This window comes from Acanthochromis polyacanthus, chromosome 11, assembly GCF_021347895.1.
Source record: "Acanthochromis polyacanthus isolate Apoly-LR-REF ecotype Palm Island chromosome 11, KAUST_Apoly_ChrSc, whole genome shotgun sequence".
In the NCBI taxonomy this organism is placed as follows: Eukaryota; Metazoa; Chordata; class Actinopteri; family Pomacentridae; genus Acanthochromis; species Acanthochromis polyacanthus.
Genome location: NC_067123.1, coordinates 15,704,890 through 15,825,041, shown reverse-complemented (window position 1 = coordinate 15,825,041; position 120,152 = coordinate 15,704,890). Strand labels below are relative to the sequence as shown.

General features: G+C 39.7%; 3 protein-coding genes across 5 annotated transcripts; 2 read left to right on the top strand and 1 right to left on the bottom strand.

The window, feature by feature from the left end:
• Positions 1 to 2,756: 2,756 nt before the first annotated feature.
• Positions 2,757 to 32,068, top strand: si:ch211-57n23.4 (immunoglobulin superfamily DCC subclass member 3). Its single transcript, XM_051956096.1, has 14 exons — positions 2,757 to 3,089; positions 12,209 to 12,514; positions 14,070 to 14,214; positions 14,741 to 14,871; positions 16,200 to 16,337; positions 16,455 to 16,613; positions 24,875 to 25,040; positions 27,180 to 27,430; positions 27,763 to 27,927; positions 29,024 to 29,212; positions 29,606 to 29,719; positions 30,390 to 30,516; positions 30,728 to 30,842; positions 31,441 to 32,068. The coding sequence occupies exons 1-14, from the start codon at positions 3,041 to 3,043 to the stop codon at positions 31,513 to 31,515; spliced, it is 2,130 nt and encodes a 709-aa protein (XP_051812056.1). The 5' UTR covers positions 2,757 to 3,040; the 3' UTR covers positions 31,516 to 32,068.
• Positions 32,069 to 35,145: 3,077 nt separating this feature from the next.
• Positions 35,146 to 44,197, bottom strand: LOC110972832 (gonadotropin-releasing hormone II receptor-like). 3 transcript variants are annotated; one of them, XM_022223213.2, is made up of 4 exons: positions 43,869 to 44,188; positions 42,021 to 42,543; positions 39,703 to 39,904; positions 35,146 to 38,383 (listed from the first exon to the last, which is right to left on the bottom strand). In XM_022223213.2, the coding sequence occupies exons 2-4, from the start codon at positions 42,540 to 42,542 to the stop codon at positions 37,968 to 37,970; spliced, it is 1,140 nt and encodes a 379-aa protein (XP_022078905.1). In that variant the 5' UTR covers position 42,543; positions 43,869 to 44,188; the 3' UTR covers positions 35,146 to 37,967. The 3 variants fall into 3 exon arrangements, with proteins under 3 accessions (XP_022078905.1, XP_022078913.1, XP_051811734.1); XM_022223221.2 differs by having other exon boundaries at positions 43,887 to 44,188; XM_051955774.1 differs by lacking the exon at positions 39,703 to 39,904 and having other exon boundaries at positions 38,219 to 38,383; positions 42,021 to 44,197.
• Positions 44,198 to 51,461: 7,264 nt separating this feature from the next.
• Positions 51,462 to 119,249, top strand: gatad2b (GATA zinc finger domain containing 2B). The gene is made up of 11 exons (XM_022218795.2): positions 51,462 to 51,631; positions 78,086 to 78,466; positions 87,056 to 87,185; positions 95,111 to 95,242; positions 95,937 to 96,065; positions 100,956 to 101,120; positions 102,308 to 102,671; positions 102,811 to 103,013; positions 104,412 to 104,522; positions 104,828 to 105,035; positions 111,383 to 119,249. The coding sequence occupies exons 2-11, from the start codon at positions 78,087 to 78,089 to the stop codon at positions 111,517 to 111,519; spliced, it is 1,959 nt and encodes a 652-aa protein (XP_022074487.1). The 5' UTR covers positions 51,462 to 51,631; position 78,086; the 3' UTR covers positions 111,520 to 119,249.
• Positions 119,250 to 120,152: the final 903 nt, after the last annotated feature.

The following is a 120,152-nucleotide window of genomic DNA, read 5'->3' as shown; positions in this document are numbered from 1 at the left end:
AACATGGTGAAGCAATAGTTAATAATACTTATTAATAATAAGTAATAATACTTTATTAACAGAAAATATCCGATATTTTTGACACTGAGTAACAGTCACTTAGTTAATTCTAGCATCGAGTGGAATAATATCAACAAATAAGGACAAAAACAAGAAAGACGTAAAGTAACACGTGGCATGATAAGCATTTTGCCTAGTAACACATCTAGACTGAGTGAAGAGAACAGCCAATTTTCTACACATTTTTCAAATAAATTAACACCTCAAAGAATTACGAATAGAAAACTACTTACAGTAGGGTAAAACAGCTCATTAGCACCTTCTAAATTTTCAGTTTTATAGTCCTATTAGGCTATTGGTTGAGCTTTTCAAACAGGATTTAAAGGGAGTGAAATATGTCCACGTGTGAAGGAGGCCAAAGATATTAGGACATTTCATTAAGCAAGACAGAAGCAACAGATGTGAAAGCCAACTTTTGTCTGTAAATTAAAAAAAAAAAAAAAGTTTAAACAGTACAGTGGATTGTGGGAAGTCCTCTTCCAGACCTAGACTCGGGTCCAGAGGAAGGCCCGATGTATTGCCGGCAACCTCACCCACCTGGGAAATGGACTGTTTGTTCTGCTTCCCTCTGGTGAACAGTACAGCCACATAAAAACTCAAAAAAGTCAAAGTACCAGAATGAAAAAGTGTTTTAGCCCAGAGCTGTCCAATCCATTTCCCCTCTGCACACACAGACAGACACTACGTGCAATTAAGAATTGAGTCTTGCACTGAACGGCACTTTACTACCCATCTCACTGCTCATTTTGCACGGACTCGGTTTGCATAGTTATATTTTTTGGGTATTTTATCTGTATATAGTGTGTTTTTTATCTACAGCTGGGAGTCACCAATCAAAATTTTGTTATGTAAAAGCATAATGACAGTGAAGATTCTTGATTCTAATGTGTCCTACTGTATTGTTGTACGTGTTCACTAAAGTTGAAATCCTTTAAATGCATCTGCTTCAATTGTAATTGGACAAAATGTCGCTTTCACAACAAAACATCATTTCACCAAATATTGTGGGGCTGTAGCACTTGTAGTCTAAAAATTATTTGGCAATTTTTTATATTTTTAAACTTTAGCTTCTTTATTTTTCTTGTTTTCCTGGCAACACCCTCTATCTATGACATGATACGCTAATCAGTTAATAAATTAAGCTGTGCCTAAGCCAAATATTTAGATTTTGTCTTCCATTTTTTGCCTTTGGCTGATCATTGAGAGGTAATATTGCAGAGTGATTGCAAATGAGAATATAATTGTCAGTCCTATGAACAATAAGGAGTGTGACAAGAACAAAACTCTGCACAGATTTTTTTTTTTTTTTTTTCACAAAAATGGTGGGTACCACAGATGATGAGGATTATAATGTCCTGCTAGAAGGCATAGGATGTTGACAATCCCTGCTCCATCAAATCTCTTTGTATTGACAGATAAGTATGTCTTCAGTATGTTTTCTCTCAGGCAATGACCATGACTATTCTTTTTACTGAGGTAACATTTTGACCATATCTCCCTGGTATCTGTATGCAAGACATACTGTACTGTTACTGTCATTCAGTTGTACGGCAAGCTGGGTCTAGATTCTAGCAGTGGTCGCAATCCACACTGATACTCAATTCAATTTGAGTTAAATTTTATTTATGTAGTGCCAATTACAATTCAAATTTTCTCAAGACGCTTTACAGAACCCGTATGCCTGATATGAGGGCAAAAGTAATACCTAACAAGTGACCACAATGAATTTAGTCAGATTTAATTTGTCACTGAAATATAATTCCACTATCATTACTAGTGTAATGTTTACTCAAACTTGTTTTCTGAAAAAAATACATCTATCCTTTCATTATCTATACACTGCTTCATCCTCATTAGGTGGGGAGAGCCTGGAGTCTATCCCAGCTGACTTAGGAAATGCCATGTGAAGGCAGGGAGCACACTGGACAGGTCAGCAGTCTGTCACAGAGCTACACAAGCACATTCACACCTACGGACAATTTAGAATCACCGATTAACCTCAGCATGTTTTTGGACTATGGTAGGAAGCCGGAGCACCCAGAGAAAACCCAGACATGCACAGGGAGAACATGCAAACTCCACACAGAAAGATACCAGGAAGGCTTTGGCATGAACCATGGATCTTCTAGCTGCAAGGTGAAAGTGCTAACCACCAAGTCACTGTTCAACCTAAAAAGAAAAAAGAAAATGCATGTGGACTTCATGTGTAAATTTCAACAGTATCAAAGTCATGTTCACCCAGTGTGGATGTGACCTCTACCTCTGTCAAAAAGCCTTACAGTTAAAAGTCAGACAAAACAATAGAAATTGTCTCTGTTCAACATCTTCCAGTTCCTTTAACTCTTAAACAAGTTTCTCTAAAGAACAGCCTTTCGTGTGAATCCAGAATGTTTTCTAACCTGATTACAATGACCTGAAAAAGTATAGATTTTATTTTTTTCTAATTTCGACAAGGGCAACCCAGTGTCACATCCTCAACCTGACTAAGAGCAGTGTGTCCGGCTCAGGTCACAGCTGGCCCATCAGGCAGTGGGGTGGGGCTGAACGACTGTCCAGAAGCCCTCTGCTTAAATTAATATCAATCATGCCTCCTAGGCTGAACTACCACCCTCTGTCACTCTTGGGCTGTGATTGGTTCGTGGGAGACCAACCTGCCACTTGCCGACGAAAACCTCTGTCTCAGTGTCCATTCAGCAACAACAATGAAAAAGAATTACCAATGAGCTCTGTCCAGACTGAGTTGTCTTCCTCGCACTATTATCAGAGTAGCTTTGGACGTGACCAGCTGACTCATGTGGGTCAAACACTGGACAACAGAGGACAAGAAATGTTTTAATGAAAACAGTGCAGATTTACACTTTATCACCAAAGAAGATACACACCAGGAGGAAATACATTCAGCTGTTTTTCCATTTGGATTACTTTTTTTATGTTATTGCTGCGTCCTGAGGGGTAAGAAGTTGCAGAGAAGAACACCAAAATGGAACCAGTCATCTTTCTCACCTGTCTGGCAGCTTTCTACTGTTCAAGTAAGTACTGTTTAGGATCTGTGTACCACCAGCAGTGGTGTATTTTCACTGTGTTTTAACTTACTTTATATAACTTACCTTGATGTGATTTTTTTGTAAAATCAAGAAACAAAAACCACCTTCTCTGCTTCCATTACTAAATATGGCTGAATGATGGATTCCTCTTTGTAACTTCCTTTCAATATTTAGAGTGATCCAAGATAATTTTCACTAAATTGCCAGAGTATGCGAACCTAAAGGGAGGGTATATATCTACGTAACTGGGCTCTTAACCACCTTCACATAACCGTGGATCTGAAAAACTTAATGGACAGTTTGACAAGAATTCTTATTACAGATTTGCCTTGGTCTTTCTTAAGCTTTTCTAGAAAGCAACCAAGGTTCAAAAACCCCAAATAGACACTTTAAAAGGAGTGTAGAGTCAAAAAGCTATTTAAGGTGTGAAATAATTTCTTGAGCCTTGAGATTATTATGCAAATTCAGGGATCATTGTGTGATTTTCATCCCATCAACACAGTGACTAATTGTAAGGTTTGTGTTTGCATGACATGAAAATGCAACTGTATTTCCTAACATGAACAATATTCTTTCAATCAAAATTGAAACACTTAAAAATAGTTTTATAGGGCTACATCATAACCTTTATAACAACTGACAAAGTTGTAGAAGGTCAGAAAATGTGTTGTGAAAACCACAGCAGGTTTGTATGAGAACGGGAGCAGTGCAGATGGAGAAGGTTCTGCCTTTATCTCCAACCACAGAAGAAGGTTGGAGTCGGTGACCTCTGAGGGTCTTTTTTCTTTTTTCTTTTTGGAAGTGCTGTAGGTCAGCAGGGCAGTCCGTAGAGGGGGGGGAGTATGGACACAATAGCCACCCTTAAAATCCTCAGCCTTCAGTGACCTGACCCTCACAGCCTCATCTCCATAACACTGCTTTCAGGCTGTGCTAATATTGAGAACCTTATTAAAGATACGTGTCTATATGGTAATCCCCCTACAGCTGCCCATGACCGTGTCCTCAGCAACCCCTCCCTGTCAGGGGTCTCTCTCACACACACAGTGTCCGTGATAGGCCAGCAGAAACAACCCTTGGTTTAACTCACAGCGAGGACACAAAGGGGTTTGTAGTGGCCGGTGTTTCCTGCAGTGCAACAGAAAGAAGGCTAACATCTCAATCTGTGAAGAGCTTAGGCTAATGGTTACAGGAATTGAACCATGTAAAGGTACAATTATGAGGCTGATGGGACTTTATATAAAGGACTCTTATCAGCATGAACCTCTCTGAGACAAGCAGACATTGCTTTGTGGTGTTTACTGCAGTCTCATTTACTTTCATCAGTCTATTTCATTTCTCTTATCACTGATTTGCTGGCTGGTTTGTGGCATCCTTTACATCATCTGTTTCCAACCAGGCTAAAACCCAGAATTCTAATTTTACAGCTGTATGCCAAGTGCCACTGTGTGTCTGACAGCAGAAAGATCGCAGAGACTAAGAGTTGGATATGCATTAAATATAAAATCATTGCCTGGCTTTGTAACTAACTTGAGCCACATAATACCAAGCTATAATTACCCCAAGTTTGATTATTTATTTTTTACCCTCAAACTGCATCTTAGACCATCAAAGACCTGCAACATTATTTGTTTTGAGCTGTATGTTTCAGGTGGGATCATAGTGGTTGCATAGATAACTGAGTGATTGAATAAAATGGTATTACTGTGGGAAAACCCTAACATGAGATGACCTTGAACCTGCTGCTTGTAAATGTTTTTAAAATTTTGATTAAAAAAAACAAAATGTCTCATTTACAATGGCGAATGCATTTTTTCAGTATAGTCAAGAATATTAAGGAATAATATCAATGGACATTTTTTCAGTCTGTCTTGAAAACCAGTGGTCAGATGCTTTTAAAAACAAACAAACAAAACTTCACTTGCTGTAATGATTCCTTCTTTTAAGTCTGACCAGTAAAAGATTCCTTCATGTCTAAAATAATAACTTTGGAAGACATTTAGTTAGTGAGATTCACTGAAACTGCTGAATGCCAATATCAGTTCCAGATAAATCTTTGAATGTATTTCTGCACAGGACAAGGACTGTGGATTTTGTTCTCTCCTGCCTGCACTAGAGAGGCATTAGGATGGGTTTATTCTATTTCCACTTTGAACAGAAAAAATAGACACAGCACGTTGCTTAGCAAGTATAAGGATGCACACATGGAACACATTCTTGCATAGAATTTGATAAAATTTCAAACATCTAAATTGTGAATGAATAAATTGGTTGGACAATCAGCATGTCACATGCTCAGCTGTTATAGGAGCAACACCAGTTGTAGCAAAACAAAATAGTATTCAGCTCTATAACTGTGTAAACTATATATGATTCTGTAAATTGGCTCCATGTAATGTAATAACAAATGTGACTAATAGTTACTTGTGTTACTATCATTGTTGCGGTAGATTGCAGTCTAATTTGTCCAGTATTACTTTCTTGATCTTGTTGTTGCAGCTCCCTTGTATAGTACTTAAGTGAGTTTACATCAATGATATGACTGCTACTTTCTCAGATTTACGTAATAAGAGTTGCTGCAAGCTGACACCTCATTGATTAAAATTGCAGAGCAAACAAAGAGGCCTCCTCTCTATTATATTGGAACACATTGCCTATTGATTCACATGGATGGTGGGGACGCCATTTTTAGTAATCAGCCTATTAAAAGCATATGGGATGTTGTGGGCCCCAGGACTATAGGGCCAATGTCGGCATAGGCAATCATGCTATTAATAGGTCAGGTAATTAGAGACGTTTCTGTCAAAAGATCAAGCCTGATCTCTCTAAATTTGTTTGTTGCCAAAAATGAAACACTGTTTACATTATATGAATGTAGAGTTTACATTCAGGACTTTTGGGAAATTAACTTCTGTTCTGTGAGAATATCTTGAATAGGACTGTGTGCCAAACCCCAGGATATTTGGATATGTGTCTGAATCACAAAGTTTCAAAAACTGTCAGGTATAGAAATCTGGCTCATTCATAATCTTTATTGTTTAATCAGCTACACCATGATTTAAAAACAAATGCTGTCAAAGTTTTAGGAAAAGACCTAGGCTCCCTACAGCTGCTACAAGAGCATGTTTGGGTAACAGCCCCAGAAGATTCATGTCTTTCAGTGAGGAGAGGAGGAATAACCATGCGGGTGAAAAGTAGGAAACCCCAGGGCAATAGGTTTTGTGCCTACCCAGTCATTACTATATAAGCCACACTTTCATCTGCACATTCACTGTTAACAGGGAATCTTGTCCTGAAATTGATTTGGAGTCAGTTGCAAAGGAAAATAAGAAACAGGAATATTCAAGCCTGTTGTAAATTTGAATATGCTCCGTTTTGTTTTTATCTAAACAAAATCAATCCTTTTCTTTTACAGTGTGTCTAAAGACAACTGCAACAAATGCATAATGTCTGAATCTTAAACCTCAGCCCCACAAAGGATCAGTTGAAATTGTTTTTAGTTTCACTTGACTTGTCATTCCTAATCCAAATCCTTGGAGTCCACCAATTTTGCTTTTCAAACAAAAATATCTACATAGTTAGAAAGGATAAAACATTTGTATTTGGTGGTCAGAACCTCATTGTCTTTTTCTGCCTCCTTTTTTTATGGGGGATGGTCAGAAATCTGTGAAGTTCAGGGGCAGCGGGCTCACTAAACAATAGCAGTGACGCACAGGGAGATCTTCATCTCCATATCCATCCTCCTCACCTCTGACTATCTCATGACCCCTGAGGGGCTTGAGGTCACAAGCACCAGGTGCTGGTGTGGGGGTTCCTGGACAACCCCTTCCTAAAAAATCTCATTATGTCCTACACTATATTGAAACTGTCCAATCTTAATGCTATGCACTTAATCACATCCCATGTAGGTTCAACTTGTTGGAACTTGCCTTCAACTCATCCAGAATACCTTAAAAGGTTGTTGTCTGACATTCTTTAGTCTTGATACACTGTTGCCATCCAACATCTGAATTGATGCAAAGAGTTTCACGAGATTTGAGGGAGCAATCTGGAAACAAAACAAGGAATTGATCCTATGTCAGTGCCAACATATCAAGGCAGAAATCCCAGAGAGAAGACTGAGTTACAGCTTATTCGGTACACACATACAATATTATTCAGTCTAAAAAAAACATTCTACTTAGCTGAAATTGGTTTTCTGAGCCCAGATTTTGACATGATGTATCAGAATGCATTAATGAAAGAAGCAAATTACTCCACTGGGCTGTACAAAACCGTATTAGATTGTTTGTATCCCATTAACAACCAGGATTTATATTTGAAATTATATGCAGCAAAAGCACATATATAAAAGATTTTAAATATTGTAACTCTTCTTTCTGACTTGCATATCTGGATCCCACAGAAGCTTTACAGATACACTCACCGGCCACTTTATTATGTATAACTTGCTAGTTAAAGGTTGGCCCCCATTTTGCCTTCAGAACTGCCTTAATTCTGTGTGGCTTTCAACAAGGTATTGAAAACATTCCTCAGGGATTTTGATCCATATAGACACGATAGAATTTTGCAGTTGCTGCAGATTTGTCGGCTGCACATCCATGATGCCAATCTCCCATTTCACCAAATCCCAAAGGTGCTCTGTTGGATTGAGATCTGGTGATTGTGGAAGCCATTGGAGTACAGTGAACTCATTGTCATGTTCACGAAACCAGTTTGAGATGATTTGAGCTTTGTGGCGTGGTGTTGGATCTAGCCATCAGAAGAAAGTACACTCTGGTCATAAAAGGATGGACATGGTTAGCAACAATGCTCAGGTAGGCTGTGGCATTTAAACCTTTCTCAGTTGGTATTAAGGGGCCCAAAGTGTGTCAAGTGTGCCCTGCTCTGGTCTTCTGCTGCTGTAGGCCATCCTCTTCAAGGTTGGACGTGTTGTGTGTTCAGAAATGGTATTCTGTATTCCTTGGTTGTAACGAGGGTTAGGGTCTTGTAATCATTTCTGTCACCATTCTGAATTATTACATCTCTACCATGTTTATGATAGGACAGTGATATAAATAATGTATACAAATAAAACCCAAAGTTTTTCTTTTTTTTTTAAATTAATGACAAAAATTACAATTAAAATTGTACCATTACATTATTGTGGCATAGATACCTAATTATATTTAGTAACGAAGCACAGTAGCAAGTGTACAGTACTTGAATGTGAGATGAAACCATTGAGATTGAGACTAAAACCAGGGGAACATCGCTCATTGTGGAAACAGGAAGATCAGGTAGCTACTGTATGTATGACAGAACAGAAAACCGTTTTCCATTTTGATAGATATGAAGAAATGCTCCTGTTACACAGCAAATGTAAGCATATTCTTAGTAGATATTTGCAGCCATTCACCAAAAGGACTAAGCTGGCCTGTTTTAATCTTTGTCAAAACTTGAAATTTAGACTGCTGCTCTGACACTGTTATTTTTTTAATAGTTAAGTTCATAGTTAAGGGATTTTGAAAACACAGGCAGCAGAAGAGGAGGAGAATGTATTTTCAAAGATAATAGTGTGCTTTAGCTTCAATTTGCACACTTGGAAATACTCAATAGCAACAAAAAAGGAATAATAATCAGAGCAACTATGAAATCACATTGTAGCTGATCCATCTCTGTGGTATCTATTATATGGTTGCAAAATCTATCCAGTTAAGAAATGACCTTTTTCCCCCTTTTTTGGATTATTTGGAAAGGCATGTCATTGGTGCCAGCTGATCATGTTTCTACTCCTGAGAACTAGAAATGTTTAAAATTCAGTGTTTATTCAAACACTGTTTTATACACTACCATCACTCTTGAATTGTCCTGATTTGACATAAACTTGTTTAATAACCAGCACTGTGTTCATACCTTCTCAGTCAAAAAATCAACATTAGTCTTAAAGGCCTCACAGGCTGTAGCACCATTTGTTAAATTAACCATGGCCACAGACTGCGATGCAAGTCTCCTTATAGAAGCCTTGAATTTCATTACCAGTCATGAAGGCTGAGGGGGTTGCAGGGCTCCATCAGCCCATTCAGACAAAGCTGACCAGTGGAACTAGAATGACCTTTGCTGGCAGCATCTGCTAGGTGGGAGGTTTCTCATTTTAAAAATGGCAGATGTTAATTTCTTGATATGGCACATCGACAGCGCCAGAGATCATGTTCAGCCTGGGTAATCGCATGTGCTAATCATTATGAGAGAAGTGAAGGAGGAATCCAGGTGATGTTGTCAAAATGCCACAAAGTAAACATAGTGAGAGAGCTGGGGTGGTTGGATGGGTTAACAAAATATTGAACTTGAACTCTGGAGATCACTGTTCCTTTTTCTATAAAACTGATATCCAACATTGCTTATTAAGACTGTCATAACCATGACAACATAGATCCTCTTACTGTTTTGAAGTGCTTTGGCCAAAACGATGATCCTTCTTTAACCTAACTGAATTTTTGTACCTAAACCTTACTAAGCCATTACATTGATACGTGACATATCTGGTGAAAGCTTTTGAGGGGAGCATTAGAGAATAGAGAGCAATTGCCTATATGGTTTAGGTTAAACCTAAGTGACAAAATGTATTTATTGATTTGAATGAAAAACTAAAAACCATTTAAAATACAAATGCATACTGAAGTTCAATACATTAAGAACAGCACCAGATGTCATTCAAAGTGGAAATGGATTTCATACAAATACCCAAAATGACTGAGGCAAATCCAAAGTCAAGTTCAGCTACTAGTTGTTTGTGTAGCTGAACAACGATAAATGTTGTTGTATGTTTAGCTGACCCAACACAGGACTCTGTAGAGATGTTGACAATGCATCTTGCTTGTTCAAGTGCAACAGCAATTGTTGATGCTTCACAGCTGGCTAGGAAAGCAGCTATGGCTAGAGTTCAAGGTTCTTTGCATATGAGGCGATTTACATGCATAAAAAATTTAAAAAAAAGAAAATGGGATAGACTGGGAGTGTCACCAAGGTCATGGAGGAGAAGGGACAGGGGTGAGGAAGAAAGGGCTGGTGGCATGGGAAAGTCACCTCGTAGACAAAACTGAAAGGACGGGAAGAGACAGGAGGGGTAAAGTGGTGCGTAAGAAGGGGCAGATGGTGAACTTGGGTACATGGTGGCTGATGGGAGTTTTTACAGAGGTTACTGGGGGTTGGGTGCAAATAAGCATATTCACAGTTCTATTGTCACTATTGGCTCCTGCTTCAATAGACGCTTTACTAACTTGACCCCAGCAACCCTTGCCAGTGTTTTCCTCCCCAGCTTGGACATTGTTGTTGCCCTCTCTGGCTGGATGGCTCGCTGGCATTCAACCTCCATTGTGGCCTATGTTTAGTAAAAGTGGTACTGACCACAAAGCCAAATGCACCATCTACCAAATAAGATGGTTAGATATGAGATGCCTTTTTCCCTGACAATTTGGTGGGTCTCTTTGAGGTTTGCTGTCTGACAAGGAAGCATCTATATGTTTATTGGCTCCATTAGAACCATGGTATGCCTGTGGGTTTAAGATTAAAAACTAAGTTGAATGTGTGATAAATGACTGTAATTCTCCTGCTGTTCAGAGTTTTTCTCCCATATTCAATGCAGTTGAACAAATGATAAAACTGGAAGAATGTGGGTGCGTTGACTTTCTGTATACACTGAGCAATTTTGTGTAGACTGCAAACCTATACTATATAACAAAGTCTGAAGGACAAGCCCTCTCTCTCTGTGTACTCTTGAGTTGAAACCAAGGTCATGCTGACCTAGCAGAAATAAAGAAGTTGAGGTGGTGAAGCATTTGGTACAATTACATCACACACCACAGGAATAAATTCAAACGTAATGATTATAGAAATATCCTGATTGGATTTTAAGAAGGATGGGTTGTAGTTTGCCAGAATGGAAGAGGAGTGTTAGAAGAAATTTATATACAATTTAACAAAATTTGTCAGTAAAGTGTGTGTGTGTGTGTGTGTGTGTGTGTGTGTGTGTGTGTGTGTGTGTGTGTGTGTGTGTGTGTGTGTGTGTGTGTGTGTGTGTGTGTGTGTGTGTGTGTGTGTGTGTGTGTTCTTGTACTTGCTACATGGTGAGTACCATTTTCTGCATTTAACTATCAAAGTGAGGACATTTTTACAAAGTGAGGACATTTTGGCCGGTCCTCACTTTGAAACAGCCATGTTTGAGGGTGAAGACTTGTTTTTAGAGAACAGGTATGAATTGAGGTTTGGTTAGGGTTAGGGTAAGGATTAAGTTTAGGCAATCAGTTGTGATAGTTAAGGTTAGGGTAAGGCTCTAGGAAATGCATTACGCCTATGGATGTCCTCACTAAGATAGAAGTACAAACATGTGTGTGTGTGTGTGTGTGTGTGTGTGTGTGTGTGTGTGTGTGTGTGTGTGTGTGTGTGTGTGTGTTCTTCAAAATGATAAAAATTTACACTACCACTCAAAAATTTGGGGTTACCCAGGCAATTTCATGTTTTCCATGAAAACTCACACTTTTATTCATGTGCTAGCATAATTGCACATAGGTTTTCTAATAATCAATGAGCCTTTCAACACCATTAGCTAATGCTATGTAAAACTAGAACACAGGAGGAAAGATTGCTGGAAATGGGCCCCTGTACCCCTATGTAGATATTCCATTAAAAATCAGCCGTTTCCATCTAGAATAGTCCTTTACCACATTAACAATGTCTAGACTGCATTTCTGATTCATTTAATGTTATCCTCATTGAAAAAAACTGCTTTTCTTGCAAAAATAAGGATATTTCTAAATGACCCCAAACTTTTGAACACTAGTATGATTTCATTACATAATTTATAAATAATTGATATCTAAAATAACAATAGAATAATTTATAAAACTATTATTTTGAAGACCCTGTGACAGACTGGCGACCTGTCCAGGGTGTCCCCTGCCTTCGCCCGAGTCAGCTGGGATAGGCTCCAGCACCCCCTGCGACCCTAGTGAGAATAAAGCGGTGTATAGAGAATGGATGGATGGATAGATTATTTTGAAGAAGGAGATGAGCAATAGCTGAGTGTGTTTCTCTGTGCTAACCTGTCATTCTCTTTGTGCTGTCTACAGGTGGCTGTCTGGCCTCAGAGCTGTCGTTCTTGCTGGAGCCCACTGATGTGATTGCGGTGAGAGATCGGCCACTTATGCTGGACTGTCGGGTACAGGGCGAGGAACCGATCATGATTACATGGCGCAAGAATGGAGCACCGTTACCCACCAGCCCGCGGGTTCGGGTACTGGAAAATGGCACTCTGTTAATCCAGAGCTTCCAGAAACGTAGAGAGGGGACTGATGCAGACATGGGCGAGTATGATTGTGCTGCCCAAAACCGCTATGGCATGCTGGTCAGTCGGAAGGCTAAAGTTCACTTGGCATGTAAGTAATTGATCAACACAACAGCAGTTTCACAATTTCTTATTTTCCAAATAAGTCTGAAGTTCCCCCTAAAATGCCATTTTTCTCTTGTCCCACCCTGAGAACATTTTTTTAATCAACACAATATTTTAAATAACAGTTATTATGCATGGTACGTATGTCCCACAACGTGCACCCAATCCTGTTCGCGTAACCTTTTTAGCTGGTAGAAGAAAAAGAAAACAGTGAATCACATCAAATGCTGGAATTAACATCAAACAGTTTCCCAAAAGAATGGGTAGAGCAAAGCTATGTCCTTTATTCTATTTTTCATATTTTCAAAACATTGTCAGCCTTGACTGAATGTCTTACTCTACCTCATACAATCCTGTCAACCATTTTATCCAGATAAAACAAAATCTTTTTACTTTTTCTTTTCTGTTTTCCATCGGTCAGTTTGTCCTCCTGGTCAGCAGTAACAGCTAGCAAAATATGTAGCTTCTACTCCTGAGAAAAAGCTAACATTAGCATGGATTAGCATCCCTGTTACTGTGATTAGAGTAGGGTTAACAAGCAACAAATAAAACATGGAATAAAAATGATACCATTGATGTGTAAGCTGAGCCAATCAAGACTTTCAAAGTTTTTTTTACCTATTGCAGCTTTTGTAACACCTGTTCATTTCTTCAGAGGTACAGCTCCCTTGAGGCTGTTTCAGTGTCTTGCCCCGTAGAACTTGGGTGCTAATACCAAACTAGCTATACTGCTTCTTCATTAAAGAGGTTTAAGTAAGAAAGCTACCCACTTTCTAGTCCTGCTTTCAACTTCATTTGAAATATCCATATACCTGCATTATCCACATGCCATACACTCGCACAAGGAACTGAACCCCCCAACATGTTGGCTTTTAGTTGTCAAAGCATCCCACAGGTTAGGAGTTATGTTAGAAAAATGATGCTTCACACTGTGAATATCTGTGCATTATACTTAGTGACCCAAATCCCATTTGGACGCTTTGATCCTTCGTTGTCAAAAGGAGCAGATGCCCTTCACCAGAACATAATAGAAAGCCTCAAATGACACTACTGTACATGGCTATATGCACTGAACACAAAGATGACCCACAGAAATACAGAAAAATCCCATAAATTTCAAGTTATTTACAGGTCGCTACGTTAAAAAAGACACAAGCAATTTTAGAATCTTATATCAAGTATTTAGTTCTGATATTTTTGGAGGGCTCAAGAGAAATATTTTTAAAATGGAAAAAGCTGAGCCGAGACCTTTACATCCTAACTGTTGAATAACCATCAACATGTTTCAAATTTCACAGCCACAGTCTGCAGCATTTCTGTAACCTATAAACCCAAGCTGAGATATCCCTGGCAACATCAAGGATGGTTCTCATGCTTGACAAAACCACAAAAGACATTGTAGAAGTGTTTTCAATGGACAGCAATGACCACGAAACAGACCTTGTGCAGAATTGCTGGAGCACACCTACAAAGTTTAAAAATGACACTCAATATCAAAAGTTTCCTCATTATGATTTATCTTTGTGTGATTTGTTCCTCAGCTCTTCCTAAGTTCCACACCCACCCAGTGTCCATGTCTGTAGATGAGGGAGGTGTTGCTCGCTTCCAGTGCCAGATTAATGGAGTACCTGAGGCCAAAATCACGTGGGAGAGAGAGAGAGTACTGCTTAACACCACCGACAGCAGGTAACAAATACTACAGTGTAGCATTTTACACTGCACAGTAGTATGTGTGTAGGCCTCATTCAGCTACTACTGTGCAAACTGTACAAGTTATCAACATGTACCATACACTACAATGTTTGTAGTTTCAAATGGGTATTTTCTGATTGCCTATTACTGTAACATTATGAATAACTACTTTCAACAATAAAGCTTCCATACATTTTTTTGAAACTATTCCTGCAGCTGTATGCTTATGATTGAGCATATTGCTTTTATTTACAGATCTTGGTAGTGTGTAAATCCAGTCTGGTTAGAGAGTTAACTAAAAGTCTCTTAAATGTCAAGATTTAAAAAATCTATATTATAGATAAATTAAGTATTGTATTTGTAGGTTATATGAATTTTTTGTATGGTTTTGCTCAGTTCATTTTTTTTAACTACACTGTATCTGAACTAATAACTGACTGTAACTTGTGTGAAAGCCTTGTCCTATTTTGTAATAGTTTTATAGTAACAGTAATGCATGTGACCTGTCCTCCTGGTCCAGGTACACTCTCCTACCAATGGGTATCCTCCAGGTGACAGGCGTGAGGCAGACAGATGCCGGGGTTTTTCGCTGTGTTGCAACCAACATCGCCAACACCCGTTACAGCAACGAGGCCACACTTAATGTCACTGGTAGGTGGGCACCCATGGAGCTAGTGATATGCAGGTAGATAAAGAAGTACCTTTGAAGTAAGAATTATTTATGTGTCATGTAGGTTTTTACAGTTGGAAATGCAAAACGAATTAGGAGATGAGGCAATATCTTTACCCTTTCAGTTATGCTTACATTTGGATCAGCTTTGCTATTTTTTTTTTATAGAGCTGAAGTCTCACTAATTGTCATATTTTTCAGGCAATCCTTGGAGTTTGATTCACAGTTCGAGTCAAGATTGTAACTACTTAGACTGTTCCCTTTTTTGTTTTTCAGGCTCTGTGTTTCAGCACATTCAGTGTAAAGCTAAAGAATATATACTACTTTAAAATGCCAATGCTCATCTTTAATTTGAGATATAGCTATAGAGAAAGATTTACATTAGAGATGCAACCATTTTAACACTCATTTCCAAAAATTTAGGTATTTAAACAGAACTGAACAGACCATCATGAAACTGAACAATTTATCTTTAACACCTAGTATTAAAGACGGGAAGGACTGCTAGATGTGTTGGACCCACAGCTCCAACTAAGAGATCCAACTAAGCTTGAGCTCACATGATGTAGGTCAGTCATTTGAGTCAGCCAGTTAGGGATATTTTTGCTTCTTCACCCTGAAAAATTCACTGACTTCTTTGATTATATGAAGGTTGGTAGGACAGAAGGTTGTACTGCTGAAAGATGAATTGTCACCCAATGAATTTTCCTTAACACATAGCAGAAGCACCGTCATGCTGCTGGGTCTTTGGCACACAAGTTGTTCCTTGTTCTTGTACAAACTTTACTCTTCCATACATCACAAGTCACTCGGTTTTTGAGTCTTACCACTGTTTGATATCTTGTGATGAATTCTTCAAAGTTATCTTCATCTTCTGTTTCTCATCTTGAACATCCTGAACAGCATCCCTGACTTGCTCTGCAGTCATATGGGGCTTATTCACCATCAAACTAATTTTACAGTTATCCACAAGTCCTGGTTTGTCTACACTATGGTCATTTTCTAGTTTTCTTGAAACTGATGGAAAATATTATAAAGATATCTAAACATTTTTGAAATGGTCATTTGATTTTTAAATATATAGGAAATTATAGGAAGCCATTGGCATCAGGGGTTAATGCAAAAACTGCTGATTCTGCCCCAAATGAGCATGCACATTTTGCTAAGGTATCTTCAACAGTAGCTTTATAAAATGCTGGTTTGACATGAACACTGCAGAAGCAGAATATACTACTCCTTCATTGGTTTTGTGTAAGTGTTTTAGTCATCTGATCCATGTTCACTTTCTTGTGTACTATCATCCTTCTAGGTGGAGCTCCCAGAACTTACAAGGAGCCGATCATCCTGTCGGGACCCCAAAATCTTACCATCACTGTTCATCAGACTGCCATCTTAGAGTGCATTGCCACAGGAAACCCAAGGCCTATTGTTTCCTGGAGCAGACTAGGTGCTTTGAAAACATTCTGATAGAATTTTGTTGGTAGAAGATTATGTAACAGCCAACTGCATGTCTTATTTTTATCTAACAAACTGTCTTTGTGACCTTTGTGTCTGTTTTCATCAGACGGACGTTCCATTGGGGTGGAGGGTATCCAGGTTCTGGGAACAGGGAACCTGATGATCTCAGATGTTTCACTGCAGCACTCTGGTGTTTATGTATGTGCGGCAAACCGCCCAGGCACCAGAATGAGACGTACTGCACTTGGACGCCTCGTGGTACAAGGTGAGGGTGTACAGAGCCTAACGTGGTATTCTTGAACAAAGCATTTAATTCAGGGCTGACCCATTAAATTTATGTTTTCTCTTACTTTTTTCTACCTTCACTATCGTCTGGATAGTGTTTCAAATTCCTTAATGAAATGCAATTCACATGAAATACAGTCAAGAGTATCATTATTGTTGGAAAAGAGTTGTCACTTTTTTTGTTCACATTTCACTTGTAACCTTAAAATTGCAAATTTAACATACTGAGATTAATAAATAATAGAATTTGCCTTTAAAATCCATCAAAGGTATAACTAAAAAATGTAAACCACACTAGGAGCTCACATTTCCTGACACTGTTGTTCACAATTTTAGCAACGGCTGATAAAGATAGCGTTTAGCTTTGTTCAGCCTAGCTTATCTCAGTTAGCTTTGTGGAAACGCACACTGGTGAACATCCATCCATACACTGCTTACTGCTCTGTAGGATCAGGGGGGCTGGAGTCTATCCCAGCTGACTTAGGGTGAAGGCAGGGGACATCCTGGACAGGTCATCAGTTTATCACAGGACTACATATAGAGACAAACAATCACATTCACACCTACGGACAATTTAGAATCACCTCAGAATGTTTTTGGACTGTGGAAGGAAGCCAGAGAACCCGGTGAGAACATGCAAACTCCACAGAGAAAGATCCCAGACCAGGACGTCCTATTATTTTCAATGCTAGGATTCCTTTTTCTGAAATGGATAGTGTGAGGGATTTGAAATTTGGTATTTACATTACAGTTACTAATTGTGATAGTGCGCTGTTACTTTGCCTTCTATTTCTTAGAAGGAGTTGACAGTGGATATTTGGATGGTACAAGCTCAGATCACTGCCACAAGAACATTTGACATTAAGGTGGAATTACGTCAGTATTTTCCTTTTTTCCCCTCTTTGTCTGCATTTATTCTCATCGTTTAACTCCACGGAAGGGGTGTCAACATTTTATGAGATTAATGCATATTTTAGTCTTGCAGCCAAATGTTTTATTATTTAGTGCATGCGTGTGAACATCACCAGCCCTCCCTGAAAGCTAAGCTGATATTCTTTATTAGAATTCCCTGTGAAGAGCCAAGGAGGGCAGTGCTACACCTCAGTGGTGACGTGCAGGGAAACAAAGAGTAGACAGGATGAAACAGGACGGACAGGGACTAGCAAGTGGTGCTATTACATCTGAAGAATATCAGGTGCTGTGTTATTCCCGACTATTAATTACCCATCAATAAGACAAACCAAAGAAAATGTAAAAAAAAATACACACACACACACACACACACAAAAATACAGAAAAAAACCAAACAAACAGTATTTTTCTCCAGTATTTTCCATAAAACTGGAGAGCATTGTTTTCTAATTTGTAGTCAGTAGTGTAGCTCAAACACCAAAACAGTGGCTCCTACATCCTATAGTGCATAAATAGCATCTTTTTGGTGATTTTGTAAGTTTATTTCACCTAAGATAAAAAATCGACTAATATGACACAATGATGACATTGTATTTGATTAGTCCTGCATTTGAAATTAAACTAGGTAACGACCATTATTAAACACACATCACAATTCCAAAATTTCTTCCCAAATCACTATTAATGCTCACTTGGCTGTTAGCTGTGTTCATTTTCAGAAAGTTAGCTAGAATTTTTTGACGCTGTCGCTGTAAGAATTAGGTAGTGCTTTACATGTTTTAAACATTTCAGCACATATATCCTATGCTCTTACTCTAAATGTATGACTTTAAACAGTCCAAAACATTTGATATATAATCCATTTCATTTCCAAAACACGATTCATTCAGTTTCTTCTAATGTCCATGGCAGAAATCTATATTCATATAATTCAGCTTTGCCTTTATGCAGACCTGTTTTTGTCATGTTGTTTGACTGGATCAATCAATACTACCTCCTGTTACTCTCTCTTACCGTGATTGGCAGTACCTCTGATGATGGAGGGGGGAAGGGGCTGATCTTTAATATATTCATTAATGTATTGATCAGTTTGTGAGCTTAAGATTTTGGGTATCTGGTAACATGACCACAAAGCACTGATTTATGGAGCTGCAAAAAATGTAGAAGAATTTAATTTCAAATTAAATTCTTACCTAAATACTGCAGTAAGTGAAGCTCATATTGGTTTCAGTCATAATAAAGTGAGATTATGATTCCGGATGACTATTTGAAATCCTAATTCTGTGTCATACAAATTTTACATCATGTCTGATGTGACATTATTTGTCACAAATTATAAGACACTCTCTCTTACATGACATGATATATCAAATATAACACTGTGTGCTACAATATTATTGTGGTGGTGTAAGAATCATATACTATATGTAGCTGTATATGATAGGAATGGTTATTCACTCAAAACATGTCAGTAAGATTTCTGGTAAATTCTGGTGATTCTTGGCTGTGAAGCAAAAATAATGTAGTTGTGTGACAAAACCGACAATAAATCCAAATGGAAATTTCTACACAAAGTAAAGTAAATAAAGTGTTGCAAACCTTTTCTATGCATTCACAATGTACACACGTGGACAAAATTGTTGGTACCCCTCAGTTAAAGAAGGAAAAACCCACAATTCTCACTGAAATCACTTGAAACTCACAAAAGTAACAATAAATAAAAATTTATTGAAAATTAAATAATCAAAAACAGCCATTACTTTTGAATTGTTGATTAACATAATTATTTAAAAAAACAAACTAATGAAACAGGCCTGGACAAAAATGATGGTACCTCTATAAAAGATTGAAAACTATTTGACCAGAGTGACATGATTAACTCAGGTGTGTCATTTAATTGACATCACAGGTGTTTCCAAACTCATAATCAGTCAGTCTGCCTATTTAAAGGGAGACAAGTAGTCACCCTGCTGTTTGGTGAAAAGGTGTGTACCACACTGAACATGGACAACAGAAAGCGAAGGAGAGAATTGTCCCAGGACATCCGAAAAAAAATTATAGACAAACATCTTAAAGGTAAAGGCTATAAGACCATCTCTAAACAGCTTGAAGTTCCTGTGACAACAGTGGCTCATATTATTCAGAAGTTCAAGACCCACGGGACAGTAGCCAACCTCCCTGGACGTGGCCGCAAGAGGAAAATTGATGACAAATTGAAGAGACGGATCGTTGGAATTGTATCCAAAGAGCCCAGAGCAACCTCCAAAGAAATTAAAGGTGAACTCCAAGGCCAAGGTACATCAGTGTCAGATCGCACCATTCGTCGTTGTTTGAGCCAAAGTGGACTTCATGGGAGACGACCAAGGAGGACACCACTGCTGAAAAAAAACTCATAAAAAAGCCAGACTGGAATTTGCAAAAATGCATGTTGACAAGCCACAAAGCTTCTGGGAGAATGTCCTTTGGACAGATGAGACCAAACTGGAGCTTTTTGGTAAGGCACATCAACTCTATGTTCATAGACTCAAAAACCAAGCATATGAAGAAAAGAACACTGTCCCTACGGTGAAACATGGAGGAGGCTCAGTAATGTTTTGGGGCTGCTTTGCTGCATCTGGCACAGGGTGTCTTGAAAGTGTGCAAGGTACGATGAAATCTGAAGACTATCAAGGCATTCTGGAGAGAAATGTGCTGCCTAGTGTCAGAAAGCTTGGTCTCAGTCGCAGGTCATGGGTCTTCCAACAGGACAACGATCCAAAACACACAGCCAAAAACACCCAAGAATGGCTGAGAGAAAAGCGTTGGACTATTCTAAAGTGGCCTTCTATGAGCCCAGATCTGAATCCCATTGAACATATGTGGAAGGAGCTGAAACATGCCATTTGGAGAAGACACCCATCAAACCTGAGACAACTGGAGCTGTTTGCTCATGAGGAGTGGGCCAAAATACCTGTTGACAGCTGCAGAACGCTCATTGACAAATACAGAAATCGTTTAATTGCAGTGATTGCCTCAAAAGGTTGTGCAACAAAATATTAAGTTATGGGTACCATCATTTTTGTCCAGCCCTATTTCATTAGTTTGTTTTTTTAAATAATTATGTTAATCAACAATTCAAAAGTGATGGCTGATTTTGATTATTTAATTTTCATTAAATTTTTATTTATTGTTACTTTTGTGAGTTTCAAGTGATTTCAGTGAGAATTGTGGGTTTTTCCTTCTTTAACTGAGGGGTACCAACAATTTTGTCCACGTGTGTATATTTTTCATATATGGAGTTAAGGGTAATATATAATCACAAGCTTTGAAATAATTCGTTTTGTGCTTCACAAACAAATCATCATAGTTTTGCTGGTTTGACCTTGTAGTCCATAAAAGCTTTTTTTTATTCAAAAATATATTCTTAAAAATAGTTATATATTGAGTAGATACTTAGAAACATGTTTGCAAATATTTGAAGTCATCTGCTGAAAATATTCTGCCAAAAATTAACAATTTAAAAAATACTAAACTGCAGAATACTTGCTATATCTCAATGTTTGCTTTCCATTACCACTGTCATGATACAACAGCTTGGGGGTTCAATGTGAAGAGATGCTAAATATTTTCAAGTTCAGTTGGGTTTAGTGAGGATGGCTGTGGTTTGTGGGGTGAGCAGAGGTCTGAACTTTCACACAGTCTGGGAACATCCACGGTCATATTCAGGATGACAGGGCAAAGACAACAACATTCAAGAGACAATAAGTGGGGGATGACTAGACGATGCAAGGTGCAGGCAGGGGGTACAAGGGGAAGGCATCAGGGGTTAAGAATGACCTACGACCTACGACCTCCGACCCCTGACCCTGACAGGAGGATTAAGGGCGTCTGTCTGTGGAGGGGCAGAAGGGAGAAGACCGTGGAGTCAGAGTTAGCAGATAGGGAGGAGGTAACAGAAAGGAGGTGTGGTCTCATGGTTCATTTGGTGGGACTGGAAGATGGATAGCATAGAGGTGAGGGGCAACCAACCAGGGTGCCGTCATTTAGAGGGACATACAAAACATGGCTAGCCACTTTAGAGAGTGGCGTGCAAAACATTTCTGTTGTTCCATAAATAATGGGAAATATGATCTCATTGTCTGATTTCAACAGTTCTTTCAACTCTATAAACTTGTAAGTATAGCATTAAGGAATTACTGTTTATTTAGCAAATTAGATAGTTGAACTTACTTAAAGCTGGTACTTTCCACATTTATTGTCCCAGCACATGGCTTTTGTGTCGCTCAGAGGTGTACCACACTGAATTTCTCATCAGCAACATCCAAGCCAATTTCTAAAAAACATTTAGAGAACATTTAAAATGTAACGCTACCATGAAATCTTTTCACTTTACTGTAATTTGATCCTTAGGAAGGTAGTGCTTCATCTGTCACTTTATTTTAACTGATATACTGCTCATTTTTCTGTATTTGTCCTTAAGGTATTTTTGAAAGAAGGTCTGTGGTGCATACTTACATCAGCTACATCACTCTTCATAAGCTGCACCACACACAGCTGTGCTAAGTGGCCAAAATGTCATGTACAGTTTTTCGAGGAAAATAGCACAGTATGGAACCTAGTTATATTCAGTGCCTGTCTGAGTAATGGATATGCACAGAGAAAAAGCAATAAACATAGTAAGACACATGAGGCATGGTGGAACTCAAGGTCAACAGAATCACTGATCAATACGTGGTATGGATCGACTAATGAACGCTCAGCTGAGGACGCCTGGCACTTTCTAACATAATGGTGGGCCAGCTGAAGGGGTGGACAGCTCTGCCCCATGAGACATAATGATGACCCCAGCCACCCCAAACACCTCCCAACACACACACACACACACACACACACACACACACACACACACACACACACACACACACACACACACACACACACACACACACACACACACACACAAAGAGGGAGAGAGAGAAAGAGAGGGAGCATATCAAATGTTTAAGTCACAACAAGCCACATATATTTACATTATTTCTGAGTATCCAAGGCAGCGTAGTGTCTTCCGTGTCTTACATTTATGAACGTGTAGTTTCCCTTTCATACTTCATACATGTCTCCATTCACATTTGTGTTTCATGAAAATGTGAGTCAGAAGACTAGCTCATCAATTACAGTCAATCAAGTTTCTATATAAAACTACACTACAATGCAATGATAACATAATATCATACAATAGCAATCAAAAATACTATTCTTTTGAATTTTGAATGGTTGGTAGGAGTTAAGTAAAATGATATGTTTGAAGCTGGATGGTGTGCTGATATGGTTGTTAGCACTGTCGCCTCACAGCTTGTCCTGGGACTTTTCAGTGCTATTTCTAAGCTTACCTTCTTTTTTTTTTACACAAAGTTTCAGAGTTTCTGGCATTCTGTGTAATTACTTGTCATTCCACTTCTCTCTTTCCTCGGCAAGGGGAAGTTTGTCAGTACAGTGCATGGTACTGAGTGCACAAGCAGCAGAAAGCCATGTGTTTAGTGTCAACACTGAATCTCTCAGGGTCTCTAACAAACAGTATGGTATTCAAGGAGCTGAGTGTGCTCAGTACATATGAGTCTTATTTCAGTATATCTGACTGCTATTTCAGTATCACAGGTCCCGCTGTGCACTCTGATGTTTGTGACAGCTAAGTGTGAAGCCACAATATGAGAGATTCTTACATTTGTGTCAGAGACGATATCCTTTGGAAAACAATATTTGGTCTTTTTAACGCTCCTGCCTTATGCAACTTTTACAGCCAAATAGCTCACAATCAGAGCTTAAGGCCCACTCATTTGCTTCCTTTGCACTTTTTGTTTTTAAAATTATGGCCAGGCCTTCCTGTGGGGGAATGAGAAGCTGTCTAGGTCATCTCCTGTTTCTTAGTAGTCTTATTGGTGCTAATTAGCCGTGTGTTAGAATCTTGTCCCCTGTTTTAAAGTCTGTGGTAAATTTGAATCCCACACTGGCCTCTAAATGATAGATCTTAGTTGCAATTATAACTTGTCATCAGAAGTGTCTGAAACACTGCAGTTCTTAGAAAAAGTTTGTGAAAGCTGTCTGTATAGAGGAAGGGCACCAGCAGACTAAAGACGTTTCTTGAAATTCAAAAACGTGTGTCACTGTTTCTTTACACCGTCATGTCTTCATTTGCCATTGTGATGGTATAACAACCCACACACCTATCAGCAAAATTACCACTTCCTTCTCTTTCTTTTCAAGGTTTCTTTTGAGTCAGATAAACCAGGAGCTTGTGGTATAAACAACAAATGCAAAAAGAAATCTGGCTACAATGATAAATGTGTCCTTATTGAAATGGTCATCTGGGTGACACATCACCCTGAAGCTGATAGGGGGGTTGTTGGGGGTTGGGGGCTGTGAGTTCACAGTGGGTGTTGAGGTCAGTAGATCAATGAGATGCTGAATGTGGGCTGAAGTGGGGAAGGGCTTCAGGCTTAAGAAATGGTCTTGATATCTCAACATATATATGCATGTCTATTGTGCCTCCAGTATTGAACTGGATGTCAGGGGAAGCAGTCAATCCTGCATCTGTCCGAGGACAGCTGAGAACTGGCTGGGGTCAGCTGGCTTTGTGTGTGTGTGCGTGTCCTCAGTGGTCTGAAAAGACACCCTCCACATATGAAGCTCAAGTACATAGAAATATCTCTATTTCTGAGACATATTTTTCAAATGATTTAAGAGGATTTACAAACTGAGGGTTTGATAAATGTCAATTTTCCTGTTTTCCATTTTTATGCGTGTTTATTGATATCAAATGCAAAAACAATCAGACATTGTATTGATACTTTCTTCATGCACTAGTTTGCACTAAAAGTCACCTGGTGGATTTCTGTGATGGCTAGCAACCCTATAAGTCTGATTTTTAAGCCACTGTAAACCTGTTGTGGAAATATATATTAGGCTTAAATATGTTTTGCTTTCATACTTGGTCATGGACACGAACATTGTGGCCTCTCAATTCAAAGGTCCTGGGTTTGAATCGTGGTCTGGGTCCTTCTGTGCAGAGTTTGCATGTGATTGGTGATTTTAAATGGTCTGTAGGTTGGTATATGAGTGTGTTTGATTGTCTGTGTCTGCCTTCTTTCTTACTCAACTGAGTCAGCCTCCAGCCCCCTGCAGTCCTACAGAGGATGTGTGTCTCCACACAATAGATTAAGATCCCAGAATTTTTTTTACACCACAGTTATCCAATTCCTATTCCTCCATTTAATGCACATGATGCGCTTTGGTTTTAGCTCATAATTCTTTCCGTTGTCTGCCCCTTGTTACATCTCTGCCTCTTCTCCCCAGCTCCCCCTGAGTTCCTACAATGGCCACAGTCTGTGTCCAAACCAGCAGGGGGCAGTGCTGTTTTCACCTGTGTGGCCCAGGGTGTCCCAGAGCCTCACCTCATCTGGCTGAAGAATGGCAAGATCCTGATGCCGGGACACAATGTAAAGCTGACCAACAACAACAGGTAAGTGATGGCAGGGATAGGCTCTTTTGGACCTTTTAACTTAATTTATGAGAAACTAAAAATATGTAAGACTTCCATCTCTCCATTCCAAGAACTGAACTCAAAATATAGATGGTATACAGCTAAATATTTAAAATATCAAAGTATAATGTAAACAAACATGTTTCAAATACACCAAATGCAGTCTAAATTGGCAGAACTAGTTAAGAATAAATTTGAAAAGTTGCTTGTTGAGTTTACAAGTGCATAAAAATTTACATTTAATGCAAAGCTTCTCAAATTTGGTTAGTTTAAGTTTGTTAAAGCTGTTAAAGTACAGGAGAAGAGCTATGTAACAGTACTTTCTCTGCATGCAAGTGCAATGCTGGTGTTGCACTTAGTATTGCATATTAAATTATAAATCAGTGATACTAAAAACGGGAAAAATGTGTCATGTACATTCAGGAATTGAAAAACAAGTGAAAGAGAGACAACAGCCAAAATTACAGATTGAGAAGAAGGAAAAAAAAACTTAAAAATGGCAGAATTCTTGGATGCAGATTTTGCTTTTCTACTAAAAGTCCAAACCATGCAAATCACCTTTAACATAGAGGCTTGGTGCAGAAATGTATTACAACTTAACTTTATAACTCTGTTATGTTAGAAGGAAGTAATTGCTAATGATAACCAAATATTTAAAAAAAACAGCTGGTAAATATACCTGCTGTTGCTGCTGTTTTTTCAGGTGCATTCTAATTACACAAAACAATAAAGGAAGGTAAATGAGGTGTGACATCATCACTTTCCACATTGTCCAGTTTAAATGTCTACATGGAAACACATAAATCAAAGTTTTTAAAACTCTGCAGTTTAGGAGGCTCTTACAAAAATCTCTGTTTGAGTGATGTTAAAAATTTGTAGGTCAATGGACGACCCAAATGTAGAGGCAAAAGTGGGGAAATTTACAGTGTAAAAGCAGCAAATAGAAAAACAGCTTGAATAAAAAAGAGCAGCACAAAATGCTTTCTTCATGCACTAGTAGTTTGCACTAAAAGTCACCTGGTGCTATAGATACTTTCTCCTTCCAGAAGAAAAAATACAAACATTTACAGCAAAATTTCTATGAAATTGCACAGCATAATAATTTACATTTTTAGTGCACATTTTATTGCACATTTTTACTGTCATTGTAGCAGTAGAAGTAGGAGCAGTAGTACTTGGCTTAGTTCTACTAACAAAAACAGTGCTGTTGCTTTAAAGGAATGGTTTTTAGTATTTAGGGGATCTATGAGATCTATGAAGCTAAATATGTTATTCATAGTCATGTTTTCAGTCTCAGTCACAAATTGTCGTCCTCTCATTAGCTTAGAAAAAGACCTTATTATCTGCACTACCATTCAAAAGTTTGGGGTCACTTAGAAATTTCCTTATTTTTGAAAGAATAGCATTTTTTTCAATGAAGATAACATTAAATTAATCAGAAATACAGTCTTGACATTGTTTATGTGGTAAATGACTGTTTTAGCTGGAAACGGCTGATTTTTAATGGAATATCTACATAGAGGTACAGACGCCATCCATATATAAGGAGCAGATTAATGGAACAGATCACATTATGCCCTGTTTTTTAGTAGCCAGAGTGGTCACTATAAGTTTTCCTCCATAATTGAAAACAGAAGGGTGGGGGAGTTAAATTCCACTGAATCGTACACATTGTTCTTTTTTTATTAGACTTTGATGATAATGATAATGATGATCAATGGTGTCAGCGAAAGCCATTTGTGTGCTAAAAACAAAATCTAACAGACTCACTCATTTGTACATATGGAGCAACAGTCGGACAAGACATTGAAGCAACATGTTGAAGAGCCACTCCAACACACAGAAAGCTGGTATTAGAAACAGCTGGTGTCTTTCATATGCACACTTACAATTGAACAAATTATGTAAAAAAAATAAAATAGAACAGTTCTGATATGTATCAAAAAGTGACAAAAATATTTACAAAAGGCTGATCACTTAGTACAAAATAATCAAAAACAATTCAGAATCAAAAACAGAGCCTGAACAAAATTTGTCTCCTCATCTATAAATAACGCTAATGCCAATTTTTTTTCTTTGAACTGTGAACTGATGAAGCTGTATGTGTTGCCTGTACAGTACCCTGGCTCTAACCCGTATTACCTCAGAGGATGAGGCTATCTACCAGTGCATTGCTGAGAACAGCGCTGGCACCAACCAGGCCAGCGCCCGTCTGGCTGTGGCTCAGGCTAAAGACCTGCCCGCTGCCCCTCAAGGGCTCAAAGCTAGCTCCCTGTCTACGAACGCTCTGCAGATCACATGGAGCCAGCCACCTGCCAACGTCACAGAGACCATCATCGGATATGTCCTGCATATTCGCAAAATAGGAGGTTAGTGTCCCTCATGGAAGCACACACACACACACACACACACACACACACACACACACACACACACACACACACACACACACACACACACACACACACACACACACACACACACACACACACACACACACACACACACACTCACTCAATTTGAAACTACTACAGTAGAAAATATTTTCAGTTCTAGTAACTGGCCATGAGACAATTTAGAATGACTAATTAATGATGTAAAGTATATGTGGCTTGTTGTGACCTGAACATTTCCTATGCTCCATCTGTCTCGCTCTCTCCCCCTCTCTCTCCCTCTCTCTTTGTGTGTGTTTCTGTTTTAGAGCCTGACAGTCTGGAGTTGCAGGAAGCCATAAGTAAAGGCGCCTTTCAGCATGATGTGATGAACTTAGAACCAGCCACCACCTACTCCCTCTACCTGAAGGCCTACTCTCCATTGGGAGCCAGCCAACAGTCCCACACTGTGGTTGCTACCACACTAGGGGGTGGTAAGAACATGAAACATTCATGAAGCCAATGGGGGTTCTGTCTCCTCCTATATTTCTGTTATTAGAATTTGATATCACAGTGAATAATATTGCTAATTTTTGAACGATAAGAGAAAAAAGGAGATAAGTAAAACCTTTTTAAAAACAATTTAAGTTTGTCTTAGATTATTTGAAAATTCTAGGAATGCTGGCAGTGCTAGTTTAGTTTCATAGTGCCTGCTGAAGCTTAGCATTTGTTTAACCATCCAACTGTATCTGAGAAAGCATTTATGGATAATTATTTTTCAGAGTCTAATCCAGAACTGTAAACTTTGTTATGAAACTGAAATGTCATCCTTTAAAAATATCTTCTATTAATTTTATTGTTTCACTAGTTTCATAATATTTAATATTTGTTTAGTTTTATATTTTTTTGTCTTTAATTTTTTTATATAGGTTCACTTACATAGTACTAAATCACAGCATATGTGATCTCAGGGCACTTTATATAGTATGGTAAAGGCCTTACAGTATTATACAAATAAACTCTGTAATTTCCCATTGAGCATTGCTTGGTGACAACGAGGAAGAAAATTTCCTCTTCAAATAGGAAGTATTCTCAGACATGGTCAGGAATGGTACCCATCTGTCTCAAATGATTGGGATAAGGTGTGTGGGACCAGTAATCACAGATCAGATCAACTGAGCCAGCCCTAATTATGAGCTTGAAGGAAAGTTTTAAGCCTAATCCTAAAAGTAGAGAAGGTGTCTGAATCTTGAACTCAAACTGGGAGCTGATTCCACAACAGAGGAGCTGATGACTGAAGGATCTGCCTCTCATTCTACTACCGCAAACTCTGGGAACCACAAGTACAGCCAAGTGTTCTATTGGGATGTATGGCGCTATGATGTTATGAAGATACAGTGGACCTTAGTCATTAAGGGCTTCTATGTGGAGGACTTTAAATTGTATTTGTTATTTTAGGGGGTTTATGTTCACCTCCTGTCAGCTACTACAATGACTGCATTTTCTCAGCACCTCATAAAAGACAATTGGTACAGTTTTTTTTCCTCAAATCGGACACCTCTCCATTTCATATTTCTTATTTCCGTCTAGTGCCAACCCCACCCACCTATTTCACTAAGGTGTTGAACTCCAGTGCTGTGCAGGTCCTCTGGGAATTCCCCAGCTCAGCCGGTAAGGCCGAGGGCTTCAGACTGTCATACCGAAGGGTCCCCCACCCTGAATACCATGGGCCAATTCAGCTACCCTATCACATCAGTGCCCACACCATCTCCAACCTGGGTAAGTCTGTATGTGTGTGTGTGTGTGTGTGTGAGTATGTGTGCACATGCATATGGAGAATTCACTGACAAACATTGATCTTCATTGGTCAGAGCAAAAGTGCTGTGTTTGATGATTATGTTTGATGCATTGATGTCCTGCATAGCAATTGCCTCATCAGTTCATGATCAGTGAGATTGTAGTTCAAAGTGTGGCACCGTGGCTCAACATATACATCATATTTTAGTGACAACAGTGAAGATAATACTCCAATCAGTCACAGTGTTTAAACCAGCTGCTGAATATTGTGTAGATTACACATTCTTAGCATTCACCAAAGTTACATATATCACTGTACTGTACATTTGCTGCTTCATACACTTGACTGATTCTGTGCTGGCTATTCTGTTTCAGAACCAGGTGCAGTGTATGAAATCAAACTGGTGGCCTACAATGGAAATGGGGAAAGTGACTGCTCTAAGAGACTGGTGTCACTCGCAGAGGAAGGCATGAGCGACCAAAGCACTGGTGAGTATCATCACAGACTGTTCTGGGACAGCTTTCAGCCTGCAGTTTTATTGCCACATACTGTGCATGTCAGAAGAGATGTTTTTACACAACGTTAATGAACATTTGCTGCAAACATGCTCAAAATTGTTCGGAAATAAAGTAGCATTTTGGGGGGAAAAAAACTCATAAGATCTTAAAAAACAGTTGACATTACAGAAACTTTAAAAACAAACTGCACAAGTGAAAGATAATAAACCTAATCCTCAGATGTATATGAGTTTAAAGGCAGCCAATGTCAAATATTACAATTATTCAATAGAATACAAAATTCCAAAAATGAGTTAGTCTGTATCAGAAGGAAATGGAAAATCAAAAGGTTTGAAAAAAATGAGATTGTCATAATATATGGGCAAGTTCAGTCAAGAAATTCAGTTGTTTTCTGATTTTCTGGGCCTCCTCATCAAGAAAGTTAGAAGTCGCAAAATACTTGCACAAATCCAGGAAACTCTGGACCTGGTCAGAACACCTCATCATGACATTCTTGCCTAATAGAAACACAATCTGTCATGCTGTAATAGATGCAAGCAAACACAGTGTGTTTAAATGTTTATGGAGTCGAAGCTTTTTTTTTTCTCGAAGTTTTTTTCCATATTAAGGATGTTCCTTATTGCTGCTGTTTCTTTCCCAGGAGGAAGCAGCCTGTGTCAGTGCAGGGATGGAGAGGCCTCTCTGGGTAGCATTGTCATTGGCATCCATATCGGCACTGCCTGCATCATCTTCTGTGTTCTCTTCCTCATGTTTGGATACCGTCGCAGGTAAGTGCCCACACGCTGTACATCCTTTTTTCTGTACTCTGCCTGTATATTTCTTGTTAAGTGATAATCCGGTAAATAACGTATTGTATTTATTGATATATACCTGGACAAGGTACTCCAGTGATCAAACTATCTGAATAGTTTTGTTTTTTAAGCTAATCTAATGTAAAGTTCTGCAGAATCTTTACTCATTGCTTGAACTTTTTTGAAGCCTGTTTTGCAGCAAAGGAACTCAGGAGAACTGGTCTGTACAAAGGATCAACATAGGACACAACAGCATCCCTAAAGATGAAGGAAACCACTCTAGAACAGAGTCTGCACCTCAGGTAGTAACACTTTTATTGATTAATACAGATAACTGTGTGATGTAATATTCCATGTTTCAGGTCATACCAAGAAAGTATAAAAGGTCAAACTGGCTTCAGGCACTTCTTCAGAGTGTGGGCCCCTGTCTTGTTTATTGTGTTAAGACTAGATTCACTCTTTGACTATGTAATGTGTTATTTATAACTAAAATTCAGATTTATTCGTCCCCTTCACCCCTTAAATAAGACAAGCAAAATCAGTCCTAATACAGCAAATCTGTTTTTGTTCTGCAACTGCCAATATTCAGAAATACACTAAATTCTACAATCAATTCTTAATAACTGCATGAATTTTAAATTTCCACTGGACTTTCTTAAAGTCCAGTGGATTGATTTAAACTACTTTGGATAGCCATCCACATATTGCTTTGAGGAGCGATGCTAGTTCTCAAATGGCAGCAAAACTAACTTTACAGAGAGCAAACTCTGTGAGATGGCTAAGCCGTCTAATATTGATGTATTGGTCAACAACTCTTTCACACTTGTGATCTATAAATTTTTGTCCTTTTTCTCTCTTGTCTTCCTCCTTTCGTGCTGTTGTGACCTTTTCTGTGAGCAGGTGGCCTGTCGTAACCAGTGTCAGGTTATGATCGAGCAGCATTCATCAGGTTTGCCTGGAACGGGCACTGGCTAGCACTGGTCAATAGTATCACAGCTCCCACATCCCTTCCTTCCCCTCCGACAGTCTGCTACTCACCTAAGAAACTCAAGCCTCCTATCAGTGAGCACCTTATGTGCTCTTTGATAGTGGTTAGTCATAGGTGTAGTGTCCCTTAAGTAGCTTTATAGATTGGACTCGGAGGCATCTTGCTCCTTTTCCACCCTAAGCCATCCTTCACTCCTACCTCAAACCAAAGCTTATTGCCTTTATTGCATGTGCATGTGCACATGTGGATATACAAAAAGCCTTCAAAATGCATTGCCACTCCAGATTATGTTCTGTCACATGCTTTATGTGTGTACACCACAAATACTTAAGCCAGTTTTCCAGTGGGAGTCTTTTCCATAACCAAAATATTCTATCACTCAGAGCTCCACTGGAAAACTGGCGTGTCAGGCAGTGCACTGTGATCCTAAAACACCAAATGAAGCCAAATATGTTCACCTAAGACATTCCAATGAGTTTGTGGTGACAGAACTCTTGACTTTGCCTTTTGTTCCTCTGCAATAAGAAAGGGAAAAAACGTAGCGGCCTTTGTGAACATGTTACAGAAGTCAGAGTCTGATTAGAAATGATTCTTTATCATTTAATAAGCTTTACTTTAAGAAGAGCAATTTCTTGAGTATTCTTTGCTCAGCTCTTTTTGACCAGAAGCTGCTCAACTCCAAAAAAAACTACCTCAGTCTCACAAGAATGTCTAAGCCATAGTTGAGGTCAGTGTTAGCCTGATGATGCTTATTGCGCCAGCCAGCCTCAGCCAAAAAGCCTTTCCCCTCAGTAATGACGTCACTGACCAGTGCCAGTCAGAGCATACCGTGCCAGCTGCCAGCTGCCAGCCAGGCCAATCCACAGAAAGCTCACCAGGACCGCCACCATGGAGAGACTGAGTTACACTGACACAAGCCCAAACCTCACTGTGCTGGGGATCGACGTGAGCCTTAATTCCTGGTCAACCCAGGATGCCTTTTGTTTCCATCAGCTTGGCCAGTTTGGGTGAAAATCTTCAGCTTTTTGGACCTGACATCACACAATATCAAGAAGGCCACACACTGTTACCTCTTTTATTAATGCCGCCCCATTTGGTGGTTATCTATGACCCACTTGTCCATCTCCAAAGACGTATTCATGCAGCGGACGTGAGTCATGGAAAATGTCACTTTGAAGTCAAGCATTCTATTTTTTCTCAGTCCATCAAAGAAAACTGGATGCTTGTTGGATCTGCACAAACCCGATGGCAAACTGAAGCTACGGCCAAAAAAAACTTTTTTTTAATACATACTACCAGGTTAACTCTCCAGATGCCAAATGGGTCAGTCTGGGACCTCAACAACACTGACTGGGTTCCTAAAGAAGTTTTAAGGTGATACTTATGTGAACGCACCAACAAGGCTCAGCAGGTTTCACTGTCAGCCAGCCACAAAGATATTCTGTGAAAACCAGGCTCAATGATACCCAAAGATGTAAACATTTGATGGTTTACCGTATGCTTTGTTAAAATTACTAGAGAGCTATACATTTACCTTCAGTTTTGGATTGTTCTGTTCGCATTGGGTCACCTTTGTGTAAAGTGCTTTAACTGAACCAAACCAAAAGAGTTTTGATTATGATTTCGTTATGGTTTTTAAAGAATATCTTTCATCTCCTTTAGCTTTGAAGTCATTAAGGGTGCACCCCATTAATATTAAATTCTTTATTTTGTTGATTCTAATGTTTAATTTTTAAAGAGTAACCAAATGAAGATGTCAGATATTTTGAAAGACTTTTATGTCAATACTGTAAGGAATACTTGCTTTCTTCTTTTTAAAGTAGTTCAACTCTTGCCAAATATTTAGTTATCTGGATGAAATGTGTAACCAAATGACTGTACATTTTTTAACATTCATAGTCTAGAGTTTCTCATAACCAAAGCACAGGAGCATGCGTGTAAGCAGGATGACATACATGTGTGTAAATGGCTAACATCAAAGGTAAATCTTGAAGGCAGTAGCAGTGGGAAACAACCGCAAATTTTGATTCAGAACAATGCTTTCAGCCCTTTGTCTGTACGTAGCTCACCAAAGAATACTAAAAATGAATTACTTAAATAAAAGCAAACCATGTTTTCATCACTTAAAAAAAAAATCTGTGCGCATAAGGCAGAAATTGCGTGTTTTCGTTAATAGAACAGTTTATTGCACTTTGTTTCTTTCCATGTAACCACTGAAATTATTTAATTTTAGTCTGAGTCTGTACCACTAAAAGCAACAAACAGGCAGAAGACAAAGCCAGAATTTGATTGGACAACTCCCAATGTCACCTTTATCTCCTTTAAAGACACATATGCTCTTTGGCACCAATAACGAACATTCTGCCAACATCGTTCTGAAGACTTGGTAGTTAGCTCCAGCATATTCAACAGCTTAAAAACGTATCTGCAGATTTCAGCAACAGGAAATTATATGCTAAATGATGTCCATAATTCAGCATTTCTGACTAAACACCGTCTGTCTATGGCTTATAAACTGTACTTTATGATATGAATGACTGGCTCAGCTGTCAATCATTCACAACCTGCCCACTCAGAGACTGAAGAAGCATGTCTTATCTGTCTCCAAATACTCTTGTTTCTTCTGTTCTATTACTAAAATACAGATGAGAAATTCAAAGAAATCGCTTTCACTATATCAGCCTAAGTTGATCGCATCTATTTAGATGTTTTCAGCTGGGATGTTCAGATGGGCTCAGCTGAAAATGTCAAAAGGTTCAACCAGCTTGGGTTTACTCATAGCTTTCCCCCTTGTTAAGCTTCTATATTATGGAATCGAATTTTAATGGTTTGTCCCAAGCTTTTACAGTCTCAAGATTTACCTTAACAATTTATGAGTGTTAAAGGTTCACTCAAAGATGAACAGTATACAGAAAGATGGCCTTTTCTCCTCTAACTTTCTTAAACAACTGAAAGCTTTTGAACCTATGTGATACCAAAAAGTGAATTTGATATAGAAGACCTCAAGTTGAGTGTGTTTTTGTAATGTGAAGTGTGTAGTGGTTAAATTAGTTTTTGAAATGGAAAGCATTTGCTGCTTCTGCTTGGAATGGTTCATTTCTCTGCTTCTTTTTGTTTGAGTCTTTTGATCTTCTTTCCGTAAACAGGTAATGTTGCCAAAATTCATGATTACTTTCAAACGTTGATGTTATTATTATTATTAGATTTGATTGAACAAATGTTTTCTTTGCTTGACAGGTCTATGAATGATATGAAAATATTTCTTAGAATTATTTTTTGATGCTCCTCGAGTTTTCCAGATATAGCGAATTTTTGAAGCCAAACTCACATTCTACCTTGCAGAACCCGGTTCTAGAGAACAAATACGACAAAAAGAAAAAAAATTGTAGAAAAGTAGAAACTGGCTGCTAGTACCAATGACTAAAATGCTTTAATATTTCTAAGTGCTCACCGTACCCTAAGTGTTGTAAGCCAACTGCAGCACACTGCCAGCTTTAACTTGCTGTGATGGAGGTCTTGTTCTTGGTCTTTGGTTGAGATCCAAAGATCTGGACATGAGCGGCTGAGTGTGGGGAAGTTGTGACTGGAAACAGAGACCAAGCTGTGACTTTCACAAGTTTACATACAGTAGTGCATTTATTTCATGTAACAGTGTAGAACATTTGCACAAAGACAAATTTAATGGTGCCAGTTCACACAGATCACAGAAAAATACAAATAAAAACTAGTTTGTGTTTTATTTAACAGCTCATTACAATGCCCAGTTTTATTATTGTGCCTGTATGATTTCTGTTTTTACTCCTGTTATGACGGCTTGCTGTATTTTTTGTAATTACAGCTTGTAGCCAGAGTGGTCACTATGTTCACCAAAACTAGTTTCCCTTATTCAGCAGTATTTTTTTAAAAACCCAGCTGTGTAGATTTACTTCCTACTTTTGGCTAATTTGCCCAGAAGGTGTAGATACCACCAGGAGGAGAAAATATGCATTTGTTGATTTATTTGATCCAACTCTTCAATGTTATTTATTTATTTATTTCGGCCTGATGGCTCCTGTTGTGTTGTCAATGTACAGCATTGGCTATTTGCTATAGAAACTGTAAAAGTCCAGCACAAAATTACAGAGTAAAATTCAGTGTACACTGTTATAGACTCAGAGCAAAAACACCTTTTGAGCACAAAAATTTGATGTAAAATTTTACTTTTTAAATTTAGGGGAATGCAGTTAATATATTTAGTTTCCTTAGTTTAAACTGAGGAATGTTTCTGAGAAAAAGTAAAAGTTTCTGCTAACTGGGATGGCAACATTTTCAAACCTCCTCTTTAACAGCTTGGTCTCTGTGTGAGTACAGACTGTTTCATCTGAATGTCCGTGTGGACCGCACTCAGCCGTTTCCTCTTCTTCGTCATATTTCAACATGCCTAAAACCAAATAAAGAGATTTAACTGATTTTATGTTTCTCTGCCTTCTGTATATTTGTTTTAGCTTTCATGAGATTAGTCCAGTCAGTAGAATAGACTGAGGCGTTGTCCAAGTAATGTACTTGTAAAATACTTTTGTCAATGATTCACATCGGTTTTGACTCCTAAAGTCAGAGGTAAGTGGCACGGCTGGAAAAATGTTTATTTTGATAAATATTTAGTTGATGCACTTTTTCACTTACTGCTTGTTTGACTTATTGGTTATGAGAATGTTTTAAGTCCACAGTTCCAGCATCCAGCTACACCATAATATTCACTAATTTACAGTCATGTAATATATACTGTATATACAACGTAGACATATAGAAATACATTTCTTTCATACATCATACATCCCTTTGCTTTAAAATTAGCTTATACTATATCTGGGTTAGACCAGACTGTCATCACTGAAAGCATGATGAGTGTTATACATAGAACCCATTACACAAGCTACCTTCCCTTTGTCATTAAATGAGACAACAATAGTCAGATGAGATGACCAAGTCTAAAATCCTGAGTGCTGTGGAAAGCACCTCACATGTTTCAACAGATTCAGATAGACCTGAGTACTAGGCTGCACAATACCAGACAAGAAACACAACAAAGTCTAGCTAGTAATCAACCTATAGCCTAAAGCAAAAATAAACTCTGTCACTGCTGTCATGAAATATTGTCCAGTAGACTTTTAATGATACCTTGGAAAGACCTATTAACATTCAGCTTGATAACTTCTTTAAATTATTACTAATTTTAAGCATAGCCACGTTCAATATATCGTTACAAATGAATAATAATATAAGTTGCAGTTGCATGTTACTGTTTAAAAGTTTTCTTTTGCCCAAGATTGTATTGTGATTGATATACAGAAAAATGTAGCTGAGAATTTTCAAAAAGCAAATAAAACCACCTATGTTGTGCTTAAGAATGTAGCAGTTATATTGTTCTTTTTTATCACTATAACTCCAGATTTCATTGAAACCATTTTTTCCCCATCTCATTCTGTATAATCCGTTTAAACATTCAATACTTTTTCTGCTTTTTTCTGTGATTTCTCTTTATTTTGGGGGGGCTTTTTAGATTAAGTCCAGCTACATATCCAAAATTTAAAAAAAAAAAAACAATCCAGACAACTCATTTGCCTACATCGGCATATCACGGCTCCAACTGCCTCTGTAATATGTCAGAATGTGTATCATGGATCTCTTAGGATCACAGATTAAACAAACCAAAAAATAGTTTCATAATTGAAAGTACATCTGTACATAGCTGCTGATTGTGAAGCTAGTTTATATCAGCAGAAGTCAGCAGAAAAACAACATGTAAGTTTGACTTCCAATGATATGGAAAGTAATAAGTGTAAAGGACACAATTCAGTGCTAATCAGTTTTAACTTACCAGCAACATTTGCTGGGAATTCTACTAGTACAATAACTTTTGTTTCTTTGCAGGTTTAGTTTAGTGAGTTTAGTGAAATTACAACAGTTCATGTATTTAAGGTCAAAAGATCAAAAGTTAGAACAACTGGTTTTTAGAAGCTCCACAGTGATCTGAAGATACAGATCAGATATTTTAGCTTTATTATTAAATTTATACTTACACCAAGTTGGGAAAACAGCAACCTGATTCTGTTTCAGGGTGATATTTTACGGTGTGCCCAAAAATACCCTTAACAGATTTTTTTCTTGGACAAGACAACACCAATTATCTAGTTAGTAAAGAAGAAGAAATAGAGACTGATATCCATTTACATGTCTGTTATGTCAGAGCTGATGTCAGCACATGCCCGGTCTAGCTTTAAAAGAACAAAGTTTAATATCCAGCAATAGACTACATAGTGTCCATGTCAAAGTAACATATTTAAACTCTGCTTTATAAAGCATGCAAGGTAGACAGTAACTCAGAGTGCAATAAATGTAAGGAATGTGTACTGATGTTTAGATCCTCATTCTCAATCCCTAAGAGTCAGATCACTACTGTCTAAGGAGGATTCCCACTGTGGTGGTTTGAGCTTTGTTCAGACTCCATTTCTCCATCTGCCCTAGCACTTCTACCATGCAGGCGATCCACAGAACGAGGCGACTCGTTGTTGGATCGATGACTGCAGCAGCAGTTCACCACATCGGCAAGGTCGGCTCGAAAAGACAGTGTGTAGAAGCCGTAGATGACCGGATCACAGCATGTGTTCAGGTTGCCAAAGACAAACAGTATATGGTGCACATACTCAGGTGTGTGCTGGATAATGTCTGGCTGGAACCAGTACCAGATCCCCAGTAAGTAGTAGGGTGTCCAACAGATGACAAAGGAGCTCACAATCACAATGGTCATCTTGAGCGTCTTCATCCGGGCTTTGGGTATCATGTCTGCTCCACTGCGTCGCAGATACTGTTCACCATCTGCAGAAGCAAAACATGGAAAACACACTCAGATATTAGATACTAGCATCAGTTATGCCCTCATATCAAAAGTCAGCATGAATTCCATACATTTAAGCGAACAGGTAATCTCTATCAGCCTTGCGTTGAGATGGGAATGAACTCTTTCAGGGTTTTGGAGGTTTGGGACATATTCACTGCTGACTGCCACAGTGTCAATGGCAAATATCACCTGCTAATACTTACATTGTTTTAAGGAAATATTTGCCATTGTTTCAAAAATAAAACACTTAACCTGTACTCTCTGGGCATGATAATATGCAAGAAACATGTTTAATAGCTTGCTAAGGCATGCAGTGTTGGTTGAAGTGTCAATAAGCTGATGCATATTTTACACAACTGTTTAAAATCTACAGACCTCTCCTTCATAGCCTCTGCCCTGTCTGTACAGTGTGGTCAAATAAGTATATTTTATTAAATTAAAATTAGTATGGGATAAGTAAATCAGCTAGTGTCCTAAAAGTTTATGGTCAACTTTCGGTGACACATGATTTTCACAGCTGGTCAATAGAAATCCACCTCTAAGGTGCTGACCATAAACATGGAGCTGCGAAGTTCAAAACAGAGTCTGCAACCTTAGATAGCTATTGTGACTGACTACGTTTAGTGAGATCTCTCATCAGCTACAGCAGTTCACCAACTTGTCCTGTGAGCGGTCACATCGTCTTAAAGTTCCTCGTACTACAAGAGGGATGCTTTCTGCAGCTTTATGTTACTTGACCAGGCCTTCAGTCTTCACTACACAAAAGAAGAGGACACAGAATTGAAAGAAAGTCAACTGTTAAATGAAAAACCTCAATATACCCTATGTGTCTGTGTCTTTGTATTTAGGTCCTCCTCATCAATAGACAGTGACCACAAAATGTCAATAATAACTGCTGATCGCACCGGAAAACTGCATCTGCATTAGAAAATAGACTTGAAGCAGGAAGTGGGTCTGTACACTGTGATGGATGTTTACAGGAGAGAGTCATAATGTTAATGTTCATCTTCTTTTTCTACACTAAACATGTTGAGCTATCCTGGAAATTTCCTTCAAACCATAAAAATTACCTCACTGCTCGTGTTTCTTGACTTACTACTTAATGTTTTTTTTTTTAGCAATGTCACCTCAGTCCCAGATAGCTGTTAAGTTGGTAAGTGCAATGGTTTGGATGAATAAAGTAATGCTATTTTATTTTTCAACTGGAAGCATCCTAAATAAAGCTGCTGTGCACAGTGTTGGATAATCAAAGTAAAAAGGATTCCTGACTCCTTCTGAACTTGTGAGACTCACACACCTTTGCTCTTGTGCGTCTTCGCATTAATCTTGGTGAGGATGCGGGTGTAGCAGAAAGTCATGACAAGCAAGGGGAAGACATACAGAGTCACAAAGTGAAACATGTTGTATGCTGTCTCCTGCCAGTGATGCTGGAAGCTTCCATGAGTCACACACTGAGTGAAATCCACTCCATCTGCTTTAACTGCCCGAAAGATGAATAGCTGAGGGTGAAGAGATTGTAAAGAGATGAGCAATGGATTTCATGCAGTCACAGAAAAGCACAGGTGACATTTGTTCTTATGAAACAAACTTCTGGATTTGTTTATATCAAACAAACTACATGAGGAGCCACACAATGTACGGCTTTCTTTAACTCCATGTTTGTGCATTAAAGCCATTTAAATATAAACGTGATTGTCCAATGTTATGTCAAAAACATAGCATTTGGAAAATGACTTCTTTCTGGCTGTTCTAAAACCAGAGTGTGGAGCTAAAGCGAGTTGTTTGTTAACTCAGCAAGATGTTGAAATGAGACCGCAAGGGGTGTTAGTGACTGTCTAATTGACTTATGAATTTACAACAGTGGCTACATTTGAGCTAAGCTACTGCACATAACTGCTACTAAACGACACGTATGAGCTTACAGTGCATGTTTGTTTTATTGTCAACAAACCGCATGTGCAGATCCAAACCAATAATACATGTATTGTAGTAGTAAGCAATGCGTGCATGTTCGAAGCCTGATGTATCTTATTCTTCTTCCATTGCTGGTGAAAACACACCAGTGATTCCACTTCATTCAGTTTTCTAAACTGAATTACAGATTGATTTAATCAAATGTGGACTGACCTACAGTTGGGTCAATGAGTATTTAAAAACCTGACAGGATTGGTCAGGCAGTGATGATGGCAACAGAGCTTCTTAAGGCTGAAGAAATTCAACAGCCAAATCATTAACTCAACCTCAACCTATCAGAGCTGTTTCTGATTTACTGAAGGAGGGCAGGAAGACACACAAGCAAGCAGCAGCCAGAGGCGACTGCGGTTAAGGCCTGGCAATGCCGCTGAAGTGAGGAACCTCAGCATTTGACAGGCTTTGGCTACAAAGAATTTGCATCCAACTATTAAAAAATCTGAACATTTATGTTAGCTTGTAGTTTCATTACTTTTCAGCTTGTGAAAATTAAGGATCTATGTAAATAATGTTTTTCATTCTTAAATGTTTAGTAAATGTTTAATTAAAGCTGCAGGTCTGCACTTCAATTACATCCTGACTGCTTTATTTCAAACCTATTGTGGTGTACAGAAGCAAAATTCTGATTACGGTATGCATCAATGTCAAAAAACTTACAGAGCTGGCTATATTTAGATTTATTTCATTGCTCAATTATGTTAATATTTACCTAATTTACTTTATTTATTTATTTTTAAAATTTGATCCACGATAAATAAATACATTTGATTGATAGAGCCATACTGAAACATTTAGTTTACCTAGAGGTTGCCCGTGATAAAAACAAAGACACATAATGTAGCCACCATGACCAAAAGAAATACTTCCTGTAATGAGAAAGCATTCACAATATAATAGACTCTGTCATGTCATTATGGCATGTTTTCTTATTCAGCAAATAGTAAAGTATTGAACTTGTACAAGAAATGTCACAAAGCCAATTTATCTTATAAAAACAAACTTAAAACATGACAAACTGGCATGTTGTTACGTCAATATGACTCCACCAGCCTGCCCAGTGTTTGTTGTTCTCTTGTATGTTGTCTGCCACTGTCCTTTTCTCTCTCCTCTTTACCCTCACCACAAATTGGTACAGGAGGACAGCCACTCTCACTCAGCCTACTTCTGCTGGAAGTTTCTTTATTACATTGGAAGTCTTAATCTCCACTGACACTAAGTGCTGCTTCTATGAAACAGTTAGATTCATTGCATTTCTTGATGTTTTATTTTTAGCGTCATCACCTTAATATTTATAAAAGGTAAATCTGAAACATCAACCTTGTTTCTCAGTTGGAGAGCATTTTGGCTGATGTCTGTTTTTTTTAAATGTGCTGTATTATTAACGGTCGCTGGACTTAACTATATTGCTTTTGTTTTGTTTGTGCCCCTACATGCACAAGCCATACGGGTTAGTCATACACATAACAAAGTTGCATAAAATAATTGCGCATCCACACAAATAACAGATGATGTACTACCTGAGAGTCCACAAAAAGTCTTCTCAAATCTAGCAATGTTCGTGGAACTACAAGTCCGATACAGTGTTGAGCACTAGACTCAGCACCAGCCAGTAGAACCCACTGAGTAACCTAGAAGTTACTGTACCTGTGGAGATGCCAGCAGCAGACTCAGAGTCCAGGCCACCAGCAGCATGCGTCTGTTCCTGAGCCCAGCATCAAGAGAGTCCAGAGGATGAAGGATGGCCCAGTAGCGGTCCAGACTCACCACCACCAGTATGAACGCTGCTGAGTGCATGGCAAAGAGCTTGAGGAAACACAGCAACTTACACATGATATCTCCAGCATACCACTGCACTGTGATGTTCCAGATGGCGTCGAGTGGCATCACCACAAAAGTCATCAGTAGATCCGCTGATGACAAGCTGACAATGAGTGGGCGCAGGTGTTTTGCCAAGCGATAACCTCTCCCCCAGCAAACACTGATCAAGACTGACAAATTACTGACAGCGGCAAACACAAACAGCACCAGGATAGCTGCTACACGACACTTGGCCGCCACAGTGAAGGATGGAGCCTCCCAGAGTGGAGGAGAGGGTGAAGCAGTGCGGACTGAGACAGAGCCATTCTGTGCAGGTGTGGAAGCCCCCAGGGACAGGTTTCCTGTCATCCTGTGACACAGGGAGAAAATATTAGAGGTTCACAACAAAAAGAGCATCATAATCATTTAAATAGCCTCTTCAAATGCTTTGGTTTGAAAGGCAGGTTAGGTTTAGCGTTGGACCAGCGATCTTACTATTGGAAGCGACCTTTTGTCACAAAAATTCCCGCAAATCTTAGTGGAACTAACCAGGCTTCCAGAAAAGTTCAACAGAGTGAGAAAAACAACCGTAGTTTGCTCACCAGTAGTGAAAATGACATCCTAGAATTGCAAGTTTTGTTATCAACATTTTATGCTCACACAGTGATGTAAATGTTGATTAGACTTCCCATATAAGATTGTGTTTTTTTTGTTGATTTTCTAGTCATATTGAAACCTAGTCCATCACTTAATGTAATGAAATAATAACAGCTGGTACTTTTTACACATGCTTTTCATTCATAAAAATGCTACCCGAGACTAAAAAGAACTGCAGAGTCTGAAGTTCTGCTCTCAAGACGCCAATTTAAATATTAAGAAAAATAAGTACAGATGAATAGGAATAGATGAATAAACTGATATTAGGAAAACATAAAGCCCAGCATATATAATCTCTTCAAACTCAAATGAATATTCCATGTTTATACACATCCCCTGTGCTCACATACACAAGAAAACCACTGTTACACCATCACTAGGTCTAAACTAATGGGACTTTTGTCCATCTGGGCAGTAAATTTGCATTAGGCATCAAACTTTAATGTAACTGATGACTGACAATTAGTCAACTGACAAAGTATCACTACATACCAATATTTATGAGAGATATGTATAGGCAAAACAAGCTATTATTAAACGACCTTTACACAAACCTTGAGGTGAAGCTATACCGAGTCAGTACATTATTTTAACCAGCTTCCCTCCAGTTTACTCCAGAAGGACAGGTTTTTACTGCATTTTCCAAAAAGCAACAGATTATGTAGCGAGTGTAATACACTGAGTTATACCTTCCAGGTACGGTTACAGACCAAGTCATAAAACTACAGCAGCATGCTCTGAAACAGGATTAGCAGTAATGTCAGGTTTACGCAGCCTGTATGAGCCAACACACTGTGCAGCCGGATCCCTGCAGCTCCATGTGCTGCTTCAGCAGACAGACGTTTTTATTCATGCGAAGAAAAAACAAGAGCTTGCTATGGCCTCCTTAAAAACAAAAACATTTTCTTCTTGTTTTTACCAAATTCTCAGCTCCATACAGCCTATCCCTTCCATATAAGGATACACATTGTGACAAGCACATGCTGATGCTGGCTTAAACACGCCAAACCCATCTATTAGCACATTGTAATAGCCTACTTTCAACTACAAACACACAAGCAGCAGCAGTGTTGCCTGGAATAGAATCTCCTCAGTACTGCTGCTGAATGGACCAGGTTCCAGAGCTGTCCAGTCCTGAAGCTTCAGTGTCCGCAGGGTTTCTGTCCTCGACCGCTTCTCTGCACCTTTGCTGCTGTTCAGACAGAACGCTGTGATCCATTGTTCAGCTGCAGCACACTCAGCAGCAGCAGCAGCCCATTGGCTCATCAAGGCGGCTGACGTGCAGACACACATACTGGGAGGTTTTCTCTCCATCTACAGGATCTCTGTGCAGAGCCGAGGGCTGAGGATCTGAATCGAACATCAGCTCTGTGAGGACAACACACCTCATTCTAACATGGTTTAGGGGGCTGGGTTATTCATACTGTCTACTATTATGTCCTGCTTTTAACACGGTCTTTGATATCGTTTGATTTGACAGTGTATAATAGCTGCATGCTCAGCCAACCCATTTATATAAAAACTGAAATAAAGAAGCCTAATAGCTGCATTGTATCCTTCCAATTTATGCAGAGTTTCCACTGATAAACCCTAGCCTGATTCAGGAGGATTAACCTACATCTCTGGGTGAAGGTGTAATATTATGTATAGACTGAATAACCTGATGGCATTTATCCTCAAAACCGACTGTGTTACATCCATCCATCCATCCATCCATCCATCATCTATATACTGCTTCATCCTCATTAAGGTCATGGGGGGCTGGAGTCTATCCCAGCTGACATAGGGTGAAGACAGGGGACACCCTGGAAAGGTCACCAGTCTATCACAGGGCTACATACAGAGACAAGCAAGAACACTCACATTCACATCCACAGACAGTTTAGAATCAACAATTAACCTCAGCATGTTTTTGGACTGTGGGAGGAAGTCAGAGTACCCAAGGCAGAACATATAAACTCCATGCAGAAAGGTCACAGGTTCAGACCAGGACACAAACCAGGGATCTTCTAACTGAAAGGCAACAGTGACTGCCGAGCCACTGTGTAGCCCCAGGCTCTGTGTTTCTGACTAAAATCTGTTAAATGTTGAAATTTAATGAAAAACCATTATAGTTTTTGGCAGTTGCAGAATTATGTACAATAATACAATAAAGTAAGTAATGTATGTATGTATGTATGTATGTGTGTCTGGCATACCGGGCACTGTCCCGGTGGGCCGGTGTCTACTGGGGGCATTTACAGCATTGATTTATCAGCTCAGGAAACACACAGACCAATTACGCGTGAGTTCAGTCATCCCATGTAACGCTACTCAGCCAATGAAGTCTCTGCATTACCTGTGCTAAACATCGCAGCTCGGGTCAGTAAACAGTTGAGAGGTGAGGGACAGACAAGAGGAGGATAGTCAAAAAAGAAAAATAAATAAATCAACACTGAGAAGAAAGTAGCCCTTCACAAGCTGACTATGTTTGGCTCAACAAACAGCTGCAAGGCAGCTTTCTCAACTAGAAACATAATCAAACTAAATACCATTCCAGACTCAACAATGATCTCCAAAAGTGTTTGAGAATGGCCCTGACACTGTTAGAACCACGATTCAAAATACTGGCAGGACAAGCTGCAGCTCAGTTCTCCCATGGATCAGGGGATATAAGGGGAGTGATATACTGTAAGACAGGGAAAAAAGGGTTCAATTGTTAAAATTTTTTAGATTTAGGTATTGTTAAAGCTGTATATAAGTTGATTCAGGTTGTTCAGTCATTTTTTTTCTTGAAGTTCTGCAATTTATATTAAGATGTACATTTATATCAAACATTATTTATTAATAAATGTTGAACAATTGTTATTGAAAAATACTGAATTTATTTGATTTGACGGTCAGTTATTGATTACATGCAGATGCTAATAAAACCACTAGGTTACATCAGCATATATCACACTAATTCAAATTAGACATTATGATGTTCTGGACCTTTGCTTTAGTGCATTTTCTCTGACTGGACCTCTTTGAATTTTAGTTAAATACCCCTACTCTACTGGATTGTAATTTTTTTCCAGCTTGTTATCAAGTTTGTATAGCTCTCTAAAGATGTTTTTGAATGTTTGGGCACCACTTCTGCTTGGTGCATTACAGTTGTTTATTTAAAGACATACAAAATATATAAAACCAATATAAAGAGGTAGCTGTATATTAAAATGCCCAAGACAGTTAAGGAGCTATTGCACAAGTCCCAATGTTTCTTTCAATGTTGAATAAAATAACATGAAATATAATAAATATAAGACAACATTCTACCTCTCTTAGAGGTAGAATACTTATTGAATCAAGTCACAGGACATGAACAGATGATCAACTGAAAAAATAATCAAGAATGACCACCAGGAGGTGCTATAACTAACATATATCTCAACTGTATGACTGTATCAGAACGAAGGTAGTTCTTATTGCATATAGGGACCTATCACTACACTGTAGGGTGGAGTTTTCTGTATTATTATTCTGCAAAAGAAAAAGGTTTCCAGCTGAAATGATGCAACCATGTCTGCATTACTCCAATATTGCAACCATAGGCAGTATGTGACTGTAACTTGCCATTGTGTAGTGTAGAGTAGTTTTATATTCTTTGAATGGAGCTGTAGGTGAGCCAGTGTGTTCCAGTAGCAGCAAGTGTAGAGGGGTCAGTGAATAGAGAGGCAAGGATGTCAAAGATCCCCACGTTCAAATGGAGGCAACAGGGTAAAGTTTCATGGAAGCCACTTAAAAGAAGAAAGAAAATATTTTGAAGTAAAGTAAATAAATATTAACAAGAGATAAGTTTGAAAGGGTTTACCAATGAATGGAAAGGGGCTTTAATAAATAACACCTAATGTTTGGTTGTTGTTTGTGTAAATGCTGGTAAAATAGTAACTGTCACTGGAAGTCATCATTTTATATCAGGATGTTAGATTTTATCACTTGTGAAGGATATCAGGATGTGCAAGAGACCCTCTGTTTGACCTTCCAATCCTTACTCACTCTGTCTACTCTTAAAAACTTGAAGTCTTACTTCAGTGCAGTGTGAAGCATAGCTGATCTATTGCCAACATTAACCAAAAGCCTGTAAGGTCTCTCCTGTGCTTTCACAGGCTGACCCTCTGTCTCTCCATAAACTGCACCCGATTATGTCTAGAGTTGCAGGCCCTCCAGGCGAGAGGGTTACAAGATACTGCAAGCATTGCAAGCGGCTGGTCTCTTGATTATATTCGAAATCAATATGTTCATTAGTGTCTCTGTGTTAAGTGCTACTGCTACAGTTATCAACAGACTTTAGACACCTTCCATGTGCACAACGTTATTGGCAGTTATGAAAATGATTCAATGAATGCTAGTTAATGCCAGAAAAAAAAACCTGAAAAGGACCTGGTTGTGGTTTCAGAGAAGGTAGAGAAGAAACTATGAGTTACAGAGTATTGAGTTTTTAGAGTGTTGTGTCAGTTTTTTGCATCTGGTATTTCCTCTGAACGCTCAGTGGATTTGTACTGATCATCATGGTGATGTGGTAGCTCTCAGTCACTGGAGATACTTCCACATGACAGAAAAAAGTGCACAGCACTTTATTTGATTATTTCCACATATGCATCCCACTTGCTCTAGTGATGTCATTTATGGACATGCTGAGAGCAGTCCTGTTAACATGTAACATGTGTACAACACTCAGATGTGTTGACACATCTGTGAACTAATGGCATGTAGCTGCAGTGTCCTCCAAGATTTTTTTTCTTTAATTGCACTCCCTCTCACCACAACTTTTGTTTGTCTCCATCTCTTTCCCCTGCACTGTCCATTTTTTTCAGCCATGCAAACTCCACAGACTGACGAAGCATTGTCAGTGTGTGGATTTAATTTGTGTTTTAAGTCATCTTCATTCATGTTTTCCAATCATGATTCACACCTATGCTTCACACACATCAAGACCAGAATTATTTGTATTCTTGCATCTGAATAAGGACAAAACAAACAATTTTCTCTGAAATAAACTTTACATGACTAAAATAATTGACATCCACTATTCTCTTTTCCAGATATAGCTTGCTTTTCATTTTTGATGTAACATCCATCCATCCATCCTCTATACACCGCTTCATCCTCATTAGGGTCGCAGGGGGTGCTGGAGCCTATCCCAGCTGACTCGGGCGAAGGCAGGGGACACCCAGGACAGGTCGCCAGTCTGTCACAGGGCCACATACACAGACGAACAATCACACTCGCATTCACACCTACGGACAATTTAGAGTACTCAATGAACCTAAGCATGTTTTTGGACTGTGGGAGGAAGCCGGAGTGCCCGGAGAAAACCCACGCATGCTCAGGGAGAACATGCAAACTCCATGCAGAAAGATCCCAGGCCCAGACCGGGATTCGAACCAGGGATCTTCTTGCTGCAAGGCGGAAGTGCTAATCACTACGCCACTGAGCAGCCCTTGATGTAACATATTATCTTTAAATAACAAAACAGAACCTTTACAAGCAGTCACTGCCTTGAAGTGAATTTTGAATCTCTTATTGAGATTTTCACAGCTCCCAGCTGGTTGTTTGGTCCACTGTTCTTGAGTAAACAGTGAGTTTCTGTTCTATCCACCGATGTTCAGTTGAATCAAGTTCATAACAGGCTGCATCCAAACATCTCAGTGTTTTCTTCTCATCTAATGATGGTACAGTCAAGTTTACTTAAAGTATCACTATGATCCATATATTCAACATAATATCTAAAGGGCATTAATAGTTTTTCCATTTTGGAGGTTCTTTGTAGGACACATTATGTTGTTTTCTCAACATTTCTGTTTTATTATGTGACAAACCAAAGGTTTGCAGGAATGAATGACCAAAGATTTTAATTTCAACACTTCTCATGAAGGACAGACATTGTTTCAATGAGGTGTATGAGTACATTTACTGCTGCTTGTTATTGGAAGTAGCTAAAAAGTGGGCAGCTCTCCCAAGCATTTAACCTACTGACTCCAAAGCCCTTTTCAGACATACACTCCATTTCATTTCATCTGACAGCAATTGAACTTTGTCTTCATGTCTGAATGCTCACTCTGGTCATGTTTCCAAAGATGCAACTGATCAGATCTCTCTTTTGTCAGTGTGTGGAGTTTGCATCACCATGTCACTTAAACGCGGCACAAGTCTGAACCGAACTGCTACATTAATGGATATCCACAAGCAACGGTACTTTGAGTTGTGTGAGGTGATTTAGGGTTGAATTTTTACATGTTCGATTGTTAATCATTTGGACTATGTATTAGTATTATGTATATGTATATGTACTATGTATGTGGATTATGTATTGTACATCAGCTGTTGTATAATGTCACGTGAATGACAAATGTCATGCTATGCCAGTACTGTAGAATGGTCTTTTTGCACCTGATTATCATTCTGCTATAGTGGAAAAGGCGCTGGCTTGTTTGTGTGTCTTTAAACCAATCACAGTCATCTTGGGCAGCGCTGAGCCCCAGTGCACTGATGGTGACCCTGCAATGTAGTTTTAGTCACAGGATTTTGGTGGAACGTGTGCATGCAAGGAGGCTAGCACTCATTCAAGCAGTAATTAAAATGACTAATTCACCACGAGAACCAAGCTGGGCTGGCTAATTGAACAAACCAAAATGACAATTTTCAGCATGTAGTCTATTGCTTAGAGGTTGTTGTTGATCTTGTCGCAAATGATGATAGCACACTGATAGAGGAAGCAGAGGAGACATGACAGAATTGCATCCAAGATCTACATCTTGTGGTCAGACTAACTTACGACTACAAACCAGTGCGTTTAATTTCAATAATATTATTTAAGAATTACTTTACTGTTTGTTTTTAATACAATAAATGCATTTTTCATATATCAACTGGGAGATATCTAGACAATTCAAATGTCAAATTATGTTTTTATTTTTGTGAATCAAAAACACACTAATTGAAATTGCTTTATCAGAAAGTAGGTGACTTAATATTAAGAAATTTATTTAATTGGCAATTTGGGGCTTCAAAAAGAGGATCCATAATCCCTCCATGCTGCTAATTTAAAGGTGATATAACTTAATACAAGGGGCTGTACAGTGGTTAGCACTTTCGCCTTGCAGCAAGAAGATCCCCGGTTCAAATCCCGGGGTGGGTCTGGGATCTTTCTGCATGGAGTTTGCATGTTCTCCCTGTGCATGCGTGGGTTTTCTCCGGGTACTCTGGCTTCCTCCCACAGTCCAAAAATATGCTGAGGTTAATTCATTACTCTAAATTGCCTGTAGGTGTGAATGTGAGTGTGATTGTTTGTCTGAATATGTAGCCCTGCGACAGACTGGTGACCTGTCCAGGGTGTCCCCTGCCTTCGCCCGAGTCAGCTGGGATAGGCTCCAGCACCCCTTGCAACCCTAGTGAGGAAAAAGTGGTGTATAGAGAATGGATGGATAACTTAATACATGAATAACAGTAACTCATGCTTTGAACTAAACTCAAATCTGTGAAGCCACTAGAGGGCTCAGTGTCCACGGTAGCAAATGGGAACAACTTGTGAGAGCATCAACTTCATTCAGTGTGCAGCCTGCAACTATAGGTATTAACATGTGTAGGCCTATTATCACTTAGCAGCCTCTGTGCCTCCACAAAGCAAGGTCCTGCCCTGTGACACTGTGGTTCAAAGACAGTGGACGGCAAAAGATCACCTGTAGTTGACATATAGAATGAATTCCAAGCTAAATCAGAAAATACATGCAGTGTTATGTGCATAATAATTCTTTCTATATTCTGACACACAGTGTAGGTCAGCCAGTATTTTACTAATCGTGATGTGACCCTGGACAGGTACTTTTAGCAAAATATTCTGTTTTTACTTGCACACTTGGTAACACAGGAGCTGGCCAGCTGATCTCTGTGACAGCTATCTAACAGTAGGAGAAGGATACATGGACCTAACTCTGCAGTGGCATTGTTCACACAAACCTGCAGAAACAAATTCTGTTGAAGTAAGATAGCGCATTTATTTGCTGTAAATACCAGCTAAAGTAAAAGTTGCAGTTGTATGCAATCGATCAGTCCTTGCAGCCCATCAGTCACTAGAATAGCAGCGAATTCTTGGAACATTTGGAGCGCATTACGCTGCAGGTGATGACTTTTCTTTGTCACAACAGAGAGCAGCCAACAGAGGGCTGCTCTGGAACGATAATGACGTTTCCTCATTATCACCCACCGCACTGCTGCTTCAGTCCGGCTGCTCCCTGCCTCGGCTCTTTGTCATGCATAAGCGTGCACTCAAACCCCTCCAGAACCCCGGCATGACAAGAAATCAGGGTTTTCTGATCAAACCGGAGCATCCAAGTTTGTGTAAATTCAGTGGATGGAAGCCGCCTGCTGTGTGCGTTAAATACCATTTAAAACTCGAACGTGGATGGAAGCGAACGCATTGTTTCTTTAGCCCCATTAGAGTTAACATGGCTCTCCATCCAGACTCAGACAACAACACTGCTACCAACCAATCAGATCTCTTGCTGTCTTCGCCGCGGAAATGAACAACCAATCAGCTGTCTGTCTAGGTCTGCTGTGACAATAAACAGCCATTCAGTTGTCTGTCTGGACTTCACGGAGTGACTGTCTGACCAATGAGCTGTCTGTCTGGCTGCACCGAGGGGGTGAGCGTCTGCCGAGGCCCAATCAGCGGCTCAGTGCTGCCTACCGGTGCCGGGGACTGGTGGTGAGGAGCCGCTGCAGCGCATCAGGACCGGACCGTGAACCCGGAGACGGTACACACTGAGGCGAAGGAGACACAGGTGAGTCCGAGGATGTGCGCAGGGCCTGGCTCTGGTCAGAGAGTCTTTTGAAAGGGCAGCAGCGGGATTCATATGACGGCAGCACGGCTCGGTAGCTGCTGTGTGGTTTTCCTGCCGTTGGATATGCTGATATGCTGTCAGACAATAGAGCGCCTTTGCTTTCCTATTTATTGATGCAGTCTGACATGTTGGCGACAAAACCCCCGCCTCGGACTGTTATTTTCAATTTATAGGTGTGAAGTTGCAGCGGAAACATTCGTGAATGTCTGTAAATCGTACCTGGCTGTTTGTGTTTCGATAATAGCCGATGTGTTAATGCAGACGGTGTGATTACATTGTAATGGAAACGTTGTTCGGAATGCCTCCAATCCGTTTCATTGTTTGATCCAGAGTCTCTAGGGGTTAACTGAGACAGGAGAAAGAGCCCCGGTCCTCCAAATACTTGTTAATGCTCATTTAAAGAGCACAGAAATGAGATGCGCTGCTTTTATGGCAGCACAACTGTGTGAAGTGGCAGATTAAAAGGCGCTAGGAAGAGGCCGGGCTGCTGATGGCCCTCAGCAATTAGGAAGAAAAATTCGAAATGCATCAGCCATTTACGTAGAGACTCAACGAGCTCCATATGCACCTAAATGGCTGCCTGGCGCCTGACAGCAGCAGCAGCATTTTACTGTAGGAGGGAAGGCTTTCTTCAGGCCGAGCGGCTGATGGTCTCCTGACGGCGGATTAGCAGAGCTGAATGTCTAGATGACGTTAGAGACCAAACTGGAATCAATATTTCATGTGTGTTGCTATTATTCTGCAGTGTACAGGAGCTCATTTCGTGTGCGTTGAGCAGAACTGTTGTCTCCTCTGCTGCTCCTCAGGATTTACATGAGTCACATCCAGATGGATTCATTTCTGACTTCTGTCACGTTGATTCCTGTAGTGAGGATCTTTGAAAAGGAGAGGGCTGAAAGGAGGTGAAGAACGCATGTGTAGATCATTTTTGTTAATGTTGTCTTTCTCCTTAACAAAAGGTGATGAGGTCTTTGCACGGACTGCTCTTCTCAGGTTCCAGTTTAGATATAATAAGGTTTTCATTTCGTTTTCAGCAGGTTTTTTCTTTGTTTTTTTGTTTTATGAAGAAAGCATTTGGAAACATTTGTTACTGGAAGGCTGTTGTCACAGATTTTAGTTTGGCCAGTTTTGTCACTTCTTGCCATAAAACCTGCAGTCTTTTCGCTTTCTCAGCAGTGTATCACATCGAAGCAGCTGGTTGATAGTAATCCTGTCTTATTCAGGACATTGTGCTCCCTTCACAAACTTTCATTTAAGTGTGGAGATAAAGACACCTCACAGCCTTTGGTTCTGAGATAGATGTTGGCAGACCTCGGTACTCTCAGCCCTCCACTCACATAGTGATAGCGGCTTTGTATGAATGAAAGGTCCCTGCTGTTGAAGAGTGTGAATGAACTGTAGTAGTCTCAATGATGGAGTTGTTCCTCTTCCTGTTTCCAGCTCAGTGTCTCCTAGCAGCCCCAGCAGCATACAGATGAAGACTACCATACCGTTATGACAGATTTTTACAGCACCTGCAAAGTACTGTAGTGTAGTTTCTGCCGAACATGCAGTCAGTGCAATTAGGATTTGATGTTTGAAATCAATCACTGAGTGGCTCTTCATTGATAGTAATAGCAGTTCGGATACATTTAGTTCATGTTGCATTATGTATTAGGTGTCAGGCCACTGGAATTGTTTGTGAAGGACCTCAGAGCTGGTGTGCTCTTTTCAACATATAAAATGTAGTAATAATGATTTTAATAACGATGAAGAAACATTATTTGCAGCACTTCAACAAAAAAAATATCAGCGTACTTTATATACGTGATAGTTGAACCTTGACTGAAACATTTCAGTGCTGAAATGTGGAAAACAAATTATATAAATGGTACAGATATGACATAGAATTAAGTTAAAGATAAACGCAATGGTGAATGAGAGAGGGTAGGCCTGGTAGTAATGAAACCGTGTGAGAGTGATTAGAAACCGTTAATGATTCTTCAGCCTGAGAACTATTTTGTCACTGATGCCTCTGAGAGTTCTTGAGAATGTTTAATAAGGAATCCTTGTGGATCCAAATATATATTAATTTAATGGTGAAGGAACTGCATCAAAGCTATGTGCTCAGGGAGACATTTTACATATGTTTATAAATTACCTCAAAAATACTGTTGTTTAAGTAACAGTAAACTGTACTGCAAGTTATAGTTGCTTAGTGGCTGACATGTACTGTTAAATAAGCAATCTGTAATGTTAGCCGATATGTCAGCATGGCCATTTGTATCAACCTGGGTCTGTTATCTAGTAGCAACTGACTAAATTGTGTCCATGGCTCTCAGTATTAAACTTTGAAGACGCTGAACCTTTGACTTTACGCTAAGCAAGATTCTTAGTCTTGCTTACTTCTTTTTCTTGACTCTCTTGATTTACAACACCATTTGTTTTTTCACATTGGTTGAATATTCCTGTACAGCTCGGTCAAAGCTTTAGCCTGGCATTATTCTAGGTGAGTAATTTTTCTGAAACATCTACCTCAATGCTATTAAATGAGTGAGTATTTGGGGTAGCAGGATGGTGCATGTAGGACCAAATGAAGGACCATGTCAGCCGTTGTAATGGACGGTGTAACAGTGGGACATTGGAGGTTTTTTTGGCACAGAGGAAAAGAATATATCAGCCTTAATTTGGCTTATAATTCATTGCAATAGGATGAACACAAGATTTGTTCACAGTCTGTGCTTTGAAATCAGCTGATACAGTTTTGTTTTTTTTAACTGGGAAGGCCCAGAAACCTGGACTGGACTGGCAAGTTGGTATAAATTCTTTCTGTCAGACAAAATCATTAGAACTGAAGGATAATAATAATTACTCTAACTTTATTGTATAGCACCTTTCAAAACACACAGTACAAAGTGCTTTGCAATGAAAAGCACATAGGATGAAACAAAAAAGTTTAAAAAAAACCCAGCAAGATCCCATAAGAACACAGTAAAAGTGTAAAAATAACAGCAGCAGTTAAGAAAAGGCCAAACGGTAAAAGTGAGAAGTGATTGAAAGAGGACACGGTGTTTGCCTGCCTGACATCCTCAGGGCATTCCAGAGTTTGGGGGGCCCAAAGTGCGAAGGCTCAGTCACCTTTAGTGACCAAACAGGACTTAGAAACCTTCAGAAGGGCCTGCCAGTGCATCTCAGGCTGTGTTCATTCTCGTGAGGAATTAGTAATTGTTCCTGGATGAAGGCAAGAGCCCAGCCATTCAAGGCTTCAAAAACAAGCAGTAAAATCTTAAAATCAATTCTAAAATTCACAGGTAGCTACTGAAGGGCAGTAAGGACTGGTGTGATGTGGTCATTTCTCTTGGTACATTTTAAAAGCCTGGCGGCAGCATTTTGGCTTAATTGCCGCCTATGAATGTTTTGCTTACATACTGGAGTAAAGTGCATTACAGTAGTCGAGTATGGAGGAGATAAACGCATGAATGATGGTTTTAAAAAGTCTTAAGAGAAAAGGAATGGTCAGATTTTTTTCAGGTGTCTCAATTGAGCAAAGCAAGATTGTGCTTCCCGGTCACCTGTGCATCAAGAGATAGTTCCAAATCAAAAATAACCCCTATGTCATAAACAGAGCACCCAGACTAGAAGACAGATTATTAATACTACTCGTGCTGGGGCCAGGAAGGACAAGCAACAATCACAGGCAAAGTTAAAAGTACTCTTTGGTAAGAGTTATACACTAAAAGTGCCATCTGGACTGTGAAGGTGTGATTTGTTTAGATTGGACTGACAATGATAGACCAAGCATGCATCTGTATGAGAGTCATGGTTTGACGAGGTAGTGACGGCAACTGCAAACGAAAGTCTGTAACAGTACTGCACCATTATGGCCAGATGATAATCACCTTGATTTTCACAATATTGAGATCCATATTATGGATCATGATCAATCATTGACTTTCGAGACAAAATATGTATTTTTTTGACATCTTTCCATTCAAGTAAACATGAGCTTTCAATTTAATTTTGTGCTCCATTCTTGGTAATGAACAAAACTTTCCCTTAGGATGAGACTTAAAATAAGGTCCTTCCTTACCTGAATTCCCTGCATCCTCTATAAATACAATTGTACCCAGTAGACCTCATTTGCTGAACATTTGCTTTAGGATAGGCACTATATTTTACCAGAGTTTCTGAACACTTCACATGCAGGCTATTGCAGACACTAGCAGGGTGGGTGTGCACAGAGAAGCTTCTAGTCTTTCCTCTCCGTTACAGCTGTGCAGCAACCAAAAATTTCCTGAAAGAGTAAAATATGTCCATTCCAATGTCCGACTTACCTAAGCTGAAACCAGGTGTTTTCATCTACTTGGGCTGTTTTCTATGCTCAAAGCATTTTTAACCTCACTATTGCAGGTAATCATATTTATGTATGTGTTGGAGGCCAAAATTGTGAATGGGATAAATATTCGATTAATTGTGCAGGCCTGATCTGTACCATTACAGTAAAATGTGAAATCCAAACAGCATGAGGCAAAGGGTTCCAGTAGTGTTTGAAGCTAATTCCAAGTTTTGGTGTAGTAAGCTTCCAAGGGCAGTTTTTCTGAGATGGATCACTGTGGATCAAGTCTGAGGCTCTCTCCATCATAGCAAAATCTATAAAGAGCTTAGAGTAACATGTGGGGCTCATACAGCTGCTCACCCCCAAGGGAGATATTTGTCCACACACAAAGAAAAGTGTCAGGTTGTGATAAATGATTGACTGTACACATGTGCACGCAGCTACCTGTGTAGTCAGTACACCCGATAGAGCAGGTATAAGGGCTTTTTATTATGATGGAGAGCTGCAAAAAGCATACTGTTTACAGGTGTATGCAGTGTTTTTTACATTTGCATATTAAAGCATTGGAGCCAAAATGTGGACAAATGAGAAGTACATTTAGAAAAATACAAATTCCTTGTCATCTGCTTTAAATACTGCTGTTCCACTAAAAGTTAAAAACAGGTCAATCGACTGAATCTCTGTTAGACAATAACTGTATGAAATACATTAAGAAAATCTGTTCGGGAGCTGAAAGAAAATGGAGGAAACTGTGGCTCACAGTTCATTGTAATGCATATAAAGAAGGTATAACTGTATTTTACAAAGCAGTGTGTGGTGAGTAGTAACTTTGCCAGGTTTATTACTAAGCATGTTGTAAATTCTAAAATTTTAAACCTGCTACTGAACATTGCTGTCACCCCACCTCACAGTTCTGGAAAACAAAGAAAACATGGAGAACTCACACTGTTCTTGAATAGCAAAATAATTCGAGCTTGTATTGCTGCTGATGTAAACACTGATGATGTGTAATCCCTGTGAAAAAGATGTGACAATGGGCATCTGTAGTACATTTCCCGAGCTTTGCTGTCACTGAGTGTAATTCCTCCACTCCCCGTACCTTGAGTGGATGTTCAACCATGTTTCAAGTCATGTCATGAGCTCATAAAATAGATCTCTTAAACTGGAACCTTTTCAGATACTTTCAAAAAAAGCTGCTGTAAAACCCTTACTGAGGATACCAAACCAAACCGGCAATGCTCTGACTAGCAATAGGTTGACATCCAGCCCTCCATTCATTAGTATAATGCTTGAAAAGAGTGTTTCAGTGCATATATTTAATTCACTTTATACAGGCCTTCTGCTAAAAGTGAAACCGCACCGCCTTCAAGGCTCAGCTATTAACCAGAATTAAGAGAGTAGAACGCATTAGTCCAGTTTTAGCTCCTCTGTGCTAACTTTCTGTTACACTTAAATTAGATTTTATGACCCTCCCCCTTTTATACAAAGCTCTTATTGTGCTTGGAACAAGCTACATTAATAAGTTCCTTGGTGAGTACCCCCCATCCCCCCCTCCAAAAAACAAAACAAACAACAATTCTGTCACTACTGATAATGTTTAAAATGTGTTTTACACCATTAGTTCCTTATTCGGTTGTCACAGCAGCATTCATATTTATTTGTCATATTTTTGCATTTTTTATTTTATTAGCCCTTTAAAAAAAAATCTTCCCAAGTGCATTTTTAACATAGAGGATTTTTAACATGGCACTTTTAAACTACTTAATTGCACACAATAACAGACCCTTTGACAAAGATCAGTATTATGAGCCCCTTTAAGAAGTGACCTTTTCATTGAGCCAAAGCACAAACCACTGTTGTGCAAATGTGTGCTTTAACTTTGTAATGCTCACAACTTGTAATCAATCAATCAATCAAGTTAAAACTGAGGGTTGTCCTGCACTTTACACACACTATAAAAACTCCATGAAGGATTTCAGTGTCATGCAAAAAACAGAAGAAATCAGTTTAGACTTGAGAAAAATAATAGTTGATGCTTACAAAGCAGGAGAAGGGTATACAAAGTTCTCACAGTGTTTCCAAGTGTTAAGAAGTGGAGTGAGAAGTGTCATCAAAGAATTCAAAGAGAGTCGCACAGTACAGAACAAGTCTGGCAGAGGTAGGAAGCAGGGCTGGACCTGAAAGTCCGGATATCTGAATATTCGGTTGTTATGGTGGTATCTGAATATTTATTTTGAGATCCGAATATTCGGACATCCTTTGTGTCTGAGCATCCGAGTTAGTGCAAAAACAAACAAAAAAAACAGAGAATGACAGCTAATTGTGGTGTTCTGTTGGACTGCATTATAATGAAAGGTACCTATTTCATTAAACATGCAAGTAATAACTAGACTGCGTAAAAGTTAAAAAAAAAAAAGTAAGCACACTCATGTAGCAACAACTACAACAACCTCCAGATTGACAAAATATGGATTTCCTAAACACCGTCTCCAGCTGTCTTTCTGATTAGCAAAGAGCAGTAAAAAAAAGCCAGTTATCAGGCAGCAGGTAGCAAAGCCAGGGGTGGGGAGTCTGATATATTATGAACCATCTTAATTCGACATATGAGCCCTTGAGAGAAATTGTACAGGACTCACCATTAAAGGTGCAATACTTAAATATTTTATTTTGAAAGCTTGGTCACTACTAACCCGCTGCCCCAGTTGGTCCCACCTCATGTTTTCCACCTGTAGATTGACCAGGGCACTATTGTGACGGTTCTGTCATTCAGCAGTGTCTCCAGGGAGCCTCTGATCCTGCAGACAGACTCCACTTACACCATGTTAAACTGCAGCAGGCGATGGTAGTTTTTGCTCTGCTCTGTGGGAGACCCACTGCCAGTTGGAGAGCTATTCCATCCAGTATTCACAGCAGGGAGAGGACAGATTCATGTGCTACTATGCTACTGTGCTACATTGAGGCTGCAGAGCAGAAAAAAAGTCCAACCTGGATGAGATAAGTGACTACCACTGCCAGCTACAGTCAGACATGATGGAGTTGAAGTCCATTCATGGGTCCAGAGACTTACTAAGGGGACAGCTGTATGAAAAAAAAACATAACAAAGGTGATGAGACTAATGTTATAGCCTATTGTTTACTTGAGAAAGAATGATCAAGACCTGATGCATGGTAATGGAAAAGAGTTCAGGCAAACCATGATAGGTTGGAGTGTAATTTAGTCTAGCATTTGCTGTCTTGTTTTAAAAAATAACGTAATTGTTATTGAATATAATGCTGTTTTCAATACTTGGTTCATAGCACTTAATCTTTTCACAACAAAAGATTTTGGACAAATGTATTCAACAACAGAAAACCTAAGCATTCACATATGTACAACAAACTGAGCTGTAAGCTATTCAGAATGTAATGAGATGCATGCACTGCCTCAGATGTGGCCTTTCTAATCAATGCCAGACAGAACATATCTGGATATTCACTAGTCAAAACCTTTGTTACTCCATTTTGAACTGATTTGATTTACTGTAAAATGTTAAAACTATACAGATGCATGCAAGTATGTGACCTTTAAATAAAGACACTATCAACTTGGATAAGGCAATGTTTAGTTATTATAAAGCCACAGATTTTTTATTTTATTTTCTGAAAACAGTTTTGGACATACAAAGTTTCTGCCAAACAGTAGTTACAAATGGTGAATTGATAAAAATCTGTAATAGTCTGGAGAGCTGTGTTAGAGAATGTAAGGAATTTCACAGTAAATGAAGAGTTACGTTTTGATCTGTGAAATTTCTGAGTCCATACAGTTTAGAAAAGTATATGTGTGAAAAGACAGACATATTTATAATTAACTCTGAATTAAAAAATGTAATTTTGCAGTGCATGTGGGTAATGCCTTTACCCTTGCACCAATTGATTTGTGTGATCTTCATGATGTAGATCACAGTAAAGCAGCGAGTAGTGCTTTCTAACTGGAGTAAAATTAATGGGGAGTGTGGACATGTTTTTGCTTTTATTTGTCTCTGAGTCAGTTGTAGAAATGGCCCAGCAGTCGTCAGCAGTGCAGCTGTGACTAATCCAGCTGGTGAATAAGCAGTGTGCACATCATTGCTGCATTGCTGTGCTGCATTTAGCCAGGTGCTGCACAAGGTCACCCCCGTTAACTTCTCTTAGTTCAGTCCTCCAAATACACTAAAGGGCAAAGTGGGATCTTTGACTTGAGATGAAATATGGGTCATTTATGCAGTGGTACAAATTGTCATTTAAATATGATCCTGATCAAACATAGATGACCTCTAATGGAAGGTGTTCTGCAGATTTGATGTCCTATAGTACCACTACTGATAATTGTATTTTGGCACTGTATGTATTTGTACTGTTTTGATTCTGATTCTACTTCTAGTTTCTTGCTTCCAATTCTTTGAGCGGCAGGAGGGTAAGATTGCTACAGTAGAGTAAAAGTAAAATCCTGCTTTTATTTTAATGAACAAGTGATAATAATACTGTATTATGGTATATCAATTGCAGAAGCCATTTTTCTGCATTGAGTACTTTAAATACCATAATACATCTTCCTGATTATACTCACACACTTAAACTTTCAGTACCATTTCAGTACAGGATTTTAACAGTGTGGTATTAATACTTTAGCTGTATATCTTAGTACTTTCTCCACCACTGCCCATCTCAGTTGATCAAGGTAAACAAACAAAAATAAATGCTGTACGTGAAAGGTTCTTTAAGAAGTGAGGTGAGCACAGCAGATGTGTTCATCCCCTTTAAAGAATGTGGTGACAGAGACTAGTGGGTTTGTTGTGAGACGTGCACGAGAGAAGTATCAGCATGTTGCTGTAGTCACAGTGAGGTGTTCCTAAAACTGCTTGTAAAGTTACTCTAGTAATCTAGATGAGTTTAATAGAGTTTATAAGCTTTTGTATTGTATTGTGCTCACTGAGAAGGAACAAAGAGTCCCTGTTTGTAATACCATAGCCTCCTTTTGTATTCTTCACAGAGAGTGGCTGTGGTTCGGGTGGTAGAAGCATTAAAACTTAAAGCGACTGATTGCAAGGTTGGCGGTTTGATCTGCAGCCACTCTGCTTGCTGAAGTGTCCTTGGGCAAGACACTGAACTCTAAGTTGCTCCTGATGGACAACACCTTGCATGGCAGCTCTGTCTCCATTGGTGTGTGAATAGGTGAATGTAAAACATTGTAAAGCGCTTTGAGTACCAATAAGGCAGAAGGGCGCTACATAAGTGTAGACCATTTACCATTCACAGATGACTTGTGTGAAACCCTACTTCCCGCTGAGAAGTGATACCAGCAGAAACACAAACCAAGATCAAGTTATTGTAACCAAAGCTCCAGTGACCGCTTTTCTGCTGTCTTGAATATTTTGGAAGTTACTTTAACTGCTTGTGCGATAGCATTTACAAAATTTAGGTGACTGTTACAAGACAGTTATTTGTAATGTTGACCTACTAATCAGGCTACTCGGCAACAATGACTTAGTAGGTTAGCGAAGAATAATGCTCAACAAAGTGAAGAAAATTTCTCAGATGTCCACTTGAGGCTGGCTGCAAAAACGAGTCTGTCCTCGAGTCCTATATATTTAAATGTCTAACACTGCAGCAGAAATAACTATTAATAAAAAATTAAGGCTTAAAGTTGTGTATTATTAAGGATATGTTTGCTCTGAGTGACAAGTGGGTGTCGTCATAGGACAGTCCATTGCATGCTGAAGTACGTTAATGACGCAGACCGATTGCAGTAGATATGCAGTAGTAGATGTGGAACATGCTTAGGGATGCAAAACAAAAATCTGTTTTAAGAAGTCTTTAAAAGAGAAAAGACACCCCGCTGGTCTCTTTTCAAAAGCCCTGACAGCAAAAGCATGGTCACCTTTTAACTGTCTGCAGCACTGAAGTTTATTGAAGATTTTTTAAGTTCTGCATCGTACAACTCTGTTCATGCTGACCGCAATTTGTGCATATTGGAGAGTATTCAAGACTCAAGCATTGAATATCTGGTCAGATTAATAATCTTTTTAACTTTTTTTTTGATCACATTTCCATAATTTTGCCAATTTAACACCATCTCATGTCCATGAATGCATAAAATATAAGAGAAAAGCAGTGTTATGGATGTATCAAAATGTTATTACTTTTCTATTAAAAATCCTCTTCAGTAAAAGTATGCTGTATTATAACAACTACAACAAGTTGATTCACTGCAAAAAGTAACTTAAGACCATGTAGATATAAGTTACTAGATTTGCAGTGTTATATTTACACATCGTGCTGGCATTGCTCCATCCATTTCATTCTTCAAATTTTCCGTCACAATTCTGCAATTTGTGTCAAAAAATAGTTTCTGAAATACACAAGATGCAGTTTGATGTTTATGCGTTTCCTTTTTCTCACTGTACTTGATTGTCTGTGGCATGTGTTTGTTCCTGACATGTATTGATTCTCCTCTTGGCTGTCACATTCAGCCCCATTTTAAGATGTCTGTGCCTTTGACTAAATGTCTCATGCTCCTGCTGCTTTTTTTCTTTTTCCTTCTCTCGTTTGGCACGCAAAACAGCGTATGCCCCACCCTGTGGTCTAAAATTCTGCACTTCGTCTTTTCTTGTCAAAGTGCCAGGTCCTAAAGAAGAGATTTTCCTCTTTCTGTTCTGAAAACACTGGGGCTGCTGCTCTTCCTCCTCCTCACCTCCTACCCTAGCTCGCTCTCTGGCTTGCTTACTGTGTGACGTCTTGACCACTAACGGCTACATATTAAGAGATAATTCCATACCCTGAGGTTACAAACCGGATCAGACTGGCTCAGTGCATTTTGACTGCATTCAGTTCTCTTGTCAAAAAACAAACCATGAGAAAAAAATAGAAGAAAATTACGTCCCGGCTTTTTTAAATGGACATGAAACCCATTTGCAGTCGTAGTACCACGGCAACAAGAAAAGCACACCTCATTTATCTGATAATGAGGAATGATTTTGGATGTTTTGTTATAAATATTTCTCAAAGACAGTAAAACACATCAACATTTTTAGTGAGTATCTTTTTGTTAGTGGTAATGGATACATGTAATGTGTAAGAACTCTCACTTTACCACAAAGGATCGCTGTTGTCTTGACTTTTCTATGACCATCAGATGGCATACAAAACAGATGTTGATTAGTAATATTGCCTCTGAGTATTAGTCAGTTAGTTTTTGCCACAACTGAGACTTATATGTGCAATTAGGCACAGATTGTAATATGCATTATGGTCAATTTAATCAAATTAAACTGACCAGTTTTAATATTTTTTTCAAACCAAGTGGTTTAGTTAGTTCAAAGTCAATAATGAGCCGTTGTTAGTAAAACTAGTGCAGTACCTGCTCAAAACAGACCAATTATCTGCACATCCGAACTACTTGGCAGTCAATACTGGCATTGTTGTGTTATTACACTGTTAATATTTAAACGTTTAGCTAGTATCTCAATAAATAATACCAGCACCACTAAGACAAAGCATTGAACAGTTAACTCTAATGGCCAATTCGGATGTGGCTCTGTTCATATTACAGAAATGCAGCCAGCCAGTTGCATTAGCCCCTATATCGAACACAGAAAAGCAAACGGGGAAACAGCAGCTGATTACAAGTTACGGTATATCACCTTGTCAGTGATTATTCTGGGAGATAGGGTTAGTCTGTTAGCCCAGCCACGCTAGACAACCCACGGCAACAAATTTAATTCTCTGCCAGGGTGGGTCTAGTTACCCTCCATAAGGCTTGAGGTTGGATGCTCCTAAAACTGGCCGGACCAATCACCATGAAGTGTAGAGTCAGAAGGCGGGCGTAACTAAGTGACGACAGAGACGCGACGATTCTGACAGAAACAACCGGAAACAACTAGCCTAGCTGTGCTAGACAACCCACGGCAACGAATTTAATTCTCTGCCAGGGTCGACAACAAAAACGACAACAGTCGTTGAGCTCCATTGGCACCCACTCTGAATAATCTTTCTGTTAACATGTCTGTAATATACTTGAGCTTCATCCATTGACTGTATAAACTAGATGAGCCCTCAGTAGAGGGCAGAACCACGCCCTCTGCTGGCGAAAACCCTGTCCTCCCTATACAACTGATACAATATGTATCAATTTTGATCATCGTACGTATCTCCCTCCCTACTTGATCTGCTGACCTGTAACTCCACAACTGAGCAGGGGACCTTAGACTGATCTTCAGTGCCAAGTTTGATTATCCTGACTTCAGCGGTTGCAGAGATATCGGACCGGACATAGCCACATACATACATACATACATATATACATACATACATACTTACCCAGCCAGATACCGCACCGAATGCAATAACCCCGCCGACGTACCCGTCGGGTGTGGTTAATAAGGCTTCACTGAACTACCGCATCCTCTGATTTCCGGTGCTCTAGGAGCCTATTCGTTGCGCTGATTGGTTGTATACCTACCCAATTGCTGCAGAGTGATTTGATAGACAACCTTTTAGCCCACCTCCCTCCCTGTCAAGCGTGCCTAGACCCTTGCGTCTTCAGAGCATGGGTCTAGCGCAGCTAGGCTATTAGTCTGTGAACATAGTACAGGATTTCTGGAGAAATGAGGACTTCTTACTGTGTTTGGCCTTTGTCAGCGCTTAGCAAAAAGCAGCAACTACTTCAATTACAGCTCTGTTAATAAGGAATTCTAAAGATAGAGATCCTCCACATACAGTCTGTCCTTATACCAAACATTTGTTTAAAGTAGGGATCGACCTGTTATCGGCTTGACTGATCATTGAGGCTGATCTTTGGCATCTGTATGATTATTGGCATTATTATGTTTATTGACCAATTATCTCAATATAAATTAAATGGCCACTTTGTCTGTGATGCAGCTGTTGCTCTCTTTCTGCAATCACTCTGTGATCTCAAGTGAAGTCCCACCCACAGCACTGTCTAATTGGCTGTTGCACATTGCAAGTAGCAGCCAGTAGCTGAAAACTGTTAGGACGGACAAGCACACCTGCAGAGTAGAAAAGTTCCCAACAGATTTTGTCATATTTTCAGAAGACCTACAATAAATCTATGAAAAGATGTATGCGTTTCAATTATTATATCACTGTCGAAAATTAAGAGTTGTCAGAGTCGCTGGAAATGTATGATATACGTAGTCTTTACAATTGTATTTAAATTTTTGTTGACCGCATTAGTTCTTGCAAGCTGTGGAAACAGCAGTGCAGAAGTAGCTTTGTACATGGGGGTGATGAACAAACATTCAGAAAACTGGTCATTGCTCAAGACCTATCATCAAACACTGCCCTATACTGTAGTATATTTCTATTTTATGTTTCTGGAGAACCGCTCATCCAAACATACTTGACACTGAACATGCTCAAGTCCCCAGCAAGAAACCCACAGAGTGTGAATGCAGTTGTTTAGATCAGTGGTTGTCAGGAAAAACATAGACAGACACACTAGGGCTTCACAATTATAACCATATTAATTACCATTATCCATCCATCCATCATCTACACACCGCTCAATCCTCATTAGGGTCACGCGGGGCTGGAGTCTATCCCAGCTGACAAAAAGCAGGGGACACTCTGGACAGGTCGCCAGTCGGTCGCAGGGCTTAGTCACCATTATGTTGATCAATATTGAAAGCAAGATTATTTCACTACTATGCACTGATTTTAGGCACTGCACTTTCTCTATCATACGTTGATATTTGAATAACCAAAACACTGCGTTTCAGATGTTTTACTTTCCTGCTAATGGACAAATTCACATCAAGATGAGATGTTAAAGTTCTTCTTGAATTTAGAGCATCTTCTCACTTGCTGAACATCTGCATAATACGATTTACTAAACTCCTCACATGCAGGCAGCCGGTAGCCAGCTAGGCAGCTGTTCACAAAGCCTCGTGTGTTTCCAATTAGTAACTGTAGCTCAGACAGGTGGGAGCCAAACATTAGTTTGAAAAGAGTGAAATAAGCCGTCAGATTTAGCCAAGCTGAAACCAAGTAGTTTTATCTACACGGGCTGTTTTCTTATAGCAATGGATGTATATAAAGAATTGTCCATGAGTGGATCACTCATTTTAAATATCATTATTACAGTAGGATTATATCTTATTATTACACAGATTCTTTGATTTACTTGTGAAAGTAGAGGGATTGACTATACACTGTGGTCATGATTGATGAAACTTTGTGATGGGATTGTTCATGCACATAGTCAGACTGCTGTTTTTTTTAAGAGCATGGAGACACATTCCATTTCTAGTTTTTCAAAGAAAAGCTTGAACAAACAATTTTTTGTAATTTTTTTTGTTGACAAAAGACTAAAATGAAAGTCAGCTGCTGCCTAATTTCCTATTATTTGATTGGTTAATTTATGGGCTAATTTTAGCTTTTCTTCTCCATTGAAGTGCCACAACATTGCAGTCCAAGCCTTATTGGTGCCCCTCATGCTGCCAACAGCTTTAAACTGTTGAGACATTGACCTTAGCCCATAAGAACCCACGGTGACACCAGTGTAACAAGCACTTTGAGTGCCCCAGTCTCTTCCTTGTAAAGCTTTATGTCTGATCTAAACTTATTAAGTCCTTTCAGGAAAAATGGGTCTGGGTTCTTATGGGTTAGAGTTTGTCCTGTGGCATCAGGCCTTTAGACGTTAGCAGCATGTTCTTAAAGGCATGCGAGTCAGCACTGTGGAGAACCCAGAAGTGCAACACCAGTTACACTACTGTCTCCATACTTCCAATGATACCAAATCAGTTAAATTTCATAAATTAAGCTGTCCTACTGTAATCTGTTCTGTTCTATTCTGTTCTGATGTATTCTATTGTTCTATTCCATTCTGTTCTCTTCTGTTCTTCTCTTCCCTTCTCTTTTGCTCCATTCTCTTCTCTTCTGTTCTATTCTATTTCATATAATTAAGGAAGACAGTGCCGTATTACCAATCTGAGACTGACTGACTCTTGACATTTCTAGCCGAAGCTTGTGATTAGTTTAATTATAGATCTACCCTTTAGAGTAATCGAATAATTATTTGTGTGTAACAAAAAAGAAATAGTTACAATGCCAATGCAATTTCTCAGAGTGATAGCTTAAGGAAACCAGCCGTTACACCAGAGATGCTGGAACCAGTATGTGTTTGGTATTTGTTTACAACGGAATGACTCAAAGTGATTAAGCAGTTATCTTAATGTTCACCAGACGACCTTCTGTGGCTGATTGGGTAGCAGGTGAATGATCTCAGTTTCATTGGTGTGGAAACATTTCTACCTCTGCTGTGTCGAGTGCGTCGGCATGAGATAGATTCTCGACACTGTTTCATCCTTTCACTTTCTCTGCTCTGCTCTTTGTCTCCAACTACACACTCGCACCTCCTCCTCCACCCCTTTGCCCCCAACCACTGCCCCCTTACTCTCCCGTCAGTACCCTCCTCCATCACACACACATGCACACCCCCACCCCTCAGGCGAAAGCAGAAGAGAAATTGATTAGTGGTATGGCTTAAAAATAGACGACTGGTTGTCATAGCAACGCCCACAATGAGCTGTTGTCTAGTTTAATAAAGAGCAGCATCTGTGCATTAGGTGGAAGGTGTGTGTGTTGCCCTATGTGCTATGTGTCTACAGACAACAAGTGTGTGTAATTAGAACACCGTGGTCCTGCTGGATTTGACTTCTGTACAGTGTCGACACACTGATCAGCAAAACATCACCAGCATCTTTTGCTCAGCTCCCATTGGCTCTGAATCTGCATCCCACAACCATCAACTCCGTAGCTGCTCCAACCAATTACAACTCTGTTGCTATGAGCTCCATTCTGATTGGCCTTATTAGTGTCAAGAACTAGCCATATGCAAATTTTGGTCATATTCCCAGCAGCCCTGTCATCAACATCTTTTATAGCCGGTCAGTGACTATGTGTTTGTGTGTATATGTGTTATTAAGATGCTGTTTTAGCGTGTCATCTGGACCAGTAAATGAGGCCACTACCTACTAATAGCAGAAGGAAGTTTTGTTGTTTTCGACATATCTTAATCTTTCCTAGCACTGGCTAAAGAAGCCAGATGGTAGCTGCCTCTGGTACTTTTCAGATGGAATGTTGGAATGATTAGCAACAAGGCGTTTCCACCACGCACAGCAGCCTCTGTCAGACAGGCAGACTACCACTGTGGGCAGGGAACTGTAAGGTATCACAAAGGTGTAGCAGCCTCAATGAAACAGGTGTGTGTGTGTGTGTGTGATTGAAAAGGATGCAATTTAGGTACACGTGATCCTGGGTTCAACCTCTTTGTGACAGTCACACTTTTGATGACCTGAACTGAGGCCTGACTGAAAAGATATCTTTTTTGACAAATTACTGACAAAGTCTGTCAGAAAAAGATACTTTCCACATATCTTTCACCCAAGATGTGTATGTATGTTCATCAGACCTGTTCCTGGAGCATCTTATACATACCCTTTTGTCCTTATCCTGCTGTCTTTACATACCTGCAGTAGTAGGTTAGTGCCAGAGCAGCATGTGAATGTATATCCAGGGTCCAGCTGCAATATTAACACCACCTACCTCATATTGCATGCCTCATACTGGGAAACCCCGATAGATCTCCCATTTTCTAGATGCTCTGATGTCTCTGACCCCAGTTTAGTCCTTGTCTGTATAACTAAGATCCATGTGCTGCACATTTTTCCTGCTTGTAACACATCAGCTTTAAAAACTGTGTTTCTTTGCCGCCTGATTTATTCCATTGCCATGGTGTAGTGATAACCATTAGTTCTTACTTCCTCTGTCAGTGGTCACAGTGCTGTGGCTGATGCCTTTATTTTTTGACAATTCACTGAAAATTTAATTTTAATTTCAAAAATGGAATTGTTTCTGAGGCTACATCCACACTTGGATGTTCCCATTTTAAGACTGCATTTCAAGCTGTTTTGCTATTAATCTCTCAGTTCCCACACACCTCAAAATGCATGTCACAGAGCCATTCACAAACACTGGACATGTGGATACTGGTGTAAACATGAAGAAGGGGGTTAGCTGCTTAGTTGCAAAAAATACTACGGAGAAAGGCCATTGCTTTAAGTACGATAAAAGGAGGTTTCTGAAGGGCAATGACAGCAGTGGTGAGGATCAGCTGTACTGACATTTATAGTGAGTGATGGCAGAAAAAGTTTGATGAAAGAAAAGCTTTTATATTTGATACAGTCATAAAGCATCTGCTAAATAAGCTGCTGTGTTTTGTAATCTTTATCGTAGACAGCACACATCACTTCCAAAACGTTTCCAGTGGACACTGAAACAGTGACTAAGCTGTGTGAAAGCCTGAGCACAGCCAGATGATGTGTACACTGGGTATGATAGGACTAAGCACAGGGCTTCATGCTGCTCACCCCGTGTGACTTCAACACAGAAATAGACAGTACACACAGCCTAAAGCTCAGCACTGCCACAGTTAACCTGACCTACATCATGATGACTGCCCTCAAGATTCTCCATATGAGACTGACTGACTGTTAATGTGGACCCTGCAGAGGTAGTGCCATGTCAGGCGTACCGTTTCATCTATATTCAAACTTGGTTGTTGTCTATTAAGTAATGATACTGTTGGCTGTACTAATGAGAACAGGAATGAGGTGAGGCAGGGCTGTTTGAAAGATAACGCCTCTGCTATTGTTTTCCCCTTTTTGTTTATGTATTTAATTAAATGTATTTATTTTTCTTTCCCATTAATTGTAAATGAGCTGTGATGGTATATTCTGTTACAATTGAATACAGGGATGTAATGTCTACAGTGCGTTGACTAATGATAAAATACATTATAACAGTAGCACTGCTTATTGTTTGAAGGTTTTTGATGTCACTGCTGAGATGGGGGCAGTTTAGGGACTAATATCCAAGGCTACACTACAAACCAGGCGGTACCCAGATTCCCAGGGACCTGAGGTTCTTTCTGTAGCAGTTAGATGGAGATAAATCATTCTAAACTCTGTTTGGCAAAATGGGAATAAGGACCACTAAAACACAGTATTAATATAGGACTGGTGCACTAAATATGTGAAAGTGTTAGTCTAATTTTAAGAATGCTCTTTTATGTTCTATTTTATTTAGATCATTTTGTTTGCATTTTTGTGGAAAAATGTAATTACAAAATGTGTCAGTGCTAAATAAAAACCTTTTCCCAAATGCAATACTGTCTCAAATTTAAAAGCATTGATTGATTCAAATCAGAGAAGGAATGTAAAGCTCAGATTACATGCAACCAAGAATTACATAGTGTCTACTTAAGACACTTTACACATTTTGGTTTTAGTTTAAAATACTAGGGTTTGATAACCAGCCATGGCAGTTGGTATACAAGATGCAAATGCATGTTTTTTTACCAGCCATTGCCATTTCCATAATGAAAACTTGTCATACAAAGCTCTTTGGAAAGAACACATCTGTGTACACTGTGTACTTTTTTTCACCTTTTCTCTTCTCTATAGTAAATTGAATTGTTTGAGGTTAGTGTCTAACTCCTCACCCTCTGAAGTTGATTCGTTTAAGCTTAATGCTGGAATTTTAAATGTATCATCCTGTTTATCCCAGGAAGTTCGAAGTTCGATTAGTCTTTCGCCCCTATACCCAGGTCGGATGACCGATTTGCACGTCAGGACCGCTATTTAGTCATATTTCTGGTTTTATACCATAAGTAGAGGTGGACACCATTTTCAAGCTCCCAACAGTAGTTAAATTGAAATTAATTGGTTGACTGATATATTAGAAGCTCAGCTAGAGGCATCAAATAGCATTTTTGATAATTAATTCATTTGGATAATGCATTCTGAGAAATTGTAATGGTCATTTATCATCACTTCCTCATATGATTTCTGGTCTTGAACAGATAGGAAGTCAGAAGGCTGTACCACAAAGCGAGTTTGACATGGTCATGCTCTCTTTGTGGAAGTTGGCAAAAACTAAAACCCCAGTATGAGATAGGCATGGCGAAGGTGGTTATCAACGTTCTTTGTTACCTCAGGCTTCCTGCTGCCAACTCCAGTCAGAGGAACAAGTTGTTTTAGTTGAGAGCTACACAGAATAAAAAAGAAAAATCACTATTCAAAGACTGCTCCTTCATTTACTTAGTACTATACATGTGCGTTTGGCCAAATCAAAGTTAAATTTATTTTACTAAATAAATAGTCTCTGTAAAACATACCAATACAATAATCAGTTTTGTAATTTGTGTTCTACAAGTTACACTGCCATTGGTGTAAAAAACAGTAAATCAGGAAAATTGGCAAATAAAATATTTGTAGTAGTAGTAAATATTAGTAACATGCAGATATGATATATAACCTCAGCTAAGAATTTGTATCACTCATATCAAATTGTCAGGAATTGAACTAGTATGAGGGAGACGCTTCTTTCATCTGATTTTAAATCTGAAATTTGAAACAGAAGCTCGAAAGCATAAGTTACCATGGTGATCCAGCAGGTTAGAGGAGAACCACTTTTGTGACACAGGAAACTCTGCTTTTATACTGAACATACCTTGCTAGCCTACTAATCTGGCTTCGTAGTAAAACTCTCAGCTCTGTCACGCATGAGCAGCATGGCGTGGCACACAGACTCTGCTGTCAGTTGTGATAGAGAGGGGTTACAGGTCAGAGTGTGACACATACTTACAACTGATGCAGACAGTGGTCATTGCCACACGTGTAACAGGCCATTTGCATGTGAAGGCAGAAACATGAGCAACCTGTCGAAACAACCAGCAAAATTGCTAGAACCCCTTTCAGACAGTGTGCCATGCTGGATTCAGTATTCCAATGAAGTGATGTCATTCTGTCACTGAGCTCCTTTCAGACATAGCTCACTTATCCATTAATGTTCTTTACAGCTGTATTCGCACAGACTACTCATATCGCCAGAGAATGTTGTAGTAAGCATGCAGTATTTATCATTCACACAAGACTAGTCAACACACCAAGTGATGTATAGAACGTAATAAAGAAATATGGACTAAAATGAAACTGATAGCAGCTGATTAAAATGTCCAAATAACTAACAAACCACTTATTTTTGATTCCATAAACAGTGAATATGAAAGTTTAGGACTCAACTTGAGGATGACAACGATGTGACAAAATATTCAACTGCAGCTGTTAAACTGTGACTGTTTGACAGTTCACCTGTCTGAGGTAATGCAATGTTCACAACTGCTGTTAGATCCTGATTGATCCTTTCCCTACGTCCAGTTATTTTATAATTAAACCTATTTAATGAAGTTACTAACTACTCTTACACTCATGGATCCTACCACTGTCTGGTGCTGCGGCTTTGTAATGAACTGAGAAGAAATAATCCTAGACAGCTGTAAACAAAGCTGTCATTCTGTATGACAGCTCACCTGTCTGAGGTGAAGAAATGTAGGTCTACACAGTGTGACCTGCCATCAGATCCTGGTCCAGACTGATCCTGTCTTCGTGCTCTCTCAGCGATAATTTAGAAGAATTTGATTAGTTACCCATGCTGTTGGTTTGTGTGCAAATGTACGCAACTCTCTCTTTGGAGACGCACATATGGATCCTGCGGCTGTCTGAAGCTGCAGGTACAAACAAACTCAGAGTCAATAAGATCCAAACACACTTCAGCTCTTTATAAAATCATATGGGGATTACATTAATTCTTGGTGAGTACCATTGTTCTTTGATGTGTTAAGTCCATTTCATTATTATGGACATGTCATTTTATTACTCTGCAAAGGAGCGTAGTGGAGTTACCTGATGATCGACATATGTCTGTCTGTCTGTGCGCAAAATTAAAAACTGACAGATTTGGCTGAAACTTTCAGGGAAGGTCAGAAATGACACAGGGACCAAGTGATTAGATTTTGGCAGTAGTGAGGCTTACTGTCTGGATGCATGGATTTGTTAAAAATTTCTGTATTATTGTGAGATAACAGCAGGGCGTCACTCTAACTATGACAACAAGTGAACACTACGTCAGCTGATTGCAATCCTATTACAAATCCACTGCTGCAGACTTATCAGGACTTATCCGTCCAAAATGATATAAGGAACAATTGATTCGATTGTTTCCGACTCCCATCAATTCCCGCCGCCTGCTACATATTTAGGTCAAGCGATTCGGTGTCCATACATAACGTACACATGCATAACACTTGTGCTCAGCGCAAGGTAATTTTGTTTGTGGGTACAACTATATTAAATGGCCACATTCTGTGGTTCCGTGATTTGTGATCATCAATAGCTAATAAACAAAGAAATGCTGCATTTTGGGGAAAAAAATGCTGCGTTTCTGACAATGGCATATGCAAGAATGAACCAACTTGGCAGGCTTTTCTAGTTGCCCAATAGATCTGAAAGTGTTGAGGAAAGTTTATTTTGGCAAATTAACAGTGCAGTAAGCATCTCTGTGATGTTTTCTGAATGAATACTGATGTTGAAATATGGAAAAATCCTTCCTTAAATCACTTCACACAACTCTAAGTACAGCTGCTTGTGTGTGTCTAGCTGTTATTGTGACGGTTCAGTTCAGACATGTGCTGTGTTGAATGTTATACAGAAACGTTACCTGGTTCAACTTAATAAGATTGCCGGTGCAACTTTTACTGGCGAGTGACCAGAGTGCGCATTCTCACATGCACCCAGCCTGTTAAGTTGCCATCTTTGAAAGGGGTAACACAGATGCACATACAGGTAAAGAAATGCAGTTTGACTTGCTAGCCATTAACTAACTTTAAACTTTCCTATTTCATTCTTGTATAATAAAGGATAATTTAAATGAATCACAATGCGTATCATTTTATTTAGTGGGTAGAACCTGTGACGCTGTCCACAGTGCCCTGCACGTGACATACCATTATCACAACAGCAGTATCTATGAATTGATTTGCCACAAAGATTGCTGGTTTTCTTTTGCTGTACATAATTCTTTCTTCTTCTTTTTTTACATTTCAGTTCTCAAATTTTCCTACATCTATTTGTCATCTATTGCTGCGCAATAATGGTCATTTATATACAGTACTATGGAAATATTAAGCAATTAATTTTTTAGCATCTTTCTTTTCTCTTGAACAGTCAAAATGTACCAATAGGAATACTGGTGAAGTACTGACTTATTATGTGCTGTAGTTAACAGCAGTATTACTGTTAATTTCCTAACCATATCCATCCCTAATGGGAATACAACAAACTTATTGTATGACCTTTGGCGTACGCCAAAGGGGGGCCATGGGGGCGGCATGGCTCAGCGGGTAGAGTGGCCGTCTTGCAACCGGAGGGTTGCCAGTTCGATCCTCGGCCCGTCGTGCTCATGTCGAGGTGTCCCTGAGCAAGACACCTAACCCCTAATTGCTCCTGATGGGTTGTGGTTAGCGCCTTGCATGGCAGCTTCCGCCATCAGTGTGTGAATGTGTGTGTGAATGGGTGAATGTGACGTATCATGTAAAGTATTTTGGGTACCTTGCAGGTGGAAAAGCACTATATAAATACAGACCATTTACCATTTACGCTACATACTACCAGACACAACCCACTTCTCAAGAAACAACAGTCCACAGTGGACAAAAACTCAGGAACAAGACATAAGAAAAACCCTTCAAACGGTACTTGGACATAACTCCTCACGCAGTAGCGTACTGCATTGCTAAGGATACGCTACCACTGTAATGAAACAATCTTTCCTGATGTTATTTACACAAGTCCTAACCAGTGTTTCTTGATAAATGGGCCAAAGTAGTTAAATTGTAAATAAATAAATAAATAAAAATTCTCCTAGCCACGACTAAGAAAATGTCAATTAAACATATTCAGTGATATTGACAGATATATATATATATATATATATATATATATATATATATATATATTTAAATGTATCAATGTAGACTTTGAAGCTACATCACTTCCCCTAAAGCTGACACATCTGACTCCTGCATGTCAATGATCACCCTGACATCCACTAATGTTTCAGTTGTCAGAAAAAATGAAACAATTTCCCACTTGTGTGTGAAAAGCGCCAGCAAGAAGTAGAAGGTGGCGCAGACATAGAGGACAGAAGGCGGACAGTTAGACCGGAGTTACATCAGCCAAATAAAATGTCATGATGCACATCATGCATGAAATGAGCAACAGATCTGACAGTGTCGTCGCGAATGGTCTTATTACTATTATGCTCAGTCACTTTGGCAAACATTGTTAATCGGGTGCCACATGGACAGGGCAGGACAGGACAGGATAGTGCTGTCTGCTGTGGATTTACGGCAGCAGCGTGAGTGTACGGAAGGCTGCGCTGCTTTAATTCTGAGGAGGACATTTTAGAAGCAGCCATCTGATCGACAGCTCTTTGCATAAAGAACATGGTGTGTGCGTGTGTGTGTGTGTTGGGGGATGGGAGGAGGGAATTAAGAGTTGGCATTATGTCAGGAGAGAGCTGCCATCTCTGCCTCCATTCTAGCCCTGTACACACACACACACACACACACACACACACACACACACACACACACACACACACACACACACACACACACACACACACACACACACACACACACACACACACACACACACACACACACACACACACACACACACAGAGCCTACACACAAAGACGTGTGCAAGGATAGCAAGAGATGAAGAAAAAAATCCCTTCTCTCTCAGTATATCTTGGCTCTGTCACTCCTTTACTACCACCCCACCCCCCATATACACACACACACATACACGCACACACTTGCATACACACATCCCCACCTGATTGGCTGGTGTAATATGAACAAATCAAACTCTGAGTTCTGACTGCGTTTTAAGGGGGCCCTGTAAGTAAGCAAGTGTTTATTTTTACAGTGAAAGAGGCGGGAGGAAAAGACGAGAGTTTGAGGAATTGGGGGAGGGTAGAGAAGCAGGGAGGGGTTTCTTTGTGGTACTGTACAGCTGGAGCAGGAGAGTGCTTACAAAATCCTGCCTTCTGTTGGAATGCTGTGCTGTGTGTGGATGTCTGGACACTGTCTATCTGTTTTTTAGAACAGTATTTAGAGGGCTACTTCTAGGTACTCCACCATTTCACCGTGCAGCATATACCTGTGAATAGAGTCCCGTACAGATTTCTGACTTTTGAAAAGAGGTGTACCTGTCCTACATTGTCCTGATTTTTTTTTTTAATGGAACAACCTTTTTGCTCTATCAACCTCCACCCTGTCTCGTTATGTCTCTCTCACCATGTCTCTCATTTTCTTTTCCTTTCTTGCATTGGCCTGGCACAGTGCCGAAAGCTGGACGAGTGGGAGGGAGAGTGTGTGTGTGTGTATGCATGTGTGTATGCATGTGTGTATACGTGTGTGTGTGTGTGTGTGTGTGTGTGTTATGTAAAGGCTGGCGGCTGAGTCTGTGACCGTGAAGGAGGGGGAGGGTGTGGGGTGCCAGTTACTAACGTGCAGCACAAGGCCAACTATGATTGGTTCATCAGCACCGTTCTCAGCACACTGGGCCGAGAGATTGCAGGAGCTGCTTGTGTTTTACTCGCAGCAAATGGAGGCGACAACTCGGCCTCTGCGTCACAAATTAATTAGAAAAGATAAAGAAGTGACTGGGAGGGTCATACTGTGGGATCATTAAGAGTCCTCTCTGTGGTAAAGAGGTTGCTGTAGATGTGAGAAGGATAACAGAAAGTCCAGACGAAGACAGAACGAGCTCATTATAGTGGTGGTGGCCAGAGCACCGTGATGCAATAGATGAAGGGAAATGACACCAGCAGGTATAATCTGCTACCGGGAAACTGATTACATGATAATGTGGCCAATTAAACCTTTCTGAACTGGAGTCACTGATGCTCCAGTGTACATGACTTTTTGGCCAAATTCAGTGTTGGTCCAGGTGTTTCTGACATTGTGGTGAGTGCTGAAAATGAAAGCAACCGTTGGCATGTTGTCTGGCCACACACATGATGGAGCCTGCAGGTGAAATTATGCACATCTACAAAAAACCCCACTTGTACTCTCCTCCAGCTTCCTTATCAAACTGTCTGCATAACTAATAAACAATTTATTTATGATTTCTTAAACACTGATAGCATTGGTCATTTGGGCTGATAATTTATCTGCATCAGTTTATGGTACAATAAAATGTGTTTTCATCCTTGTGTGGGGAAGGATTCCTGTGGTCACATTTCTTTTAACAGACAACTGAAAATTCTAATCTTCTTGTTGCACATGTTGGAATGCATTTTCCGGTTTGCTGTTTTGTTCACCTTTAAGTGTCCATCAACTTTGCAAGATGATTTGGAGAAATTTAAATAGTGCTCTGTCAACTACAAAGCTGCAGCTGCAGAGGCTAACCATCAGGACTAATGAAAAACAGTAAAGATGAGATATGTTTCAGCTCCCTGCATATATGCTGTAGGATTATTTCACTTCCCTACAACTTCTGCATGTAAAGCCTTGCCAACATTAAAGGAACAGTTTAAAGAAGGAACAGATTTGAGAGTGGGCCTGTAACAATTTACTGTAGGTGTTTCTGCTTTGTCATATGCTCAGCCAGCAGCTTGGGCTTTGCTGCAGCGTCTTTGCTTCAGTGTTCTGTCATGCCGAAGTCAGTCATGTGACTAAGCTAATGTGCTCTCAGACTTGACTTCTTGTTGTCTTTACAGAAGTATTTTTGCTGTATTTTAGTTATACACATAGAAAGGTATCAAACGTGTGTCACTATCAAGTCCAGAGATCTAGGCTATTCTTATAATGCTGTGTTTATGACTTGGTTATTTGTTCATGTATCCCTGTCAAATCTTGTCATATATACTACACTGAGTCTCAGGTCACTTGAAATTTTGTTGATTATTATCAGTTAAAAATGAAGTTCCTCGAAACAGAAATGTCTTGACTTCTGTGCTTTCCGAAACCTTTTAAACTATCCAACAAGTGCTTGCAATACTAACACCCCAAGGTACATGGAAGACTGTGTCTGGTGTTTGACCTAAATGCAGTTGTGTGTTACAGGTTCCAATAGCTGAAGTTTGAGTTGGCTCTGTTAACACTTCTGTCTTCTGTCAAATTCAGGATGGAGCGGATGTCTGAGGAGGCGCTGAGGCTCAACCTGCTAAAGAGAGGCCTGGAGTCACCCAGCGAGAGGGAAGAGACACTGGCCAAACGGTTAAAAATGGAGGGTCATGAGGCCATGGAGCGCCTCAAAATGCTGGCACTGCTTAAACGCAAGGACCTTGCTGACCTAGCAGCCCTAGAGGTTGCAGGGAACCTGGGGGATGGGAAGGGCCCTAGTGGCAGCACCCTCCACCATCAGAGTCTAATGGGTGCTGCTTATGAGGAGAAGCTGAATGGGAGTTTGAGGCTCGGCGGTCACAGCAGCCATGTGGGACCAAGTAAGAATGGCAAGGAGAACATCCTGGACGAGCCGGTGGACATGAGCGCTGGGAGAAGATGGTGAGATTAAAGTATCTACATTGAAGAAACACTGTTGGCAGTAAAGAATTCATCTGTGGGGTTACTGTTTTTCACAGCTGACATTTTGACTTAGTAGGCAGTTGCTAATAACCTTAACAATGGTTGTGTTCTTTCCAAGTGTTCTCGTCAGTTGAGACAATGAGCCAGCATGAACAACCTACCAGGACTGTGAAACTGTATTCAGGCATCATGTATTTGAGTATTTCCAGCAAAAGGATATTGATTAACTTAGTAGTTTATGTGAAAGACTCCCCTTTTGCCTGAAGGAGTAACTAGCCTGTGGGTTGAGCCTTTTATCAGAAAGAAAATCTGTAGATTTGCGTTCTCAGCGGCACGTAATTGACCTGCTCTTGTGTGTCACACAACATGCTGGTTCTCAGCAGGGAAGACAGTTAGGTATTTCCCTGACCTTGAAATTGATCAGTACTTTAGATGACTTTCAATGGCCTTATTTGCAAGAATCTATGAATGCTTAGTGTCTCTGTGTTTTTGCAGAGTTGCATTGTACAGTGTTTTGAAAACATAGTATACAACATCCACCATACATAATTACAATCTTTCTCAGACTTAATAACTTCAAGATGAGGTTAACTATGACCTGAAAAATAAAAACAAAATACTCAGTCAACTAACCTATCTGACATGTTTGACTGACTCTTTTACATGACGGTGTTTACAGCTCTGTCCCTTAGTTGATTGAGCAAGTAATAGCTCTTGAGACAGAATGAGTTGATGCACTACCCTAAGTCATGGCCAGTGTTTTCCATCTGTTAGTTAATGATAACTGCCAAGCTAACCACTTATTAGCAAGAATGCATATTTTTGCTAACAAAAAGTTGAAGAATTGGAACAGTGTATAACTGATGTAAAACACATGATAATGCACTAATAAGCAAAATACTAAATCTAAACCAATAGCAAGCATATCAAACTGTCCAAATAACCAATAGCTGAGTTTATGTATAATTTCTGAAACTGAAACTTCTGTTCATGTGTAATGATAATCCAGCTCCTACTTTATGAACAATACAATAAAAATTCCCTGACAGCTGTGATGGAGCTCAGGACTCAACTAGATGATAGTCACTAAGTAGCAAATTATTGAACTACATCTAACCTGTGACTCTGTGTGTGACAGCTGACCTGACTGAAGTGAAGAAATGTACACGGTGTGACTTGCCATTGGGTCCTATTTGCTCCTGTATCCATGTCAGGGATCATTTATAATTCTAAGTAAATTTATAAGTAATTAATGTACCCCTAAAGTACCCTGTTGTTCCATGTGTTTAAATACATTCATTATTAGCACGTCTCCTTGATCCGACCTGTTACAGTCTGTCTTCGCCACAGTGAAGTTCTGTTTTTATAAGGAATCGACCAATCAACACTGAAAGCATCTGTCAGCAGACAAGGGACAGGCGAGTACCTTTGTCGAGCAGAGCAACTCCAATCAATTAGTGGAGCTGTGTTTCGAAGGTGAAATAACAGATACTGCTGAAGCTGTAATAAACACTCTTACACAAATATCCAGGGTTTCTTATTACACTGAATACACAAGAAAATTTTGACTTGTTGGGGTTAGTGCAGTCGGAACTTATTTTGCTGATGATGCTAGGTTAAGGCTATTGCTAAGAGGCCTCCTGAGACTTTTAGCTTGCAGCTAGCTGGAGTACCCGTATCATCATAAACTAAGATTTACTTCAGACAGACGTGTCTCTCTAGCAGAGACACAACCAGCAGAAGCTAAACAAGAAGCACAAACCAACAATGGCTAACGGCAAAGTTAGGAGGCAGCCAATGGAGTCTGGAAAACAATAACAAAGGCTTTACAATATGGACCTTAGTTGGTAATAAAAGTGAAAGGTTAGAAAACTGAGAAATTAGCAAAACAGTTGCGATTAGGGTTAGAGTTAGGAGAAAGGGAGACAAACTGATCAACTTCAGTCAAGCGATGTGTCAGTAAACAAAGGTGATTGTCCTAGAATCATGTAATGCTATTATGTTAGCATTGGTTTGTGTTCAATGGGGAATTGTACAGCAAAGTGAATGACATTGGTGTCCTGTGATTTTGACAACTAACTGTACTCTCTGTAGACCAATATGGGTTTTAGTAATGGAAAAAGTCTTCCCCAAATTCCTTCACACAACAAGTGTGTTCCTTGTTTGGGTTTATCTATAAATGCACCAGCATGCTGAAAGCAGTATGAGAATATTACCAAGTCCTAGTGAGATGACAAGAATTTTACAAAAAAAGTCTGCAGGATGCTCATTCAGACATAAAAAACATAGATGCCATAAAATTAATGTAAAGTAATGCATGTCTAAAATGGGCTTCACCACAAAAAGGCAAATATTCAGGCGCAGTTGAACGTAAGTGTAAATTGAATTAATAAATGTTTTGCTTTTAAATTAGCTTAAATCTAGGATTATAAAGTAAGAAGACTGATAGGAATTTAGATTAACATCATCAAGGTTGATACTCCATGTGGTCTGAGAGTATTCTTTACAGTGACTTTCAAAAGTAATTGCCCACTGCATTGTAGAGTCAAAGTGATCGTGATTTTTTTTTTTTTTTAAAGAAAATGTCACTATGTAATACTGGATGAAATATTCAAAGTCTCTACAAGTTGATTTCAGTACACCTGTGGCAAATCCAATTTTGGATTTCAGAATTCAATTCAGAGTTGACATCAATGAAAAAGGGCCACACCTATATATGCGTATTTCATAGTTCTTGTAACAACAACATGTAACCCATGAAAGCTGAGAATCCAACCTTCTATAAACCTGCACAATCAAACTCTGTGGCGGCATAAATGTTGGTGATTGTACAAAACCAAGAACTCAGTGGTTGCTGTAACCCAGCTATGCAATCACATTCAAAAATCTGCAGGGATGACTTACCTCTCAGCAGTCACTCCAGGTCACTGTGGTAGACACTAACCAAAGCCACCCCTGAATGTACCTGGTTTTTTGTATGTATGTATGTGTGTACAGCACTTTACAAATTTATTAGACCTCTAATATTTTAGAACTCTGTCAAAAACTTGTTTTAAAGCAAAAGTTGTATTAGTTATTCATTAGCAAAATAACAAAATGGAACAACTAAATAGACCTTATTCATACATATTGACCAAAAATTTTAATATGTTGTATACCGTCTTTTGACCCTGATAACAGCTTGCATTTTTGCTTCCATTGTGTGTGTATGTACAGTGGGTATGGAAAGTATTCAGACCCCTTGAAAGTTTTCACTCTCTGTGTCATTATTTTCCAAAATCAAAAACGTTCATTTTATTTCCCATTAATGTACACTCAGCACCCCATCTTGACAGAAAAAAAAAAACAGAAATGTAGAATTTTTGCAAATTTCTTAAAAAATAAAAACTGAAATATCACATGGTCATAAGTATTCAGACCCTGTGCTCAGTATTGAGTAGAAGCACCCTTTTCAGCTAGTACAGCCATGAGTCTTCTTGGGAATGACGCAACACGTTTTTCACACCTGGATTTGGGGATCCTCTGCTATTCTTCCTTGCAGATCCTCTCCAGTTCTGTCAGGTTGGATGGTGAACGTTGGTGGACAGCCATGTTGAGGTCTCTCCAGAGATGCTCAATTGGGTTTAGGTCAGGGCTCTGGCTGGGCCAGTCAAGAACGGTCACAGAGTTGTTCTGAAGCCACTCCTTTGTTATTTTAGCTGTGTGCTTAGGGTCATTGTCCTGTTGAAAGGTGAACCTTCAGCCCAGTCTGAGGTCCTGAGCACTCTGGAAGATGTTTTCCTCCAGGATATCTCTGTACTTGGCCACATTCATCCTTCCTTCAATTGCAACCAGTCGTCCTGTCCCTGCAGCTGAAAAACACCCCCACAACATGATGCTCCCACCACCATGTTTCACTATAGGGATTGTATTGGGCAGGTGATGAGCAGTGCCTGGTTTTCTCCACACATACCGCTTAGAATTACAGCGAACCCTCATTTATCGCGGGGGTTACGTTCCAAAAAGAACCCGCGATAGGCGAAATCCGTGAAGTAGTCAGCTTTATTTTTTACAGTTATTATACAATACTGCACTTGGGGGAGTGCTGCAGCTGCAGCCAGGTGGACGCCGCGGCGGTACTCTTGCCTCAGAGAGCGGGCCGGCTGAATCAATTGGAGCAGTCGGAGGTGGGGAAGGCTCGCGCCGGCGCTCTTCTCCTGGGGAGCGCGGCTGCGGTGGCCAGAGACGGCTGGGGACCACGTCCACTGTCCGGTTGACGGCGGGGGAAAAGAATAAGGCTGCTCCATCGGCTCCGTCTTTCAGGGTGTCTCACTACATGGAGACCAAGGAGAGAAATGATCCAGCGCTCCACAGCAGGCAGCGCTGGCGTGTATGGGCAGAGGAGAAGAGGCGCGGAGACTGTTCACGTTGGTCAGTCCCTTAGCCAATCGGGATGCAGAACACAATGCACTGTTTAAAAAAAACATTAAAAAACTGCACTAAAAAAAAATCTGTGAAACAGCGAAGCCGTGAAAGGTGATCCGCGTTATAGTGAGGGTTCACTGTAACACCAAAAGGTTCAATCTTGGTCTCATCAGACCAGAGAATCTTATTTCTCATAGTCTGGGAGTCCTTGATGTGTTTTTTGGCAAACTCTATGCGGGCTTTCATGTGTCTTGCACTGAGGAGAGGCTTCCGTCGGGCCACTCTGCCATAAAGCCCCAACTGGTGGAGGGCTGCAGTGAAAGTTGACTTCGTGGAACTTTCTCCTATCTCCCGACTGCATCTCTGGAGCTCAGCCACAGTGATCTTTGGGTTCTTCTTTACCTCTCTCACCAAGGCTCTTCTTCCACGATTGCTTGGTTTGGCTGGACGGCCAGGTCTAGGAAGAGTTGTGGTCGTCTCAAACTTCTTCCATTTGAGGATTATGGAGGCCACTGTGCTCTGAGGAACCTTGAGTGCTGCAGAAATTCTTTTGTAACCTTGGCCAGATCTGTGCCTTGCCACAATTCTGTCTCTGAGCTCCTTGGGCAGTTCCTTTGACCTCATGATTCTCATTTGCTCTGACATGCACTGTGAGCTGTAAGGTCTTATATAGACAGGTGTGTGCCTTTCCTAATCAAGTCCAATCAGTTTAATTAAACACAGCTGGACTCCAATAAAGAAGCAGAACCATCTGGAGGAGGATCAGAAGAAATGGACAGCATGTGAGTTAAATATGAATGTCGCTGCAAAGGGTCTGAATACTTATGACCATGTGATATTTCAGCTTTTCTTTTTTAATAAATTTGCAAAAAGTTCTACATTTCTGTTTTTTTCTGTCAAGATGGGGTGCTGAGTGTACATTAATGAGAAATAAAATGAACTTTTTTTATTTTGGCAAATGGCTGCAATGACACAGAGAGTGAAAAAATTCAAGGGGTCTGAATACTATCCGTACCCTCTGTACGTATATATGTATATATATGCACACACGCGTGCGCACATATTTGTGCGTATATGTGTGTGTGTGTGTGTGTGTGTGTGTGTGTATTACAACACAAGCTTACCATAGGTACCAAAACCCAATTTATAAAAACAAAATATCCTCTGAGCAAAATGAAATATCAACACATACCATGTGCACCTTGGACCAGCGTTTAGCAGTTGCCACAGGCGTTTGTTACTGCGCTGCGACTCCGCACTTCTTCTTATGATAACATTTGGCCAAACACACCCTCTTTCTTTCTTTCTAACTAGCGATTGAACAAGTGAACATATCATGCTATTGCTTGTTTTACTCTAGCAGTAATGAGTCGTCATTCTTAATGGTGTGTCTAAGAGCCATGTTCTAAGCTTACATGCATGGAAAAAACAGCAACACCTAGTAGAGAATATAAAACTGGATGTACTAGCATTTGCACTTAAAACTGAAGCAGTGCTAGTAGAATAATTAAAGCTTGCTGTTGGTGGATGCAAATACCTTCATAAAATGGCTGTTGTGTTCACCCCTAAAGCCTCAAGCATTAATCTGAGGAATAGATGGAATACCCTAATGAAGGAGTTCAATCTGCAGAGTCTGTGCTGTTGCCTATGCAATGGAACTATGTTGTTGTGCACATTTATACTGTTCCATACCTGGCAAATATACGGGCAAAATGTTCCGTAGTTGCTAATTGCATCACCACAGTGTGTAGTAACTTTTCTGCAGGTCAGTGTCATGCTACAGTGTAGTTTACCCGCATTGGTCCTGTACAAACCATTAAAAGAGAGCTGTGTCATGTCTGTTCACTTCAGTAGTGGTTTTTTTTAAGTAATTTTGGATAGTGGAGCATCTCAATAGTTTCTGAAAGTTAGCAGCAAGTACTTGCAGTGCAGTGGAGTCATAACAGAGGAGACCTTTTATGATGCGTTTTCACAAGGTAAGAAGGTTAAAGAATAGAATTTATTATTATCAACACATCAGCATCTAATCAACATGTATGTCTAAGCTTGTCAGTGGAAGTGAGTAGCTTTCAGGAATGTTAACAGGTAACAGATTAGGCTGGGATGCTGGCTCAAGTTAATAACACATAAAGTTAACTACGAACAGCCCATTAACTGTAAATTCCGTTATCTTAATGTCATTTAATCCAATGTTTCTCAGAGCGACTGGAGCAACATGCAGCACAGCAAATCATGGTGGAGACTTTATACAAGGACAGCATGGATGAAAAGGCACAGACAAACTGTTTGACATGCTGTTCATTATAGATTTAACTAAAAACATCATTGGAGTAACTAAATGTATAGTAAATAGACAAAAGATGTGCAAAATATAATTTTTTGTATGTGTATAAACATGCAATATATGTTTTATGTTTCCTGTCCTGTCTGGATGTGATGCCTTTTATTGCCTCTTTTTAAAAAGTAAGAGAAATTTCTTCATTTTGCATGCAAAAAATGTGAAATGAATTTATTACAAATTTGCAAATGTTATGTATCAGTGTTTGTAATGGTAATCCTCAAACACTGGCAAAGTTCACTTAACTGTCACGACTCACTTTTATGGGCTCTGGTACTGTGGTGGCTTTAGAGGCATGTCTAGCTGTTGTATCAGTCTGCTGCCATGTGGGGGCAGTATCAAACATATTTGGAACAACCACAAATATAGGCTCTTGTTCATTTTTGTGCTGTTGTATTTCCTTTAACTTTTACCCCTCCAGCAGGAAAGCCAAAAGTCATAGTGGAGTGAAACAATCCTGTCACATCAGCAGTCACCAGCAGTGCTTATTGTTTACCATACTGCAAGGACTCAACCCTTTCTTGTTCAAGCCAACTTTTCCACTAATCACACTTAGACTTGGACATGGCCAAGGTGCCAGTGCACTGCTGGTTTGTTAAAAAAACTGCACACAAGTGTGTCTCTGTAGACTCTGTGCTGATAAAAGTCCCATAATCCCTCATTAGCCATAAATCCACTTTATAATGACTTAGGATATGCAGTATGGTGTAGCTTCAATGCAAGTGCTAAGTATAAATCAAACTTATAAAGCTCTCTATGTATATACTCCGACTGATTGATTTTAGCCATATTACCTTTTAAGAGAATCTGTCACTTTTTTTGTCAAAACCTTTGACATGGTGTCAGTTTGGAGGTGACTTTGGATAAATGTTCAGTAAATGTTAAATAAGTTAGATGAAGCAAGCTCCATTAAGTTGGTCCATTTCAAAGTTGTGACATTGTGGGGATGTTGTCAGGTAGTCCTTTCGCTTTAACTTTGTTTGCCTAACTCTTTACTCTGCATTGATGACTGACATGACCAAGAGATGCCAAACATTGAGCATTTCATAGAGTGTTCAGTATTTGATGACAAGATGTGAACTTTCTACCTTTCAGATGCGTAGCTTTTACTCTCCACTGTTTTCTGTAACAGCTTCACTGATTGTATGGGGCATGAAGATGTCATAATGTGACTATGCACTGAAAACATTCCTCATTCTGAACACAGACAGAATGGAAGAAGCTGGTGTGTTTAGATGGATCTCACTCAGTCTTACCAGCCTTAGGGAACACTCACCACATGGGAAAAATGAAGGCTTCACTTAGTTGTGCTTTTTATGTATTTGCATTCATTCCATTAAGTGATCTCAGTTGAAATGTAACTTTCACGTTTAAGACAATTCCGTCGTAATGCCTTCCATTAGAAAAAGCAAGCCCCATTTCATGCTTGGCTCAAAATGTGGCTTGGTTATATTTTAGGCCCCTTTTACCTTTGGAAATGGCTGGATTAAAATTCTGTTGTAGTTTAAACACTGTTTTACTGGATAGAATGAGTTTGCAATGACCTGATCTTAAAAAAATGAGATATGAAGAAAGGTTTAAATTAGTTAAACTGGAAATCATACAGCCTGACAGCCTTGCTGGAGGCCCGTAGAGATCACAGTGCTCCTCACAACCAGTTTCACAAAAGTGTTTTAAGCTTTCTGAAAACAGCTGGGAAAAACAGTCAACACTGCTTAAAGATTTAATGTTTTCATTCAAAAATAGAAAGATTTTGATGATAAACATTTACTTCAGACATTGATAGCACTGACGGGGCTTTTTGTTTTTCTTGTTTTTCCATGAAGTGATGCTGACCATGATAGAAGAACTCCATCTCCAGATGTCATCATACTGTCAGACAATGAGGCTTCTAGTCCCAGAACAACACCTCGGCCTGAGGAGCGGGTGCACCAGGCCAACTTGGACATGTTCAAGGTAAAACCATTGAGTAAAAACATCACCTCTGCACATTCTGTAGAAACAAACTGAATGTTTTCTGTAATCATTTTAGACCTGAATAACATGTCAGGCTATTAAAACTTGCTCCTGAGTAGAGTGGGAAAAGCTATTTCATGCACCTGTCGTTCTTTATGTATGACAGGTGCCTGAAAAAGAATTCATTTTTCTCATAGACAGTATTATGTTCTTCACAGTTGAAGCGACTCTTCTCATTTATTCATCAGTATAAAAGACTTGAGCCTGCGGGTGGAAGCAAAATATCACACTCTGAAGAAAACCGATTTCATCATCTGAAATTTCTGTTACTTAACTTTTAGTTTGAGTGAGAAATTTGGTTGAGTTTTGAAACTACTGTGCCATATATTGCTTACAACTAATTTTAAATTTGCTGTTGGACTAATTCACACCTGATTGGCTTCTTCTCTGTGGGAAATGGCAGCTGAGGCTCAAAGGCATTGTAGTATCTAGACATTTATGCCACGACAGACAACAGTGATTTTGCAGAAACAATTTTGAAATAAATTGCTTTACTGTGAAAATCAACATAGCCCTTAAAAGCAAAAAAAGAGGAAAGAAAAAACAAAACTGTGCTAGGTCCAGGATAGATAGTCATATTTAAAGTAATAAGACCGTACAAATTCCAGCCTCTGACTTTCTCATGGTGAAGACGGGACAATAGTTTGCCTGGGTAGCAAGAGGCTCTGGAAACGCCAGGACAGGCCCAGCAAGCCACTAGTCCTGAGTTGCTTCTAAAGCTAAAAGGAAGTAGTCATATGGATAAAATGGAAAACGACCCTCGAATGCAGAAATGGACTGCACCTCGGAATACTAAATGGAGCCACGATCCTCCAAAAATTGGAGGAAATTGTTGAACTGAAAGATAGGAAGATTGATGTAATTGGATTGGCGGAGACAAGCGCACTGGCAAAACTACCATACATCTTGTTTACATCAGGAGTAGACATCTATCTGGGAAACATGAAGTAGGCATAATGTTAAATAGTAAAGCTGGTAGTTAAGTTAGAGACTATACAGCAGTGAGCAACCGAATCCTTAGGATCAGTACAAAAACTGCATATCAGAAATGATGTCTCATCCAGGTTTGCGCTCCTCAGCAAGGCTAGCCGAAGGCAGAGAAGGAACAATTTTATGAACTTCTCCAGGAGACAACTGGCTTATGCAGACCAGATGAGCAGCTGATAGTAATGAGAGACTTCAATGGCCACATCGGTACAGATAGACCGGGTTACAAGGACAACATCAGGCATTTCAGTATTGGAGACAGAAATGATGAGGGCAGATCCATCTTGGACTTAAGCCCAAGGAATGCACTGAAGATCACGAATACATATTTTCAACACTGAGATAGCCATGAATTTACCTGGTATGGATGGGACCGAGCTCTCTGGAACTACGACAGGAAGACCATGATAGAACTGTTTCTAACAAACAATACACATATAGTGACAGATGTGCTGGCTGTCCCATCAGTGTCGCTCCGCTCTGACCATAGACTTGTGGTAACAAAGACCAAGTTGCTACCGTACAAGACAAGACCAAGAATAAAAGTAAAAGTCAATCACAGCCACATGAATGACACCAACAAGTTAATTTTTTTGTCTACCCAAAACAAAGAACAGATAGGTGACATTGAAGAAAATTACATCGGCATCTTCAGGGGAATTTTATGACAAGTCTACACAAGGTGGTAACCGACTCTGTAGGTTATAAATATGCATGCACAACAAGGAAGAAAACAACACTGTGGTGGAACAAAGAGGTCAGGAAAGCAGTGAGTAAAAAGTCCAGCGTCGTTTGTAACTGGATGAAGTAAGGCAGTCTTATTAAAGCAAGAGGAATGAAATAAACATAGTTTAGAGAACAGCAAAGAACGAGAAATGGGAAATGCTATTTCAGTTGTAGTCAGACCTGCAAGGAAGCAAGAAGCTCTTCTTCTACTTAGCTAAATCCTACAGGAAAATAAGCTCAGAAAAAGTCTATAAGCATTTAGAATCTCACGAAATACTAACAGACCCATGAGACATCAATCAAGCTTGGGAGCGTTACTTCTCCACGCTGCTTATCCACTCTGCAGAACACTAGAGTTAAGCAAGCTACATGCTAGTTATATAACAGACAGAGAGCTAGAAGTTACTGTGAAAAAAATTCAAGAATGGCAAAGCAACTGCTTGAGACCTCATCAGTGAAGAGCTTCTGAAATTGGACTCACAATGGACAACATTAGCCCTGACCACCCTATTTAAGACAACATATAAAACAGGAGTACTACTAACAGACTGGGGTAAAGCTATCATATGCCCTATTTTTTAGCATATATAGCTCTAACTAACTACAGAGGCATCATATTGCTCATTCATACCGCTAAGATTTGTGAGATCATCCTGGAAATAAGATTACAACCCACAGCAGAGGACAAGTTGGGGACATGGCAACATGACTTTAGGCCACTGCTGGGATTTAATTTACCATCCAGAGTATCATGGAGAAACTGATCAACCACTTTACATTGCCTTCCTCGATTTAGAAAAGACATTTGACAGAATTCCCAGAAGTAAGTTGTGGAACATGGTGCAGAGCTATCAGTTACCTTACCATCTTAGATGCACTATTATTAGCACATATAGGAGTAGCTGAATCATGGTGTCAACAGGAACAGGTAAAGAAACATGTTTGACACTACTAATGGAGTTGGACAAACAAGTGCACTCTCTCTGCTGCTCTTCATGCTATACCTACACACGTGGACAAAATTGTTGGTACCCCTCAGTTAAAGAAGGAAAAACCCACAATTCTCACTGAAATCACTTGAAACTCACAAAAGTAACAATAAATAAAAATTTATTGAAAATTAAATAATCAAAAACAGCCATTACTTTTGAATTGTTGATTAACATAATTATTTAAAAAAACAAACTCATCGACACCATAAAAATGTGCTGACATATGTGAATGACATTGTGCAACTTGATAGAAATGAGGAAGATTTACAACATCTGACTAAGTGGCATGTGTGTTTCAAGTAATACGGACTAAAGGTTAACCTAAAGAAGACAGAGGTAATGGTGCTACACAGGATTAAACAAGTGACCAACAACCAGCTCGATGACACTGTGATAAATGAGGTAGATATTTTCACCTACCTTGAAAGCGTACTATCACCAACAGGCTTAATCGACACAAGGATAAACGCCCGCAAAAGGAAATTTTCACAAAATGTTGGATTCATGTATAGGCTATGGAGGATTAGGATGTGCCAAAGAAAGTAATACAAACCGAAATGCTGAGGCCCATTTTTCCTTATGGAAGCAAGACTTGGAGCATTAATAAGAACAATATGACAAAAATAGCACCTGCAAATATGAAAGGGATACATATGTGGGTTACAAGAATGGATAAAATCATGAATGTGGATCTTTGTGCCCAGCTACAAAGAACACCAATAGTAGAAAATATCAAAAGGAGTCGGATCCATTGGTTTGGACATGTTAGGCGAAGATCACTGGATCATCTGAAAGAGTTAGTCTACAATTTTAGAATTTATGCAACAAGACTTTCTACGGGAAGACCACGAAAGATGGCATCAGTACATCGACGACTACCTCCATGAGAGAAGAACCAGCCTACATGAAGTTTAGCAAGTCAAAATATACGGTGATGGAGAGAAATGGCATAGACTGGTGTATAGCTGTCCTGACAACACTCCTGACTGACAGGCTAGTAAGATGGAGTAGGGTGAGAAGATGACAAGACCATACATATTAAAAACCTAAACCGCAGTAGGTGAGACAAAGGCCACTTTAAATAGATAAGTCTTTAGTTGCCTTTTAAAAGCATAAACCAAGACCGCATGAAGGTTTTTAGATTGGGCATTCCATAGGGCTGGGGCCACCACTTCAAAGGCGCGATCACCTTTTGTTTTTTAGTTTAGTGCAGGGCACTACCAGACTGATAGTACTAGTACTAGGCTGTTGTCAAGGGTGCTTTCACACATACGCCTTTTGGTCCGCTTAAAGCGGACTGGAGTCCGCAACACCAGCAAGTACGGTTCGTTTGGGCTGGTGTGAAAGCAGACCAGATGTTTTTGGTGCGGACTAAAGAACCGGACCGAGACCACCTCTCGAAGGTGGTCTCGGTCCGCTTCTATGTCAACTCCAGTTCGGTTCGCTCCTGGTGAGAACACAAACCTGTCTCCATTCGGACCGGCTTGATGGCGCAGCAGACTTTTTGGTCTACGGGAGCTGCCGTAGCAACCTGCACGGGGAATGTTGGGATAACGATAATGTCTTGCAATGCATCTTCTCCGTGCCAAAAACGACTGTGTAATATTCTCGTACCGAATGCGAGCTTCATGCTGGAACAACAGCAGTATTTGTGCTTGCTGCATAAAGCAATGATATGAATATATGGCAACAAGAAGGAACAGGAGAACATAGTTCATTGTTTATGAATAAACCAGCCTGTTGTTTTCTTCTGGGATTTTTCCCTCTTCACATGCTGCGCCAATCAGCGTTCACCTACGTCATTATTTTTGTGAACAGCGCCGCCAAACGACTAGGGGGAGATATAACATTCATCGTAGTTGGTTCAACTGTGAAAACACTGGTGTGAATGCGAACCGAACCAGCAACATTGTAACAACTTTTGGGTCCAAACGAACCACTCTAACGGACTAACAGGTGTGAAAGCACCCAAAGGATCTAAGGGTATATAAGTTTGGCGCCACTTAGAAATGTAAGCAGGTGCCTGAGTGTGTATAGCTCTGTATGTGAAAACAAGAATCTTAAAACGAAGCCTGAACCTAATTGGGAGTCAATATAGAGAGTATATAGTGGGTGTGGATGTGATATGTGGCATGTTGCTGGGCAGTGTTCTGAATTAATTGGAACTAGATGGTCTAAAGAGGAATTGTTGAGGCAAGTGAAGAGAGAATTACAGTAGTCCAAACGGGATGAGATAAAAGCATGAATTATTATTTCTAGCAGAGGCTTTGGTACAACGGACCTGAGTGTACCAATGTTTCTTAAGTCAAAGAAGCAAATTGTGGTGTTGTGGGCATCACCTAAGTTGACCAGCTTGTCATCTGCGACGACAGTAAACTGGTTGGAGAGTCTCAGGCGAAGATGAGAGGTGGATCCCTCTCAACCTCTCTTGTGTTCTCAGACCACCACCTCAGTCCAGGATGATGCATGGTTTGGGGTTGAGCAGGAGGATCGCAGACAGGTAGATGGGTCCCACATGGCTGTGTCTTAAAGGGTTGCACTGAGTAAGGTTAGGTTATTGGACTGCTCAGCCACCATGATGCAGGACAATCGTAGGGGATGGGTCATGTTAGACAGCAGGGATTCCTTCTTTTGCAGCTCATTGAAAATCCGACTGATCTCCTTTTTAAGGTCAGGAAACGTGTTTGCTTCTTTTAGCAGTTCACTGTCTTCACAGGGCACAGCAGACATTGTTGATATGTTAACCAAGCCACCCGACTAAAGCTAACCTGTTCGCACACAAGTCAAAGAAGTAGATAGAAACTGTTGCTAAAACAACGAGTGAAGCAAGTCTTTTGACATTACTGTACAGTTGTACAATCTTTAAAAGACTACTAAAACCCTCAGGCTATACAGTGCCACCTGGAGTTCTGACGCTGAGAAGAGTTCTTAAAAGCAACTTCAAATATAGTCAAAAATGTAATACCTTTGACCAGACAAAGATTTAGGTCAGAAAGCAATGTTGCTTTAAGTGCAAGGTCCAGAACTAGATAAAAATGGACTATATACGTTGTTTGGAGACAGAGTCTCAGTCTAAAACTGAGTTGGCTGCAGTTAGTCTCTATAAATAACTGGTCGTCCCAACAAAAGCCTAATTTGATCAGCCACAACATTAAAACCACCTGATTAACATTGTGTAGATCCACCTCTTCCTATCAAAACAGATCAGTCATGGTCATGTAATTTTGGGGCTGTCCTGTGGTGTCTGCCACTAATTCGTTTGCAATCCTTTGGGTCCTGTGGGTTGTGGGGTAGGGCCTCTGTAGATCCCACGTGTTCCATTGCATCCCATTAATACTCAGATTGGGATCTGGGGAGGTTGGAGGCAGGGACAAGCCTTAGGTTCTGTGTCATGTTCTGTTAGGCATTCATGAATAATTTTGTTGTTGTGTTGGGGTGCATTGTCTTGCTTTAGAAGGCTGCTGCCATTGCATTGTGGATGGTGTACTTGGTCTGCAACAATGTTTTGGTGGGTGCAACCTGTCAAAGTAACATCCGCATGAATGCCACCACCCAAGTTTTCCCAAGAGAACATTGCATTGTGACGAGATTATTAATGTTATACATTTCATCTGTCAGTAGTTTTCATGTTGTGATTGGTTTTGTGTACATGACTAATGCCTGGTGTAATTACATTATCCAGGAGGGTCCTATGTTTCTGTGTTAAGCAATGTTAAGGATGTCAAAAAAAAGCGTTAAAATGGGAATGTACAATAGAATCAACAACCCTACAAAACTGTAGTGCATACACAACAGGACTGTCCTACATGGCACTATCTATTGCTCATCACATTGAACATCATAAATGACGATGAAAAAAAATCATTAAAAGTAATCAATAAAATGTTAAAGTTCCTGTCCAGTTATTGATTTTAATTTCTAAAAACATATCTTTCAGCATTAAAATTCCATATTGCTAAGTTTTTTTCCCATGAAAATAATCTCATCCTACATTAAAATGGCTTATATGTCAGTCAACTTCGTAGCTTCCTTTAGAAATTGACCCAGCCTCTTACTCCATGTCCCCCTCTACTATTCGCTGCAGCTCATATCATTAGCTACACTATTACTCTGTATCACACTATGAAGGAATGTAATATTGCATTTATTCATCCAAGTGTGTTCAGTCCGGAAACCCATTGTGAAGAAGAATAATGATTAGGAAAGCCTCACCCCACAAGCTGACAGGATTGGTTCCTTAGGTCTGTAATGAAAGAAATCCCGGCTCTCTGAATGTTCCTGTACATACAAGTAACCAAACATGTTATTGTTTAGTGGTGATATAATGTATGATTTTATACAATTTTTTTTATGGAAAACCAAAGCTGTACATACTGTTTTCTTTTTCACAATCAGTATGAATTCCTGACGCTGTAAATAAACATTTTGTCCACAGACATGAAATGGAACACCCTTTTGTGTCCTGTACAGAGCAACTTCTTATTGCTGTCCGAAACAACCTTTTGTCAACATTTGAGGAATAAAAAATAAGTTTGCTTTTGTGCTTTCACTTATTCTAAAGTTGTACATTTGGTTTGAAGCGGATTACGAAACACTATTAGTCTTTTAAAGACAATTAAGGTCTTTTCACAGAAAACCAGATGCTAAAAAGTCATGTGTGTTAAAACCACATTTAACTAATCATTACAATTAACCATAGAAACGTTGATTGCATTTTTCCTCTTGTGTATCCATCACCAGCCTGGAAGTATTTGTCTTTTATGAGGAACATACAGTGTGCAAGAATTCTTATTTATGCATTTGCCCAATTAGGCCCCCAGGTGGCTTTCAGGCTATATATACAAGCATATCAACTTTGTGCAAATTGCAATACAGACTATTTATCTCTTCTACATTATGTGCTACGAGACATTAGCCAAAGCATTTTTTTAATGTTTTAAGTTTATTTTCCAGCATTTTGGCCGCAAAGTAGTGGTAACTTTTACATCGGATGCCCTTCCTGACACAACCCTGTGCATTTATGTGGGTTTAGGGCCGACACACAGAGGACACTGACTTGTGCCCCCTTGAGACTGCATTCTTTAAGATACACGCTAATTTCTTTTAAATCTGCTATATGGATTTTGTGTCTCACTGTCATTTTCTGTTTATGTTTTCCAGGGGAAGACAGGAGTGGAGAGGCAGCAGATGATCAAAGCTCTGAAAGAAGAGTTGCGTCTGGAGGAGGCTCGCCTTGTGCTGCTTAAGAAGCTCAGGCAGAGTCAGATGCAGAAAGAGAATGTGGTGCAAAAGGTCAGTACTGCTGCTGATGCCACGCTTTCGTAGACCAACAGTCATTTGCCCTGATTCCATCACCAAACACTGTTGCATCAGTGGAGTTCTGTCTTTACACGTGCCTGTATCTGCCTGCTTGTGGGATTTTCAGTTGTAGAGTATATTTAAGTACATTACATCCAGCAGTGTACTTTGTACAGTTTGAAGATGCTTTAACTTTTCTTAAGTATTTCTACTTTGGAGGAACTGGGAAGTGAAAAACTTGCTTCATGACATCCTGACAAAACAGCAAATTTATCATAATTTTCTGCTGTCTCCTGCAAGTTTGAAAGCTTGTATAATATCCCTGGTAGGAGAATCTAAAGGAGCACCCTGCTGTGTAAATGAAATAAAGGAGGCATGATCAGAGGCACAAATAAAATCTCAGGGAAAACCCCATTTGATATTATTTATGCTCTCTGGTGAGTCAGGTTGTTAGTCCTTGACAAATAGTCGACATCAAACTGGGTAAACATGTAAAATCAGTGGTATGCTTTTTTTCAAATAGTTTTTTTTCAATAACGGTGAAGCTGTAAAGACTGTACTGTCATATAATTTAAAAGATAATTAAATGTAAAGTAAAACTTCATCTGTAAAACAAAATTCGTTTCAGATGCATCGTAGCAGTTATATTTGACTTTTGATGTCATTAAAAGTTGATGTCTGTGTGCAGGTCCCAGTGGTCCAGAATGCTGTGTCGTCTGTGCAGCCTCCACCCATCCACAGCTCTCCTGGCCTAGGGAAGCTCCCTGTGAGGCCAGGCTTACACAACCCTGAGCCCCAGAACCTCCGCACCGCACAGGTTTGTGTGTGTTTGTGTTTTCTTTTTCATGTGAGGAAAGGGTATAGAGAAAAGGTAAACTTTAGTTAGAATTCAACAGATTGCATTAAACTCCCAGTGAACTCTCTGACTTTAGAAAAAAATAAAACACAGAACTGACAATTTCAATATTTGAAAAAAAAAAAACCTGTAGTGTACTCTTCCAATTCCATGTTTTGCATTGTTTTCACTTTATTGCACAAATATTCTTGAGGTTAGTAAATTAAAAAAATACTACAGTGCACTGTGTCGTCAGCTGACAGCAAAATCCTCACCTGTCTTTAAAATGTATCCCAGGAGATGTTTTTAAGTAGATCTGCATCGCGTAACCGAACCTCTTTAGTATAGTGATATGTCCCAGCCGAAGCTGGTGGAGAAAACATAGTTGACTCTCAAATGAATGAATGAATGAATGAATTTTTTATTATTGTGTCTTAGATACATTTGGTATGCGCAGCCCTAACATGGGCTTATAAGACACCAAAATACACACCAAGCCAGTTGCCAGCAGTAGGTACAATAAATACATTTTAGAATTTCATGATTTAAATAAAGAAGTCTGCTGCCTCTTCCAGGCTCTCAAATGAATGACTCGCTCACCTGGTAGGTTTCATGATCATGGCCAGTACTAGTCAGAAACCTGTTTTCAGCGTCTCAAGAGCAACATTGTCAAGTTTGAGGACATAACTACAGAAAACCTTTGAGGTGTAGGGTTTGACAGACATGGCTATACTTGGCAGAGGCGCACTGTACTGTGGGAAATGTAGGATCTGAGATGGTATTTGAGCCATGCAAGTAATTTATAGCTAGGATATCACAGCTTCTGCTGTGCAAATGTAAACGATTTTTATAATTTGTGTTGTGGTCCTCCTGAGGTCTCTGAAATATTATCCTTTTCTTTCTTCCCTTTGCCTTGGTCAAGGCAGATGGCCACCCTCCCTCAGCCTGGTTTTGTCAAATCATCAGATTTACAGGGTTTCTCTCTAGAATTTTGGAAAGCCTTGACCTTAATGAATGAAGTATCCTGAGATGATTTGTGTTCTGAATTGGCAAATACAGTGCATCCAGAAAGTATTCACAGCGTTTCACTTTTTCCACATTTTATGTTACAGCCTTATTCCAAATCGGATTCAATTATTTTTTTCCCTTAAAATTCTACACATAACACCCCATAATGACAAAATGAAAAAAGTTTTTTTGAGAGTCCTGCAAATTTATTAAAAATAAAAAACAAAGAAATTACATGTACATAAGTATTCACAGCCTTTGCCATGAAGCTCTAAATTGAGCTCATGTGCATCCTGTTTCCACTGATCATCCTTGAGACGCTTCTACTGCTTAATTGGAGTCCACCTGTGGCAAATTCAGTTGATTGGACATGATTTGGAAAGGCACACACCTGTCTATATAAGGTTCCACAGTTGGCAGTGCATGTCAGAGCATAAACCAAGCATGAAGTCAAAGGAATTGTCTGTAGACCTCCGAAACAGGATTGTGACGAGGCACAAGTCTGGGGAAGGGTACAGAAAAATTTCTGCTGCTTTGAAGGTCCCAATGAGCACGGTGACCTCCATCATCCGTAAATGGAAGACATTTGGAACCACCAGGACTCTTCCTAGAGCCGGCCGGCCATCTAAACTGAGCAATCGGGGGAGAAGGGCCTTAGTCAGAGAGGTGACTAAGAACCCCATGGTCACTTTGTCAGAGCTCCAGCGTTCCTCTGTGGAGAGAGGAGAACCTTCCAGAAGGACAACCATCTCTGCAGCAATCCACAAATCAGGCCTGTTTGGTAGAGTGGCCAGACGGAAGCCACTTCTTAGTAAAAGGCACATGGCAGCCCGCCTGGAGTTTGCCAAAAGGCACCTGAAGGACTCTCAGACCATCAGCAAAAAAATTCTCTGGTCTGATGAGACAAAGATTGAACTCTTTGGTGTGAATGCTAGGCGTTTTGTTTGGAGGAAACCAGGCACTGCTCATCACCAGGCCAATACCATCCCTACAGTGAAGCATGGTGGCGGTAGCATCATGCTGTGGGGATGTTTTTCAGCAGCAGGAACTGGGAAACTAGTCAAGATAGAGGGGAAGATGAATGCAGCAATGTACAGAGACATCCTGGATGAAAACCTGCTCCAGAGCGCTCTTGACCTCAAACTGGGGCGGCGGTTCATCTTTCAGCAGGACAACGACCCTAAGCACACAGCCAAGATAGCAAAGAAGTGGCTTCAGGACAACTCTGTGAATGTCCTTGAGTGGCCCAGCCAGAGCCCGGACTTGAATCCAATTGAGCATCTCTGGAGAGATCTGAAAATGGCTGTGCACCGGCGCTCCCCATCCAACTTGATGGAGCTTGAGAGGTGTTGCAAAGAGGAATGGGCAAAACTGCCCAAAGATAGGTGTGCCAAGCTTGTGGCATCATATTCAAAAAGACTTGAGGCTGTAATTGCTGCCAAAGGTGCATCAACAAAGTATTAAGCAAAGGCTGTGAATACTTATGTACATGTGGTCTCTTAGTTTTTTATTTTTAATAAATTTTCAAGAATCTCAAAAAAACTTTTTTCATGTTGTCATTATGGGGTGTTGTGTGTAGAATTTTAAGGGAAAAAATGAATTGAATCCGATTTGGTATAAGACTGTAACATAACAAAATGTGGAAAAGGTAACGCGCTGTGAATACTTTCCGGATGCACTGTATATATATATATATATATATATATATATATATTTTATTTTATTTTTTTTTTATTGAACTCAGCTGAAATGCAGGTCTAAATCCCTGGAGGACTACTTTGACAGAATTTTAAAGTACTTGTTAGAGCATGCAGAAAACCTCGATAAAGGAATAAATTTAAGAATCAAAGCATAGCAGCCAACGTTTTACTGTTTATTTTTGTGTGCGTGTTCTCCAAGTTTTTCCTCACTGAGAAAAAAAGGGGACTTTTTTTGATTGGAAATGAGTAAACTTGATAATATACATAATATAATATACATCGATTATGAGTTGGCCAAAAGCTACAAACTACCGAGAAAAGGACTGTTGCATTGTGTTTGCGTCTATAACACGTCAAAGTTATTGTGCGGATGGTGTCTGGATGAAAAAGTGACGACATGAATTATTCATTTTTGGCTTTTTTAGTTTGTGAAAGCCCTCACTGTAAAAAAATAAAATAGCAGCAGTTAAGGCAAAAAGATTGTTCCCCGTGGTTTCAAGTATACCTGAGTACCTAAAACGATAATGACAAATCTACATACGGTGTCACTTTAGCCAACAGCTTTAGTCTATTGGGCATTATATAAAGAAGCTGGATTTCTAAAAGCTACGGAAAGAAAAGCTGAATTGGATACATAATTAGCAACAACAAAAGCAATCTGCATCTTTTCTAAGTCGCATTAAAATATAAGCAACTAAGACACCACATTAAAATAATTAAGAAAAATGCGTTCATTTTTTTGGATAATAGTAAAAAGTGTCTTGGGTGCCATCTTAAAATTTCATGTGAAAAGATCTTTCCAAATATTAATGTCATCAAACTCAGAATCTCAAGCCTCAGGTTCTTCAATTGTCTCAACATATTTTTTTGGTCAAAGATGCTGTCCAGCACTCGGCTGTGGACAGACAGAAATCTACTGTGTGAGATTAGGGTTAAAATTCATCTTAAAATTTAGATTTTGACTTCAGCTCTGACTGACTTAAGACTGGGTTAACAGATAATGAATGGATTCGTAGAAGATTCAGCCTCCTGTTCTTGCATGAAGTAGCCTTGCTCTGCCATTACATATTGCGATAGCAACAAATTTTCAACAGATCTCTGTGTGTATGGATGTGTTTGTGTGTATCTCTGTGGGTGTGCTAGACAGTCTCATCAACTTGTTTTGTATGAATGGTGATGATTTGTATCACGATCTGTTTACTAAGCAGCTGCTGCCCTCTGCTGTTGGCTTTGTGTATAATTTTTGTCTGAACCCTGCAAGGGACCTGTATATATGAAGGAAGCACTGCTGTAATCTACATGTTCGCTAAATTTGATCTGTGGTGGTAATGTGGAACACGCATCATTAGGGTTGAGATGTGTTGATGGTAAATGAACCTAGATTCGCTGTATGTCTGGGAAGAAACAACTGGAATTATTGAGCGTATGAAAGCATTATTCCAGTTCAAAATAAGTACCGTCAGCACAGTGGTACATGTGACATGACTGTTATACTGTCAAATTAGACTTGTGCAAATCAGCATGATGTGGAATTTACAATGAGAGAATTTCTGGTAATATGAGATATATATTCATGAATCAGTTGATTCACCCACTCAGTGAGTGTAGTTATGTGATTTGTCAGCACTCACTCAATCATAGAACTCACTACTCATGTTGCTGTTATTGTACTAAAAACAGGAGCACACTGTTCACACTGTTATTAAAGATAACTTTGCCTTGGATGAACAAGTCAATCTACAAACTATTTTTCAGAACAAATAAGTTGATAAAATATTGACAGCCTCTTTTAGCCTGATAATTTGTCTTGCTTAATATGTTGTGGGGAAAAAGGGCCCAGACGACAAAAGACACTAAGATGAATCATCCTCTTTGTCTCCACTCACTATTAAGGAATGCTGCTACCAAGTAGGGATTATTTTTCTTCTCAATTGCTCTTTTGTTCATGAAAGGCATCAGGTGTCAAACCTGCCATCTGGCATTAAACTTTTACATGCTCTGTGTGAAGGTACAGAACAGTTAGCTTGCTTCTTCACTGCTATGGGCTTGTACAGTGTAGTTTTGATGATGCTATTGATAAATGTAAACATAAAGCACTAAACTTCTATCCAACTGCACAGAGGGTTCCTTAGAAAAAACTCATATTTTTTCCCCCATTCTCTAGGGTCATACAGTCATCCGTTCAGCAGCCAATGCAAACCTGCCGCCCATGCTGATGTCCCAGCGAGTTATAGCCCCCAACCCTGCCCAGCTGCAGGGCCAGAGGATCTCCTCCAAAGCTGGGATGTCTCGCTCCAGCACCTTGGCCAATACTGTTGGCTACCAGCAGGTATGGATTCATAGCGATCTATGCGAACTGGTCATAGCTGTGCTCTGCATTCCTTACGTCTGCTGACAGAGGTGGAGGCTGGTATTGTGAATTTATTTACAAACAAAACGGTAACATTTAAGTGAGTTGAAGAGAATTGCAGTTTGTCCAGACAGTGTTGGACAGTTTTTAATGTTAATGTAACGTTATGTTTCTGTTTTTTATCAGCATGACACAAGCCCTGTTTTCCTGCCAAAGAGTTTCTTGGATGCTCACAATTTCTTTGGGTGCTCACAGTCAAGTCAACTTTCAAGACTGAATAGTACCTGACAAAGACAGATCAGATCAGAATATTGCGCTGGTGATTATTATTTATTATGAGCTGGTCTTTTGCCTGACTTCGGATATTGTATGATTATTTTTTGAAAAAGAGATTTGCTCCAAAAGGGACTCAAATATAGTTGCATTCTTCCCAAACAGAGCTAAGAATGATTAGAGCCAATACACAGTGCAGGCAGGCAAAGAGAACTGAATGGAAGCAGAACACCACCAAGATCAGAGCTGACAGAGAGTCAGCTTTGATCCACTGAGGAATTAGACATGCTGACAAACAGAGCAGAGAGGACCTGTGAAAACCTCTATCCCCAAACTCAGGACTACTTAAATGTGTTCGCAATATACCTACAATGCTGTATGTGCTGTGTGCCGTAGGGCTTTAAAAGACCAGTGATATTTGTTTTAGCAAGGCTGAGCAGCCAACATTTTTTATTCTGTGTCAGCCAACGATTTCATGGACTTGCTCTTATATAGCGCTTTTCTACTCATGAGAGTACTCAAAGCGCTTTTACAACAATTGCTCCCATTCACCCAGACACACACACTAATGTGCAGGTTGCTAATCAGCCTGCAACATCAGTCAGTATACATTCATACACCAGTGGAACAGTCACTGGTAGGCAATTCGGGGTTCAGAATCTTGCCCAAGGAAACTTCGGCATGCAGCATATGACTAGGCGAGAGCAGGAATCGAACCGCCGACCACTAGATCATTGGATGACCCGCTCTACCACCTGAGCCACAGCCACCCCTTTCATTTCAGCAATGAAAATTAAAAAATGTGACAACTATAGATCGTAAATATAAAGAATTTAATTTTTACAAGCTGTTTAATCCAAACTGAGTAATAGAGAATATATGTCTTTCTGCAGGCCAGCCAACAGGTGGCAGCATCCCAGCGCTCAGGCTCCAGTGCCATGTATATGAACCTGGCCCACATGCAGGCGGCGGCGGCAGCAGGCGGGGTGGCAGGCAGTCTAGGTGGAACTTCAGCCGTCAGCCCGTCCACCATGTCCGGTTCGGCCAGCGGAGGCGTAGGCTCCATGGCTGACCAGGCCAGCAGCCAGGCAGCAGCCAAGCTAGCCCTGAGGAAGCAGCTAGAAAAAACCTTGCTGGAAATCCCTCCCCCCAAACCCCCAGCTCCACTCCTCCACTTTCTGCCTTCCGCTGCCAACAGTGAGTTCATCTACATGGTGGGCCTGGAGGAGGTCGTGCAGAGTGTGCTGGACAGTCAGGGTAAGCATCTAACGCTGACTAAAACTGCGTTCATGAGAAATTCACCCATGGGGGCTAACTCCAGACAACATGACACTTGGGCTTGTATTGTTGCTGTGGCTTTAAGTGTTGCTGTTAGCTAAAGCAGAGTCTTCTGTAGGTAAACTCAGAGGGACACTGGCCCGTATGGAGCCTTTCTTCTGCGCCCAATGCCGAACTGACTTCACCCCCCACTGGAAGCAAGAGAAAAGTGGGCGAATCCTCTGTGAGCAGTGCATGACATCCAATCAAAAGAAGGCTCTGAAGGCAGAGCATACCAACAGGCTGAAGAACGCCTTTGTGAAGGCCCTGCAGCAGGAGCAGGTCAGCACTACTGTCCCTTTTGACCTTGTTGGCCATCATCGCTGTTAGTCTCTTACAGCAATATTTTTCATTATTTTTATTGATATAATTGTTATTTTGATATGGACATAAAATGATATCAGAACTTACCAAATGTTGTCATTTCACTGTCCAAGCATACACCCCATAAAGTATAAATATGAATTGTTGTAAGGTTTATTTTACCCAGTTCTGTTTGTACCTGTAAGGAGGTGAAATCACAGTGAAGAATTGCAAAAGATAAACATTGAGTCAGTTAAAGTTGCGAAAGACGTCATCAAGAGGCCTTAACTCTCATCATCCAGTATTAGCTGGTGTAGACCTTGGGTGCCAGGTGAACATGGCACAGTTATACAACTCAGAACATAGTTTTTAAAACTGTGGAGCCATATAGCAAATGCAGGCAGAAAACCTTCATGTACAATGTGCCCTGGTATTTTAGTGCGCTCTGTGGTCCTGAGTGGGTCCAGTTATACTCTGTCATTTTTGTTTTACTGCCAGTATTTAACAAACTCATATTGTATCAGCAGGGTTAGATCTTAACACTAGCCCGCTAGCCCGTGGCTAGTGCAGATATCCACGGGCTAGTGCAAAATCTCTGCTACTAGCCCGTGTTGGCTAGTGCAAAACTTTTAAGTTCACTCTATTTCTATTGTAATGTATTGTTGATGTCATTGTTCACTGACACAGGTAACTGTGTTGCACCATGATAAGTGCTTAATTTGCCACAAGATGGCACCACTATACAGAATCTGTAACTTAGGGTAGATGGCAGGGCAGTAAGGTGGGGTGATGTCAGCCATGTTTGAAAAGTTTGTTTGAAATGTGAGTGAGGAGATTTGCAGTGAATTTGCAAGATAGCATAGCTTTTAATGGGCTTATCCAGATGGCCAGTTATTCTGAGCGCAGGGAGCATAACCTGGTGAGTATGGAGATTCAAGAAGTCTCAAAATCTGTTAGTTTTTTAGAATTGAAATACATGTGACTTTCAGATTGAGAAACAGGTGTTCCTTAGTGCTGTGTCAGTTAGTTATGAGCATAGTAGGGCTGGCCCGAATAGTGGTTTCTGGTCTCTGAATATGCGGGTCCTATTAAAGACTAATATCCAAATATTCGTTCCGCCCCATAACGTCCGACAGGGGGGGCTTCAAGTAACGGGCTCGTGCAACATTCTGCGGGCTAGTGCATTTTGCAAGCTACTAGCCCGGTTGGCTAGTGCAGAAAAAAGTTAAGATCTAACCCTGATCAGGATGACTGAAATGTTTTTTTAGGACAACTGCTGCTTTCAAAGCACCGCTGACCACATGGAGAGGTAGAATGTATGTCTGTCAAAGTACTAATCCTTGCAAGTTTCTAATTGTGAGTGTTTCCCCATGTCAGGAGATTGAACAGAGGCTGCAGCAGCAGGCAGCCCTCTCTCCCAGCTCGGCCTCTACCGGCCCCAACGCCTCCAAGACTGACAACATGATCCGACATCATGCACTCCGCCAGGTACACTAGCAGCACTGACCCTAACAAAAGCCCAACATTTAAGTTTGAGTTTTTGGAAAGATGAACAGCTAAAAATAAAAATACATTTTAGACTTTTGGGAAACAAGAATAAGAATTATATGAGAATTGCATCCAACCCAGTTGTTTTTAAACTGTAGCCAGCAAATGTGTGGTTTTCGTATTTGCTAATTGAGTGACTTTAGTTTGTTTTTTCAAATTTGCTCTGTTTGCTCTGCTTATGTGACTGTAATTTGTGTACAATATAGCAGTGATGGTGAAGTTAATGATGTCTGTACTGTTTTCAGGCTCCCCAGCCCCAGGCCTCCTTGCAGCGAGGTCTGTCCAACTCTGCACGAGGCGTCCTTTCCAACTTCGCCCAGGCCTCCCAGCTATCAGTGGCCAGCAGCCTCATGGGAATGACTAGTGCCAAGCACTGTGGCAGCGGTGGAGGCAGCAGCAGTAGCAGCAATAGACTGCAGCATGACAGCCGTCGTCAGATTTACAACATCCCAGGTACCTTCCATGCTGTGTGTGCACTGTTTTTGTTCACCAGAGATGGTGATCCCATCAGGTATTTGTTGGTTTTTCAGTGACAATGAACATTAATCAACATCACTGCAAGCGAGTCAGTGTTAGTCAAACAACAATTTTTTATTTAAACTGCTGTTCCTTTGTCAGATTCAGTAGCACAGAAAATTTGTTCAGGAGAACACAAACTAAAACGTGATTAAAAGCTTAAAGGAGACAGCATGCCAAGTGCAACATGCGCAATGTACACAGTTGATATTTGACAATATTTATCTGCTGCAGGCAGCTAAAAATACATAAAAATTAAAGTCCTTTAATATTGTTAGGATACCAAATCTGACCTGATTCTTACATTCACCTCCCTTTATACTGAAGATACTGATATAAAATGTTGAGTTTACTAACTTAAAATATTTCTATAACATTGATAAACAGTCTAATTTGAAGGCTCAGAGCCCTGCAGTTGACATGAATGGATCAGCTAAGTAGTGCTTCGTTCCTCAAGATTCATTTGGTTCGTGCCATTTCAGAACTGACAGTAGTGAGCTCTTTCATTTCCTTTGAATTTTTCTAACTGGGCTATTTTAAATATTTGTCATCAAAAAGGAACAAACAGGACTGAACCTAGCGGTAGGGATGCCAGTGTCGGGCACCACTTGGGACCACGCTAAACTATCTCAGTAACTATTTAATAGACTGCTGAGATGACTTGTACACACATGTACACACGTGGACAAAATTGTTGGTACCCCTCAGTTAAAGAAGGAAAAACCCACAATTCTCACTGAAATCACTTGAAACTCACAAAAGTAACAATAAATAAAAATTTATTGAAAATTAAATAATCAAAAACAGCCATTACTTTTGAATTGTTGATTAACACAATTATTTAAAAAAACAAACTAATGAAACAGGCCTGGACAAAAATGACGGTACCTCTATAAAAGATTGAAAACTATTTGACCAGAGTGACATGATTAACTCAGGTGTGTCATTTAATTGACATCACAGGTGTTTCCAAACTCATAATCAGTCAGTCTGCCTATTTAAAGGGAGACAAGTAGTCACCCTGCTGTTTGGTGAAAAGGTGTGTACCACACTGAACATGGACAACAGAAAGCGAAGGAGAGAATTGTCCCAGGACATCCGAAAAAAAATTATAGACAAACATCTTAAAGGTAAAGGCTATAAGACCATCTCTAAACAGCTTGAAGTTCCTGTGACAACAGTGGCTCATATTATTCAGAAGTTCAAGACCCACGGGACAGTAGCCAACCTCCCTGGACGTGGCCGCAAGAGGAAAATTGATGACAAATTGAAGAGACGGATCGTTGGAATTGTATCCAAAGAGCCCAGAGCAACCTCCAAAGAAATTAAAGGTGAACTCCAAGGCCAAGGTACATCAGTGTCAGATCGCACCGTTCGTCGTTGTTTGAGCCAAAGTGGACTTCATGGGAGACGACCAAGGAGGACACCACTGCTGAAAAAAACTCATAAAAAAGCCAGACTGGAATTTGCAAAAATGCATGTTGACAAGCCACAAAGCTTCTGGGAGAATGTCCTTTGGACAGATGAGACCAAACTGGAGCTTTTTGGTAAGGCACATCAACTCTATGTTCATAGACTCAAAAACCAAGCATACGAAGAAAAGAACACTGTCCCTACGGTGAAACATGGAGGAGGCTCAGTAATGTTTTGGGGCTGCTTTGCTGCATCTGGCACAGGGTGTCTTGAAAGTGTGCAAGGTACGATGAAATCTGAAGACTATCAAGGCATTCTGGAGAGAAATGTGCTGCCTAGTGTCAGAAAGCTTGGTCTCAGTCGCAGGTCATGGGTCTTCCAACAGGACAACCATCCAAAACACACAGCCAAAAACACCCAAGAATGGCTGAGAGAAAAGCGTTGGACTATTCTAAAGTGGCCTTCTATGAGCCCAGATCTGAATCCCATTGAACATATGTGGAAGGAGCTGAAACATGCCATTTGGAGAAGACACCCAACAAACCTGAGACAACTGGAGCTGTTTGCTCATGAGGAGTGGGCCAAAATACCTGTTGACAGCTGCAGAACGCTCATTGACAAATACAGAAATCGTTTAATTGCAGTGATTGCCTCAAAAGGTTGTGCAACAAAATATTAAGTTATGGGTACCATCATTTTTGTCCAGTCCTATTTCATTAGTTTGTTTTTTTTAAATAATTATGTTAATCAACAATTCAAAAGTGATGGCTGATTTTGATTATTTAATTTTCAATAAATTTTTATTTATTGTTACTTTTGTGAGTTTCAAGTGATTTCAGTGAGAATTGTGGGTTTTTCCTTCTTTAACTGAGGGGTACCAACAATTTTGTCCACGTGTGTATGTTCCCCAGAGGACAGATCCTACTGACCAGAGAGATACACATTTGTGGTTTAAAGTAATATGTTTTAGCTATCAGGTACACGCTGGACAGGTCACCAGTTTGGCACAGAGGTTCCCACCAGGATGGACCGTAATAATTAATCACATGGTCAAAATATGAAGTTATGAAATACTTTGATTCATGACCAAGTATTTACTATCAGCCTCAGCTGTACACTTTAGTTTAGCCGCAATAAGCAAATATTAGGATAGTACCGTGCTAAACTAAGAGGGTGAACTGTTGGCTGATGGTTTTGCTGACATGGCTGTAGACCCTGAGCCTTGTTATGTCCTGCTGGGTTGGTTAATGCTGTTATGGGAGAAACAATTATGTTTTAAAGCCAAAAGGTAGAATAAATCTGAATAAGAACAAGAAAATGGCCATGCAGCATTTGTCAACATCAAGTGATGATTTTACAGTCAGTTATACAGTGCCTATCATAAGTATTCACCCCCTTTGATATTTTACTCTTTTATTGCTTTCATAAATCAATCATGGTCAATAAAATTTAGCTTTTTTAACAACAAAATTTATTGGAAAAAACTCTTTAATGTCAAAGTAAAAACAGATTTCTATAAAGTAATTTTAATGAAAGAAAATTATATAAATAAAAATAATTGTTTGCATAATTATTCACGCCCTTCAAGTCAGTATTTAGTAGATGCACCTTTGGCTGCAATCACAGCAGTGAGTCTGTGTGGATAGGTCTCAATCAGTCTTGCACATCTGCCCACTGCAATTTTGCTCCATTCTTCTTTGCAAAACTGCTCAAGCTCTGTCAGGTTGCGCGGGTATCAGGCATGAACGGCCCTTTTCAAGTCCAGCCACAAATTCTCTATAGGATTGAGGTCTGGGCTTTGACTCGGCCACTCCAGAACATTTATCTGGTTCTTTTTTAACCATTCCTGTGTAGCTTTTGCAGTATATTTTGGATCATTGTCTTGCTGGAAAATAAATCTTCTCCCAAGACGTAGTTCTCTTGCAGACTGAAAAAGATTGTCCCCCAGGATTTCAGTGTATTTTGCAGCATTCATTCTGCCCTCTGTCTTTACAAGCCTTCCAGGTCCAGTTGCTGAGAAACATCCCCACAGCATGATGCTGCCACTACCATGCTTCACAGTGGGGATGGTGTGTTTTTGGTGATGTGCAGTGTTTGGTTTCCGCCAAACATGACGTCTTGTCTGATGGCCAAAAAGCTCAATTTTGGTCTCATCAGACCAAAGAATCTTCTTCCACTTGACCATGGAGTCTTCCACGTGCTTTTTGGAAAACTCTAGTCGAGATCTAATATGACTTTTCTTCAACAGTGGCTTTCTCTTTGCCACTCTCCCATAAAGCTTTGACCGGTGAAGAACCCGGACAGCACTTGCTACATGCACAGTCTCTCCCATCTCAGCAGCTGAAGCTTGTAACTCCTTCAGAGTAGTTGTAGGGGTCTTGGTGGCTTCTCTCACGAGTCTCCTACTTGCACGGTCACTCAGTTTACGAGGGCGGCCTGATCTAGGCAGATTCACTTAAGTGCCATATTCCTTCCATTTCTTGATAATTGATTTCACTGAACTCCGGGGGATGTTCAGTGCCTTGGAAATTTGTTTGTAACCATCCCCTGAATTGTACTTCTCAATAACCCTTTCCCTGAGTTGCTTAGAGTGTTCTTCTGTCTTCATGGTATAATGGTAGCCAGGAATACTGATCAACCACTCTCTGGACCCTTCAGACACAGGTGTTTTACAACTCAATCACTTGAAACACACCCACACCACTCAGGTGATCTTCATTTCACTAATTGTGAGACTATTGGCAACAATTTGATGGACCTCTATTGAATTAGACCATTAAATTAAAAAGGGGGTGAATAATTATGCAAACAATTATTTTTATTTATATAATTTCTTTCATTAACATTACTTTATAGAAATCTGTTTTCACTTTGACATTAAAGAGTTTTTTTCCAATAATCTTTTTTGTTAAAAAAGCTCAATTTTTTTGACCATGATTGATTTATGAAAGCAATAAAAGGGTAAAACATCAAAGGGGGTGAATACTTATGATAGGCACTGTACGTCTCAGCATATTCACATAAACATTTACCTCATCACACCGCTCGCTCTAACTTCAAATTATACTGGGTGGAACCAAAGACTGACCTTAACTTAGTGATTACAGTTAGTGGCTTAAAAAATCTTTGTACACTTACACCATGCTTAAAACTGTATTAAGGCTCATTGTTTAAAAAAAACTAAATATCAAAGTTGGCTTGGTTTCTTCTAAAGTAGGATAACACAGTAGTCTTCCTTTAATGTCATTGTACAATGACATTAATGGCAGAGTATTCACAGTCAGGCAGTTTTCTTTGGTTGTGAATTGGCACTATACAAGCAAAACTGAACTGAATTCATGTTATTCTCCAAATGTAAGTCTCTCGTATTCATTGAACTTGTGAATGTTTTCCTTGATATCACTCTTCTGTGCCAATATTTGTTGGTTCTCTTTTCAACAGTCTGTGAACTGTTGCATCTGAAAATTCTTAGTAGTCTGTGAAATAATGCTGGCTACTGTTTCTCTCTTAGTATTCTTGATTTTACTGCTTTTTGTGATCCGTTGTGCTGCTGCTCTTTCTGGGTCTGTCTGTGTGCCGTCTGCTCTAAGCTCCAATCCCTCAGTTTTTGAAAGTTTTGTTGTACACCCAGCAGTTGCTGGAAGACTGTATTTATTGCTAATCTAATGGACAGAGCAGCTTTATTTGTGCAAAGAAATGATGCTGAAACTTTTCTCTCAGTTCACTTGCATTTTTGCAGTTGTTTTATAAAATCCCATGAAACAGCTCCTGGTGTTGTCATGGCACAAAGCTCAGCCTGCTCTCATTGATCTGTTCCACAGGCCTAAGCAGTCACCACTCACCATTCTGCATCAGATAGTCATTTTCTTCTTAACCAAGGTTGAAAGTGTCAGCTTGGGCTGTTGCAGTTGAGGTACTTATCCATAGTCAGTGTACTGCTTAGAGTAGACTGATCGTCATACCAGTGTAGTAGCGCTCACTTCACAGCCACCAGATTCCACTGACAAAAAGAATCATTTTTCCTCACAGAAGACAGGCACTGCAATTCTATTATTATGTGAGGAAGCACAGGTGCACTTTATCTCAGGGACATGTTCCACTCAGTTTGAAAATCAAACTGTGTCTATATATATATATATATATATATATATATATATTTTTTTTTTTTTTTTTTTTTTTTTGCTGCAGTTTAGGGCAAAATTATGTTAATGCAATTGGAAGTTCAATGTATTCATTTTAGTATAAAATATTTGTTCAGAATTGTGCTACATTTGTTTTTCTGTGGGTCAAAAACAGTTTATCTTTATTTCTGAAATAACCTTGGATATTTGCAGATGGTTCAACAGTCCAAATACAGAACAGTTACACTACCGTTCAGAAGTTTGGGGTCACTTACAAATGTCCTTATTTTTGAAAAACAAACAAAACATTTTTTTCCAATGAAGATAGCATTGAATTGATCAGAAACCCAGTCTAGACATTGTTAATGTGGTAAATGACTATTCTAGCTGCAAACGGCTGATTTTTAATCTACATAGGGGTGCAGAGGAACATTTCCAGCAATGCTACATTGTGTTAGCTAGTAGTGTTGAAAGGCTAATTGATGATTAGAACATCTTTGTGCAATTAAGTTAGAACCTGAATAAAAGTGTGAGTTTTTATGGAAAATATGAAATTGTCTGGGTGACCCCAAACTTTTGAACGGCAGTGTATGTTGAAGTAGTGAGCAGTTTAAAAAAGACGAAAACATCTCATCAAAATGTAAAAAATGCAAAATGTTTTAATATTGATAGAAACTCAGAAGAATAAATTTCAATTGTCTTTTAATAAACTTTGTAGTATGTCTTAATGTGTCTGTTTTGTTCCCACAGGGTTAAATATTGCCTATCTGAACCCAGCAGCAGTTGGAGCCCATAAGAGCTCCAGCTTAGCAGACCGGCAGAGAGAGTACCTGTTGGACATGATCCCACCTCGATCCATATCGCAGTCCATTACTGGACAGAAATGAGTCCTGCCCATCCCTTAAGGCCCTCTGAAGCCTCCTCCCATCTGCCTACCTACCCCATGCTGAAGCACTCCCAGATCAACCAGTATCCCCATCCTACCCACCCCCATCGCATGCAGTGCCTGTCCGTGTGCCTACCTTAAACCAACCCATGAAAACCCACCAAGTTGGACTAAGACACTTATCTGTCAGTGCATCTCAAATGTTCTTATTATAGTAAAAGCCTTCTTTGTCAGCGTTGTTAAACAATTATAATTCCCTTTATTATTGCTGGTGGTAGCACTATTATACATGCAACTACCATTTTTGCTTCAGTTACTATTATTCATTATGCTTTTTTCTGTTGTAAGTGTTTGGTTCTTTTTTTTTTTTTGATTCTCTACTGCCTACCCTTTAATTTGGGTAGTGACAGTAAATCATTGTAGGGTCACTTTAGGCCACAATCATATAGGATTTTTTTCTCCACTTAACTCTAAAGCTTAGATGTGACTATTGATAGTACCAAGATCAACAGGGTGCATTCTGGTTGCTATGCAACATAAAGTTTAACAGCTTCGAAGCTTTGTAAAAAAATGTTAGCTCGCTAAATTGGAAGGAACAAAGTGGAAATACTGATAGGAACAAAAACAGACAATACCAAGCTCTGCCTGCTCTTGAAAAGAGGATAAAGAGCCCATTCTAAAAATGGAAATGTAAGACAGGGTGTGATATTGAGAGCAGAGCGCCCATGGTTGTATCTCTCTTCGTACGGACCTGGTTCTGACCCACAGGCAAAATTCTGGCATATTCAACCTGGAGTTCAGGGTAGCACCTCCAAATTTTGAGGAGACACCCTGCCACCAGCAGAGCTACGTAACTGGAAATAACTGACCAAAGGTGCAGAGATGTACAAAAGAGAATCCTATGTGATCAAAGCTTGGAAATCCTTTTCTTTTGCTCGCCACCATTCCTCATAAAAAGGTTCTCATCAGTTTCTTCATTTCAAATGTCAGCTTCTCCTGTTATACAGACCTGAACAGTTACCAGGCAGGTGCACGTGGGACATACTGTAGTTACCAATCAGGACTGACTGACTGACACAGCAACGTCCCAACTGCCCCTTAGGCAGACCAGCAGCTGATACAGACTCCAGCAAGAGGAAGCTGACGGACCAGACCAGAGGATGTTGTCTGCAAACCTACCCAGTATTCAGGGGGATGATGGTCTCCATTCAGAGAGAAGCCAGTTGATTTTCCCTCCTGGTTCCATATTGTCTCACTACCTGCCAATAACCCCCCCATGCTCCCCCTCAATACATATGATTATTCAGTATGCACAGACTGAACCCTTTTTACCCAGCAGCTCCTCTTTGCATCACGCGTTCTTTGAGAGAATGAATAGAACTCAAATCTGAAGGTGGAAGCACATTTTGCGCATCCATCCCCACAGATTCTGTACCTAGAATCCTACAAGTCTGGGTTCCTGTTCTTTTTACATTTGGGTGTTTAGGTTGTTTTCCGAATGTTGTGCCACCCCCACGCCCACACCCTCACCCACCCCCAATGCCATCCCCTATCCCTACCCCTCCCTTATTTTTTTTTCCTGCTTTGTTTTTTTTTTTTTTTTGCGGCGTCTCCTAATTAAATGGTGGCACACCTGAGAGGTGTTAGCCCCTGGAGACGATAATAATCAACATAAAACAGAAACTATCGAAATATCTGTATGGATTGTGTATAGATACCTAGCTTCAGAGAAAAAAAAAAGGATGTGGATTTTATCTTTTATGAGAGAGACATGGATCAATCATTGTGTGCATCCTCTGCACACAAGTTGCCTCACTCCAGAGGAGCACTTTGCATATTTCCAATTGGAAAATTTTTTTTAAAACAAAGAGGAAAAGAATGTTAGAATTCCAAGTGACCAAGGTCTGGATGCTGACTGTTGGCCAGCCAGAGAGTCAGATGAGATGTCCTGAATATTGTGGATTGCATCAAGGAGTGTTTTTAATTTCTGATGAATGGTTTAAGCCTAATTTACTTTGCCAGTCTTGATCTTTGTAAATGTTGGACTTTGAAGCGTCACCTTCTAAATCGTGCCAGATATGATGAGGTTCAACCCAGCCTTGTCTGGCCAGTATTGAAATCCTAGCAATGACTTAAATTTCAGTCATCAATTTGATAGTTTTTCTCCTTTTAAATGCAGTGTTACCAAAGCAGTCCCACCTCACATTTCTAAGCTCTGATGTAGAAGTCTGCTTGGACCCAGTCTTTTACTATCATAGTGTCACTCAGACCCAAGCTGGGTGCCATGTCAGGCCTCAGACACTAGTCACTGAACACAGCCATGAAAACCGTCCTCTGAGGTAATGAGGGTTTCACCACTCCTTCCTTGAAGGGAAAAGTATGGCAGCAGTATTTCACCATGAGTCATGAGACAAAGCAGTTTCTCGGATCTGTGGTTTACGTGCAGAATGTGAGTTAGGAATGTCTTGGTGAGTCCTCCTCTGCACATTTCTCAATAGATGCATCTGTTGTTCAACGACACTCTTCAGTGGCCTCAGTCCATTGTCTTAATGCAAGGAAAAAAATCCACATTTTTACCTCTTTTTCAGCGTGCTGCTGCATTTTCACATTTTCAGTTGCATTTACAGATTGTCATGATGTTTGCACGAGGTACAAGCAGGACACAGGTTCACTTCAGTGACTGCATTTCTCTTCTTTGCTAGACATTCTTCATACTGTGTGACAGAATCATGGAGCAACACAGAGAAAGCTGAGTTTACCAGTGGAACTTTTGTTGCTTAAGTTAAGTAGCACAGAGATTCACCTGATAGGACACTGCAGCAACACAAACCAGCAAGTCTTTTCTTCAGGCTGGGGTTTACATTAGTCCATGTGGGTTTTTATCAGATACTAGCTAGGTTCAAGACTAGCAAGGAACCAGCCTTCACAACAGCTGTCTGTTGATGTTGTGCAGACAGTTGGCAGGATTAATGGAAAGAAGAAAGAGACCAGCCTCTAAAGAATTTGAATCCATGGGTTTTATTAAGTGTATTATGCGGTATTTCCAACAGTGTTCAGTCAATGTGCAATATTATTCATGGAACATGGGTACTTCCTACAGAAGGATTCAGAGGCCATGAAGTCAGTTTTGGTTTGAATGGGAGAGCCGGACAGTTCAGACAGAGAGCTCTGAGCTGACCAATATTTCTCAGTTCCATGAGTCTGGTAACGAAGAAGGAAAAACCTCAGTTTAAACAAAAGTCTCACAGTCTCAATTGTCACCACTTAACCTTTAAAATCTTAAGACTGATTTGGTCACCAAGCAGACTGTTGTAGTAACTTCCAGACAGGTGTGCAAGTATTGATAGGGAACACCCAAACTGAAGTGCAGTGACAGAACGTGGCACAGGTTCATCATTGACATGAGACCAGCACTGCTGCAGATGTGACCCAGCACGCCTTCTGGCAGTCATCCTGGATGTCTTCAGTTTATGGGCAGCAACATCTGAGTTTCTGACAAAATGCTGATCTCTGTTTCTGTGCGGTTAATGTATGTTTATCAGCTATTTATCATCTGTCTGCTTGAATTACACTTTATTCATTCTTTAGCTTTGAATCTTGTGCGTTTTCATTTTGTGCAGACGTCCTTTGTTTTAAAGTCTCACTTTGTTCCGTGCTTTGGTTTATGACTAAACACCTGCAAAACAAGTGATGACCTCACTAAATTCAGCTGGCTTTGTCTTTTTGTATTAGTTATCAGATTTTAGCTTGCTAATGCACATAACTGCTCCTCTTTCTGTATTGTCATTGTTGGCATGGTACTACCTTGACACTGGCATATAGCTCAAAGCACTGTCCAAGTCCAGGTAAAGACACACAGCTGTAGTGTGACTGTAGACTTTTGCCTGCAAGTGATGAAAAATGTACAATGATGCTGAAATTGAAGATAAGCAAATGTAACGGTTAAAAACCATTTCTAAAATTACACTGCTTAAAAAAATAGAACTCCTAAAAGGTTTCAAGTTCTCTCTACAAATAAGACGGGAAACTAAAGCACTTAATAGGGACGAGTGTGTCTGTGTGGACCTCACCAGCCATCTCCTCGAATCTGAACATAACTGATGGCTTTACACTAATAGAAGCAAGCGGTAGTACGGTTTAACAGCTTGATTGCATAAACCCACACATCTAGTTAGCTAAACTAGCTAACAAAGACCCCTCTTAGGTTCACCTCTGTTCCACTTAGTTTCATTGATCACTCGACTCTCACACTGCCCAAAAGCATCTCATGTAAAAAAAACAAACAAACAAAATAAAGCCTTAAAGCTTGTAGTTAAAGGCTTTCTCTGTGTATAGGACACAGTCTGAACATCAGGCTTTTTCCATCTTTCAGCTCCAACACTGGTCCACAAACATCACACGGCCTTACCAGTCAGACACACACTCACACGCGTGGAGTTTTTGTTTTGTCTATTAGCTCTATAATCTGACATCTTTTACAGTCAGTCATAACAGAGGCCAGAATACACCAGGATCCAGTCATACTTATCTAAACCTCCAACAGCTGAGGTGAAGTCGTCTCCTGAGCTTCGTTACAGCTCTGGACATTTTCATTTGACTCTTAGTAAAAGCCTGTCTTGTAAAAATCCAAAATATTTTTCTGTCATGTCAAGTTTATTTCCCAGACTTTTCCTGCTATATATGCAGTCTCTCATGAGGCAGTTTGCTGCAGTAACAATGTTGTACGCGTGGATTCTTCTCATAGTTGTATGTAGGGCTCAATCTCTCTTATTATTAATGAAGTGACAAAATATGGAAGCAAGTAACGATGAAAACACATTCTACTATAATGCAAGTTGCTGTAGTTAGATATATTTTACCATTACACCCAAATAGAATTTTCAGGGTTCAGGAAATCATAAAGAAACTAATAATATTTTATCAGCAACACAGATTTTGGGCACATGAATAATAATAATAATTAGTTATTATTACTGTGGTGAAGGATTTTATGCTTCAAAGTCTGAAGTATGAAATCCACCCAGATCTCTGACTAAAGGTTGACAAACGTGGAACACATACTAAGACGTGATACTGGAGCTTTATTTTGTCATGTTCTAAACAAAATGTTTGTCACCTCTACAGATTACTAGCAAAGTGTACAAACTCAGTATTTTAACAACCATGTGATAGCCTTTTTTGGAGAAGCACTCCATTTTTCTTGCTAATTCAGTAGCAGAAAACTTGATCGTTTTTTTCCTAAATACAAATGAATAAATCAGTATGGCAAATGTGTTGTTTAGGCCAGGCTACCACAGCTAGCTTCAGGTTCACTTCTTCTGTGAGCTCCTCATCTTAAGAGAAGGCCACTTAGAACAGTGAAGTTACTTCAGTAATATATGAAAATCTCACTTCTACTATAATGTTATTAAACTGATCTAAGTCACAGCAGAATAATATCTGTAAGAGCCTTTATGAACTAACAGTTGGCTCTGATAGAGTCCAGAATGGAGCGTCACATGGTTGAGATTGTGGTTGGACTGCACAGCTTTTGTAATTGTATTTATGTGTAATCTGTGTCACTGTTAGACTTGTTCTGCATCATTACAGTTTCACTGTCTACAGGCCACAGTGGTTGCTTTTGTTGTTGTTTTTTTCAGCCAGACTGTCAGATGAATGAGTTGTGGTTGTGTTTGAGTAATCCAGACCTGCCTGTCACTATGTCAGAATGAACCGACAATAAACGGCCAGCTGAAGTAGAAGACATAAACTAAGACTATGAAGCTACCTAGAATTAGTTTCAGAGGTGTAAACTGAAGTTTACATGTACAAACTACAGATTTTTGCGTTATTATATTAAAAAGTCTCATTTTTCTCATTGGTGGAACATTTGAAATTGTACGTAGTAATACGGTTTCACAATTTTTTTAATGCCTGGGCAAATTCTGACTGCCACTCATGATCTGATTTCGCAATGTTTGTCATGTATCTCTACTTTTGCTGCCAAGGTGAAATTTAAATTTAAAAAAAGAAAAACAACTCCTGTCTCTCTTACTTTTTGCAGATGCATCCACACACCTTTGTATTTGGACTACAGATTCTTTTCAAATATTAATTCTTAGATTTCAAAAGTCATTCTTATTCTGATGTCCCATTTGAGTTCTGTTTTGTTTCTATTGCAGTTTAAAAAACTAAATAAATGTATTGACTATGAAATAAATGACACGATATTTGCTAGGTTTGAAGTAATAATGACTTATTGTACATAAGCATTTTTTTCCTCCCTTGTACTGAAAAAAGAAATTAAATGGTTGTACATTGTGTAGAAAAGCAAACAAAAAGCCATGAATATTGTGAAGCTTGTCATTTCGTTTTGTGATCACTGTGTATTATTGTGTAACAAATGTGCAAAATGTTTGGGATTCCTTTTTACCCCCCTCCTCTGCTTCTTAAAGCAGTCTCGCTGGATGCATTGGCTTTAATTTTGGACTAGTTAAAGTTTGCAGAGAAGTGATCACTGGTTCAGAGCGATCGATTCTGCAGTCTGAAACACATTTGTCTACTGTTGAATTATTGAAACTTGAAATAACTTTGTTCCTTACAAAATTGTTTCCTAAACAAGTTCTAGATTAAAGCACTTTGAATGTTTGGATTAGATGAACCCTCCCTAACTAATGGATTGATTCAGAGTCAAACTGACGTCTTGGAGTGTTTGCTGCAAATCATTACTGCCGACCACTTTATGTCCACATATTCAAGCAACCGTTGACTTTCTACGACCACTGAAAGGTTACTTTTCTGCGTCGTACATGCTAAATTGATTGTGTTGTAAGATACAATAACAACTCCTTCCCAAATCAATGGTTTCTAGAGTTCCAGTGTTAATAATCAACACACACACTGGGGACAGATTCCCAAACAGAAAAATCTAACAAAGACACTGATTCTGGAAAGTCATCTGGTGGCACTGAAAGGATGGAAATTGATGCCTATAACATCAAAAAAAAAAATCATTGACTTGATGAATGGACGGTAATAAATGGCCAGTAATCGTGATTGGTGATTAATGGTTTAAAAACACAAAATCATTGATAGAATCCAAACTAAAGTTTCAAGAGGATTTTAGCTTTCTGGCATTGTTTACATGCTGTTTCTATTTTTGTTTTCTTTCCCTTCCTCACTAAGAAATAGGTAATTCTAGGGGCAACACTATTGATTTTTTTTGGCATAAAATAGTCTACTGAATATAATCATGTATGTCAGACTTCGCCAATAAGCTCTCACAGTAGGTGTTTTGTGGCCCGACCTGCTTCACTGAATCAGTGATCACTTTTTCTGCCAACACCAGCATACAACATGTATGGTCCTGTACTGTTTGGCTTTATATTCTATTAGTTGTTGTTGCTAATGCAGGGAAAGATTTAAGTGCAAAATCAGTTATATCAATTTTCTTGTAGAAGCATTTTGCATAGTGTTGACAACATTGAAATAAACATCCTGGGAATCAAAAACAAATGATGATGCTGACCAGAGACTATTTGAAGTCATTTTAGTTTTGCTTACATCAATCCTGACCTTTTGCACATACTTGATATTTAATGGTCTTCAAAAAAGTAGAAGAAAATAATGCTGTTTGAATACTGCCAGTTGATTGACAATTATGCATTGATTGAAAAAATAAGCTAATTTTGGAGGAAATAACTTTGTAATATTTATCTCTTGCAAGCTATGTTTAATAAAGGTTGAAACAATTTGCTTTGAAGTGTGACATTATTAACCTTTTCAGAATTGAGTTGAAGGTAGGCTCTGTTGTGTCAAGAGCATTGGACAGTGTTTGAAATTCAGTTCAGTTCAAATCAGTTTCAGTGGGATCTTTCTGCATGGAGTTTGCGTGTTCTTTCTGATCATGCGTGGGATTTCTCCGGGTACTCCGGCTTCCTCCCACAGCCCAAAGACATGCTGAGGTTAATTGGTGATTCTAATTTCTTCATAAGTATGAATGTGAGTGTGGCTGATTGTCAGTCTCTATATGTGGACCTGTGATGGATTGGGGTGTTTTTTTTCTACTGAACAATAAAAAACATAATACTTCAGAAAGATACTATTAAAAAATAGAAGGTCCATAGTAGAAACTGACCGCAACAAAAATAAATACACCTGCGATCAGTGAAATTAAACTGAGTCTACCTATGAGAGCTGTGAACAGCAGAACCTTTTCAGTTTTGGACCTGTGGGCTATGTCTATCTGAACGTTTGCATCATGGCTTTACATGGAAAAATAATTATCAGAGGAACTTCTAAATCAGTTTGTAACATTTCACAAAGCTGCAAAAGGGACACAGGAAATTCAGTGACCAAAAAAGTCCATTATAACACTGCTGCAGAAATAATCAGGAGGTACAGAACAAATTACAGCACCTACTCATTGAAAATCAAATGGAATTGATGGGTTTCTATGTAAAATTGTGCAAGATCTTCAACTCATAATGTTGTAAAACAGCCGTTATATACATAAAATTGAATTGAACTGAATAATCAGAGCTACAGTGGCCATCCTCCTAAAACAGTGTTACAGACAGTTCACAGTTTTAGCAGAACACACAGTTTAGCTCTGAAAAACAGATGGGCTTTAGACTTAGCACAGGGACTACAAAT

Bases quoted from the DNA above. Each gene is read 5' to 3' on its own strand.
- si:ch211-57n23.4 (XM_051956096.1), top strand. From the start codon at position 3,041: ATGGAACCAGTCATCTTTCTCACCTGTCTGGCAGCTTTCTACTGTTCA. The intron at 27,431-27,762 runs GTTAGTGTCCCT...TTTCTGTTTTAG, and splicing joins GCATATTCGCAAAATAGGAG to AGCCTGACAGTCTGGAGTTG. The intron at 29,720-30,389 runs GTGAGTATCATC...TTTCTTTCCCAG, and splicing joins CATGAGCGACCAAAGCACTG to GAGGAAGCAGCCTGTGTCAG.
- LOC110972832 (XM_022223213.2), bottom strand. From the start codon at position 42,542: ATGACAGGAAACCTGTCCCTGGGGGCTTCCACACCTGCACAGAATGGC. The intron at 39,905-42,020 runs GTACAGTAACTT...CTTCACCCTCAG, and splicing joins TGCTGCTGGCATCTCCACAG to CTATTCATCTTTCGGGCAGT. The intron at 38,384-39,702 runs GTGTGTGAGTCT...TTGCTTCTGCAG, and splicing joins GAAGACGCACAAGAGCAAAG to ATGGTGAACAGTATCTGCGA.
- gatad2b (XM_022218795.2), top strand. From the start codon at position 78,087: ATGGAGCGGATGTCTGAGGAGGCGCTGAGGCTCAACCTGCTAAAGAGA. The intron at 95,243-95,936 runs GTCAGTACTGCT...GTCTGTGTGCAG, and splicing joins AAGAGAATGTGGTGCAAAAG to GTCCCAGTGGTCCAGAATGC. The intron at 105,036-111,382 runs GTACCTTCCATG...TTGTTCCCACAG, and splicing joins TCAGATTTACAACATCCCAG to GGTTAAATATTGCCTATCTG.